The sequence below is a fragment of the Schistocerca gregaria genome, chromosome 4, assembly GCF_023897955.1.
Source record: "Schistocerca gregaria isolate iqSchGreg1 chromosome 4, iqSchGreg1.2, whole genome shotgun sequence".
Taxonomy (NCBI): domain Eukaryota; kingdom Metazoa; phylum Arthropoda; class Insecta; order Orthoptera; family Acrididae; genus Schistocerca; species Schistocerca gregaria.
The window spans coordinates 359,311,841-359,417,481 of NC_064923.1; the positions used below are offsets into that span (position 1 = coordinate 359,311,841).

The 105,641-nt window shown below is 40.6% G+C and overlaps 1 protein-coding gene across 5 annotated transcripts; it reads left to right on the top strand.

Annotated features, from left to right (window-relative positions):
• Window positions 1–11,567: 11,567 nt before the first annotated feature.
• LOC126266875 (proton-coupled amino acid transporter-like protein CG1139) lies at window positions 11,568–101,235 on the top strand. Of its 5 annotated transcripts, none has more exons than XM_049971523.1 (8): window positions 11,568–11,898; window positions 23,125–23,274; window positions 50,547–50,819; window positions 67,894–67,978; window positions 68,247–68,519; window positions 90,160–90,338; window positions 98,359–98,534; window positions 99,279–101,235. In XM_049971523.1, exons 1-8 carry the CDS (start codon window positions 11,576–11,578, stop codon window positions 99,515–99,517), a joined length of 1,698 nt encoding a protein of 565 aa, XP_049827480.1. In that variant the 5' UTR covers window positions 11,568–11,575; the 3' UTR covers window positions 99,518–101,235. The 5 variants fall into 5 exon arrangements, with proteins under 5 accessions (XP_049827480.1, XP_049827481.1, XP_049827484.1 ...); XM_049971524.1 differs by having other exon boundaries at window positions 11,666–11,898; window positions 99,267–101,150; XM_049971527.1 differs by lacking the exon at window positions 68,247–68,519 and having other exon boundaries at window positions 11,666–11,898; window positions 99,279–100,589.
• The last annotated feature ends 4,406 nt before the right edge of the window (window positions 101,236–105,641 follow it).

A 105,641-nucleotide genomic window follows, 5' to 3' on the forward strand; every position in this document is an offset into this window, starting at 1 on the left:
ACATAAACTGCTGGTCATTAAAATTGCTACACCACGAAGATGACGTGCTACAGACGCGAAATTTAACTGACAGGAAAAAGAAGCTGTGATATGTAAATGATTAGCTTTTCAAAGCGTTCACACAAGGTTGGCGCCGGTGGCGACACCTACAACTTTATGACATGAGGAAGCTTTCCAACTGATTTCTCATACACAAACAACAGTTGACCGTCGTTGCCTGGTGAAACGTTGTTGTGATGCCTCGTGTAAGGAGGAGAAATCCGTACCATCACGTTTCCGACTTTGATAAAGGTCAGAGTGCATCCGTGTTTGGCGACATCGCGGTGAACGCACATCGCCATACTGGAGTATCTCCCGGCGCGATGGTATGGGGTGCCATAGGTTACACGTTTCGTTCACCTGTTGTTCGCATTGACGGCACTTTGAACAGTGGACGTTACATTTCAGATCTGTTACGACCCGTGGCGCTACCCTTCTTTCGATCCCTGCGAAACCCTATATTTCAGCAGGATAATGCATGACCGCAGGTTCAGGTCCTGTACGTGCCTTTCTGAATACAGAAAATGTTCGACTGCTGTCCTGGCAGCACATTCTCTAGATCTCTCACCAATTGAAAACGTCTGGTCAATGGCGGTCGAGCAACTGGCTCGTCACAATACGCCAGTCACTACTCTTGATCAACTGTGGTATTATGTTGAAGCTGCATGGGCAGCTGTACCTGTACACGCTATCCAAGCTCTGTTTGCCCAGGCGTATCGAGGCCGTTATTAGGGCCCGAGGTGTTTGTTCTGGGTACTGATTCTCAGGATCTATGCACCCAAATTGCTTGAAAGTGTAATCACATGTTAGTTCTAGTATAATATATTTGTCCAATAAATACCTGTTGATCATCTGCATTTCTTCTTGATGTAGCAATTTTAATGGCAAGTAGTGTAGATGTACCTCTTCAAAATGGTGATGGAGTAACTTGTGCTTGTCTTTGTTGCAAAAAATTAATATTTCATGTGACAAGCAATAATAGCCAATAATTTTTAAATTAAAACATAACAATCAGTAGTATTCCGTGCTTCTAAATTGACCAGTGTCAGTCCAGAGTTCCAAAGTCCGGATGCAAAAGAAGGATTTCATGTGTACGACTGGACAGAGAGAATTGTTGGACTGGCTGTAGCGGAAACTAACTATATCACGTGATTAGTTACGGCCACGTTGTGATTCCAAGAAGTTCGCATTGTTGTCTTGCAGATTAGGTGCGGAAAGTGGCCGCGATAAATGCCTTCTTCCGCTATGACTTGCTGATAACGGCATTAAATTTTTTGCAGCTCAGGACGCAAAAGTTTTTAAAAGCTTTCTCAAGGAACTTCATACGTGAAACTGATGCATTTCCTCAGCTTCACAGGAAGAAGGCACTTTACACAGAAAAAGTAGAGCACGCTAACCAGGGTCTTAATTAGGTTGCTACATGTGATTTTATAGTATCCACTTATTCGTTTTCGTTACTGTTGTAGTGGAAAACGCGAAAAAGATTGATAAGAAGATGCTGATAGTTGGGTAGCCACCCACGTGTAAGTAGATCAACCTCCAACGACAGTAGTCAAGAACAAACATTCTGAGAGGGGTTGCTTAAGCATATATTCAGAGAGGCGCCCATAGAGCATTTCGATGTAGTCCGGGACTAGATATATATTTCTGAGAGTGAATTTTTCGTGCCGCATTGACTAAGATAAATATTACTATGAACCTGATTCAGACTCTGACGTGAGATGCTTCGCTTGCTAGATATTACTTCTAACACTGACTTTCTGATTTATCATTGTGAATTCGCGCGATGAGTGTAACTAATGGTGACCAACCTGGTGAAAGCTTGATAAAAGCTTTTCTCCTCAGTTCAGTTGTTTGGGCAAGAAACTTTATTGACATATTCTCGTGTTATTACGTTGACACTGCTTTGCCATAGGCAATTACCTAAAACCTTCTGGAATATTTATTATTAACTACGTGTGAATGGCTTTTCAAGTTATTATATGAAACTAATTTTCCTTCATATGGCTTTTCTCATGTACACAAGTTTTTAATTATTTCATGGTGATATTGAAAATAACATGTAGGATGTATGACTTTTGAAACAGTTCTTGTGAGAAAGTTGAAACAAACATCAGACTATACTACACTACACTACCAGTTGATAAGGGGAACCGGCATTTAGGAGGCCGAAGGGGGTGGGGGGTGGGGTGGCAGACAGGAGCCCTACAAGGGGAGAAGAGGTGCGTTCTGCTAGATCTGGTAGAATGGGTATTTATCCGGGCGGATTTCATTGTGACGTAAAGGCAGCTGATTAAAGTTTCTAGGGACCGATGACCTCAGCAGTATGGCCCCTTAGGAATTCACACACATTTGAACATTAAAGTTTCTTCGGAAGAAAATGTGGTACCTCTGTAGGTGTAGTGATCGGATCATTTGGTATAGGTAGGATGGAGTACTAGGATCTGAGAGATGAGGGAAGCATAGAGCGGCTAGTGTCAAGCTTGCAGGAAATTTGGGATATTTGCAGATGTTCAGTAGGAATGAGATGGGTGGCGAATTTTATAAATTGGTAAAGGATTCGTATAGGGGAGGACAAGTGGATCTGAAAAGATAGGTGGGGTGCGTGGCATTCTAGGATCAGTAGGATCTGACAGGCATTTGGAGGACCAGACATCCATGCTACATTTGCACAGCAGAGAATGGCTCGGATCAGGGGTTACACATCTGGAGGATGTGACGCAACGCCCATTTGGTGAGATGCCAGCGGGTGTATTCTGTAAACACGAAAGATAGCCTGACTGGGGGCATGGTGGATGCGCAGCCGGGTAGCGTGCAAGAAGCTACGAGGATTGGACAAAAATATGGAAACAACGTGAGAAATGTATGCTCCGATATAAATGTAGATCTAGCTAATCCTGCAGGTCGCACTGTTGTATTTGATCACGAACGGCACCTGTGCGATGTTCTCAACATGTTGCAAGTGTCACTCGTGCTGGCTCTGAGCACTATGGGACTTAACTGCTGAGGTCATCAGTCCGCTAGAACTTAGAACTACTTAAACCTAACTAACCTAAGGACACCACACACATCCATGCCCGAGGCAGGATTCAAACGTGCTACCGCAGCAGTGGCGCAGTTCCAGACTGAAGCGCCTATAACCGCTCGGCCACAGCGGCCGGCTCAGTCGCGCTCAGAACAATGTTCTCATTAGTTGTGAGTGCATCAAGTCGGAACTCAGTGTATTTCAACTTGAGCATGTTGTTGATGGTCGGATGATGGGTTTTCTGTAACCAAGGTAGCCCAAGTATTTGGTGTTTCAAGAGACATCGTATCGAATATTTCTACCGCATATAGTGAAAGCGGAAAAACGTCATCCGCTAAGTCATAACGCTGCCGCAAATGAGTGTTGAGTGATTGTGATGGACGTTCATTGAAGAGGGTAGTGAACAAAAATACGAGGACGACAGTTGCAAAAGTCACTGCAGAAATGAATGTCGCTCTCGAGAACCCTGTCAGCACCAAGCCAACACAAAGGGAGCCCCAGAATCAGGAAATCGCTGCGCGAGCTGGAATTCCAAAACCACTCATCAGTGATGCAAATGCCCATAACAGGAAAATGTGGTGCCGACGCTATGAAACCTGGACTCTGAAGCAATGGAAGATTGTCATTTGGTCGGATCAGTCTCGTCTCACACTGCCCAGCTTTCATCCCAAGAGCGAAACATGGCGGGAGTTCGGTGATGATCTGGGCAGCCGTATCGTGGTACTCCATCGGCTCCATGGCTACGCTGCAAGATCGCTTACTGCCGAAGCTTATGTGGTTAGTTTGACTGATCATGTCCATTCCAGGCTGCAATATTTGTTCCCCAGTGGTAATGCTACGTTCCAGAAAGACATGGACCCTGTTCACACACTTGCATCGTCCTGGACTTGTTTCGTGAGCACGAGGATGAATTGTCGCATCTCCATTGTCCACCACAGACACCAACTCTCATATTTTATTGATCCTTTGTGTTCTACTTTGGAGAGAGAGGGTGCGCGATCGCTTTCCGCCTTCCTCATAATCACCAGAACTTGCCACTATTTTTCAGGAAGAATGGCATAAGATTCCCTTGAAAATCACACAGGATCTGTATTTATCCACTCAGAGACGACTGGAAGCTGCTTTTTATGCTAACGTAATGTGTTTTGTCTTCGGTGTTTCCATATTTTTGTCCTGTTCTTCTCTGTTGGATCCCGGCGGGGATAGGGATTTTCTCTGCCTCGTGATGGCTGGGTGTTGTGTGATGTCCTTAGGTTAGTTAGGTTTAAGTAGTTCTAAGTTCTAGGGGACTGATGACCTAAGATGTTAAGTCCTATAGTACTCAGAGCCATTTGAACCGTCTCTGTTGGATTTCCTGGCATTATAGGGTAGGAGGGCGACGGTTAGAGACGCGCCAAAGGTGAGCATATCATAAATGGCTGACGCCACAATATGTCGAGTAATGGCTAATGCAGAATGCTACGAGATTAAATAGTATATCACAAAAACGTCATGTCAAAAATTCAAGCACACGTTAGTGAGAAGCATGCATTCGCACTTTTATAATACGTAAGTATATTCTAAAAAATTCAGACGTTTCATCGGTACAATACAAAATATTACTGACGTCTTTGAAAATTGATTAGTCGTCACGACTTTGATCAATAATTAGAGTCAAATGGCTGGGAGCGCTAGCTAGAGTCACTGAATGTCACACAGCACTGGCTATCATGCAGGCTGACTCGTATCTGTTTTTATTATTGTGTTTATCCATATGTGTCAGAAAGACGATTCCTACACGAATAAACTCATAATTAATTCAGCATTCTGTATCCAGAACAATACCCTAATTTTCAATATGTATGGTTTTTAGATTGATATATTGGTTAATAAGTTGAATATTCATTTGGCCGTTACTAAAGCTGTAAGCAATGTGAAACTGGTGCTACTTACGTAAATTCTAATAACAGAAATAAACAATTCTAAAAAAAAATGCTTCTTGTGAGCAAGGCAATTTATTATTAATTTTTTTATTTCAGATTTTCTTTGTTATAAGTGTTAACCGCATGTTTGCATTATTTGTATTTAAATTATTTGCGAAGAAACTATTAGGCTTACAATATCACGTGTTCTTTGAGAAGGACCATTGGAGAGGGGCACTCCTTTCAAACCCATAAATAATACCTGTAGGTAATATATACACTCCTGGAAATAGAAAAAAGAACACATTGACACCGGTGTGTCAGACCCACCATACTTGCTCCGGACACTGTGAGAGGCCTGTACAAGCAATGATCACACGCACGGCACAGCGGACACACCAGGAACCGCGGTGTTGGCCGTCGAATGGCGCTAGCTGCGCAGCATTTGTGCACCGCCGCCGTCAGTGTCAGCCAGTTTGCCGTGGCATACGGAGCTCCATCGCAGTCTTTAACACTGGTAGCATGTCACGACAGCGTGGACGTGAACCGTATGTGCAGTTGACGGACTTTGAGCGAGGGCGTATAGTGGGCATGCGGGAGGCCGGGTGGACATACCGCCGAATTGCTCAACACGTGGGGCGTGAGGTCTCCACAGTACATCGATGTTGTCGCCAGTGGTCGGCGGAAGGTGCACGTGCCCGTCGACCTGGGACCGGACCGCAGCGACGCACGGATGCACGCCAAGACCGTAGGATACTACGCAGTGCCGTAGGGGACCGCACCGCCACTTCCCAGCAAATTAGGAACACTGTTGCTCCTGGGGTATCGGCGAGGACCATTCGCAACCGTCTCCATGAAGCTGGGCTACGGTCCTGCACACCGTTAGGCCGTATTCCGCTCACGCCCCAACATCGTGCAGCCCGCCTCCAGTGGTGTCGCGACAGGCGTGAATGGAGGGACGAATGGAGACGTGTCGTCTTCAGCGATGAGAGTCGCTTCTGCCTTGGTGCCAATGATGGTCGTATGCGTGTTTGGCGCCGTGCAGGTGAGCGCCACAATCAGGACTGCATACGACCGAGGCACACAGGGCCAACACCCGGCATCATGGTGAGGAGAGCGATCTCCTACACTGGCCGTACACCTCTGGTGATCGTAGAGGGGACACTGAATAGTGCACGGTACATCCAAACCGTCATCGAACCCATCGTTCTACCATTCCTAGACCGGCAAGGGAACTTGCTGTTCCGACAGGACAATGCACGTCCGCATGTATCCCGTGCCACCCAACGTGCTCTAGAAGGTGTAAGTCAACTACCCTGGCCAGCAAGATCTCCGGATCAGTCCCCCATTGAGCATGTTTGGGACTGGATGAAGCGTCGTCTCACGCGGTCTGCACGTCGAGCACGAACGCTGGTCCAACTGAGGCGCCAGGTGGAAATGGCATGGCAAGCCGTTCCACAGGACTACATCCAGCATCTCTACGATCGTCTCCATGGGAGAATAGCAGCCTGCATTGCTGCGAAAGGTGGATATACACTGTACTAGTGCCGACATTGTGCATGCTCTGTTGCCTGTGTCTATGTGCCTGTGGTTCTGTCAGTGTGATCATGTGATGTATCTGACCCCAGGAATGTGTCAATAAAGTTTCCCCTTCCTGGGACAATGAATTCACGGTGTTCTTATTTCAATTTCCAGGAGTGTATTTTGAATGGTGACCCAGTTTCATTTAATGTATATGAGCGGGCTTATAAAAGGGTTCGCTGGGGCCTGCTCTTGGTCATTCTGTTCCGAGCCAGCTAAGAGGTAGCTTTCGCGTGAGTGTCTGTTCGGGTTGACTTGAATGAATACACTAATAGAATTTAGATGGCAAGAGGGCGCTGCATGAATGCTTGCCGAAACTTAGAGGTGTTTAACAAACGTACTAGTGAATTTTGTGTGAGTTAGCTATCGATTTATGAACGCTCGGTGCGTTAAAAGACTTTATAATACATGCCTCTGAGATATGCGGTTGAAGTGAGGGAGTATGATTGCACTTGTATTACATTTACGAAAACTTAACTTCACATATTCTGCTATTGTTATTGATTTTATGCTTTATTTGCATAGGTTTTTTAGGGCCAAGTTCCATTTTATTATGTGTTTACTGAATGAATAAATCACCAAACTGTAAAACTTAAATCTCTAGAACAGTCTACCACAATTCATCCTAAGGGATTTACGTTTATCTCACTTATTTATAAATTATTCAGTCTCACGTTTAATTCGACAAATTTGCTTACCTTAAAAAATTTTCGACTGCAGGAGCACTTGTAAAACCAATTTATTTCAGCAGCAAGTTTTACTGTGGGACCCAGTAAAACCCTCCCCTCCCCCCCCTCCCACGGCATTCGATTTCTTTATAATACAGCACGCCGAGATAAACGATTATCCGAGAGTGCCAAGTGTTTCGGCACCAGAGGAGTTCAGGAGGAGTGTGGCCAATTGATATTTTTAATATTTTTACCCTATTGTGAACTTTATGTTGAATGGTTATTAATGGTTCAAATGGCTCTGAGCACTATGGAACTCTAAGGTCATCAGTCCCCTAGAAATTAGAACTAATTGAACCTAACTAATCTAAGGACATCACACACATCTATGCCCGAGGCAGGATTTGAACCCGCGACCGGAGCGGTCACGCGGTTCCAGACTGTAGCGCCTAGAACCGCTCGTCCACCCTAGCCGGCAATTGTTAGTATGTGGGGCTTAGTTGTTAGGAGGTGATCAGATTCCGAGGTATTTTAGAGTCTTGGTCTTGAGTTAAATCAGTATACAGATCTAAGCCATCTGTCCAGAGACTTTCTGATCACAATGGAATTGAACGGAGGACGACACAAAAAGTGCCGAAATGCTAAAAGACTTCTTCCGAAATGCTGAACTGACGATAATCTCATTGTAGTTCCTACTTTAAACTGTTGCACGAACCTCGAAATGACAGATCGAAATAAGTGATCATCGGATAAAAGATACCTGAAATCGTTAAACAGAGGAAAAGCCCTTGGACCTGACGGCATAGGAATACGATTGTACGCAGAGAATGAGAACGAATTAGCCCCTCTTCTTCCAGCGCTGTATCTTTGTGGAGGAGCAAAGCGTTCCTAAGAATTGGAAAAGAGCACAGATCATTCCAATTTACAAGAAGGGTCCTCGAACAGACACTCTAAACCATAGGCCTATATCTCTGACGTTGGTCTTTGTAGAATTTGGAACGTGTTTTATGCTCGCTTGTTATGACAGTTCTGGAGACCGAAGAAATCCTCTGCATGAACCTACGGCGTGTGAAACCCGACTCGCTCTTTTCGTCCATGAAGCCCAGAAAGCAATAGATGCCTTCTTCCTTGACTTATGGAAGGCATTCGATACAGTTCCACACTGCCGCGGATTGGCTTCAATACGAGCGTATGGGATATCAGGCCAGCTGTCTCACTGGACTGAAGAGTTTCCAAAAAAGAGGACAAAGCGTTTCGTTCCCAACGGAGAGAAGTCTTCACACTTAACAGCAACCATAGAGTGTTCCAAAGAAATATTATGGGACTATAACTTTTCACAGTATATATAAATGACCTAGTAAACAACGTCGAATGTTTCAAGAGGCTTTTCGCGGATGGTGGGTAGTCGCAGTGCTAGCAAATCGCAGCGAAACGCAGGAAGACTTGCAGAGGACCGACACTTGATACAGGTGGTGACAACTGACCCTCAACAGGAAAAAATGTAACATATACATAGAGAGAGACCCATTGTTGTGCGATTACTCGATTGCAAAACACTCGGTGGAAGAAGTTATTTCCATAGAATATCTGAGTGACTTAAAGTGGAATTTTTTTGGATTGATCCAGGTTCTGTTCACAGCATTATGATTGTCGCATCCGTGTTTGGCGACATCGCAGTGAACGCACATTGGAAGCATCGTATTCGTCATCGCCATACTGGCGTATCACCCGGCGTGACGGTATGGGGTGTCATTGGTTACACGTCTCGATCACCTCTTGTTCGCATTGACGGCACTTTGAACAATGTACATTACATTTCAGATGTGTTATGACCCGTGGCTCTACCCTTCATTCGATCCCTGCGAAACCCTACATTCCAGCAGCGTAATGCACGACCGCAAATTGCAGGTCCTGTACGGGCCTATCTGGATACAGAAAATGTTCGACTGCTGCCCTGGCCAGCACATTCTCCAGATCTCTCACCAACTGAAAATGTCTCGTCAGTGGTGGCCGAGCAACTGGCTCGTCACAATACCCCAGTCACTACTCTTGATGAACTGTGGTATCGTACTGAAGCTGCATCGGCAGCTGTACCTGTACAGGCAATCCAAGCTCTGTTTGACTCAGTGCCCAGGCGTATCAAGTCCGTTATTACGGTCAGAGGTGGTTGTTCTGGGTCCTGATTTCTCAGGATCTATGTACCCAATTTGCTTGAAAATTTAATCACATGTCAGCTCTAGTATAATATATTTGTCCAATGAATATTCGTTTATCATCTGTATTTCTTCTTGGAGTAGCAATTTTAATAGCCCGTAGTGTAGCTTATAAAACACTCGTTCGAAAATACTTGAACGCTGCTCGTCAGTACGGGATGCATACCATGTAGGAGTGACAGAGAAAATCCAAAGAAGAGCAGCATGTTTCTTACAGGTTAACTGAGTAAGCGCGAATGTGCCACGGAGGTGCTCAGTCAACTCCGGCGGAGTCAATCAGTACATTGCTTCCTCCTACATATTTATCTCGAAAAGAGCATGGGAATAAAATTAGAGAGTTTCGAGCCCACACGGAGGCCTGTCAGCAATCGTTCTTCCCGCGAACCATTCGCGACAAACAGGAAAATGGGGAAGTAAAACTGGAGAACAAAGTAGTCTCCGACACACATCGTAAGGTGACTGCGGATTATAGATGTAGATGTAGATTATTATGTTAGTTAATGGACTAGGACAGTCGCGAAAGGTAAGATAAAAGTTGTGGGGAACGGTAGGTGTGGGCGCTTCTTCCTGTAATTATTGCCTGGCTTTTGGAAGAGTTTATTTTAAGTAGCCACTTGTTGCACCGGCACGTGAATTGGTTGAGATGTATCTGGAGGGACCCGTGGGATTTCTGGAAAGTGGGGCAGAGGGATAGGAAGGTGGTGTCTTCAAATACTACAGTAGATGGGCAGGAAAATTGGAAATTTGTGGTAAGGTCTAATGGGACCAAACCCGCCGAGGTCATCGGTCCCTAAGCTTACACACTACTTAATGTAAATTAAACTAACTTACGCTAAGTACGACTGACACATCCGTGCCTGAGGGAGGACTCGAATCTCCGACGGGGGGAGCCCCGCGGACCGTGACAAGACCCGCAGATGGGCAGGAGGAAGTGGCTTAGCCATATCGGCTGTGTATGGGATATATAGGAGAGATGAGACAAACCTATGAAGCATACCTGCACTGGATTGGAAGGTACAGAGCTGGCGTTGGTGGCGACATAGGAAGGGCTGCTGGATAGAAAGGATGCGATAAGGAAGACATAATTAACTGGGGTGTACAGATTTTGCGCTGGGACTGGAATTCCATACATGGCCACAAGGTTTACTAGATTAAGGAATAAAAATGGTGGATTTGCGGTTGTTACTACGGTGGGATAGGAGACCGGTAAGTTACAGTCATCGGAAGAGGAGTTGGGACGGAAACCGCATTAGTTAACAAGAAAGGTTAGAAGTTAGTTTAGGTGTTAATGAATGCATCGGGAGAGCATAAACTCGAAGACGTTGCTAAACACTGCTGAGGTGAGGCTGATCTAGGAAGTATCTCTGGCAGATTTTTTAGGGTTGAGGAAACTTAAGATTCGAATGATTTTTTATGGTTCAGGAGGGGTCCATTGTTGAGGTGTTCGTAGGTAATGTTGTGAGCGGTGTATCATTTTTTTTTTTGGGGGGGGGGGGTTACCTGTTTAATGTCTTTTGTCGTAACTTGAGTTTTAAGCTCCGTGAGTCGTATGTTATCTAGGTACTGGAGGCTAGGAGCAAAAGGTAGGAGAGACGTTTTCGTGCACTCATGGACTATTGGGAATAAGGAGTAACCGATGTGGAGGTCATCATGGATGTCAGGTAAATAGGATGCAAAGTAATTGACTTTGTTTAGATTGTCGGGTAATGGAGAGGGTAGGAGCGAGCACGGTTGTAGCCATTAAGACGGTGAAAGACTTTCCAGTGTTTGGAATAGTTTGTGGATAGTGTGGTGTTGAGGCTCGTGCGTGTTTGGCGCTAAACTAGGCGTTTCTTTGCGTGTTTCACAATTCTGATGTGTCTTTGTAATTGCCGGTGGCGTGTGTGTATGTGTCTCGGTCACGGGTTTGGAAGAAAGATCGGTGTAAGCGAAGGAATAGGAGAAGAGCTCGGATAGAGAGCAGCGCATACTTAGAACGACCAAGGACCTTTTGAATGATTCTTTTACAGGCAGCGGTACGGCAAGAACCGCTGAATACTTCATTACAATTGCTAGTGAAGAAAGAGAAAGGAACACTGATAATATATTGTAGTTATTGTCAGCAGCCATAAAATTTTGCTGCGGTAACAAACAGTTTACAGCCACGACATGACTGCATTTTCCCACGTGTCAGCTCGGCGACCGACGCCGACAGGCAAGCAGGTTCGCCGTTCCTTCAGACGAGGCCGCCAGTTTCGCTCCGGCCTTGGCACTTACTGTACAGTTCAGTACCCTTCGAGTTGCCACGTACAGGAAGCAGGCGCTCCATACACCTCGCTGCACATGATGGTACTACCGCTCGTTAACACAATCGCGTTATCTGGCGGCAATCGGTGCACCTCTGCCGATGTCTGCGCTGTCGAAGCTGCAACCTGCAATGCTACCCCATCTAAAACGACGGAGCAACAGACGGCGGACCCTGTCTACGAAAGGTAAGTTGGAAAGAGCGTAAAAATCCTTTGTTTTTCTAGCGTTTCGATCAGTAGCTCTTCCCAGTCGTTCCATTTTAATCCGACACACATTAAAGGGCCCTACACACGGACCAACCGATCGACCGACAAATTAGACGTAGGTAAGCGTGTTGACCGACCGACGAGGGTTTAGCAACCATCTTAGTGAACGGAACAACGAACAACCTGAACGAATGTCATCGGACGTCCGCCACGAACAAATCCAACGAACAATATAGAACAAAATAAGATAAAAAAGAGACCCACCATATTCCTCCCAACAAACTGCCGTGTGTAGCGCTGTAGTGGAAACCACCCGACAAAAGTTAGGCTTTCGTCACTGTGCGCGGGATTAAATGCTGTTCTAATATACGTGACATGAGGCGGACGAAACTTTAAACAGAGTTTCTAAAGAAATTTAAAGACTGCATATGTTTGTGGAACACGTAGTGCGAGAAAGCAAAATAGACGAAAGAAGTGAATCATTTTCCTCATTTTGTAACGAATCCATATGGCACTTTGGCACTTACTTACGTTCTGTGTTTCTTATTTCCGATGCTTTCAGGAAATGATATCTAAAAACCGAAATATCGAAATTCAATGGACTTTAATTTATAAAACATACTTGCTTCCTTGTTAAGTGTTAAAAACAAAAAAGACTAGCCAAGCCCTCTGCTATGAAGAGCAAAGCGTGGGATTTTTTTTTACATTTCTGAAATTTCCTAAATGTTTCATTTCTTGTATAAGTGTTACTTGATGTGCGCCACCTCCTTGTGTACTATGTCTTCGAATCGAAAATGAGTTTCTTAAAATTACAGGCCATCGTTTTATGTTAAATACACGAACGTATTTTGCTTTACTATGATATATGTTCTCATACAACTATCATGTTTCACGGGTTTCAGGAATATTTTTAGTTAATATTTGTGGAGATACAGCAGCACTGAATTTCAGGCCCTCTTAACTCCTACCAGTGGCTACAAATCGTAATGTGGCTAACAGCCTCTCCTTGCAGCTTACAGCCTCTCTCATGACTGTATTCATTTTCGTTAAGAAAGGTTTGATGAAGTACAGAAGCTCCGAAATGCATGATTCACCCGTTCTTAGACAATTATTAAAATCATCGGCTCAGCTGTTTAAGTTCTGTAACGGAACATGGGTGTATTTCTTTCCTTGCATTAGCCATTTCTTTGCTTACAGCTCGCTCTGGTCTTTTTTGGCCTTATTACCTCTAAAACAGCTAAGGCAAACCCTCGTTTGTAAAACAAATCGGGATTCCGTAGAAAATGAACTCTCTGAACTTCAAACAATAGGATGGCGAATTAATCGCCAAGTGCAATCGGTGGGGATGCGTGTAGGCTGCCAGGAAACCGGTCGGTCGATAAATTGGTGCATGTATAGGGGCCTTAATGGAGGCTTAATGGACCACTTGGCTCTTTGGGGCAAATAAATTTCGTTTATTTTTCTCCCGTTATTTGTCATTCTATTTCTTGTAAGTTATACGAGTAGATGTTATTTTGTTGTTTTCGCTCATCACCTCTAAGGACGGTTTGATCCACGGCCATAGACAATATTTTTATTCATTCTTCATTACTTGATGGGCATTCTGTTACTAAAAGGGTGAATGGTCTTGCAGACCATGATGCACAAAATTTGACACTAAAAGGCCTTTGTGCTCAAACAAATGTTACATATAATTTCAGTCTATGTAGGAAAGCTAATCCAACGGCAATAGAGAATTTTTCAAACCTCGTTAAGGAACAAGAAAAGCAGGATGTTTATAGTGCCGATAACACACATGACAAATATAATGCTTTCCTTAACACATTTCTCAAGTTCTTTGAGAGTTGCTTTCCATTGGAACGCTCTAAACATGGTACTAGCAGTAAAAGGCAACCTGGCTCGCTGACTAGTGGGATAAGGATATCATGTGGAACAAAGCGGAAATTATACCGAAATGTTAGAAGCAGTCACAATCAAGCTACAGTAGCCTATTACAAACAGTATTGTACGGTGCTTTAAAATGTTATTAGGAAGGCAAAGAGTGTCTGGTACGCAAATAGAATAGCTAATTCAAGGATAAAATTAAAACCAAATGGTCGGTTATGAAGGAGGTGTCTGGTCAGCAGCACAAGGTCGACGATATAAAGTCAGTTCGTAGTAAAAAAGTTTCTGTCACTGATAAGTCATATATTTGCACAGCATTTAACAATCATTTTCTGAGAATTGCTGATGAATTAAATAAAACTTACTTTCTACAGGGTATCGTAAAACACTCTTGGAAAATGCCTTTCTGAGATTGAAGTCTGAAATACTCCTCTGTGATACAGACAAGGGGAGATTGAGTCAATAATTAAATCACTGAAGACCACGGAGTCTCGTGGATATGATGGAGTGCCTAGCAGAATATTAAAGTAATGTGTTGCACATGTTAGCCCCGTACTTAGCCATATTTTTAATTTTTTCTGTAAGAATGGTCAGTTTTCTGAACGATTAAAGTGCTGAGTAGTAAAGCCGCTTTATAAAAGGGAGAAAGGGATAATGTAGACAATTTTAGAATTAATTCTATGCCATAATTGTTTGCTAAAGTAATTGGAAAAGCTGTATATGTGAGGATAATTGATCATTTTACATCACTAAATTTACTATCAAATGTACAGTTCGGCTTTAGAAGTGGTTTAATAATTGAAAATGCTATATTCTCTTTTCTCTGTGAGGTACTGGGTGATTAAACAAAATGTTTCAAACACTAGGCAACTTTTTGGTTTAACAAGGCGTATGATTGTGTTGATCACAAAATATTGCTCCAGAAGTTGCACCATTGTGGAATATGGGGATCAGCTCACAATTAGTTGATCTCTTACTTTAGCAACAGATAGCAAAAAGTTATTATTCACAGTGTTGAGAAGGACTGTGATGTGGGGTCTGAGTGGGGCACTGTCAAATGGGCGCCCCAGGCATCAGTGTTGGGTCCACTCCTTTATTTATATAAACGATATGCCCTCTAGCATTACTGGTAATTCTAAAGTACTTCTGTTTCCTGATGACACTATCTTGGTAGCAAACGATGTTGTGTGAAACATTGGCTCTGTTTCAAATAGTGCTGTTCATGACATACATTCATGGCTTGTAGTAAATGAACTAACGCTAAATCACAGTAAGACTTTGTTTTTACGGTTTCTAACACACGCTTGAACAAAACCTGACGTTTTAATTTCACGGAATAGGCATATGATCAGTGAAATTTCAAATATTTAGGTGTTCAGATAGATAGTAAAATGTCGTGGAAAGCCCAGGTACAGGATCTTGTTCAAAGACTTAATGCTGCTAGTTTTACTATTCGAACGACAAAAAATTAGTCTATTTTGTTTATTTTCATTCACTCATATCATATGGTATTATATTTTGGGGTAACTCTTCCCACTCTCATGGGAAATTTGTCTCAGAAACGGGCAGTTCGGTTAATAATTGGTGTTAAGTTCGCAAACCTCTAGTGGACCCCTGTTCAGTACTCTGAGTATTCTGACATTGCCCCCTCAATATACACACATTCAAAGAAATTTTTCACCACCTGGGTTGAATTCCGGAACATGTACAGAAAAATTGGAATAGAGATCAACATAAACATCATTTCCGCCCTTTTTATTGCTCATGAAAACCACACATTGCATGTTGTACCACCATGCAACCAGACCTTCAGAGGTGTTGGTCCAGATTGCTGTACACACCAGTACCTCTAACACCTAGTAGCATTTCCTCTTGCATTGATGCATGCCTGTATTCGTCATGGCATACTATCCACAAGTTCACCAAGGCACTGTTGGCCCAAATAACCCCACTCCTCACCGGCGATTTGGCGTAGATCCCTCAGAGTGGTTGATGGGTCACGTCGTCCAAAAACAGCCCTTTTCATTCCATGCCAGGCATATTTGATAGTGTTCATGTCTGGATAACACGCTAGCCAGTCTAGTCGAGCGAAGTCGTTATCCTGAAGGAAGTCATTCACAAGATGTGAACGATGGGGGCGCGAATAGTCGTTCATGAAGACGAACGCCTCGCCAGTACGCTGCCGATATGGTTGCGCTGACGGCATCTGTATCGTACAGCGGTTATGGCGCCTTCCATGACCACCAGCGGCGTACGTCGGCCTCATATAATGCCACTCCAAAACAGAATGGAACCTCCACCTTGCTGCACTCGCTCGACAGTGTGTCTAAGGCGTTCAGCCTGACCAGGTTGTCCCCAAACACGATTGTCTGGTTGAAGGCATATGCGACACTCATCGGTGAAGAGAACGTGATGCCATTCCTGAGCGGTCCACTCGGTATGTTGTTGGGCCCATCTGTATAGCCCTCCATGGTTTCGTGGTTGCAAAGATGGACCTCGCCATGGACGTCGGTAATGAAGTTGCGCAGCATGCAGCCTATTGCGCACAGTTTTAGTCATAACACGACGTCCTCTGGCTGCACGAAAAGCATTATTCAAGATGGTAGAGTTGCTTTCAGGGTTCCTCCCACCTATAATCCTTAGGTAGTGGTCTTCCGCTGCAGTAGCAGCCCTTGGGCGGCCTGGGCGAGCCATGTCTTCGATAGTTGCTGTCTCTCGTATCTCCACCGTGTCCGAACAATATCTCTTTGGTTCACACTGAGACGCCTGGACACTTCCCTTGTTGAGAGCCCTTCCTGACACAAAGTAACAATGTGGACGTGATCGAAACGCGGTACTGACCGTCTAGGCATCGTTGAACTACAGACAACACGAGCCATGTACCTCCTTCCTGGATAATGACTGGAAGTGATCGGCTGCCGGAGTCGCTCCGTCTAATAGGTGCTTCTCGTGCACTGTTGGGTTCATCTTTGGATGACTTTAGTGACATCTCTGAACAGTAAAGGGACTGTGTCTGTAATACAATATTATAGCCAACGTCTATCAAAAATGGTTCAAATGGCTCTGAGAACTATGGGACTTAACATCAGGGCATCAGTCCCCTAGAGCTTAGAACTACTTAAACCTAACTAACCTAAGGACATTACACTCATCCATGTCCGAGGCAGGATTCGAACCTGTAACCGTAGCAGTCCCGCGGTTCCGGACTGCAGCGCCTAGAACCGCAAGGCCACCGCGCCCGGCCAACGTCTATCTTCAGGGGTTCTGGGAACTGGGGTGACGCAAAACTTCATTTGATGTGTGTCTATATTCTTTACTGTCGTTTCTTGTTAACAATATCAGCTTATTCCCAAGAATTAGTAGCTTTCACTCAGTTAAAACTAAGCAGAAATCTGATCTGCATTTGGATCGCACTTCCTTGGCTCTTCTGCAGAAAGGTGTGCAGTATGCTGCTGCATCCATTTTCAATAAGCTACCACAAGAACACAAAAATATTAGCAGTAATCCACTCTCTTTCAAATCGAAACTGAAGAATTGCCTCAAGGGTCACTCATTCTATTCTGCCGAGGAGTTCCTTGAAAAATTAAGCTGATTCCTATGCTACATTGTTGATCGAGATTACTTAAACTTACAGCTTGACTTTTTTCGGGTTCACAAACATTTTATTTTCTCTGTTATCACTTTATGTTGTAATTACATGTACTGACGCGTTCCATGGTCTTGGAGATTTGCTCCTCAATTTGGTCCTAAGAAACTAGACGTGTAAATAAATGAATAAATATACCTACCACTTACCAGCTATGTTCTCAGTATTAACAGTGCTGCTGCATTCCGCAGTATAAACTGTCTTATCCAGTCATCTGTAGATTTCCACCATCTCCATAACTACAGTTTCATCAACTACTCATGTTGTAAAATGGGCCCAGCTATTCCCTGTCTTCGATTCATTATGTATTTCATTAGTCACAATTTTGTCACCGACTCGCTGAAAGATGTTTTCATCTCTCACTCGATCAATCTATCTCCTCAATTTTCTCCTTGTACACAAAATTTCGAACTCTCCACATCATTTCATTTCTGAGCTGACTTACAATTTTCGAAGTTTTGCAACCATACGGCTCTACGCTTCAGACAAATTATTCTGGTCTCGACGTTTCTATTTTTTGTTTTGTAACACTTTTTATAGAGAGCCTTTGTTTGTCCTTGGTTGTGTGTATTTTCTACATCTGCGACATTTATCTGTTCTACGCCTTAGTTGTTTTATTAGTTGCTAGTTGAATAATTACAGCGAAGCAGAAAGAATCATTTTACATTCACACTGCATATTCATTAGTAAATACGGCTAAATGCTAACCAATTACAAAGTTCCTTTATTATTTTTTTAGCAAAATCCTTCTACCTCTTCAAGAGTATCTTGTTCAGATTTAATGATTTGTCATCCAGCTTCTTCATCTGCTTCCTGTATCATTACCTTAGTTTTGGGAAATAAACCTGTCAGTATAGCCATCTGCTTTGCCCCATGACGTCATCAAAATGGCGAACATAAACCATCATCTAAACCGAACATCCTTAAAACAAGCTTCGTAACTAGAATTAGAATTATTCTCATGGCATCATATACGTTGGCTTCATCAGTTCAGTCAGTCACCTTTCAACCAAACCTAGCGTCGGGTTACGTCACAGGCCAGACCCCTACCACAACCCACAGCGCAACATATAATATGGAGCCAAAATAAATATTGTCAGTGTTCTGTTCTTAGTGTGCAGTTGTATGACGTCAAGAGTCACACTATACCGGTCAAAGCAGCAGCCAGGCATCGGCAGGTTAAACCCAGCCCTGGAATTGTTTCGTAGTGGTTACCGATATAAACGCAAGAAAGACGGTAGTCCCAGAAAATGACGTATTTTTATCCAACAGTATGACTTACGATGGCAAATAAATAAAATATTATGTATCCTCATTTCACCTCCGATAACTAATTTTTTTAAGATTTAGTCAACAATCATTAAAAAAATCATTATTACATAAGTTCTAAATTAGTCAAGAACTTTGTGGAAACCTTTGTTAGCAGATATACATTGTGTTTCCCTTAGAGTGTAATTTTGTTAGGCTCTAACTGTTGCTTAAAACTTGTCAGAGGATGACTGTCACTTAAACAATCTTTGCAGGACGTACAATTTTCTGTAATGTTGGGAAAAAATCTCTAAATATTTTTCTCACCTGCATTCACTGCAAAGAAAAGACTTTTCAAACTATCTTTTTCTGAAGTGGGTCTCCAAAACCAACAGCGTTTGCGCAGGTATCAGAAATCAAATTTAAGTAGTTATGTTGAGCGTATCCAGACAGCGAATCTGATATTTCTCCAGCCTGACACTTTACTGTTCTTACGAAAAAGGTTTCGACTTTGCCAGAATATAGTAAGGCTACATAAAAGCTTTGTGATACGAAGACAATGAAATAATGTCGAATGATAGCTTTTGTGAAAAGTTGCCATATGGAATAAACGGAATAATTTCATTGAAGTCTCTTGCAAGCGAAACGGAGAAATGTTTCGTTGCTCCCATTAACGCTGTAAACGGTGAAGTATTTTCCTAACAAGGATCGAAACTCTTATGACCAACTGGAGATCACTAGCGAATTTAACCAGAATAAATTTCAAATTCGTTTAAAGTAAACAAAACAGTATTTTGTAATAAGTCTTGTTGTTCATTGTCCCAGAAATAAATTAAAATTGTTCCAGTCTTCAGTTCCGACCAGGGTTTTCGTGAGGCTTTCCTTGGTTATTAGGCGACTGGAGCAACTGGAAATTTCCTCTCAGTTATTTTTTATAGGGACTTCCTCTTCCCTCTACCAGTCTGTTAGGATAGTTGGCTGAAAAGAACAAAGTTCTACATCAGCCCATCCTGCTAGCATGAGCAGGACATGAAAGATGAAAAAATGATAATACGCTAGAAGTAGAATTCTCATTCATCTTCTTTGAATCCCTCACCCATGTTTTTGTCTCAGTTCGCTGGAATTCGGCTTAAGAAACGCAAACTTCGCAATCGGCCACATGTTAGTCAAAAGCCACACTGTGTTTACTTATTTTGCCGGCCGGTGTGGCCGAGAGGTTCTAGGCGCTTAAGTCTGGAACCGCGCGACCGCTACGGACGCAGGTTCGAATCCTGCCTCGAGAATGGGTGTGTGTGATGTCCTTAGGCTAGTTAGGTTTAAGTAGTTCTAAGTTCTAGGGGACTGATGATCTCAGATGTTAAGTCAAATAGTGCTCAGAGCCATTTGAACCATTTTACTTATTTTGGACTTAGTACACTCACAACATTAAAGGAAACGTATGGCTAAAATCACTCTTTTTCGGACTAGGGAACGTGGATCTGGAAATCGCTTTCTATGTATTTCCACATGGGAATCCCAACCCAGTTCCGGTTCGATGACATTTATTGAAAATTAGAAATCTATGACAGGGCACCCACATCATTAAGGATACGGTATAACAGGAGCAACACAATGTACCTAATATTCCTAAGCAGACAACAAGAGTCTTTCATAACCGTTAATGCATAGAATAATAGTACAAATTTAATGGCGTACTTCCGGAAGTTCAGCCGAGCTGTTTTTCTATTTTTGCACAATATTTCGGCGACTGACACGATCGTCTTCTTCTGGTGCCGCAAAGTTATCCTGTTGGGTGCTCGATGTCTGTGTGCGGTGTCGGTTGAGCAGTTCAGCATGTCCATAAGATGCTGTAGATCAGATTCCCGGTGAGCTACAGGGAAGGGAAGCTCTCCGTAAGGTCAGGTACATTTAAGAGAAACGATATAGCGCAATAGGTAATGTCTTATTACTTGAAAATTATCAGGAATGGCCAACTGAAGCTTGAAAGTATGGGTACCACATCTCACAGGGATATGTTAATGAAGGGATTCGTCAGTAGGAAACTAACGGTCACTATAAAAATTTGCTTTATTGTCATAAGACATCAAATAGAATGATTTACTCACTGAATCAAACGCATAAACATTTAACAGGTGGACGACATATTGCAAAAGAGATACAGCCTTGGCACAGATGGGTGCCACACAAAAGCATAATATGAAACTGTATAGCTAATGTGACCAAAGACAGCGAAAATAGTGATTTGAACAAAAATTCCAAGAATAGCACAAATGAACACCAATACTTCTGCTGAAGCGCAAGATGGTTGCAGCTGAACATTCAATCTGTGCAATGAAATCCTGATGCAAATTAACTGGTTTCACATCGCTCTCTCCCTCCTCAGCAGCTGCATCGACAGCACATGCTGCCCACTCTTCAAGAGTGCAGGCGTGGGAGATGGCTCCAGTAGTGGCTGGAATTCTGAATCTAGTTTCTCCTTTACATTTTGCTCCAAGTTGGAGGCACTCTCTCTCTCTCTCTCTCTCTCTCTCTCTCTCTCTGTGTGTGTGTGTGTGTGTGTGTGTGTGTGTGTGTGTGTGTGTGAGTATCTTTCACAGCTGCCTACGGTGAAGTGCGTTCTCAATGTGGTCTCTGAAGCAGGTGCTTCCTGGACTTAAGCTGATTCTCCCAGAGTCAGAATCACACCGGCCAATTTTAGTAGTTCTTGTGAGTTCTTACCAACAATAATTTCAAAAACAGTCTCCAGCCCTTGCGGATTTTATCATGGTTAATCAGTAAAGGTACAGCTTGGGAAAGAAACAGAAAATATCCTCCACGACATGACAGATTTCTAGCCACAGCCATCCAAAAGACCAGCATGTAGGCATGCATGGGAAATTGCCCATTCTACCAAAATAATTACTGTGAGTCAGTCACAGAACTACTTAGAAGAATTTGGACAAACAGTCCTGTGCAGCAATGCTGTCTAACGGCTGACCCCGCGGTCTAAAGCTCTGTGTTTCCATCTGGCCTTCAAATCTTACGTATCCAAAACAATCGCTCTTACCATCTGACAGAGAGCTATTTTTATGGAATGAAGTATGGGCTCCCCTATGCTCCTGCTGTGAGGTCAGAGGAGACTACCATTTTTCTGTTCTATACCTGCTTGGGGATGACTTTCAGCAACAAACAACTTTATAGCATTCCAGTCCTTCTAAGCTTAAGAAAGGTGCAGATATAACAGTTCCTCCTCGCCATATTAAGAGCCAAGAAGGAAAGGAAGGAGTTAGCAGTGCAATCACTGGCAGACGTGAATATTGTCTGGCGTTTTCTAACAATGTTTAAGAACTCACTATACTGCCTGTTGGGAGCCGCATATCACATTGTAAGAATAAGTTAGGTGAAAGATTGGACGTAAACTGCCACGTGACACCTGGCCTCCAACGCGACTGTGAACTATTTCTGGTCTCGCACCACTATTGATAGTTGATTTCGAGTGAAACTGCAGACACCCACTATGCCATTTGATGTTAGCTTGAAGCGATTAGTGTGTACTGGGCCATCACCACAGCATGTTGTAACCTATGTTTTAATCGCGTGTTATTTTATTTGCAACCTGCTGATGTTTCCTGCAACCTTTTATTACAATCTGACGCTACATCGCTGTGTGACTTTGTGTTGTAACAAACACGTACATGTAATAGTGTAACGAGATCCGATTATGACATGGGGGATCTGTCGAAACGGTCCATAAAAATAAAAAGAATTGCTAGCGATCTTGGCAAATTTGATTCTTCAAGAATAATATATAAATGCAAAGTGAGCACTTACTTGTATGTTTTAGTATCATTCAGAAAGATCTCATGCTGATCTATAATGCTCTCAAAGAGAGATTGAATCATTTAGATTAGTGTTCAAAACTTTTATCTGACATGAGTATATTACTAGTGACATCATGATTGATGAGGCGTTTAAACTCACAGTAAATTGAAAATTTTTGATAGGAGAAGCTCGCGTCGCATACGAGCTCTCGAAGCTAGATCACTGCGTTCCATAGGGAAGACGCTACCAACTGCGGGAGCGAAATATGTTGCAAGGGAAAATGAATCAACTTGCGCACTGCGCCGTGGAAGCCTGAGAAGTTGGGTGGTATGAGGAACCAATAGCAGTAATAAATTTTCTTAGCAGGGTGTGATAAATTAAACATCAAAAGCCACTCCTCTTTCGATTAACTTCAATAGGACAAAATACATAAAATTCAGGCTTTTTAGAGTATCCAAGTTAGTCGTAACTGCCATTTCTGAAGAAAATCTGATTACTATCACAATTGCTTCCTTCCTGTCTAATCTTTCCGCTCTTGTTCGTCATATCTATCGTTGATTCGGAGCTTAATAAACACTTGCTAAATGCGGCGCAGCATCCCCCAATGTGACCAGTATTTGTTTCAGTGGCAACACAGAAGGGAAGCAAACCAGTGAACCAGGATGTGAAACAGGTGACGGCGTCTTCAAAGGGGGAGATGCGTCGTTACGCAAGGCGGCTGCCATTCCACCAGAATACGACCCGTTCTTAGTGCGTGTCGTTGATCATCCCATCACGTAAGTAGCTCATTTATATTGCATACCGAATTCCATCAGCAGAAAAATACAAAAATAAGTTTTTACGAAGGAAGATCCAAAAGTAATGAGAATTGCTAACACTAGAGGTGACAGATTACCCCACTGTAAATATGTTGATCGTACATCTGCGTTGAAGAAGCGTGAGTCAGCTCAGAATTCTTGCTTGCATAAACGCTGCTTAATGCGGTCAGCGATTTTTCAGATGCAAGTATGACAAAATAGTGTGCAAACCTAAAGCTCTTTTTTGCTACTAGAAAAAGTGAATTTAGTCACTTAGCTTCGGCGAGGGTACGGGGAAGAAGTGTTGAGCTTTCTGCTTAATCATCGCAACCAAATAAGGCAAAAAAGGTCTCGTCCGATGTGGCGGGAATAGTCCAATATGAAATTGTTCCACGAGCTAAAACCTTCAAGCACTAGGACCTCTAGTGAACAATTTGTTAACCCCACATTAGAAAGCTATTAAATGTAATGTCCTTAGAGTACATGCACTTTATCCAGCTCTTTGGATTGTAATGGATTTATCATTCTTCCCGGCTTACGATAAACAATGCCCTTGAGCGGGGTTATGATAGCCGAGCTGTCCTAGGCGCTTCAGTCCGCAAGCGAGCTGCTGCTACCCTCACAGGTTCGAATCCTGCCTCGGGCATGGATGTATGTGATGTCCTTAGGTTAGTTAGGTTTAAGTAGTTCTAAGTCTAGGGGACTGATGCCCTCAGATGTTAAGTCCCGTAGTGCTCAAAGCCATTGGAACCAGTGTGGTTATGAACAGTTCAAGTAATTAAACTAATGAACATGAACATGGGATTTTCAGTCAGTAAAGTGGTAAGAATTAGATAAGTCAGTTAAAGAAATGTTAATAAAGTACATTATACACTGTCCCATCACATTGATGTGATCACCAGTCAAAAGTCTGAATAGCTACCTTTTGCAGAGCGGACTACTGCAAGACTTGCAGGAAAGGACTCAGTGAGGTTCTGGAAGATATCGACACGGATGTGGAGCCATTCAGTCTCCTGGGCAGTTACCAAATGTGGTTAGGTTTCCCGGTTGAGGATCGATGGCATGGACAGCCCGATCAAGGGAGTTTGGTGACCAGATGAGTACAATGAACTCATCCTGGTGCTCGTCGAACCACTCACAAACACTGTGACCTCCGTGACACGTTGCATTGTCTTGCTGGTAGATGCCATCGTGCCGAGGAAGAACTAACTGCATGTAGGTGTGCACATGGTCCCCAATGTTCAACAATGAACTCATCCTGGTGCTCGTCGAACCACTCACAAACACTGTGACCTCCGTGACACGTTGCATTGTCTTGCTGGTAGATGCCATCGTGCCGAGGAAGAACTAACTGCATGTAGGTGTGCACATGGTCCCCAAGGATAGATGCTCGCTTGTGTTGATCCATTGTGACTGCCAGAATGATATCATCCATGGAATGCCACAAAAACATTTCACAGACCTTAACGCACATAGTGTGTTCACTTTCAGACGTTTCGCAGAGTACTCGCCAAAAGCCACCTGTCTGATGGAGCATGAAACTTGATTCATCTGAAAAGTCATCTTTCGCCATTCATTGGACGTCCAGTTGAGAAACTGGCGTGCAAAAATCAAGCCTTCGTCGCCGATGAACAGCAATCAGCATGGGCCCATGAGACAGGCGCCTGCCGCAAAGGCCCATTCGCAGCAACGTCAAATGAACGGTCGCTGAGGAGATGCTGCTAAAGTGTGGCGTCGTTTATGATGGCCGCCGGTTTAGGTTTGTTCTGCGCATCTGACGTCACAAAACACAGTCAGCCAATGAAAAGAGAACGACGTTGCCAGAGCTCGACTGCAGTGCAGAGCATGGAGGAGTGTCTTCAGTTTTAGAAACGTTCAGTAATAAATAAAGTAATTGTACAAAAGCAGTGCCCTGATAGCAGACTTTCTTTTTATAGAAAGTTTGGAAAAAGCATTTTTTTATACCAGTTGCTTCATATTCCATTAATTAATTAAACCAAACAAGCAATAAGCCTCCTAATTCAGACGATAGCACAGAAAGGTGTTTGTATCATTCTCACTAAACCGCTTTTTCGCAATAAAGAGCATCGGTAATTGTTATTTCCTATTGTACTTCGACGAAGCGTGGGTAATTCATAGTCATACCAACAGTGTTTGTCGCTATTTTGCGTGATATTTTAAAGTCCTCTGGGAGACATATTGAACAATGAGCTGCGTTAGTGTAATGGATAATGTGTATGGCTGCTCAGCAAAAGGTTCTGAGTTCAAACCTAGTTTGGTGTTTAATACTTTCTTTATTTAAAAACAATATCGAAGTGTTTTACTTCATGAATTTTATTCGTTTGAATGTAATTTTTTGAAATTTCTAGTGGCAACTAAAATCGACCATATGGAAAGTATACGCTATGGACTTTTACCTTTGCAAATTCTTCTAAATTTCGAGCAATGGTTTACTACATCTAATGCTGCACAATAACTGCGTTGAACATCGAAACAAAATTTAGTCAAGAATAAGTGTAAAAATCAAATTTTTGGGCCATATCAAAGTAGTCGAAACACCATGTGTCTGCACAGGCGAGCAATGCAATGACGACAAAATCGCGCAAATCGCGGAATGCTGGGAGCACGTCTTTGTAGCAGGGAAAGGGTTAATGCGGCCGTGGTGGCTTTACTTGCCCGCATCTCGTGGTCGTGCGGTAGCGTTCTCGCTTCCCATGCCCGGGTTCCCGGGTGCGATTCCCGGCGGGGTCAGGGATTTTCTGTGCCTCGTGATGGCTGGGTGTTGTGTGCTGTCCTTAGGTTAGTTAGGTTTAAGTAGATCTAAGTTCTAGGGGACTGGTGACCATAGATGATAAGTCCCATAGTGCTCAGAGCCATTTTTGTTTTTTGGGCTTTACTTCATAAACTGCGTCCCCCCCCCCCCCCAAAAAACTTAAGTTTGCGAAGTATAGTATGGCGCTGCTTCTCTTGGCGCGTACAACTGGCAACGCAGCAATCTCCCGCGTGTGGGCGGGTATGCTCGAACCGCCAAGATAAAAGAATTGAACTATAGTAGCTCCTTGGACCATCAGGGCGGTCAGCTGCTAAACAGCTGCGCGTCTATTCGCCCACACTCATCTCCGCAGCCGTCCTGCAGCCATGTCGTCTATGGCCAATGGTGCACCACGGTTGCCTTGGCGCCGGTTTTGGATAGCGCCATGTTGCATTACTCGGAACACTTCAACCACCGTGGCACGTGAACAGTTTACAAACTTAACCGCAAATGGTTCCACCCTTGGTCCGAAAACCAATGATTACGCCCTTTTGGAAGTTAGAAAATCGCTCTGTTTCGGCGTTAGGACAACGCCTGTGCTGTTTTCCGCCCCCCCCCCCCCCTCGTCAGTGCTTCCACCTGGCATCAGCGAGGGGTTATTGGATGTTGAAGTAGAACATAGGCGGTGGCCACATAAATGTGACTGGCCCGGTGATTACATTGTACCAGCTTCTTTTTACTGCCAATGCTATTGAACTAAACCTACTGAAGTACATCCTATATGGCTCAGATGACGATTATATTCACAGCGGGCATTCTACTTCATGGAGATATTTGAGTTCATATATTATACTATGTGATTCTATTAAGCTTCTATTTCGTTCCTGTTTTCTGGAATGTTTCTGTCTAGTGTGTCTAGAGCGGGCCATTCGATCAATATAACACTTTCTGTACAATAGTATTTACTTAATTCTTAGCTCTAGTGCTTCATTACTCATCATAACTTAGCAATAAGTATTTTAAAATTCGTCGCTAATTAAGAAGAATTTGAAATGAAAATCCGTACATATCATAAAAAGGTGTGTGTGTGTTTGTGTTTATGTAAGTGTATGTCTGTGTCTGTGTGTACGTGCGCGCCACATGTCCTCCTAAACCACTATACAGATCCCATATAAACTTGGTAGATATATATACCTTATAGTCAGGCAACACTCGCTTTGGGGATAAAAACCACCTACATATCAAAGGGATCGAGGCGAATCACAGACTTCATTCATCTAGTACTTCGGAATGAGAGCACTTAGCAACTTACAACAAACGTTAGAGATAATTTCGAAATTTATTTCTTGCTGACAGCCCCTCAAAATGATGAAAGGAAAAATGTTTATTGCTTATTGCATTTACGCTGACCAAGCAGTAAAAGTACCGCAAGAGGTATGGCGTTATAATTTATTACCACTTTACTACTTACTGTATCCGACACACATTTTACAGAGTTTATGCACATACGCTACCGAAAGTAAATGCAAAATATCATTTTTCAACACTTCTGGAGATATGTCGTCATAAACAGTAAGATGCGTGCAAAATTGCCGCATCTTGCATAACGTTTAAATTTACACTACTGGCCATTAAAATTGCTACACCACGAAGATGACGTGCTACAGACGCGAAATTTAACCGACAGGGAGAAGATGCTGTGATATGCAAATGATTAGCTTTACAGAGCATTCACACAAGGTTGGCGCCGGTGGCAACACCTATAACGTGCTGACATGAGGAAAGTTTCCAACCCGTTTCTCATACACAAACAGCAGTTGACCGGCGTTACATGGTGAAACGTTGTTGTGATGCCTCATGTAAGCAGGAGAAATGAGTTCCATCACGTTTTCGACTTCGATAGAGGTCGGATTGTAGCCTATCAAATGGATCTGAGCACTATGGGACTTAACTTCCAAGGTCATCAGTCCCCTAGAATTTAGAACTACTTAAACCTAACTAACCGAAGGACATCACACACATCCATGCCCGAGGCAGGATTCGAACCTGCGTCCGTAGCGGTCGCGCGGTTGCAGACTGAAGCGCCTAGAACCGTGTAGCCTAACGCAATTGCGGTTTATCGTATCGCGACATTTCTGCTCGCGTTGGTCGAGATCCAATGACTGTTAGCAGAATATGGAATCGGTGGGTTCAGGAGGGTAATACGGAACGTCATGCTGGATCCCAACGGCCTCGTATCACTAGCAGTCGAGATGACAGGCATCTTATCCGCATGGCTGTAACGGATCGTGCAGCCACGTCTCGATCCCTGAGTCAACAGATGGAGACGTTTGCACGACAACAACCATCTGCACTAATAGTTCGACGACGTTTGCAGCAGCATGGACTATCAGCTCGGAGACCATGGCTCCGCCTACCCTTGACGCTGCATCAGAGACAGGAGCGCCTGCGATGGTGTACTCAACGACGAACCTGGGTGCACGAATGGCAAAACGTCATTTTTTCGAATGAATCCAGGTTTTGTTTACAGTATCATGTTGGTCTCATCCATGTTTGGCGACATCGCAGTGAACGCATATAGGAAGCGTGTATTCATCATCGCCATATAGGCGTATCACCCGGCGTGATGGTATGGGATGCCACTGGTTAAACGTCTCGGTCACCTCTTGTTCGCATTGACGGCACTTTGAACAGTGGACGTTACATTTCAGATGTGTTACGACCCGAGGCTCTACCCTTCACTCGATCCCTGCGAAACCCTACATTTCAGCAGGATAATGCACGACCGCATGTTGCAGGTGTTATACGGGCCTTTCTGGATACAGAAAATGTTCGACTGTTGCCCTGGCCAACACATTCTCCAGATCTCTCACCAACTAAAACGTCTGGTCAATGGCGGCTGAGCAATTGGCTCGTCACAATACGCCAGTCACTACTCTTGATGAACTGTGATATCGTGTTGAAGCTGCATGGGCAGCTGTACCTGTACACGGCATCCAAGCTGTGTTTGACTTAATGCCCAGGCGTATCAAGGCCGTTATTACGGCCAGAGGTATTTGTTGTGGGTACTGATTTGTCAGTATCTATGCACCCAAATTGCGTGAAAATGTAATCACATGTCAGTTCTAGTGTAATATATGCGTCGAATGATTACCCGTTTATCATCTGCATTTCTTCTTGGTGTAGCAATTTTAATGGCCAGTAGTGTATCACTTCGTTGCTACTACATCATGAGCAACACATTTTGCGTACAGTATCCAAGTGTGTCGCTGAGTGTACCTATGAAACTGTCTCATGTACGACACACAGATCAGAAGATGTAACTCATAAACATCAAGTACAAGGCGAGACGCTGCGTGGCATGGGGGTGGACGCACAACAATAAATAAAGACCTGTGCAACGCCGGATTTCTCCGCTAGCAATAATAAAATAGAACCAACAATTAATGCATGCCTTATGATGTTGCCATTCAGTCTGTGGCTACTACAGTATGTTTTAAAGTTTTCCTATTGCGACCCTGAAAATTTTCTGTACGAACAGCCAGATAAATGTTCATATGCACACGCACCCACCACACCATCCCACCATCCTCTCTGGTAACATCTCTCCGTCTCTTGTCTACGTTTAGGTCATTCTTACTTATGGTTGTTACCAGCTTAAGTAACGCAAAAGACTCGGTATATCTCAATGACAACTGCGTTTCCCTCTGAGAGGGATCATGCCTCATAATCTCATAATTTCCAGCTAGAAAGGGCATCTGAAAACCACTTGCTCATGGGATTTTGAACCAGCAGCCACGCAATGCCGGTGATCTTACTCCTATTCTGTGTAACTGATGCCGATCATAAATACTGCACAGAATGCGTTTGCCCTGTCTGCGATTGAGAGCATGACTAATGGCGTCTTGGATCGATTAACTCTCTAGAAGCCAAAGAAACGTGGGCTAAGAACAGCGGAGCTTTCTGTGCTCTCGAAGGGGCTTAGGCAGTGTTGTCCCTGAACCGTCGTCAAGGTGTTTATCGAACGTATGTATCCTGTGCTCTTTGATTCTGTGGGATCTGTGTAGATGTCTTCCTTTATGACAACTTTCTGTGCAGATATCCAATCCTCCAGCGCCCTTCTCTGTCTCAGTGCTTCTTTCATTAGAAGTGTTAAGTATGGTATTACGAGTATTGCATCAAATGACTCTGAGCACTATGGGACTTAACATCTGAGGTCATCAGTCCCCTAGAACTTAGAACTATTTAAACCTAACTAACCTAAGGACATCACACAACACCCAGTCATCACGAGGCCGAGAAAATCCCTGACCCCGCCGGGAATCGAACCCGGGCGCGGGAAGCGAGAATGCTACCGCACGACTACGAGCTGCGGACACTGGACCTGTACCTCTCCTTCAGTATGTGACATAGCTGCGTCCACTCAGACAGCTCAGCAAGAGGATGCCACATGACGTTGACGTTTGTAGCTAACTGCTCTAAATTGGAACGAGCTATTTCGGCAACAAGTGAGTCCCAGTTTGTTTCCTTCAAAGCCCAGAGCCTTCCGGTTCTCAATTTTCTTCATTATTTTGAGAGTTTTCTGTTGCTGAACTGATGTTATGGGTTACGACACTGTGGTAATTAGTAATCATGTGCTGCTTATAGGCTGTCGTTCTTCACTGATAACAATCAGATTCAGTAGTAAAGCAATTTATGATGAAGGACAAAGGAATAATGTAGACAATTTTAGACCTATTTCTATGCCATCGGTGTTTGTTAAAGTTACTGAAAAGCCTTTATATACAAGGGTGTTTGGTCATATTGCTTCACGTAATTTTCTGTCAAACGTACATTTTGGTTTTTTGGATGGTTTAACAACTGAGAAATGCTATATTCTCTTCTCTTTGCGAGGCTCTGTACGTAAGAAAAGGATGCAAACGCTACGTGTATTCTTTGATTTAGCTAAGGCGTTTGATTGTGTTGGCCACAAAATATTACTGCCGAAGTTGGACCATTATGAAAAAAGGGGCCTAGCTCACAACTAGTTCATCTGTTACTTTAAGAACAGACAACAGAAAGTCATTGTCCGTAGTACTGAGAATGGCTACGACGTGCAGTCCCACTGGGGCACAGTTAAATGGTGGTTCCCCAGGGGTCGGTGCTGGAGCTGCTACTGTTTCTTATTTTTATAAATGATATGCATTCTATAGTTACCTATGATGATACATTATTTCCCTTTGTTGATGACACCAGCTTGATAGTGAATGATATTGTGTGCAATATTGACACAGTATGAAATAATATCGTTCAAGACATAAGTTCATTCTCTGTAGAAAATAAATTGACGGTAAATCACAATAAGATTCAGGTTTTAAAATTTCTAACACACAATTCAACGAAACCTGACATTTTAATTATACAGAATGGGCGTATGATTAGTGAGACTGAAAAGTGAAAATTCCTTGGCATTCAGATATACAGTAAGCTGTCGCAAAAGCCCATATTCAGGATATTGTTCAAAAACTAAATGCTAGTTATTTACTTCTAGAACAGCATCTGAAATAAGTGATATTACGACACGAAAAGTAGTCTGCTTCGCTTATTTTCATTCGATAATGACTTGCAGTATTTTTTGGAGTAACTCTTGATTCAAGATGGGTATTTTTGGCTACGAAACTGACAGTTCGAGCAATATGTGGCATAAGTTCGCTTAACTCTTGTCGACTCCTGTTCAGTAGTCTGGCAATTTTCACATACGACTCTCAACACATATTTTCGCATTAGCTGATTCACAAGAGTCATCAGCTTTTACATACTTAATATTGGTTAGAAATTCAGTTCGAATTTAGAACGTACCACATCGACTCTTGTGCAGAAAGAAGTGCGATATTCTGCTGCATCCTTCTTCAATAAATTGCCGCAAGAACTCAAAATCTTAGCAATAAGCCACACGCTTTCAAATCTAAACTGGGGAGTATCCTCATGGCTCACTCCTTAGGTTCTGTAGAGGAAGTCCCGGAAAAATTAATAAATGAAGTTAACTCCTGTGTTACGTTGTTGATTATGTTTATTTAAACTTATGGACGTGTCGTCCGCATAGGATTCATAAGCGTTTCAGTTTATCTATTACCACCCTAATGTTATACTTTCATGCACTAACTCGTTCCATGAGCATGGATACTTGCTCCTCGGTTTGGTCATACGAAACATGACATATAAATTAAAAAAATAAAACGAAGAAAGAACGATTCAAATCTTCGTCCATCGTTGTCCTAGGTCGAAGCACTGAATGTGCGTTTGCATCTATCCCTAATATGTGATATGCACTACAGCTTAAGTTGTTTTAGTCCTTAATTTGTCGAGGTATGGACGAATTACAAGATCGTATGCCAGTGATTTCTTTTGAACCCGGAATCTTGTATATTTTATGCTACACCGAAACGCAAGGGTCATCAATCTCGTGGAGTTTTTGCATGTTATCATCTTGTTAATGGAGAGATGACTTTCCTATTATTTGATAAACGTATCTCAGTAATTCTAGTGTACAGAAAACTGGAATAGAGATCAACATAAACATCATTTCCCACCTTTTTACTGCTCATGAAAACCACACGTTGCACGTTGTACCACCATACAGCGAGACCTTCAGAGGTGGTGGCCCAGATTGCTGTACACACCGATACCTCTAATACCCAGTAGCACGTCGTCTTGCATTGACGAATGCCTGTATTCTTGGTGGCATACTATCCACAAATTCATCAAGGCACTGTTGGTCCAGATTGTCCCATTCCTCAACGGCCATTCGGCGTAGATCCCTCAGAGTGGTTGGTGGGTCACGTCGTCCATAAACAGCCCTTTTCAATCCATCCCAGGCATGTTCAATAGGGTTCATGTCTAAAGAACATGCTGGCCACTCTAGTCGAGCGATGTCGTTATCCTGAAGGAAGTCATTCACAAGATGTGCACGATGGCGGCGCGAATTGTCGTCTATGAAGACGAATGCCTCGCCAATATGCTGCCCGTATGGTTGCCTATAGGTCGTAGGATGGCATTCAAGTATAGTACAGCCGTTACGGAGCCTTCCACGACCACCAGCGGCGTACGTCGCCCTAACCGCCGTCTGCTTCACGTCTGCTGTGCAGCGAGCTACCTTAATTTAAGTATTATCTGTATTTTTCTTACTTGTCACTTCTTCTTCTGCGTGTTTTTGCTTTTAGGAAGCTTTAATAGTCGAGTGCTATTAAGTGTTCCATAGATCTCGTGTTTGTTTTGAATACAGTCAGAGAGAGTCCCTTCAGTCAGCCATAGTGCCAGTAGTGTCAGTGTCGCCCTAACCGCCGTCTGCTTCACGTCTGCTGTGCAGCGAGCTACCTTAATTTAAGTATTATCTGTATTTTTCTTACTTGTCACTTCTTCTTCTGCGTGTTTTTGCTTTTAGGAAGCTTTAATAGTAGAGTGCTATTAAGTGTTCCATAGATCTCGTGTTTGTTTTGAATACAGTCAGAGAGTCCGTTTAGTCAGCCATAGTGCTAGTAGTGCTAGTGTTTGTTTTCAATACCGTCCAGAGACAGGTAGTGCTATTTTCCTTGTTTCTACAAGAAGTGGTTAGCAATCACAGTTTAGTCAATAATCAACCGCCTTTAGTGAATTAGCAGTCTAGTTAAAAGTTGATTAACACTCTATAGTAAATTGATTTCTTAGGATGGATAGGATGTGTGGCTGCTGTGTACGGACGCAGGAGGAGCTGGCCACTCTTCGCGAACAGCTGAGCGTGTTGATGGCCGCGGTCAGCCGTCTTCAGGCTGCTGCCTCGGAGTGTAGCGGCAGTGGGGAGTCTGGTGCGTCGCATGGTGCACCCCAGGTGTTAGATGCTTCACCCACTGTCCCTGCTGTCGAGACATCTTCGCGGGTACCGGGCGCGGTTGGGCCACCCTCTCTCCAAGGGGAGTGTCGGCTTCAGCGGCGTTCGCGGCGCACGAGGCGGAGGGTCAATGTGGAGGCTAGCCGTGTGGCATCGCCCGCTCTGCCTGTGAGTGGACATATGGCTGCTCCTTCAGCAAGGTCCGAGCAGGCACACGGGGGGAGGGGTTTATTAGTTATTGGGAGCTCCAACGTTAGGCGGGTGATGGAGCCCCTTAGGGAAATAGCGGAAAGGTCGGGGAAGAAGGCCAGTGTTCACTCTGTCTGCTTGCCGGGGGGTCTCATCCGAGATGTGGAGGAGGCCCTACCGGCGGCGATAGAGAGCACTGGGTGCACCCGACTGCAAATTGTTGCTCATGTCGGCACCAATGACTCTTGCCGTCTGGGTTCAGAGGTCATCCTCAGTTCGTACAGGCGGTTGGCGGAGTTGGTGAAGGTGGAAAGCCTCGCTCGCGGGGTGGAAACAGAGCTAACTATTTGTAGTATCGTTCCGAGAACCGATCGCGGTCCTCTGGTTTGGAGCCGAGTGGAAGGCTTAAACCAGAGGCTCAGACGATTCTGCGGAAAGCTGGGGTGCAAATTCCTCGACCTCCGCTATCGGGTGGAGAAATGTAGGGTCCCCCTGAATAGGTCAGGCGTGCACTACACGCCGGAAGCGGCTACGAGGGAAGCGGAGTACGTGTGGAGTGAACATGGGGTTTTTTTAGGTTAGAGAATTCCCTCCCTAGGCCCGACAAGACGCCTCCTGAGACGCGGCAAGGCAGGAGTAGGCAAAATGAAACAAGGAATAACAATATTAATGTGCTAATAGTAAACTGCAGGAGCGTCTATAGAAAGGTCCCAGAACTGCTCTCATTAATAAACGGTCACAACGCCCATATAGTACTAGGAACAGAAAGTTGGCTGAAACCAGACGTAAACAGTAATGAAATCCTAAACTCTGATTGGAATGTATACCGCAGAGATAGGCTGGACAGTGAAGGGGGAGGCGTGTTTATAGCGATAAGAAGTGCAATAGTATCGAAGGAAATTGACGGAGATTCGAATTGTGAAATGATTTGGGTGAAGGTCACGGTTAAAGCAGGCTCAGACATGGTAATTGGATGTCTCTATAGGCCCCCGGGCTCAGCAGCTGTTGTGGCTCAGCACCTGAAGAATAATTTGGAAAATATTTCGAGTAGATTTCCCCACCATGTTATAGTTCTGGGTGGAGATTTTAATTTGCCGGATATAGACTGAGAGACTCAAACGTTCATAACGGGTGGCAGGGACAAAGAATCCAGTGAAATATTTTTAAGTGCTTTATCTGAAAACTACCTTGAGCAGTTAAACAGAAAACCGACTCGTGGCGATAATATATTAGACCTTCTGGTGACAAACAGATCCGAACTATTTGAATCAGTTAATGCAGAACAGGGAATCAGCGATCATAAAGCGGTTACTGCATCGATGATTTCAGCCGTAAATAGAAATATTAAAAAAGGTAGGAATATTTTTCTGTTTAGCAAAAGTGACAAAAAGCAGATTACAGAGTACCTGACGGCTCAACACAAAAGTTTTGTCTCAAGTGCAGATAGTGTTGAGGATCAGTGGACAAAGTTCAAAACAATCGTACAATATGCGTTAGATGAGTATGTGCCAAGCAAGATCGTAAGAGATGGAAAAGAGCCACCGTGGTACAACAACCGAGTTAGAAAACTGCTGCGGAAGCAAAGGGAACTTCACAGCAAACATAAACATAGCCAAAGCCTTGCAGACAAGCAAAAATTACGCGAAGCGAAATGTAGTGTGAGGAGGGCTATGCGAGAGGCTTTCAATGAATTCGAAAGTAAAGTTCTATGTACTGACTTGGCAGAAAATCCTAAGAAATTTTGGTCCTATGTCAAAGCGGTAGGTGGATCAAAACAAAATGTCCAGACACTCTGTGACCAAAATGGTACTGAAACAGAGGATGACAGACTAAAGGCCGAAATACTAAATGTCTTCTTCCAAAGCTGTTTCACAGAGGAAGACTGCACTGTGCTTCCTTCTCTAGATAGTCGCACAGTTGACAAAATGGTAGATATCGAAGTAGACGACAGAGGGATAGAGAAACAATTAAAATCGCTCAAAAGAGGAAAGGCCGCTGGTCCTGATGGGATACCAGTTCGATTTTACACAGAGTACGCGAAGGAACTTGCCCCCCTTCTTGCAGCGGTGTACCGTAGGTCTCTAGAAGAGCGAAGCGTTCCAAAGGATTGGAAAAGGGCACAGGTCATCCCCGTTCTCAAGAAGGGACGTCGAACAGATGTGCAGAACTATAGACCTATATCTCTAACGTCGATCAGTTGTAGAATTTTGGAACACGTATTATGTTCGAGTATAATGTCTTTTCTGGAGACTAGAAATCTACTCTGTAGGAATCAGCATGGGTTTCGAAAAAGACGATCGTGTGAAACCCAGCTCGCGCTATTCGTCCACGAGACTCAGAGGGCCTTAGACACGGGTTCACAGGTAGATGCCGTGTTTCTTGACTTCCGCAAGGCGTTTGACACAGTTCCCCACAGTCGTTTAATGAACAAAGTAAGAGCATACGGACTATCAGATCAATTGTGTGATTGGATTGAGGAGTTCCTAGATAACAGAACGCAGCACGTCATTCTCAATGGAGAGAAGTCTTCCGAAGTAAGAGTGATTTCAGGTGTGCCGCAGGGGAGTGTCATAGGACCGTTGCTATTCACAATATACATAAATGACCTGGTGGATGACATCGGAAGTTCACTGAGGCTTTTTGCAGATGATGCTGTGGTGTATCGAGAGGTTGCAACAGTGGAAAATTGTACTGAAATGCAGGAGGATCTGCAGCGAATTGACGCATGGTGCAGGGAATGGCAATTGAATCTCAATGTAGCGAAGTGTAATGTGATGCGAATACATAGAAAGATAGGTCCCTTATCATTTAGCTACAAAATAGCAGGTCAGCAACTGGAAGCAGTTAATTCCATAAATTATCTGGGAGTACGCATTAGGAGTGATTTAAAATGGAATGATCATATAAAGTTGATCGTCGGTAAAGCAGATGCCAGACTGAGATTCATTGGAAGAATCCTAAGGAAATGCAATCCGACAACAAAGGAAGTAGGTTACAGTACGCTTGTTCGCCCAATGCTTGAATACTGCTCAGCAGTGTGGGATCCGCACCAGGCAGGGTTGATAGAAGAGATAGAGAAGATCCAACGGAGAGCAGCGCGCTTCGTTACAGGATCATTTAGTAATTGCGAAAGCGTTACGGAGATGATAGATAAACTCCAGTGGAAGACTCTGCAGGAGAGACGCTCAGTAGCTCGGTACGGGCTTTTGTTAAAGTTTCGAGAACATACCTTCACCGAAGAGTCAAGCAGTATATTGCTCCCTCCTACGTATATCTCGCGAAGAGACCATGAGGATAAAATCAGAGAGATTAGAGCCCACACAGAAGCATACCGACAATCCTTCTTTCCACGTACAATACGAGACTGGAATAGAAGGGAGAACCGATAGAGGTACTCAGGGTACCCTCCGCCACACACCGTCAGGTGGCTTGCGGAGTACGGATGTAGATGTAGATGTAGACATAATGCGACCCAAAACAGCGGGGAACCCCCACCTTGCTGCACTCACTGGACTGTGTGTCTAAGACGTTCAGCTTGACAGGGTTGTCTGCAAAAACGTCTCCGGCGATTGTCTGGTTGAAGGAATATGCGACACTCATTGGTGAAGAGAATTTGATGCCAATCCTGAGCGGTCCATTAGGCATGTTGATGGGCCCATCTGTTCCGCTCTACAGTGTCGTGGTTGTGAAGATGGACCTCGCCATGGGCGTCGGTAATGAAGTTGCGCAGCATGCAGCCTATTGCGCACAGTTTGAGTCGCAAGACGACGTCCTCTGGCTGCACGAAAAGCATTATTTAACATGGTGGCGTTGTTGTCAGGGTTTCTCCGAGCCATAATCCTTAGGTAGCGCTCAACTGCTGCAGTAATAGATCTTGGGCGGCCTGAGCGAGGCATGTCAACGACAATTCCTGTCTCTCTGTAGGTCCTCCATGTCCGAACAACATCGCTTTGGTTCGCTCCGAGACGCCTGGACACTTCCCTTGTTATGAGCCCTTCAAGGCACAAAGTAACAATGCGGACGCGATCGAACCGCGGTATTGACCGTTTAGGCATGGTTGAAATACAGACGACATTCCTGGTGGAATGACTGGAACTGATCGGCTGTCGGATGCCCTCCGTCTAGTAGGCGATGCTCATGCATTGTTGTTTACATCTTTAGGCGGGTTTAGTAACATTTCTGAACAGTCAAAGGGACTGTGTCTGTGATACAATATCCACAGTCAAAGCCTATCTTCAGGCGTTCTGGGAACCGGGATAACGCAAAAAAAAAAATTTGATGTATGTATAACGAGCCGCAACTCCAGCACAGTTCCCCACAGTTCAGTGTTCCAGCTCATCATACTAACTGTTGTCCAAAGCTGCTAGGAAACCCTTGCAACTCACATGGACGTTCGCACACTCCATCTCACCAAAACAAGGCGTCATCCCACGGAATTAACTGGCTGATGGTTTGGATAGAGGCAGATACCTCCATTTTCTTTTATAATTCCAGCTGCAGATACACATCAAATCTCTCTTTGTTCAAAAGTGGAATGACATCTACTGTCAGTAATAATCTTCGCACAATCAAGTAGACTTCTGCAGTTTGGCGCTCTTCCTTCCGCCCCTCTCGAAAGCAGTCTAATGTCTTATGCCGTCTTTGCATCGGTCATACTAGGCTCTCCCACTGTTTTCCCTCGCGTAACGAGCCGCGTCCACAGTGTGGCTGTGGAGCTAGATTACCAGTATCCCACATATTTTACCTGATTCCTGGTCTTCGTATAAAAATTGTAATTCCTTAGAGTAAACTATTCCTTCTTAAAAGTGTGTGACACTGCAAGCCTCTGGATATTTGTTTTTTAGGTGCCCATAAAAAAATTATCGCACTTTCTGCAGCTACGCCTTAAAGGATAGCCAGTTTCACCATAAGCTCCCCGACCGATTGTTTGGCATTCGGCTGCGTGTCATCAGACCCATCAGTACTTATCACCCCATTACACCAATATGATTCTCTATACTTTCTCTAAGAGTGGGTACCAAGCTGAACGTCCTCCACGGTTTGTAACTCACAAGTACCTCTTAATGCTCCGAAACTTTGTAATCCCTCTAGCGCGCCATTTTTCATTCGGTGTTCATGGTACAAGTTTTTAGTTTTGATCATATCGTGAATGTCGACCATGTCCATTTTGTGATGTGTAACACACACATCCCATAGAAAGTTTATCTCTGCACCTCCCGACACTCATTTCTGTCGCCCTCCAGACGCACATGGTGAGTCATTAGCAGCTAATATTTTTCCTAGCATTGTTAACACAACACTTTCAGATGATCTTACTAAAGAGAGAACTTATTACCTCCCACTATGGGGTTCCTTGTTTCACATAATACGTGGTATTTTAGTGGCTTTTTGCTGCAGCATTTCACAGTCTTGCTGCGATTCAGCTTTTATTATGACAACTTGATTGATCTTAATTGAAAGTCGGTCTTTCATAGAGTTAATAACCATCGATTTAATGCTTTTTAATCATTTCAGTGTTTTGTTGATTTTTCAAATATAGTGGTTTTCTCCTAAGATATACTTTTGTAAATTTGAGACCATGCCCGATTTGTCCGTGACTGGCTGCGAGAATAGTCACAAAGGGACTTTATATTTTCGCTAAGGATGAGATGCACTCTTTTAAAGCTGGAGTACATCTTTCGATGCGCGTTATCCATTTGTAATTCTTTGATCTGTCCTGCCAATTTTGCTTGTAAAATTATTCACTAATCGGTTTTGGGAACTCGCCGTATCGAATTGTTTTTGGCCTTCTAAATGAAGGGTAAAGTGGCGTCGTCTTCTTGTGCTAGCCGATACCATTCAGTTAGCAATGGCATGTAAGACGTAGCTTGTTCTCGGGTGACCACAATCCCAGCTGGATGCGTCACTGAGGTAGCGCAATGTAAGGAAATAAGTCACCATTATGGATGTTTTTGCAGGCACTTGACCTAATGAAGGAGAAATTGTGGCCTCGCCGCTATCAGGACTAGCGACATCACATTGTGGAAGTAGGAAGTAATCCATCTGCTTAGACCCTACAACTTTTCAGAAAAATTTAAGTGTCACAAACATTGTACAAACTTGAAAGTACACAACTACGATAACAGCTGCAGTAGCGATCTTATAGTTGCAGCCTTGCCTTTCCACACTCCACTTTTCACTCTGCTTCGACACATACACGTAACGGGTTATCAGTGTTGCATGTTCACGTAAAGTTGATTAGACACGTAGTTAAGTGTTGGAAAGCTCTAAGTTTCATGTACACTCAGTGTGTAAACGACAATCAGGAACTCAGTTTCCAAAGAAGTCTTAACAAGGAGACAAAACTTACAACAGCTCATAAATGTCTGAGACATAAATGGAGATATTCACGGAAAACTCTAAAACTGTAAAGTGAACCGGAAATCTTTCACACTAAACAATGCCTTACAATTCTCTTGTAGCCTGTTTGAGATGACGCACGATTAATTTACAACTAACAGCTCGATAATATATGCGTTTGGAGAACTGCTAGAGCAATATTTCAGATATTTTTCAAATCTTTGACCATGATTATATATTCAGTAAGAAGTAAGAAGACGACTGGGTCTCTTGCTTTTAAAAAGTTGGGCCAAATAATTTTTTTTACATTACTGTACAGAAATTAATTATTTTTTATTGTAAGCAGTTTCTAGTCCCCATCCATTCTTATTTAGGTTTTTTCGTGAGTTCCCTAAATCATTTAAGACTGGTTTCTTTAATAAAGAATATGGGTGATTTTCTTCCACGGTCCGAGCTTGAGCTCCTGTTATTGATAGTCTATTCGTTTTTTATGCCCTTCTTGGTATGATCTTTCCACGTCATTTTGTTTTCTAGCGAGGAATACTGTTTTACAGCATAATGTATCTTAAACGGCTTAAACTAGTAAATTTTTATACTCGTTTCCGGTGGTTTGCTTTCCGTGCCACTATTTTTATACTATGTCTGTGACAAGACGCACATAATGTCTTCCTCACTACCAGCTAGAGGTGCACTATCTCCAGCATTCTTAACGTATTAACTTATATCTAGACTCAAAAAAGTTACTAAGATATTGCGGTTCTTATACTGTGTCTCGCCATTACGAAGCATAAGACGGAACGTGTCTCGAATGCATATATTGTCTTCTCATACTGAGATATGAAATGACTGTGCCTTAGTCTTCAAATTTAGCAGCTCTTGTCTGGCAGTCTTAAGCTGTTGTTTTTTGGAGATCCGATTCTTCTTCTCTTGATCGGTAGAATTCTTATTCTTGCGGGAAAAATATTAATTTTCCAGTGACACTAGGACCCATATGTTGGCGAAAACCCTTTTTTCTAGCAAAACGCTATACAAAACGGCGTCGACGCGTCTGATGATCGTTTAACGCAGGTCTAAGACGTCATTTCTTCAGTACTTCCTACCACCAATCTGCTTAAACGTGTAATTCGGCTTGGCTACAAATCCTTCCTTCTGAAAGGTACAGAATGGCTGCATAGTTTGTCTCGAATCCTATAACTGAGAAGTAATACCAAGTACATTATTTACAGGGTGATCCAGTTGCGCCTACCGATAGCTTTTATGCAATCCGCAGCACCTTCAAAAACTACGAGAGACGTTTTCATATTCTTTTTTTCGCTACATGAAAACTATTACTCCTACAGAAAAAGGAATAGGACGTTATTGTAGAAAATTTAATGTAGTTAAATTTTGCAACAGGATACGTTTTCTCTGGAGGCCACAGTTTTAGAGTTATTCAACAAACACATCCGATGGTTTGCACTTGGCAATCAAAAGGTTATGAAAATCTTGCACATGGTATGTGAAACTGATGGCAGCTGAATCACCCTGTATAATTGCCCTGGTCAGGTGCTTTGTAACAGTTGCTCGGTTCTCATCGTGTAGCTGGTTGTGAAACGTTGCTTTAGCTACAACTTGTTGCTGTCTAGCGCGCCACTACAGTACTCCTTTACGTCACTGGTTCACCAACTATACTGAAAACTTCAAGTAAACAGCTATATGGACAGCGTTGTCATTTGCTGTTCACTACTGGTCATTAAAATTGCTACACCAAGAAGAAATGCAGATGATAAACGGGTATTCATTCGACAAATATATTATACTAGAACTGACATACGAGGCCGTCAGGATCCAGCACGGCGTTCCGTATCACCCTCCTGATCCCCCCTATTCCACATTCTGCTAACAGTCATTGGATCTCGACCAACGTGAGCAGCAATGTCGCGATAGGCTACAACCCGACCTTTATCGATGTCGGAAACGCGATGGTACGCATTTCTCCTCCTTACACGAGGCATCACAACAACGTTTCACCAGGCAACGCCGGTCAACTGCTGTTTGTGTATGATAAATCGGTTGGAAACTTTCTTCATGCCAGCACGTTGTAGGTGTCGCCACTTGCGCCAACCTTGTGTGAAACCTCTGAAAAGCTAATCATTTGCATATCACAGCATCTTCTTCCTGTTGGTTAAATCCGTAGTGTAGCAATTTTAATGGCCAGTAGTGCATAAAGTCTGTCAGTGCAAGTTATGCCTACTTTAGGGCGTGTCACTTGATGTTGGACCGCAGTCAGAGGGGTTCTTTACATCCTCATTCTCTGAGGTCGGCACCGTGTGACGCCATTTGCTAACCAGGTTAAGCGCCGAGGGGGGAGGGGGAAGGGGACTGGAAACTGGCGGGGAGAATTTCTTTTGCCAGGAATACCATACAAGATTTTATTCATAATAGTTTAACACACAGTTTAGAAAAAATTTTAGTCAGATGATCAACAGAGAACCCACAGTTTAGAAAGAATTTTAGTCAGATGATCAACAGAGAACCTTTTTTAAAATTACTGAAGAAAATTCAGAAACAGGAAAACAGAGTTCGAAGAAAGAATTGCAGTTTATATAGAATCACTATTTGGCAAGATAGCGCAGAAGGTGACATTCTGTTTAGAGAATAATACACTTACAGTTTTTTTGGTTAAAGTGCATCCCTAATAACAATAACAACAATGGAAGCAGAAAACAAAACACAAAGGCCGTTCAGCTGAGGGCTCCTAATTAAATGGGAGGCACGGTTATTCAATTACAACGGCGCAAGGAATGCTTAGAAGTATGCGAGGTAATTTCTCTGAAATGCGAGATTACTCAAACTGTGCAGAAGCCAACTTACAGCGTTGAAATGAAAGTGTGGCATTGTTGGCCGGGAGGCCCCATCCGGGGAAGTTCGGCCGCCGAGTGCGAGTCTAATTTCAGTCGAGGCCACATTGGGCGACTTGCGCGCCGGTGATGAGGATGAAATGATGATGAGGGCAACACAACACGCAGTCCACGAGCGGAGAAAATCTCCAACCTGGGCGGGAATCGAACCCGGGCCCGCCGCATACGAGGCAAGCACGTTAGCACTCAGCTAAGTAACGTTAAAAAAGTACGTTATAAACGAAACAGAAATGCCTAAGCTGGCGAAATGCATAGTTCCAGAGAACTGAATGAGATATGTCTTACATAAACAAGGTCAAATACTAAAATTAATTTTATTCAATTGCAAGGACGTTCAAAATCCAATGGCCACAGATTGCTACCGTTTATTGGCAACAATTCAAAATTTACACTGAAGTACCTGACTCCTAGCCAAGACCTTTCACATGCTTATCCGCTCTAGTAACAACAGATAAACTGCCATTGAATCACTGAGCAGCAAAACTCCCAAAACAATAGTACTTGCAGGCCAGACAACAGAGGCCAGTACTACAACAGATGAAACACATTGTTAAATACAGGCTTAAAGTATACACTCAAACTCTCTAGAATTCAGGTGGCAAACCCATGTACGCAAATACATCCAGTTAGTACACGGAAAATGTACTACCCCACTGCTTACACCTGTAGGTAATTAATCAGTATCGGTATGTAGGTGCCCAATAAAGACTAACCTCTCATTTGTTACGCAATAATTTTTATTAACACTAAATTATGGCCCTACAGACTTCAAAAGAGTGGTGGAATACTGAAACTGTAATTTAATTAGATGTCCAGATGAGGTGCACGTGTAATGAAAAGAAAAGTTACCGTAAGTCCTATTGTTTATTATAACTTCTCACACAATACAAGTGCAGTAGTTGCACTGAAGTACGAGGTGTATTCAAGTTCTAAGGCCTCCGATTTTTTTTCTAATTAACTACTCACCCGAAATCGATGAAACTGGCGTTACTTCTCGACGTAATCGTCCTGCAGACGTACACATTTTTCACAACGCTGACGCCATGATTCCTTGGCAGCGGTGAAGGCTTCTTTAGGAGTCTGTTTTGACCACTGGAAAATCGCTGAGGCAATAGCCGCACGGCTGGTGAATGTGCGGCCACGGAGAGTGTCTTTCATTGTTGGAAAAAGGGAAAAGTCACTAGGAGCCAGGTCAGGTGAGTAGGGAGCATGAGGAATCACTTCAAAGTTGTTATCACGAAGAAACTGTTGCGTAACGTTAGCTCGATGTGCTGGTGTGTTGTCTTGGTGAAACAGCACACGCGCAGCCCTTCCCGGACGTTTTTGTTGCAGTGCAGGAAGGAATTTGTTCTTCAAAACATTTTAGTAGGATGCACCTGTTACCGTAGTGCCCTTTGGAACGCAATGGATAAGAATTATGCCCTCGCTGTCTCAGAACATGGACATCATCATTTTTTCAGCACTGGCGGTTACCCGAAATTTTTTTGGTGGCGGTGGATCTGTGTGCTTCCATTGAGCTGACTGGCGCTTTGTTTCTGGATTGAAAAATGGCATCCACGTCTCATCCATTGTCACAATCGACGAAAAGAAAACCCCGTTCATGCTGTAGTTGCGCGTCAACATTGCTTGGCAACATGCCACACGGGCAGCCATGTGGTCGTCTGTCAGCATTCGTGGCACCCACCTGGATGACACTTTTCGCATTTTCAGGTCGTCATGCAGTATTGTGTGCACATAACCCACAGAAATGCCAACTCTGGAGGCGATCTGTTCAACAGTCATTCGGTGATCCCCCAAAACAATTCTCTCCACTTTCTCGATCATGTCGTCAGACCGGCTTGTGCGAGCCCGAGGTTGTTTCGGTTTGTTGTCACGCGATGTTCTGCCTTCATTAAACTGTCGCACCCACGAACGCACTTTCGACACATCCATAACTCCATCACCACATGTCTCCTTCAACTGTCGATGAATTTCAATTGGTTTCACACCACGCAAATTCAGAAAACGAATGATTGTACGCCGTTCAAGTAAGGCAAACGTCGCCATTTTAAGTATTTAAAACAGTTCTCATTCTCGCCGCTGGCGGTAAAATTCCATCTGCCGTACGGTGCTGTCATCTCTGGAACGTATTGACAATGAACGCGGCCTCATTTTAAAACAATGCGCATGTTTCTCTCTCTTTCCAGTCCGGAGAAAAAAAATCGGAGGCCTTAGAACTTGAATGCACCTCATAAAACACAAACATGTTTTGGAAGGAGAGACAGCGTTGGTCGTATTTTGTTGTTTTATTACCCACAAAATCAATTTTCTGTCACTTAGTGACAGGCACTGCTGTCAACAAGCTTAGAGCGATCACATGTGATCACCAATGTAAATTGTATATTACAGCACTGAGGATAGTCACTAAGTGACAGAAAATCGATTTTGCAGCTAATAAAACAACAAAATACGACCAAAGCTGTCTCTCCTTCCAAGTATTTCCATTATCTGGTCGTGGTGCACAGGACACTCCATTGAGTCGCCAATCAACAAACATGTTTAATAATATCATATTCACAGACAAATTGTCACAAGAATATCAAACAGTTACGGGTCTTAGTAGCTGAGGTCATCAGTCCCCTAGATTTAGAACTACTTAAACCTAACTAACCTAAGGATATCACACACATCCATGCCCGAGGCAGGATTCGAACCTGCGACCGTAGCAGCAGCGCGGTTCCGGACTCTTTATCCACCCCCACACATACAGCGGGCAAGCCCTTAGAAGAATCTTGATCACCAAACGTTACGCACCACCCCCCTGTGGGGAAGTAACACTTCGTTTGGTAGGGACTTTCTGATGGACTAGCTTCTTTCTGGTCTCAGTATGTGCTTCGTCAATAACGATAATCGCACCCACTTCAGAGTCGTTCCTGGCACCTTTCCAGCTATCGATCTTCTGATCCCTCAATCTGCTGACTTCGCTACATTATGTGCTCTACGACGATCTTTGCGACAGTTACCTCTTGCTAGTAATCGTCCTTGTCATAGCTTTATGGAAATACCAGTGCTAAAATGGTTATAGTTCTGTCAGCAACTCAACACCTGTGTGTTGACAAGCATATCAGAAAATTGATTCCAGTTTATTCCACTTATGCTCTACCCGTACGTTTTTATCGCCGAGAAAAACACTTCAATGAAATGCAGTGGAAATCGATGGATTCAATCCGGTAACATCCGAACACATTAATTCGTAAAACCAAATATCGTGGAGAGTCTAGGCGCCTCTTCAACAAAGTTGATATTCGCGAACTTCCAGCATGCTGGAATAGCTGTGGGTCAGCAACTTACGTTAATCAGTAGAACGAAAAACCAGTCCGAAGTTTCCAATTTTACCTTTCTTATTCACTCGATGACTAGTTTCGGGCCGAGAACATTTTTGTATCATGGCAATATAGCCAGAAATGGTATTTCCGAAAATGTCAAAACTATGTTAAAAATATAGCTGTTCATTGCATATTTTTCACATGGTTTTCACATCTTCGGAAATACCATCTTCGACTGTTACGATGATTTTAAAATGGGTCTCGGCCCAAAATTAGTCAATGAGTAAATAAGAAAAATTTGCAACTTTGGACTGGTTTTTCGTTGTACTAAAGCTGATCTTCTTTGTTAAGAGATTCCACAACTGGCGATAATAAATGAGCTCTCAAGTATAACTTGATATTAAAATCTGCGAATTCACCTGCTTCTCAACCAAAGCAGAATACATTTTTTACATGTTTGGTTTGGTTTGGTTTGGTTGTTTGGGGAAGGAGACCAGACAGAGAGGTCATCAGTCTCTTCGGATTAGAGAAGGACGGGGAAGGAAATCGGCCGTGCCCTTTGAAAGGAACCATCCCGGAATTTGCCTGAAGCGATTTAGGGAAATCACGGAAAACCTAAATCACATGTTTGGTATCGTAAATAATGTATTGCCTACCACTGATTATGTTGCTGTTCAGTGTCATAGTGATACGTACTCCAAAAGAGAGAGTTTATTTCTTTCAACAATATATTAAATATAGGTTTCTCAGGGAGATTATCTGCCATTCTGGGCACTACTTGGGGTATATTTTTACAGTAAAGATACACGTACAAGGTGAGAGAAAACCGAATTTAGAAATAATGTTGCAGATGCTTGTCAGTTTCCTACATGATACACACAGTGTAGATTCAACTAACACAAAATATTTGTGCAGTACTAAATTTTCTGTTGTAAAATTTGTAGCTTAGGTGGAGTCATGAACCAGTGAAGTTAGTTCCCTGCTTCAGAAACCGCTACAGTAAATGATACAAGCTTCATAACCAGGAATAATTAAATAATCCATAATCACGTACAGACCAATGCGATCCTTTTGCCGGATTACAATATAAGATGGTGCACGGCGCAGACAGTATGACATTGCAGGCGTGCTGAAATTTTATGATCAGAGTTCTACATGCGATCACTGGATGATTACGTCGATGGTTATGCGCTACAAAAATGGTCCCTTTATGATAAAAGCGAGAGGTGTTTCCCATGAGACGTGCTGTGAACTGTGCTTACGACGGAAACTGCAGCTTCGCTCTCGGTGGTACGTGAATAGTAGCGAACTCCACGTCTGACGGAGATACCAAACTAAGGCGCAATCAAATCGAAACCACATAGATTGCAGTCTGCAGCTGTTGTGTTACGGTGAGGCACTTCACATTCCCATGCGGTTGGGACAACAACAGGCAGGAAGTTTGTCTTCCACATCCACGATACTCACCCGTGCTTGGACCACTCAGGGTAGCAATGGGTTACAGAAAGTTCTGCTCTGAAAGAAAAGGTAGGACATATGGTGCAAGAGTAGACTACCTAACAGATTATTTTCTTCGTGAATCCAGACTCTCTGTAAAGCATGGATAACTTGCATCGAGCGTGGGGATGATTGTTCGGATCACTGATTCAACTTCTTGGCACGTGTGTGCAATAATTGTTTTTTGGAATATTTACGGTTTTCATTTTACTGACTCATAAATTATATTGACAAGAAAGTGACTTATGTCTCCAAGAAACGCCAGCAAATGGAAGTATGCCGACATGACTAGTTTCAGTGATTGGAGGCATAAGACAAAAGTTGGAAAAACTGTTCTATTCCCAGAAAGGCGGTTATCACATCGCACAGACTGCGCTTTATTTGTAAGTGTACTAGATTAAATACGAGGGGCATTCAATAAATAATGCAACACTCTTTTTCCTCGGTCAGTTTCGGTTCAAAAGATGTGAAATTTGTTTGGAGACATTGTGGAATATTCCCGCTTCAGCCCTAATAGTTTCACCAAGTTCCTGCGTTCCAAGCAGGGAGCTGTCATTTCTTTTGACGGAAAACCAGACCATTGTAGAAATTCACAGGCGCTTGCAGAATGTCTACGGAGAACTGACAGTGAACAAAAGTACGATGAGTCGTTGGGCGAGGCGTCTGTCGGTATCGCAACAAGGTTGCTCAGATCTGTCCGATCTTCCGCGCGCCGGCCGGCCGCACACAGCTGTGACTCCCGCCATGTTGGAACGTGATGATGATGATGTTTGGTTTGTGGAACGCCCAAATGCGCGGTCGTCAGCGCCTGTACAAAATTCCAATTTTTACACAGTTCAATCTAGCAACTGTCACGGATGATGATGATGATGATGATGATGAAATGATAACACAGACACCCAGTCCCTGCGCAGAGAAAATACCCAACTTGGCCGGGAATCGAAGCCAGGACCCTGTGATCCAGAGGCAGCGATGCTAGCCACTAGACCACGAGCTAAGGACATGTTGGAACGTGTGGTTCAAATGGCTCTGAGCACTATGGGACTTAAAATCTGAGGTCATCAGTCCCCTAGAACTTAGAACTACTTAAACCTAACAAACCTAAGAACATCACACACATCCATGCTCGAGGCAGGATTCGAACAGCGACCGTAGCAACAGCGTGGTTCCGGACTGAAGCGCCTGGAACCGTTCGGCCACCGAGGCCGGCGGAACGTGTGGAAACGCTCATTCGAGGTGATCGACGAATCACAAACAAACACCTCGCTGCCAAACTGGTCGTATCTGTTGTTAGTGCTGACACGCTCATCCACCAGTTGGCGTCCTGAAATGTGTGTGCCTGCTAGATTCTTCGCCGCCTAACGGAAAACCATAAAGAGCAACGAAGGACCATATGCGCGGAAATGCTTGCGCTTTACGAGGCTGATCGTGACAATTTTTTGTCGAACTTCGTCAAAGTCCATTAAACATGGGTCACCACTTCGGATTGGAAACGTTCAAAGCCAAACCCTCACCGGTAATGTCATGGTGACGGCCTTCTGAGACCCTGAAGGGGTCATTCTGTTTTATGTTCTTCCTCAAGGTGCAAGGATCAACTCTGAAGTGCATTGTGCTACCCTCAATAAACTGAAGAAACGAGTTCAGCTTGTTCGTCGCCACAAAAAATGCAGATGAAGTTCTCCTCCATGACAACGCAAGGCCTCACACGAATCAGCATACCCGAGACAAGCTCAGAATACTTCGTTGAACTGTTTCCTCGCATCTACCGTACAGCCTGGATCACGTAACCTCCGACTTTCATCTGTTTGGTCCAATGAAGGATGCACTCCGCGGGAAGCAGCGAGTGAATGATGGGGAGGTTATTGTTGCAGCAAGACACTGGCTCCGATGTCGGTCAGTGGAGTGGCACCACGCAGGCATATTGGCCCTCCCAGTAAGGTGGCATAAGGCCGTCCCATTGAACAGAGATTATGCTGAAAAAAGTGATTTTGTAGCCAAAAGAGTGAGGAATAATATGATGTACTGGAATCCTTAATAAAACCAACTTACTTCAAAAATGGTTCAAATGGCTCTGAGTAGTATGGGACTTGACTTCTGAGGTCTTTAGTCCCCTAGAATTTAGAACTACTTAAACCTAACTAACCTAAGGAAGTCACACACATCCACGCCCGAGGCAGGATTCGAACCTGCGACGGTAGCGGTCAAGCGGTTCCAGACTGTAGCGCCTAGAACCGCTCGGTCACTCCTGCCGGCAAACCAACGTACTTTCAGAAAAAAAGTGTTGCATTCCTCATTGAACGCCCCCCTTATAACGAATGAAAAATCGCCACAGAAGGGTTTGAAATTGATCAGTCGCGTTATATGCCTCTGAACCTTTAGCAACATTGTAATTATCTGACCAAGAAAATATTTTGTTCTGTCGGCAGTAACGTGGAAGCGTTGGTCCATCTACTAAAAGGCAGTATAGGCACTGGCATCCTGGCTACGCCAAACGCCTTCATGCACGCAGGGTACGTTGTTGGCGTTGTGGGAACCCTTTTCATCGGCGCGGTGTGCTCCCACTCCATGCAGATGCTGGTGCGCGCACAGCATGAGCTCAGTCGGAGGCGTCGTGTACCCAGCCTCACCTACCAGCAAACGGCCATGGCTGCTTTGGAGGAAGGGCCAAGCTGCCTCCAGCCTCTAGCGCCGTATGCTGGGTAAGATATGAGCCCACTCCATGTGGAAGCAATAACTGTTTCTTTAGAATTTCAGAAGTAGAATTATAGAACATTACTGCTCTCTGTATCATAATTTGCAGCTGACATCCACGATTAGTGACGGTACAGTGGCACACAATATTCTGCTCCCAAAGTTGAAATACTTGGGAATACTTAGCACACCCTTTTCTTAGTTTTACCTATGTAACAGAAATTAACGTACATCAGGTCCATGGCCACTGAGCGTTATTCAGTCTGGTTTTGAATTAATGAGAGAGGATGTACCAACGATATCGGATCCTTTGTTACTCACAATATACATGTTGTTGTTGTTGTGGTCTTCAATCCTGAGACTGGTTTGATACAGCTCTCCATGCTAATCTATCCTGTGCAAGCTGTTTTATCTCTTAGTACCTACTGCAGCCCACATCCTGCTGAATCTGCTTAGTGTATTCATCTCTTGGTCTCCCTCTACGATTTTTACCCTCCACGCTGCCCTCCAATACTAAATTGGTGATCCCTCGATGTCTCAGAACATGTCTTACCAACCGATCCCTTCTTCTAGTCAAGTTGTGCCACAAGCTCCTCTTCTGCCCAATTCTATTCAATACCTCCACATTAGTTATGTGATCAAACCCATCTAATCTTCAGCGTTCTTCTGTAGCACCACATTTCGAAAGCTTCTATTCTCTTCTTGTCTAAACTATTTATCGTCCACGTTTCACTTCCATACATGGCTACACTCCATACAAATACTTTCAGAAACGACTTCCTGACATTTAAATCTATACTCGATGTTAACAAATTTATCTTCTTCAGAAACGCTTTCCTTGCTATTGCAGGTCTACATTTTATATCCTCTCTACTTCGACCATCATCAGTTATTTTGCTCCCCAAATAGCAAAACTCCTTTACCACTTTAAGTGTCTCATTTCCTAATCTAATTCCCTCAGCATCACCCGATTTAATTCGACTACATTCCATTATCCTCGTTTTGCTTTTGTTGATGTTCATCTTATACCCTCCTTTCAAGACACTGTCCATTCGTTTAACTTCTCTTCCAAGTCCTTTGCTGTCTCTGACAGAATTACAATGTCATTGGTGAACCTCAATGTTTTTATTTCTTCTCCATGGATTTTAATACCTACTCTGAATTTTTCTTTTGTTTCCTTTACTGATTGCTCAGTATGCAGATAGAATAACTTTGGGGACAGGCTACAACCACAGTCTAATATATACAGTCGCGACACTCTCGCTGATTTTTGTTATACACAGCGACAACAGCGCCCCAAGCGGTGGAGAAGCTACGCTGCTGAACACGGTATTCAGTAAATGTAAGCAGTATCGTTTATATTCATTTTTAACACGGCTTTTACAAAAGGCAGCGTATGTAGCACAGTCAGTTGCAGTAATAATAGGAATAAGACACCACATTTGTCATTCTTCTGATTTCCTAAGGACCCTGAAAGGTATGAAACATCACATTAGAGCGCTCTTTATTTACGATTTTTTTCTAAACTGTATTGAATTACTGAATTTGTTTTTCTTTTTTAGGTGCAAGAAATGGTTAATAAATAGTAGAAGACAGGACCTGCTGCAAAAGGATGTCCTTTATTTGCACAATAACGTGAAGTTTTGTGCGTTACATTTCGAGTCAAACCAGTTCATGAGCGCGGAAAAGAAGACATTGGTATGGAATGCAGTTCCTACGTTATTTGACATGTCGAATAAGCCACAACTAGTGACAATAGAGAGAAAATTGCCATACAGACGTGAAAGTGTTACTGCAAAAACAATAGAAGTCTCCTGACACAGAATAAACAGCTAGCACAAGTGTTCCTACACGAGAGACTTATACAAAATCACTAACAACGGAACCTCCAACACAGACATCTTTTGAAGATGAAATGCTTACCGTAGATTACGTGAAATTATTCACGTGTTGGAAAATCCTGTGAAATGTAAAAACATGCAAATCATTAGACTTCGTACAAAATTACTACGTGACAAAGAAGGCGCCCATCGTAAGAATAAACTGCAACTACAACGTCACAGGACACAAGTACAAAAGGACATGCTCATTTTAAAAATTATTGGTTCCAAGTACTTGAAAAAAGATGCTTTCGATTTATTGATAAGCCAAATCAGTATACCATTGAATGGAAAACGTGGTGCGAGATGGAAAGATGAAACTAAATTATTTGCACTTAATTTGTGGTATTATAGTACTCATGCATACAGAAGACGTCAAAGAATTTTTAACTCATTGTGAGACGAAGAGGAATTCCACTTTTGATGAATTTGCTCGAACATGTTGATGGAACTTCCTGGCAGATTAAAACTGTTGCCCGACGGAGATTCGAACTCGGGACCTTTGCCTTTTGCGGGCAAGTGCTCTACCATCTGAGCTACCGAAGTACGACTCACACCCGCTACTCACAGCTGTACTTCTGCCAGTATCTCGTCTCCTACCTTCCAAACTTTACAGAAGCTCTCCTGCGAACCTAGCAGAAATAGCAATGTTGATGGACATCCCCAATTTTCCACCTGGGTGCTGTGCTGAAACCAAGCTGCTGTTAATAAGGCTGTTTGTGAAAGTGAGGATCCTTTACATTATTAAATTCAGGAATCAAGACTTAGTATGTAGGAGCAAGAGAAGAAATAAAAAAGTGATTATGCTGGCTCATTTGGATTGCTAAAGTGTTAGCACTGTTCTTATTCGTTTAATTTTATTTTCGTTAAATGTATCAATGGGATAGAATAAAGTTTTAAAAACAGTCATGCTTTTTATTGAGATAACCTGATACTACAAAGAATAAGATGAAAATTGTATTTTTGGAAGCAGGCTTCCTGCAAAGCAGAACGTAATGAAATGTAATGTGTCGCTTCATTTTTACAGGCAAGGAAGAGCAACTACATACTTCCTATGTGGGATATACAGTGTGTATTCTCGTACTTCCAGTGGAATAAGTGTATGCTACTTCTTAATTATTTATTCACGAATATGTTGCAGCTTATGTCACTTCATTCAATAGTTCATACTCCGTTTACTTATATTTCACGACAATGTATGTCTCTCGCTGTTCTCCTAACGCTTGTGGCGCAAAAATATAATAACTATTTTGTAAATTACGTACAAAACGAATTAAAAACAAACATTATTTTTACGTCGCATCTGCCGTCAGAGGAAGGCGAGCTTTCTGGCCGCTAGGGGCGCTAGTGTCACTTGAACTGTCAAATGGTAACAACTTTCACAGCAGTGAGTGTCGCGACTGTATATATTAGACTGTGCTACAACCCTGTCTCACTCCCTTCCCACCCACTGCTTTCCTTTCATACCCCTCGACTCTTATAACTGCCATCTGCTTTCTGTACAAATTGTAAATAGCCTTTCGCTCCCTGTATTTTACCCCTGCCTCCTTCAGAATTTGACAAAGAGTATTCCAATCAACACAATATGCATGAATGACATAAAAGCTGCATATTCACAAAATCCAGATACAATGCTTTCCTCAGATGATATAAATAGGTACAGGTGTATTGTTTTCCTGGAAGAGCGACTAACGAAATATTTCTAAAGATCGACAAATTGTTCAAGGCGAAAGGACCATTGTTAAATTTTGATAAACCTGCGCATCGTTCTCAATTATCAGTACCTACGGTTATATTCTATTCAAACAAAGCACTCAAGAAATAAATGTTTAATTTTTTGGATTACAAATAATCAAAATCAGAGCAGGGAAATATTTGAGTTACATTTACATTAAAAGCGAATTAAATAGTTCATTTTATACATTTTCAGGAGCTAATGTTTTCTGGAACAATATTTCGGAGAAATTCCACATACAGGCAACATTGTTAAAATACCAAGCGTTTTGTACGAATTACATCTACTGTTAGTTCGAGAACGCGTTGTAGCGATGATTTAAAATAATAGTTAGGCAGGAATTTCTCAATAAATATCTACGCTACTATTTGAAGACAAGTCGTATTTTAACGTTCTTACCAAAAGTGTCGAAAAGTTCTTGGCGATTTACTTCAAATTTTAGACATGCTCCAAGAAATATGCGGACAGACATAAGGCTACACAGTTTTTAACATATTTGGTATATTGGCGTGCGTATGTTATATCAGCGGGGAAGGTCGTTAGAAAAAAATCCTGTAAAGTTATTTACCAGTTTACGTCAAATTTTTACACGATACTCTAATGAACAGTCGAACGGTGCAGACTACATAGTTTTAAGGTGTACGATATGACCTATGTAAAGTATAAAGTGGAACGTCGGAAAATTCTTCTCCGATTTACTTTAAATTTTTACACTGATACTCTCCCAGACATTCGGACGGACACTTGCTAGATATTTTTTAAAGAACTCATAGAAAGAAAATCCTGTGGTGTACTCAGCTATTGAAATGAGTGGTTTTCTTTTCTTTCTCACAGTCAGACAAATTGTTTCTCCCATATATATTCTTCCTCGAAGAGTACAGAAGGCGGAGAACAAGAGACGGCGGAAGTAGAGATGGACAGAAATGAGTGGAGGAGAAGTAAATTAGGTTGCGTATACCCATTGCTATTCAGCAACTGCAGCATTGCCGTATTAGCTAGTACACTTAAATGTCCTACATGGTTAGTAGTATTTCTCTCGGTAAAAACAAGATTCAGTTGTTAGAACAATCCCTCGAAGTAAAAAAAAAGCATTTAATATTAGTGTAGAATAATGTCATGTAAGACATGTAAGTGTAGAATACATGTACACCATAGGCAACAGTCTGTCAATAACACTGATGGTCTTGTGGATATTTCACAGTGAATCAAAGAACATTCTGATGACCAACTACGTATACTCCATTAAAAAGCCTCCTAAGAGGTTTTCTCGAAACTACTGTGTTTGGTTAATCTATGATAATTCACAGTAGCAGTACCATATAACAATTGTATTTGTCATTCTGCCGTATTGTACTTCAAAAGAAGTGTATCTCTGATTTATCTCATCCGAGAATCTAAATCGCGATTCACTTCTCCCAGAGCGGTTGGAATTACGAAAAACCTGCGTTAGCTCCTGCTGCTCGCAGCAGGCGTCTAAACTAAGTCGACAACAGATTCATCTCAGACTAGACGAGACCCTGTTAAGTCAACACAGTATCCGCAAGTACATCCCTCAGGATTTGATTTGCCTTAAGTACCACACCAATTGCTTAAGCGCGAAATATTTGTCGTCCCCTTCAAGGATTGGTGACCAATTGAATACAAATTATACTGAATAATGATCCATCTGGAAAGGATGCCTTATGTGGCCCAAGACCCCGAATATCAAACGACCATCGCCATATCCATGATATAATGGTATCCAGTCTGTTGTGATAGGAAGGCATTTCATATGTACCATTATGGCATTCCCTAACCCCCTCCCCCTCCACCCCCTCCCTCCTACTGCTGATGCTTGACTCATCAACTCCTCCAACAGGGGCGAGTTCCAACGTAACGGATCACACATTCACAAATCGACGGCCACAACGAAACGACCATCTCGATAAAAAGAAAATGTTCATTGAGCAACATTGAAGCTGTATGACATTTCCTAAGTAAGATGTCCAAACTAGAAGAAATCATGCAAAACAGTTTGGCCACTGTTTCGTGTGGTCTGTAAGAGGCTAAAAAACGAAAAGGAGACAGTTAGGAAAAAAATGAACTGTGTATTATTTCAAGAGTAACCGACATAACTGTTCATACAATTATGCCAGTGTGAGGCAAGTCTGTCAATGCCTTCATGGAAAAACGTTTGCCGCTGCCTACAGAACTATGACTGTACCCTGGCCTGCACTTATTCGTCCGAAGCAAATCGTTGGCATGGATATATTTCTTCAGGGTTTCAAAAATATGTAAATTACATGAGGAGAGATTGGGATTGTTTGGAGGTCGTGTAAAAGCTTCCTAGCGGACCTTCTGCAGCATAACGTTGGCAAGATGTGGGGGAGTATTATCCTGGAACAGATTAATGTCATTCGTCAATATTCCTGGGTATTTGGAATTGATGGTGAGCTTCAGTTTTTGCGAAGTGTCCATGTACCGCTGTACATTAATTGTGGAGCCGTGCTCGAGAAAGTCAATGAGAGGCGGGCCCTTGCAGTCAAAGATAAAGGTCGTCATGATTTTCCCGAAGCTGACCTGCACGGCTTTAGATTTTTTCGGTGGGGGTGAATGCATGTGCGCGTCAATACGGACGCGAAATCATATTTTTATCGTGATGTCGTTCCAGGTGCTGCAGTGGTGTTGACATTCGGCCCTTCGTCAGGCTGTGGGGAACCCTCCGTGCACAGATTTCTCGGAACTTCTGATGCTCTGTTATGATGACGTGAACAGTGCCGGAACTGATACAGACATGCAAGAGCACCCATATGATAGTTTGGGAAGTGGGGGTGGAGGGTGGGGATACCTGAGAACGTTCAGTATTTTTAATATTTTGGATGAAGAATGGCGGCTTGTAAGTAGCCATAAAAACTTTCTAGTTCGGATCCTGTTAAAAAGCTGTGTAACATCGACTTTGACCATTTTCTTGACAGAAAAACACCTGCTACGCTATGTTTTTTTCCTTTGCCTCAGAGTTAAAACCCTGCTACCCCCCCCCCCCCCCCCCAAATTGTCCAGAAGTATGGGTGCCCTTGTTAACATGAGCCTAATGTCTTCCACAATTCGCCATTGGCCATTTCTGACAGCATAATCCACCGCAGTAATAACAGAAGGAGTAGTGATTCAATGAGCCTGTCTTGGTCTACTCCTGTCTTTCGATGTCACCATCATTCTCTAATTAATTTATTCCACCCAAACATGTGATACACTGTGTTCACAATATAGACCAGACTTTCGGGCATGAATTTCACTTCCTGAAATTTCATCTGCAGTCAAAACCTGCACTACACCTTAATGTTCCTCTTCTGCGAGTTCCATAGTGGAGTTGAATGCACAGACGACTCGCTGACCTCTCGTCGAGCATGTCCAACAGGCAAATGGCGCAGAGGTGAATGTTCGCTCTGTTCCTGATTCTGAGTACAGAATATCTATGTACACACACCTGCCTGACCTATCAATTCCAGTGCCAAACTTGTTACTGTATACTGTATAGTCTGTTTCGTTTTCATCTGACTGTCTCTTACAGAACTGATGGAAAATCTAAAAGATGATTAAACTATTTCCTTATTTCATCACTCTGCAAACCAGTTTGATGCTATCCAGGGCCAGTTTATGGCCTAAACGCCACAAGCGGCCGCTTGGTATGCCTAGCTGCGAGGGGTGTCACAGGCATGTCTAGTGTTAAATTTGTGCACAGAGTGTACCATAGTTGGTAGTGAGAACAACATAGTTCCACATTTCCACCCACACAATATTCAGGCATTGCTCATGACCTAATAATATCTTATATGAGTAACCGAAAACAGCTTGTACTGCTTAAGACTGAAAGTGCTGTTCACAAATCCAAAATCCCTAATATAAAATATATAGTGGCCCCGAGCTCAGTACTGGGTCTTCTTCTGTTTTTGATTGATGTAAATGGCACAAGATATTGCCCTCAAAGTTCCAAAATAGTCCTGTACACAGATGATACATCCACTGCGTGTAACAAGGAATCATTTAAAGAACTTAAGACCTACTGTATAACGTTACAAATGAAATTGTTCAGCACTTCAGTGAAAGCCACTTAAATTTACACAGTAGTAAAACCTGTCACAGAGTTTAACAACAGTAGTTTTAATGATGAAATATAACTATAAATGGGGGGGGGGGAGTAGAGAGTAGAGCAGTGAAGGTAGGTCACATGTTGTAACTGGATACCTCCATTAATAGAAACACATACCTATGAAAGGCACAAGTCCAAGGTTCAAGTCCCAGTTGGGCACACATTTTTAATCTACTCAGCTCTACCAGGAAGTTTCAAATTGCCATGCATTCTGGTGCAAAATGAAAATTCTTTCTGAAAAAGGTTTAACTGCTTGAAAGTAACCAGGGTAATTAACAAAAATCCATCAGTCTAATATTCCCTAGTGCTCTTTAAAATACCAATTTCAGCCATGAACTTTAAATTTTTAACTAACACCTTCTTTGCTTTTTCTTGATTTATGCACTCTTATTAATAATTAAATACCAATCAATTTTAAATGCACTATATCTCATGCTTCCTAAACAAAACCAGAAAAGTAAAGAAAAAAAGCTATAAAATGTTTCGTGAATTGACTTGTCTAAATGTAAGAAATGAAACACATAAGAGAAACATTTGACACACTTTCAAATGATGTTCAGAATCATGTACAGTAAATAAGGTGCCAATTGACAAATTACTGTTCAGTGTTTAACTTAGAATCAAAGTGTCTATACATGTAGGATGGGATACCTGTCTGATGTATTATGTAAACTGTGCAACCTGCTGTTCTGTGACCTTTGCACATTTCTATTATTCATGTGTGATGGTGTAAAAAAAGTTCCAAAAATTGTTCATTCTAAAAAATTTTTCAATAGAGAATACTCCATATTTCGGGGAAGAGAAAGAGTGGGCACAAATAGTAAAGTTTCCCTTACGAGTGCTGTCAATAGAATTTTTCTTGCTTATTTACTTTTCCCAGTTAAAACAAGAAATACAAAAAACAATCAGACAGCAGTTCCAGTAGAGCTGCAAATTCTTCTTAACTAATGTGTGAGTATTCCAATTACTACTGTTATTTATTTATGATTATATACATTTAAATACTTGGTTTTGCAAAGCTATGTCAACCACATGTTTGTTTCAGCGCTCAAATTGCTGTACATGATTTTGAGCATCATTCAAAGATGAGCCAAATGTTTCTCTAATCTGTTTTATTTTTTACTTTTAGGCTAATCATGTCACAAAAAATTATCTGGTTTTTTAAAGTTACTTTTATTGTTTTTTTCCTTTTTCTTTACCAAGTTGTTTGGGAAGCACAGCAAACTAATCAGCACACCCCCTTTGATGTTAGGTTTTCTTGATCATATTCATCAAAGTGGTGTGCCCTTGGCAACTGGAACATGTTGCCAGAGCCACATCAACAGTCTTTCAGAAGAGACAGGCATACTATGGCTCCCAGACCAATTCAAGCAACAACCTGTGCAGGAATAATTTATGCAGCCCCCAGTCACTGGTGTCATGCAAATTATACATCACAAACAATGGAGCCTTATTATAAACTGTTTCAGAGTAGTCAGGCCAGCTATGGTGCAACTGAAAGTTCTATGATATAATTCCCAGCTTCCTCCATAACACTGCCTGCATTGATCTCCCCCTTGGGTGTCAGACTGGTATGAAGTTCATACTGAGGTGCATCTGCTGTGGACCACAAAAGAATATAGATCCAACTTCACGTCTGGAATGGCAGGCCACCACAGCACTCAATAAACTGGGAGGACCACTGTTACACCGTGGAGTTAATTGAGCACATCCTGGAATTGTGGTGACACTATGCCAACTACAAACTGGTCTCACCACTCATACAAGATTTAATTAATCATTCCTAGCGCCATTCCTGGGATTTATTCTGGTAAGGACATCACGAACAATTCACTAATATTTTTGTTACCAATTAATAAGAGACTTTGCTCTAAAGTAAATGTTTGGTGGGTATAGTGGGAGATTCTCCTTGTAATATCATATGGGATAAGCCTTGAATAAGGCCCACTCCCATGCTGTGACTCTAAAACACTCATCTTTTCACTCATATTCTTGAGTTTTTAGCACTGAAACCTGATACTGATTTCATTAGGAAATTATCTTATTACCCATTTTACCTAATGCCAGAGCAAACAGATATCTAATATGGTGAATGGTTGCTGTTTTTCTTATTCTGTGCATTATTGTAATAAATGTCAAATTTTCAATACCTTGAGACTGTTAACTTTCTTATGGTAGGGTATGTCTGTCTATAAACTTCAATGTGAATTTAATGTCGAAGTTGATAATATCAAAATACAGCACCTGGAAGATGTAAGGAACATTAAGTTACACTATATAGTAAACTAACATCATGAATGTGCTACAGCAAGAACATACACAATTTATGGAACATATTACTTTACAGAACAACACTTAAGATACAGCGAAGTACAGGTTGTGCATAGCACCAAATGAACTGAGCAACAGTAACACAGAGTACAGCATAGGCTGAGCAGTCATTTGTGATTCATTAAATAATTTTATTTCTTTGGCGGCTCACCGGAGCACACCAGGGGCCAATCCAAGTGGTCTCTACAAGCAGGCCTGTGAACTGTATGGACGGGCAAAACCTGAAATCGTGGATGGGCAAAACCTGAAATCGCAAGCATCATGAGTGAAGGTAGATCACTCCTTCCTTCTAGGGGGTGGGAAAACTACATACACATATAAAAACATTAGGCACAGAAAAAGACATGGTAGAGAAAAAAGTGCTGCTACAGAAAATACACTGGTACCATTAAAAAAAAGGGGAGGGGGGCACTGATCTTGCAAGGGACTGAGATTATGAGGCACAGAAAACACCAATGATGGTGCTGATGTCCATTTGATCACCTGGTTATGACAGTGATTGCTGCAGCATGTGGTGGGCAGCCACTGGCGAACAGGGGCAGAAGTGATAAGGGAACAGGTTGATGCACATCCCCTCTCTCATGAGAGGCCATAGGGCAGAGCTGGTGAGGGTGTCTCCACAGTGATATTCTTATCAATATCAGCAGTCAGCACTGGAGGTCCCAGCAGGGCCATTGGATATGATGGCCACACAGGACTCAGCAACAGAAATGGCAGCAGCTGTGATGCCGCGTGCAGGGGGTGTACACCAACAATGGCAGTCAAAGAGTGGAGGTGAAGTCAGGCAACCCAAGACAGTGATCTATCAGGTAGCAGCCCCTGCTGCAACACGAACTGGACTGGCTATGATACGGGAACAGGCATCTATGGCAGCAGGGATGGAGAAGGCAGTGGGTCCTCTGGAATGGACCCCACCATGTGAGGCCACAGATGGTTGAAGTGATGGGATGTCTGCCCTTCAGAAGTTTGGATGATGCACAGGTGCTGGGGCTGGCAACACTTGAAGACAACAAGAGCCCAGTTCAGATAACACCTGAAAACACAAGTGCAGACGTGCACCCAGCCAGAACTGCCGCAGAGCTGGTGATACCGTCAGCAAGGCATCAGATGCTGCAGGTAAAGGAGGGTCTGTGGTTGGTATGAACTCAAAAAAACAGTCTAAAGCAGCTTCAGGAGAAATTCCACATGTGGACATCTGCATCTGAGTTTTAAACACCTGAACCATGCATCCAGCTTTACATTAGACTGAGAGTGAAATGGGGGAGCTGTGAGGTGTTGAACACCACCTGCCTGATAAAAAGATGCAAATTCTCAAGAAGCAAACTGGGGGTTTTTATCTTTGAAAACAGTATATGGAAGTCCCTCAATTGCAAAAATCTTAAGCAGGACCAAAAGAGAGGCTGCCATGGATGTAGACAGATGCCATACCACTAGGGAAACTTGGAATAAGCATCAACTATGTTGAACCAATACTGATTTAGCAAGGACTCAGCAAATTGACAGGTACACACACCCACTGGCACTGCGGCATTGGCCAGGGGGAAAAGACTACTATTGGCCACCTATTGCTGAACACAGTAAATGCAAGTGGTGATAAGACACATAATGTCACCATCTATGCCTGGCCAATACCTATGCTGGGGGGCCAAAGCTCTGGTGTGTGAGGTCCTGCAATGACTGACCTACAGAAGTCAGTATACACCACAGTATAAGGAAGTGGGAATCACAACCCAGGGGGAGCAGCATCCTCTGTAGCCATCAAAAGAATCCCGTCAAACACGGAGAGGTGGTGCTGGATGGAGTAGTAATTAAACAAGGGATCCAAGGCATGGGCAGAAGTTTTCCTTGCCAAGCATGCTGCACAAAAGAGTGGACCTGATGAAGCACTGGATCTATGATAATGGTGAATGCTATCATGGTACTGCTGATGGGAAAACTATCAACCACTTTCTGGTTCTCAATATCAAAATAAAAACAAAGCTACTCATCATGATTGAGTGCCAGGTCTGGCCTGATTGGAAGACATGATAAGGCATTGGTATTGGCATATTGCTCGATTGGCCAGTAATGGGTCTGATAATGATAACAGGAGAGGAAGAGAGCCCACTGGTGCAAAAGATATGCTGAATTGTCCATCACAGAAGCTGAAGGGTGAAAAAGAGCAACCAACAGCTTGTGATTATGATTAAATGGACCTTAGAACCATACAAGAAGCATGAAATTTCTTGATGGTGGACACAATTGCTAAAGTCTCCTTTTCAATCTGAGAATACCACTGCTGAGTGGGAGTTAAGGTATTAGAAGCATAATCAATGGGTCGTCCACACCTGTCTGCATATTGGTATGCCACCACTGCACCAAGACCATGCTGAGAAGCATATGTAGCACACACAGGATAGATTGAAACTTATATTTAAGCAAATCAAATGCTTGGTCACAAGCTGGGGCCAGAAAGAAGGCACATTTTTACACAAAAGCACATGCAGTGGTTGAGCAACAGTGGATACGTCAGGCAAAAACTTACAATAATCTGCAACATTACCTAGAAATGCCTGCAGTTCCTTAATGGAGTTTGGCCATTGCAAAGCCACTGTTGCATCGACATGGTGATGCATTGGCTTGACTCCTGTGTGAGAAATGTCGAAACCTAGGAACTCAATTGAAGACTGAAAAAATTAAGATTTGTCAACATTGCACCTGAGACCCACAGATTGCAAAACAGAAAGCAATGATCAGAGATTTCTAAGGTGGTATTTGATGGTAGAATCCAAAACAATGATATTATCAAGATATGTGATGCAGCCAAGCACAGAGGTGATTGTTGTTGTTGTTGTTGTTGTTGTTGTTGTTGTTGTTGTTGTGCTCTTCAGTCCAGAGACTGGTCTGATGCAGCTCTTCATGCCACTGTATCCTGTGTAAGTCTCTTCATCTCCAAGTAACTACTGCAGCCTACATCCTTCTGAATCTGCTAAGTGTATTCATCTCTTGGTCTCCCTCTATCATATTTACCCTGTCCAATACTAAACCAGTGATCCCTGGATGCCTCAGAACATGTACTACCAATTGATCCCTTCTTCTAGTCAAGTTGTGCCACAAATTCCTCTTTTCCTCAATTCTATTTAGTATCTCCTCATTAGTGCATGATCTCCCCCATCTAATCTTCAGCACTCTTGTGTAGCACCACATTTCAAAAGCTTCTATTCTCTTCTTGTCTAAATTATTAATTGTACATGGTTCACTTCCACACAAAGCTATAGACCATACAAATACTTTCAGAAAAAACTTCCTGACACTTAAATCTATACTCGATGTTAACAAACTTCCCTTCTTCAGAAATGCTTTCCTTGCCTTAGCCAGTCAAAATTTTATATCCTCTCCACTTCAACCATAATCAGTCATTTTTCTCCCAGATAGCAAAACTCATTTACTACTTTAGATGGCTCATTAGGAAATCTTATTCCCTAAGAATCACCTGGTTTAATTTGGCTACATTCCGTTATCCTCATTTTGCTTTTGTTGATGTTCATCTTACATCCTCCTTTCAAGAAACTGTCCATTCCATTCAACTGCTCTTCCAGGTCCTTTGCTGTCTCTGACAGAATTACAATGTCATTGGCAAACCTTGAAGTTTTTGTTTCTTCTCCGTGGATTTTAATTTCTACTCCAAATTTTTCATTTGTTTCCTTTACTGCTTGCTCAATATACAGATTGAATAACTCCAGGTGTAGATTACAAACCTGTCTCATTTTCTTCTCAATCAGTGCTTTCCTATCATGCCCTTGACTCTTGTAACTGCCATTTGGTTTTTGTACAAATTGTAAATAGCCTTTTTGCTCCCTGTATTTTACCCATAACAGCTTCAGAATTTGAAAGATAGTGTTCCAGTCAGTATTGTCAAAAGCTGTCTCTAAGTCTACAAATGCTAGAAAGGTAGGTGTGCTTTTCCTTAACCTATCTTCCAAGATAAGTCGTAGGACCATTATTGCCCTTGTGTGCCAACATTCCTATGGAATCCAAACCGATCTCCCCTGAGGCTGGCTTCTACTAGTTTTTCCACTCATCTGCAAAGAATTTGTGTTATTATTTTGCAACTGTGACTTATTAAACTGATAGTTTGATAATTTTCACCCCGCGGGATTATCTGAGTGGTATCAGGTGCCCCAGTCATGGACTGTGTGGCTGGTCCCAGCGGAGGTTTGAGACCTCCCTCCGGCATGGGTACGTGTGTTTGTCTTTAGGATAATTTAGGTTAAGTAGTGTGTAAGCTTAGGGACTGATGACCTTAGCAGTTAAGTCCCATAAGATTTCACACACATTTGAAGTTTTTTTTTATGTAATTTTCACACCAGTCAACACCTTCTTTCTTTGTGAATGGAATTATTATATTCTTTTTGAAGTCTGAGTATATTTCACCTGTCTCATACATCTTCTTCTTCTATTGTATTTCTTTCCCCTGTTCTTGTCAATCGTTCCCTAATGCTCTCACTGAAACTCTCTACAACCTCTGGCTCTTGCAGTTTATCCTGGTTCCATCTTCTTAAATTCCTACCTTTTTTGCAGTTTTAATCTACAGTTCATAACCAATAAATCATGGTCAGAGTCCACATCTATCCCCGGAAATATCTTGCAATTTAAAATCTGGTTCCTAAATCTCTGTTGTACCATCATATAATCAATCTGAGATCTTCCAGTGTCTCCACACATATAACCTTCTTTGAGGTTGTTAGCCATTATAAAAATATGTTGAAAAATTGTGATCGCACTATCAATGCCAAAAGGCAAGCATTGATATTGGCATAGGCTGAAAAGTGTATTGACAGTCAGAAAGTGCCTAGAGGCCATATCCAAGGGGAGCTGGAGTTATACTTCTGACAAATCAATCTTGGAAAGTGGTAACTGACGGCCAATTTTTTGAGCAACTCATAGGGTGGGGCAAGGGGTATGTATCTATTACAAACAGTGCAAAAATTGTGACACTGAAGTTGCCACAGAGAAAAAGCTTAACCATCAGTTTCTTAACAGTGCACAGTGGTGTAGACCATGCAGTGGAAGAAATAGGCCAAATGACATCAGGCAATGTCAAATGGCCTTACTCGGCCTTGACAGAGTAATGCAATATGACAGGCACCTGCCATGCATGGAAAAAAAAAGAGGGTGGGTAGAGTCTTTCATGGTAATGTGGGCCTGAAAACAAGCAGCGCAACCAAGCAGAAGGGGAAACAGAAATGAAACCCCAGAGTAGAGGAACTCCAGTTGCTGATACAGAATTTGATCTGACACTAAATGCACCTCATCGGCAATGGACAAATTGAAACTGGTAAACATATCTAACCCGAACACATCGGTGGTGTGGGAATGATCCACAAGAAGATGAGAGGGTGAGCAACAGATTTGTAAGAGACAGGAGCAGAGAACTGACTTATGATTGGAATCTGCTGTTTATTGTAGCTAACAAACTTCCATGTACTTGTGTGAGGGGAGGGGAGTCCACGTGCACATATATTTGTGCATTTATTGAAGTCACTGCATTGCTTGTGTCCTCTTGCATTTTCAGCAGTTTATTAAACACACACTAGTCTAGAGAATTTCTTCTGAGAAACAGTCATTGTAGAGACACAGTTGATGTTCATCGATACTACTATGTCCGCCACATTGAAAGAAGAGTTACCCACCAATGCAACGTGACCTTTCTTTTTATACTTGTCGTAAACAGCCCAACGCTTTGGGGCACACAGTATGCTCATATTGGACAAAGCAGTATGAGCAAGGTGGAAGGCAGCAGAGCCACTGCTGTGACATGGCCTGTTACTACGGTGGCCATAACCGACTCTGCCCCATGCAATGCTGAGTCAAACATTTCACTACTGTGACAGCTTCCCCATCATCCTGAATACTTGCAACATGCCTAACAAGGTTTGACTGAGCAACTTCTCATTTACCCCCCCCCCCCCCCCATGCAGCAATCTGATTGCCTGTGGCTTGTGACATGTCACAGAACTGTACTAATTGAGCACATCCAGAAGTGTCGGATTCTCACACTTTATGAAGTGCTTTCTTGCAGTCTTCCCTATCCAGAGCCAGAAGAATAATAACATCTCTCACCATCAGATCACCATAGGATTCATGATGGGTTCTAGTAACAACAATGCGTTAACCCATATAATTCTGCAGCCCAGTGACTGTAAGATTGGTTTGCACATTCTGACAACTGTAAATTATACATGGTTCCAATGATGTGTTCTGTCACAGTAACAGGTTCAGAAAGACTTCCATATTTCATCAAACAATAAGATGACAAGTTCTTGCAAAGGTGCAAGTTGGCGCAATTGATCAAGGGATGGTGAAAGCCAGGAAAGAAAGACCTATAGAGGTATGCCCTGCCGACATGAAAAACCTGGAAATATTGGTGTAACAATGCCTCATAGGAGTCTCAATCTTCAGCTGATTCTTTGTGTACCAGGAAAGGTGATGAGTGTGCTGATGGGAGAGTAGCCTGCCACGTACAGACAGATGCTACTTGATTTAGAGGGTTGGTGAGAGCCTGCTGTTGTTCAGCAAAAAGTTTGCTGCTGGACAGTGAGATGTTGGAGTAATTCTTCCATTGAGATGTTTGTCAGGTGATTAGCACTGACACTAACATATAGAGAAAACATAACTCTGACTCATCACCAAGTTTCTTGTAACGAGAACAAACATTATATACAGAATGCAGTACTTTGTAGAGAAACACATAAACAATGAAATACAGGTTGTGTCCATCATGAGTGGAGGTACATCAGAATGTCTCAACTGTTGGAATGAAATTTATTGTAAGTCCAGAATGAAAAAGTATTTCATTGTTCCTATTCCTGTGACAACATTGGAAAGCATAAATTCTAACTGAGGCTATAGGTTCAATGCTATGCATCCATAGATACGTAATTTCTAAAATTATGAGTAACCTGTCTTTTCTTTATGTAGAACTGAGTTGAAGTACTGCAGTCATTTATGATTTTGCAAACTTATTTCAGGCATATTGTGAATATCTTCCAAGTAATCTTACAGATTGGAAGCTGTTGTGTGTATGTGGTATTTGTCAGCAGCCACATCAAAGCCGTAAGTAGAAACAAGCACAAATAAACACGAGTTTCAATAACTTTGTAAACAGACTTAACTGACTCTGTTCTGACTACTTGTTGACATTATATAGCACATTATATTTATGTACTAAGTTCCCAAGCTAGAATTTATGTGTACAAAATCTATGTGTTTGTAGTATTAAAACACTGCAATAACTAAGAATTTTCATATGTACCTTATCTAAACAATGATTTTATAATATGTCACAAACTAATAATATCATAGAGTGCAATAAATGTTACAGGTAGTGGACCAGTACTCTTATGTGTTGGATCTCAGGATATACATGTTAATTTTGCTTGTGCCACTGATAATAATAAATATGGTGCTCAATTTGAAGCTGTTGGCACCATTTACAACTTTAGCCAATATCTTGACTTTAATTGGCTTTTGTATCACATTCTACTACTTGTTGAACAGTTCTCCCAGCCTTTTGGACAGACAACCATTTGGGCCTCTCAAGGATTTGCCTCTGTTATTTGGAACTGTGCTTTTTTCACTAGAGGCAATTGGTGTAGTAAGTGTTTCAGAATGTTGCAATAAAATTACAGTTGTGTGTTACTATTCATCATCATCTTTGTTGCCGTTGTTGTTGTTCTTATATACATATGTTTATGTGACATCAGTCTGATTAAAATTACTTGACAGTTGATTTCTGTCACTTGCTGCTGCAGTCTTGGCAGACCTGCTGCTAGCACCACTCGATTATGGACAACAAACACAGTGGGTCACTTCACATACACAGTTAATGTGTGATATGCAGCAATGTTGGACATGGCCACCACAAAGTATGACAGAAATGGGAGATGCTCTGTCAACAGCTGATTTTTAAGTGACTAATGACTGAACCATGGCAGATGATACATATTGTAGCCCCCAATTTAAATTCGTGTCCTAACCTAACTACAACATCATGATGTGCAATGTCTGAGAAAATGATCAACAATCTGTGGCAGATTTGAAATCATGATCTCTTTGTTTATGGCATTTAAAGCTAACCTCTATCAGCAAAATCCAGACAGAAAAATTTCATAATACATTTGTTTGCATAGCCATCTTCAACAGCAACATTTCAGGGTCAACAGTAAAAGCAAACTGTAATATCTCACTGTTAATGGTTACCTGAAATTATCCTCTCACTGGCTACATGGGATGCCACCTTACCAACCAATGAGCAGTCTTGGTTGGCATTTGGGTGCAGATTATCGACAACAGAAGTAGATCCCAAATGAAAAAAGAATGATAAGAAGAAAAATAAGAGTAAATAAAACAAGTCAATATTATGATGGAAATGACGTAGCAAAGTATTAGAACCATAAAAAGTAAATTTAACAAAATAAGTGAATAAACACGAAATCTTCTTCAGAAAAGAAAAGAAAACACTCACATTCACACAACTAGCCACACCTCAAACACACATGTCAATTATTCTGGCTAATGCAGCTCTTGCGCTGAATGGATGAATGGAAGCAGCAATCTGGAGTGCAGTGGGGGAGGGTGAGGTATAGCAGGCTATGGATGGGAGGAGAGAAGAGTGCTATCAAAGTGCATGGAGGGACTGGATGGCAACAGGACAAGGCTGCCAGGCACAGTGTTGTGAGGCTGTGGGGAGAGAAAGGGGGGGGGGGGAGAGAATGGAATGGTAAAAAGGAGAGGAGTAAAGAATGGGAAAATACCAGTGTGTTTGTTAGTAGAGAGCAGTGCACAGCGAGGGTGACAGGATGTGAACTGGGAGGATATGATATGGCAGAGTGGGCGGAAACTGTTGGAGGTAGACTGTGGGGTTAGTATGTTATCGTCATTTGAGGCCAGGATAATTTTGAGAGCAGAGAATGATTTGTAAGGATAAATTTTCCTCTTAAGAATGGTCTTTCTGATCATAATGCAAGGTTAGTTACAGAATATAACATAGTTCCATACAGTAATGTAAGAGATTCCTCCAAAATAGTGCATTCAAGTAATGATTTAAGAATTTCAAATTTTTGGGAAAGCTTGCAACAATTAGACTTTTTGCTGATGATTCAAGTATATTAATCATACTCAACAAACAAGAATTAAATGTTCAATTGTGTGTGAAATCTTATGGGACTTAGCTGCTAAGGTCATCAATCCCTAAGCTTACACACTACTTAACCTAAATTATCCCAAGGACAAACACACACACATGCATGCCTGAGGGAGGACTTGAACCTCCACCAGAACCAGCCAACAAGAATTAGCTGAGGCAATTGTAAATAATGTCTTTCAGAAAATTAAGTGGTCCTCCACAAATGGAGTCTCACTAAATTTTGAGGAAGGACTGTATATACAGTTCTAAAAAGCATAACATCATTGATAAATATAAACTCTGAATAGAAGTTTGTTCCTACAGCAAAATATTCAAAATTTCTGTGCACTGATGAGAAAATGAACTGGTAGAAACACATTGATGATCTGCTGAAATGTTTGAATTAAGCTACTCATGCTTTTTTTGTTACTGCAAATTTTGGTGAAAAACAAATTAGAAAATTTGTCTACTATACCTATTTTCATTCACTGCTTTCATGTGGCATCTTATTTTGGGGTAATTCATCACCAAGTGGCAAGATTAGCATCTTTCTGAAAAAATGTCTAACTTACTAAGAATGAATATGAAGAAAAACATCGTTATATGTGGAGACTTCAATATCAAAATTGGAAAAGAATCAACACCAAGACAAGATTTTGAAGAATAGTTAATACAATACAGTATAGAAACAACAATATCTCCACCAACTTTTCAAAGTCAGACAGGTAATGACAACATAATTATTAATATTGATAGGTCTAACTATGAGTCTGTTAAGTCCAAACAGAAATATCTGATCATCATGGACAGCTGATCTGTTTCTGCAGAAGTGAAGACATAATATCTGAACCAAAACAAACAACCAAAGAAATCAGGAACATTAGAGAACAAAATATTAATGTCTTTAGAACAAGATTAACCAGGGAAATGTGGGATGAAGCCCTACAAGTGCAGAATGTAAATGAAAAATATGATTAATTTATTACAAGAATTAAACACCATTTCAATGTAGCATTCCCCAACATAAAGAGCCAAGAAAAAGTGCAGAGTCAGACAAAGTGGATTACAAGTGAAATAACAATACTGTGAAGGAAGCTACATGAACTGAGATGGAGGGGTGAAGCTGAAAATTATAAAATGCTACAAAAGAAGTACAGAAAAATAATACAAGAGACAATATCAAGAGCAGATAATGCTACCATAATGAACTCAAGAAACAAGACAAAGGCAGTTTGGAATGCAATTAATAGTGAATGACAGGAAAAAGCTGGATCAAACAAAGAAACAGATGTCAGGTCAATGAAAATAAACAACACAGTGGTTACAGATGGTAGAGAAATAGCTAACATCCTCAATGATAACTACATGAATGTGGTAGAGAGCTTAAAATTGGAAAGAAATAGTCCACAAAAGAAGGTTACTAAGTTATCACAAAAATCAAGCAGAACCAGTCACAGAAGATGAACTGAGAAAAAGTATACAGAAACTGAAGTCTAAGAAATCAGCTGGTGATGATGAAATATCGAACCACATAATAAAGCAAATAGTGAGTCAATAATCTCACCACTGCTTCATGTACCAAACAGCTCTCTCATAGATGTGATTTTTCCAGAACAACTGAAGCTAAGCAGGGTGGTACCAGTGTACAAAAAAGGGGATAAGGATGACTGCAGCAACTACAGGCCAGTTTCACTGATGTCAGGTTTCTCAAAAATCCTGGAAATGCTTATGTATACTAGATTAGTTGATTGTCTGGACAAATACAACATTCTCATACCATCTCAGTACAGTTTCAGAAAGAGTAGATCTAAGGAATCAGCTGTTGCCAGTCTGACAGAATATATTACACAGTACTTGGTTGAAAACAAGTTGTACCTGCAATGTTTCTGGATCTCCCCAAAGCACTGAACACTACTGACCATGAAATACTGAGAGACCTATGGTATTTGAGGGCAATTGTGGAAGTGGATGGAATTGTACCTATGCAGCATGAAGCAATATATATAAATAGGGGATGCATATCAGTCAAAAACCAAAACCATGAAATGTGGAGTGCCACAGGGATTGGTAATGGAGCCATTTCTGTTTAATCTGTCTATTAAAGACATGGATGTTGAAGAGAAAGAGAAGGAAGTATTGTATGCAAATGATGTGATGATACCGAACAATCACCAAACTGTGGCACAACTTGAGAGTAGAGCATACATATCTGCAAACACCACAGCACAGTGGATCCTGGAAATTGAAATTGTTATAAAACCAAAAAAGACTATATGCAGTGTTCAGAACTAGAAAATGTAGAATCTAATAGATTCTTAGGTATTACTGTTGACAACAAGTGAAAAGGAAACAACATATTAATTTTGTCTGTAAGAAACTCACCTCCATCATACTTATAATGAGGCAATTAGCACAGTATGCAGCCAAACAGTTACTGTGCACAGTGTACCGTGGACTCTTTGAGACATACCTGCAGTGTGGAGTGGCAGTGTGGGAAAATTCAAACATTCAAGAAACAAAAAGGGTGTTAACATTAAAAATAGCGGTCAGAATCATATTAAGAAGAAAGACTTCTGAAACATGCACAAACTGCTTCAAAAACTAGGCATCTTAACTTTTTCCTCCTTGTAAAAATATAAAACTATACTATGTTACAAAAGATAGTGCAGAGTGGACTACAAGTGACAGTGTACACATCCACAACACACATAGGAAAAATGATATACGAAGCATACCCCACTGACTGACAATGCTTGAAAAAGGACTCCAATACTCAGCTATCAAACAACGATGAAGTCTGCCTAAATAACTGCATGACAACATACATGACATCAAGTTTTCGAAAAACCTAAAAGACTATCTGGTGGAAAAGGCATTTTACAGTGTTGATGAATACTGCTCACGTTAAATTTGTAAATATGGTTAATTATAATCACTGATGATAGAATAGTTAGAAAGTACATGATAATGAAGGTTTTTATATTTTGACATGTTCTATATTTCATGTATGTTTATTGTACACATGTAATTCTACAGGATCAAATAAAATTCATTCGGTTAAGAGAAAAGTATTCATTTCACAAAAATATTTAAATCTGAATAACAGCTGGCAGCTTGTAGACAATTGTTTAAGGAATTAGGGATATTCGTATTCCTTTCACAATACATACATTCACTTATGATATTAGTCATTAATAACCTGTCTCAATTCAAAAATAATAGCAAAGTGCATATCTACAACACTATGAGAAAGGATGATCTTCACTATTCTGCATTAAATCTGACTTTGGCACCAAAAGGGCGAATTATGCTGCCACAAAAGTCTTTGGTCATTTACTAAATAGTGTTAAAAGCCAAGTAGCATTTGAAAACAAATATTAAAAGAATTTATAAATGATAACTCCTACTCAACAGATAAATTTTTGGGTATGAGATAGCAATTCTAAAAACAATTAATCATATTATGTAATAAACCTTATGTTAAACTGACACTTCTCACATCATTACAAAATGTCATATTCATGATCTGTGGAACAAGTATTCAAGTAAAGTAATGTAACCCACATCCATGCAGTTCAGAAAAGCTGGTGGTGGTTTGGTTGGTTGGTTTTAAGGATAAATGGACCAAACTACAGGGTCATCAGTCCCTTGCTGGTGGTGGAAGGAACGATCCATAAGGCCCAGGTTCTGAACCAGCCATTGAAATCAAGCATGTTATGTTCATCTGCATGTTTTGCCACAGGGTGGTCCACTTTGCTCTTGTCACAGTTCAGCAGCGACCATTCATCCCAGGTCTTGCACCTGGGTCTTCACAGGTGTATTATCCCTATGAAAAGGGGTTGGGTTTGGGAGTGGCATGTCGATGGACTAGGAAGTTTGGTGGGCAATAGAACACTTCTTTAGGAGTGATGGGAAGGCTCTCGGGTAGGAAGTCCAACGTTTCAGGGGATGATGGTAGACGAAGCCCTGGTGAATGATGTGGTTCAGTTGTTACAGTCTGGGGTGGTACTAGATTATCAAGGGGCACTCATTTGTAACTGGCTCCTGGGGGTGGTGAGAGGATTAAAGGTACGTTGGGACATGGCACAGGCAATCTGTTTGCTGACTAGATGGTGAGTGTTCATCAGAGACAAGGGTATCATAAAGCAGTGCCCCAGGAAAGTGTAATGGGACTGCTGTTGTTCTCTATATACATAACTGATTTGGCTGACAGGGTGGGCAGCTATCTGTGGTAATTTGCTGATGATGTCATGATGTATGGGAAAGGTCTCAAAGTTGAGTGACTGTAGGAAGATACAAGACAACTTAGAGTCAGTTTCCAGTTGGTGTGATAAATGACAGCTAGCCCTAAATATGGGAAAACATAAGTTAATGTGGGTGAATAGGAAGATCAAATCTGTACTGTTGGGATACAGTATTGCTAGTGTCCTGCTTGACACAGTCAAGTTGTTTAAATATATGGGCATGACACTGCTAAGCAATACAAGATGGAACAAGCAAGTGAGAACAGTGGTAGGGACTTTTGTTTATTGGGATAATTTTAGGATGATGATGATGTTTGGTTTGTGGAGCACTCTACTACGTGGTTATCAGTGCCCATACATATTCCCAACCTTTGCTCAGTCCAGTCTCGCCACTTTCATGAATGATGATGAAATGACGAGGACAGCACAAACACCCAATCATCTTGAGGCGATAATTTTAGGAAAGAGTGTTTCACCTGTAAAGGAGACCACATATAGGATACTGGTGCGACCTGTTCTTGTGTACTGCTCGATATGTTTGGGATCCATCCCAGGTTGGATTAAAGGAAGACATCAAAGCAATTCAGAGGCGGACAGCTAGATTTGTAACCATTAGTTACAAAAACAAGTAAGTGTTATGGAGGTGCTTCTGGAACTTAAATGGGAATCCCTGGAGGGAAGGTATGTTTTTTTTAGAAACACTCTTGAGAAAATTTAGAGAATGAGCATGTGAAGCTGACTACTCAACAATTCTACTGCTGCCAACTTACATTGCACTTACAGACCACAAAGATACAAGAAATTAGAGCTCATACAGACGCATATAGACAGTCATTTTTCCCTCACTCTTGCTGAGTGGATTAGCCACACAGTCTGACACACCTTGTCATGGTTCGCACAGCTCCAGCCAACAGAGGTTCAAGTCCTCCCTTGAGCATGGGTGTGTGTGTGTCGTCCTTAGCATAAGTTAGTTCAAGTTAGATTAAGTAGTGTGTAAGTCTAGGGACTGATGACCTCAGCAGTTTGGTGTCATAGGAAATTACCACAAATTTCTAAATTTTTACCTTGCTCTATTTCCAAGTGGAACAGGAAAGGAAATCAGTAGTAGTGATACAGGGTACTCTCTGCCATGCACCATACATGAGAGGGTTGCTTTTGGACTGTTGTTTGGAGGTTTTGGTCAATGAGGGCTGAAATTCTTTCAGTGGGGGGAAATAACCAGCTGGTACAGGGGGTCCAGAGACGTTGGGGTTGGGGTTTTGAGGAGAATGTACAAATTGGGTGTGCTTGGTGTCATTGGTTTGAGGAGGGGAAGAGGATTTGGGGCAGAGGTCCTGGGAAGCACCTAAGGCCTTAAGCACTGATTGGACTTCTGGGATGGCATCACTAAGGCAGAATTTACTGGTGAAGGAATCAGAAAATTGGCAGAGGCCTTCCACCAGGTAATCACTGTGTTTCATAACAACAGTGGTGGTACCTTCTTGTACACATAGGATAATTAGGTTAGGATCTGTTTTGTGACTCTGTATGACTGTCATTTCATCTGCTGAAAGGTTGGTGTTCTTAGGAAGGGCTTGGAGAGGGTGTTGAGGCCAAGTTGGAAGTAAGGAATCCCTAGAAGGTGACAAGGGGAGTAGTTGGGACGGAGGGGGGAAGATCACAGTTCAGTGGTGGTATCAACTGGGAAAGGCATCTTTAAATGATGGGATTAGGTTGGCTTTGGATGGAGGGACTGGTGACAAATAAGTGTTTCCATTGCAGGGATTGGCAGAAGTAGAGTAGTCTTTGGCAATTCCAATATGGTTAAATTTGAGTACAGCGTTCAAGGTGGGGCCTTTGGATAGAATTAAAAGTTCTGTGCGACTGAGAATTTTGGCAGAAAGGTTAACAACTGTGCTATGGCATATTTTGGCTCATGGAATTTGTGGAATGTTGGTAGGAAGTTTTGGGGGTGTGGCAAGTGGAAAAGGTCAACATGGCAGGGCCTGGGCGCTATGAGGAATTGATGAGGAGGAACAGCATAGATTGGATAGTGGTGCACCAAGGCAGCAGCGGGATATCATCAGGTTATCAGGATGGATAACTTGTGGAAATGGTGTCTACAGTGCTCTTAGACGTGCTGGAGAGCAAAGGAATAAATTTCAGAAATTCAGTATGCTATTTGTGGAGGAGATGGGGAGAATTCCCCCCTCACCCTCACCCTCCCCCCCCCCCCTCCACTCCTTTGTATTAAAACATCCCATCTTCCAAATTCAAATTACCTGCTCCAGCCAGGCACGTTTACACTCACGGGTTATGTGAAACTTAAAAATTTGTGGAACTGTAAACAGAAAGTATTAAAGCACTTTACTGTTAACATACTAACTTATTAGTTTTGAAAAAAGTATTGTGTATTTATCATTTTTAAATTCAATCATCATCATCAAGCTGTCATTGTTGCTTTAATCTAAGCTACAACATCAGTTACTTGCGAAGCAAGCAGCATTGTTAGTGACTTAAGTGTGTGCAGGCATCTCTTTCAAACAAAGCAAATTTTTGTCATTGCTTAAGATCAGTGTTTTACCAGAAATATGTGAAAACATTGACAGTCAAGTTACTAAAAGTGGTGCTAAAAGGAATTAAAATAGATGGTGAACCTAAAAAACAAAATCGTAATGTGCTGTTAACTGTAGCTAGCAAATCTTCAATAACTGAAGACTCAGAAGTAATGAGGTAGAAATGGGGGTAGAAGTAGGACTGAAATCACAGTGTGGATCTGTGCCACTCTATCATGTTCCCAAAATTTGCAAAAAACTAAGCCATGGCTTTCTCTAAATGAAACAAAATTGGTAATATACACAAGGTACTCAGAAGTTCTGGAACTTAAAGTTGAAAGCATAGAACATGTGCATATCAGTGTTGCATTTTTAGGTAGTGTTTCTGCTAATAATGCTAAAAATACTAAGTAATAAAATCAGTGACCATGCAAAGTGCAAATTGTACATGAAATGTGTAGAAATCATATGTTGCAAATAGTGGTGGCTGGTGGTCTCTAGACTAAGAGGGTTGACATGTCTTTTGAGTCACATTTGGTGTCTTCAGAATGTTTTTTGAACAGAGAAAATATAGCATTTTGTTTATTAGCAAGTGATGTAATTTAAACCTCCATGTAACACATTTTTTTTAGTCTGATATCAAAATATAAAAACTTACATACAAATATATAGTTTTTAATATTTTCTGCTGGCAAGACATTAATTTATGTAATAAAATGAAAATGATGTTCTTACCTTAATTAATAGTTATGTAACAGTATTTTTTCCATAGAGCACTTAGTTAATGCATCCAGTCTCACTTCTTTTATTGCATTTCCAGTGAAACCCTTTATCCTCTCCAGTTTGAAGAAAGACCTCTGACTTTCTGCTGTTGTCACTGGTGGTGTACAAATAATTCATAGAAGTTTTATACTGATTCCAGGAAACATTTTCTAAACTATTCTTGTAGATACACTTAAGAAGTGTTAAAGCTCCATTTGCAGTTTGAAAATCATTTCTATTCTATATGAGTGTCAGCACCTGCCACAGTTCATTTTCAATTTAACTCAAATAATTTAATTGCAGTCTGAAATTTTTGTCAGAGAATAACAGCTTGCATTTCAGAAACAAACTGGGGTCGAACAATATAGCTGCTGAAAAGTGATTTGCTAAATGTGAAATGCTCAACAATGTTAGCCACAGCATTGTCACAGATTTCTGTTACAACAATGCTACAGGAGTCTACCAAATGGAATTATTTTGGACATACAATCTCCTGATTTACATTCCCATTATCCCAATGCTGATAGAAATCAAGAGTGGTTCTCATTAGTTGTATCACTGACCTGAAATCAGAGATGTTCTTAAGAGTTTTCATAGTGTCAGCATCTCTATGTTGTAGCTGATTCAACAAAACATCACAGAGTTGTGGGACATTATTGAATAACTCCAACCAAAATAGAAACTCTTGGTCATTGTTGAGAAGTTTCAAAAGTTGAGATGCTTTCTTGATTGTTGAAGAATCATTGCTATTGTAGTCCTCAATTATCGAAAGGTGCTTAGCTATTTCTTTTTTATACTTAAACATGGTGTTCACAAATCTCATCTTAAAATCCTATCTTGTATCAACATTATTTGGAATATATTTCTTCAAAGCATTATCCAGTATGGCTGTTTGTTTCACTGACTTTGAGAAGAATGTAGAGAATCCTTGGAAATTGCTAAATAACATTCTAATTTCTTTGTTTTGTGTTTTATAGCACTCTACAATGAGGTTGAGTTGATAGGCATAATAAAACATAAAATTTGTTTTTTCATTCACTCCTTTCACTCTTTCCTGCACCTCCAATGCAACTATCACTCATAAATGAGGCTCCATCATAGCTCTGAGCTATTAGTTTCTCTGGAGAGTCATCAAAGACATTAAACCATTACTTTCGAAAACTTTATTACTTTATGTTTTCATCCTTTTTTGAGAGCAATGTGATACTATGAGTGATAAATGAAAGAAAAAGCTGTTTTAAAGAACATCACTATATTAGTACAAGAACTATAGACCATTGCATTTTTGGGACGTTGAAAATATTAGCTCTCAATGTGCAATGTATTAGTAACTGCAGACACTGCAAGAAACATCATGAACAAAATGAAATTACTGTTTGTAATATTATCAAATGTCTAATCAGTATGAAATGAAACTCCCCCCCCCCCCCCCCACCCCCCCCCCATCCCTCCACATCTCTTCTGTGCTTCACTTGGAATTCTTAATAGAGTGATTTCCTAGACCTAGTCATACATCTTCGCTCAGCTGCTCTACCATGAGTTTCCTTTCTTGCGGGCTGCTGCATTTCAGTGTTCATCTGGTTTTCTTTGAAAGGTACTTCACTATTCTGTTTAAGACATCTGAAAGTGATAATTTCTTTTTTGGGTTAGTTATTTCATAAGCACACCATGTGCTTACTATGCAGATATCAATCATCTTGGTGAACAGTGGCGACCACCAGTTATTATATTTTGCCCTTGTCCTATGAAGTGACATCTGCTTGTCCAGTATATAAATGTGTGTTCCCTGTACATAATGTGGCAGGGAAGCTTATGATACTCACTCAAAAACAGTATACCTATAAAGGATTTTTAACTGTTCTTTGACTAGATGAAAACTGATGTTTTTCTGTTGGCAAGCATAGATTTTGCTTTGCTTTGTAATGGTTCACACTAGTACCTCAGGAGAAAATTCATTGGATACCTGGGGCACTGGATTATTTGCTTGACATTCTGCAACATAATTTTTACTGCCCCTACATGGTTCATGAGTGTTTGTCTATGTTGGTTACATTTATACCACTTACATTTGTGGTTTTTGTGTTTTTCTGTTTGTGTTCTAATGGTTTTCTTCAGTAGCTTTTGGAGGTAAATTGGCAACATTAGCTTTATCCCTTCTGGTTGTAAGTCCTAAAGTACCTGCAACATATTGTAGAATATAGCCATTGTTCAGTGTGTTTTCTTCAGCATCATCTTCATCTGTTATTTAATTTACATTGGGTGGAATAATCACTAGAACTTCTTCAGTCGTAAGTCCACACGGCTTGGTTTTATCTAATCTGAATTGTAAAATGTGAAAGGCAATATTTCATTCTACTACCTAACCAGGAGAACCTTTCATACAACATAAAGAAAACAAATCTTAAGAATGTAAATCATAATTCTGGTATGTAAGATGAGAAAAAATAGGCACATCTACAAAGGAGTGATAATGTAACATGTCTTTTTCTAATTATTGGGACACATAAAATAAACTGACATTGCACTTACTTCAGGAAATCTCAAATATACTGAATGTTACATTGACATTCATATGGTCATAACAAATTCAGTCAGATGACTAAATCACAATTCATTGTTGTACAGAATGTACCATCAGGCATACAGTGTATCCAAGTGCAAAGACAGAAAAAGGGCAAATTAATTTCTTTCCTAAAACAAGCTAATTAGAGAAAAGTCATTTCTTTTCAATTTGCAGGCATTATAGTAGTCAGTTCAACCTTCAGGTACAACAATCGTAGCTAACATTTTCAATGCTTATCTGCAAATAAGTAAAATATTTGCATCCCAAAAAAGGGACAATGGTGAATAACAGGTTAAATTTATTGAACACTTCACTTCTTCCTCCTAAAGCTCTATGATCTTTGGGTGTTACAAAGTTTATGAAACTTTCATAAACTGCCACTCCCATACCCCAAACACTAAATAACAGTTCGGACAAGGTTGCACAATCTGCCGTTTCATCAACTTCAGTTTAACATAACCCATTTGTATAATTTCTTTCGAAATCAACTGATGGCAAACACCATGCATAGAGTAAGCAGCTCTATCCAAACTGTTTTGGCAAGCCCCAAAAAGACAAGATTATTGGTTTTTTCAGTACGGTCCTTGACTTGAGCTCCTAATTGGCATACTTCACCCACCTCACGTGGATGCCACCCTAAGCAGTCCTAACGCAATACACTGCCCCCATCCAACTCCCAATCCCGCCCCCCCACCCCCCCACCCCCCCCCCCCCAAATCCCAATCCCCCCCCTACCCTCCCCCCCTCCACTCATCCACATGTGTCCGTTGCCTGACTTTAAACTTCTGGGATGCTTTGTCGAGTGATAGTCCAACAGTCGACTCATTCTAAAAACATTGATCATTTACTGGGTCTGATAGTCAACCCATTCTAAAAACACTGATCATTCACATACATGGGCTGGTGGCATAAAAAAATTAAATAAATTGATTTTTGATTCCAGTTCTTACACACAGCAACCTTTTCTGTGACTGATGTTATCTGGAGGCTGCCGCCACAGAGTTCTCAACGAATAGTCACCATCAGTAGCACAGAAAAGCAAAGTATAGAGAAAATCTGTCAGTGAATGTGAAAAGTTGAATTAATGGAAATAAGCATGTCTTATTTTCATTGTTGTATGCAGATTGGAATTGGTTCTGCAAACATCAAGTGTACTTGTTACATTGACAGCTGCTGCTCAAGATTGAGGAGGTCAGCAAGATATTAATTATTGTCTTACACATTCAAGGATCCTGGACTAATGATGCGGATGTCGACAACTCGCTAGCAGCATCTGATAAGTGGAAACTGTTTTGAAGGAATATTGGTTAAGGCACTGTAAACTACATTGTTCTAATCAGTGATGCAACAACACTATAAATTGAAACAACAGTAGTTTTCCTTGGTCATTCAGTTTACATGATTGTAAACAATCATACTGCAGTACTATTCCACTTTATTTTCAGTAACATTCAGAACAGTAATTAAAAAGTTGGCTCCATTCATTATTATTTCTTTTCATAACCATAAAAACTTTGAAACCCATTAATTCCAATACAGTCGTTTTTGTAATGGAAGTGCTAACAATGATGTAAGTTCGAACTACTTGGAATTTGCTGATGATCTTGGTCTTCGAGACAACAATGTTCAGGGCAACAAGTTAAACCACTACAAGAAATGGCACAGAAAACTGGTCTCAGAATACCATTTCAGAAAACAGAGATTATGCTACCTGACCCACCACTTGTGAAGAAAATTACAATAGGAGAACACGAAATCAAAGTTGTAGATCAAATATAGATATATAGATGGAATTGTAACTTAAAATTTAAATGAGAAACCACCATGGCAAAGCTGAGCAGTTCTAGGAGCTTCAGTCTGGAGCCGTGCGACTGCTATGGTCGCAGGTTCGAATCCTGCCTTGGGCTTGGGTGCGTGTGATGTCCTTAGGTTTGTTAGGTTTAAGTAGTTATAAATTCTACGGGACTGATGACCTAAGATGTTAAGTCCCACAGTGCTCAGAGCCATTTGAGCCACCACAGCAAAACGGAATAAAAAATGAACAAAGCAAATTACATTCCGAAAAACGCATACAACAAAAAAGCCTATCAATAAAGGCAAAACTTAAATATTATAAAACAGTCACACTACCAGAAATAACTTACACAGCTGAAACCATCTTCAAAACAACTAATGCACTAGAATTGAAAAAAGTACTAAAGGTAGAAAGAAAATTAATTAGGACATGCATATATCAACAATATCAAGTAAATGTGCATTGGAGAATACCTTCAAATGAAAGAGTATACAATAAAATAGAACCAATAATGAGTACAATCAGGAAGAAACATATCTCAGTCTTTGGACATCAGATGAGAATACTAGTAAGAGGACAGTAGAAAAATTGTGGAATCACAAGATTGAAGGAAGATATGAGAGAACTACAAATTGTGGTAGATGACCAATAAGCAAAACAGAGAAAACCAGACTACTGCAAGATGCTCAAATTGGGCTACTAACAAAGATCAGTAAAAGGGCAACAAAAAAGAGTGATCTCAGATAAAGAAAGAAAGAAAAACCTGAAAGAATGGAGTATTGTCAGAGAGAAGAGAAAAACAACCTGCATATAATTATAAATTGAAATAATCCTTGTACGTCCACTGTACTATAGAACTTTCTTATTGATTTATTATTGAACTGCACTGTATTATTGAATAACAGCAGCCTGCATAAACCTTTTTATAACTGATTAGAGTGGTCCAATGAAGGCCATAAAATAAAAGTAAATAAATACTAATGAGATAAATGTTAAACAGTTTGTTTCTTTTCATTTGCTTTTAATTACCAATATTTCTTTGTTTATGTAGTCTGTAAGTGTTTACGTACATTAGCATGTTTTGTTGTTCTTCATTTAACCTCGTATGAATCATCTTGCTTTGCCAATGGATTTTGTGAGCTAAGTATTAACCAGCATTGCATTAGTAAGAATAAACATTTCACAAGTTGTTCACTTTGTGTAGAAGAATATTTTATCAGTGGTAATTTCAGCTAATGGGTGATCATTAATGTTATAGTTTCTTAGGTATTTACTAGCATGTGTAAATGTAACGTTCAGCCAGATTGAAGAAAAGTAGAGGACTGTTGGTTTCATTTAACTTAAAATTTGTGGGTGCAGTAAATTTAAGGGAGACAGGTAGGAGTATTGTCAGTCTGCGTCACTGAACACAGGCAGTTAGAGCTCAGTAGATATTTGAAGAGGTACGATTTCAAATGATAGTTTTATTTTGTAATGTCCTCTGATCCTTTATCACCACAGTACTTAGCCATTATCTCAAGGTGATACCTACAAAATGAGTATATTTGCTGCATCCTGCCTCCTCCATACTGTGATCTCTGCATGCTGCTTCCCTCCACTACCCAGGTGCATAACACATCAGTTGGAGTGGTTGGGGTGTTCATCATGGAAGGCTGGTCAGGAATCCTAGTCCCTCAGTGCTTCTGTAGCCCCAGTCGCATGAGGAAATGGTTCTCAGGCGATGCTGTTATTTTAGTTGGCTGAGTGTTGGGTTCCGAGCTTTATTTTGCCTGGAGTTGTTGTCTCTGTTGATCAGCCCATTGTCCATTCAAATTTCAATAGTGTCCCACATAACAGAGTCACAGAATGATGAGATCTGTCTCAACACTTCATACTTCATTTAGTCCCCTGTAGCCATTTAATGTTCTGCAACCCCAGATTTTGCTAGATGCATAAGTTCTGTGTGTCCTGCTTGACTGCAGGGGACTCAACAAAGTGCAAAGAAACATGTATTAAGACAGACCTTGTCATTATAGGACTGAGTTCTCATGGAGGCTTTCAAAATTTGAGTGGCTGATGGCGTGTTCAACACACACAGTGGTTACACCCTAAGCAAAGGATATGACCCAGTGTTGAGCGAACTAAAATCACAATATTTTCCGACAGTCATTTCCAACCCTGACAGAGATGACAGAACTACTGAGGGACTGGGGCTCATGCCAGCGTCCAGTGATGTCCATCCCCCCATCACTCCATTTGACTCATTGTGTGATCAAATAGGGGTGGTGGGAGAGGGGGAGGGGAAGGGGGGGGAGAGATCCCAGTATGAAGAAGGCAAGTTATAGCAAAGACACTCACTCTACAGGTATCATACCTGAAGATGATGTCATGGTACACTGTTGAAATATTGTGTTACAAAGACGACTCTACCCTGTTGGACACCTGAGAAGTACAAACAGTTGGTAATATGCTTCATTCAGACCATGAATGCCAAAATATCGTTATGTTTACAGACTAAATGAAAAATAATCTTACTCACTGCCTTTTAGTATCAGTTACAAACTTTTGTATTATGATGGGCAAAAGTACAACAGTTTCCAATAAAATATGTTTAATAATATATGTACATTTTGTCCTTTGGGGTATTGCTGCAACTATTTTTTAATATTTCTGAATCAGGCAGTTGGGCAGGAGAAAGTATTTCCAGTACACTGTTAGCACTTCTTGAAAAGTAAAAATTAAATGTGATGTACTAAAAAGACCATCTTATAGGTATCACAACAGATGGTACATCAACAGTGTTTGCACCTTATGAAGGCATAACCACTCTACTGTATAATTAAAAACAAAGATTCCAAGACTTACCAAGCGGGAAAGCGCCGGCAGACAGGCACATTAACAAAACACACTAACACACACACAGAATTACTAGCTTTCGCAACCGATGGTTGCATCTTCAGGAAGGAGAGGGAAAGACGAAAGGATGTGGGTTTTAAGGGAGAGGGTAAGGAGTCATTCCAATCCCGGGAGCGGAAAGACTTCCCTTAGGGGAAAAAAAGGACAGGTGTACACTCGCACACACATACACACACATATCCATCCGCACATACACAGACACAAGCAGACATATTTAAAGGGAAGTCTTTCCGTTCCCGGGATTGGAATGACTCCTTACCCTCTCCCTTAAAACCCACATCCTTTCATCTTTCCTTTTCCTTCCCTCTTTCCTGACGAAGCAGCCGCAGGTTGCAAAAGCTCGGAATTCTGTGTGTGTGTTTGTGTGTTTTATTTATTGTGCCTATCTACCGGCGCTTTCCCGCTTGGTAAGTCTTGGAATCTTTGTTTAAAAATATGTATGATCAGATATGTTCCCCCACTGAAATAATTTCACCCTCACTGACCAAAACCTCTGACCAACTGCCCAAAATTAAACCTCTCACATCAAACATACTAACCACTTCCTTCATTGGCTCTCCACCATCGCCACCCTTTTAAATCTTCAGTTCCTTCCCATCAAGGTTGCCACCACTTCCCTGTACACTAAAATCACTCATGTCCATGGCCTTGCTGCTATTGAACACTATTTCCCCAAATGTCCTTCAGGCTACTTCATTCCTCATATATTTTACTAATTTAATCATAACATGAGTCCCTCTCCTCCGAGGGAATGTACAGGAACAAATCCATGGCTTAGCTATGAGCACCTGCATAGCACCCTCCGGTGTTGACCCGTTTTATATAGGCCACCTAGGGGAAACTACCTAGCACCCCAAAACACCAAGCCCCTGGTCTGGTTCATGTTCATTGATGATATCTTCATGATATGGACTCTGGACCAAGACATTACATCACAACCTCAACAGTTTTTCTCCCATATGCTTCACTTGGTATTCTTCAACCTGGTGTGCCACCTCCTTGGACATTGATCTCTTCCTCTCTATTGGCTCCAGGCACACCTTTGTCCATGTCAAACATATCAACCACCAACAGTACCTGCATATCAACAGCTGTCATCCCTCCCATGCTAAAACGTTCTCCCATACAGCCTGTGTAACTGGTGATGACATATCTGTAGTGACAAAAATCTCATTGCCCAGTAGTCTGAGGTATTCACAAGGGACTTAACAGACATGCACTATCCCCTACATCTCATCAAGAAACAGAATTCCCTTGCCACACCCCCAGATACACCCAATCATTCCACCCCCCCCCCCCCACCCCCAAGAACCAGCTACAAAGGAGTGCCCTTTTATTGCCTTGTAACACCCCAGACTGGAACAACTGAACAACATCCTTCATCAGGGCTTCATCTACCATCATACCCTGAAATGAGGGACATTCAGCCTAAGATCCTTCCCACCCCTCCTGTAGTGGTGTTCCATTACCCATCCAACCTCCACAACATCCTAGTCTATCCCTTTACCAACTCCAGTCCCAACCCTCTTACCACAGAGGACGTATCCCTGTGGAAGACCCAGGTTCAAGACCTGCCCAATTCTTGTACCCAGCACATCTTATTCCAGTCCTGTCACACGCTTACACTACCCCTGTCACCTGTGAAAGCACTCATGTCATATACCAGTTCTGCTGCCATCATTACACAGCTTTTTATGATGGTATGACTACCAATTAGCTTCCACCAGTATGAATGGTCACTGCCAAAGTGTGGCCTAGAACCAAGTCGACCACCTTGTTGCAAAACATGCAGCTCAACATAGTACGTTTGATTTCAGTGGGCGAGTCACAACCCAGGTCATATGGATCCTTCCTGCAACCACCAGCTTTTCTGAATTGCAGGCTGACCTTCAGCCTTACAACATGCTCTCTGCTCCTGAAATTATTCTGGACCCAGCCTACAATAACCTACTGACCCGACAGTCTCCAGCCAACAATTTCACCTTCTCCCAGTTCACATTCTCTCACCCTCACTGTGTACCACTTTCTGCCAATAAACACACTAATCCTTTCCCCTTTCCCATTGTCTGACCACATATTCACAATGACACTTTCTTTCATGCTTAAGTTTTCTCATGTTGGTGTTTACCAGTTGTAAGAAAAGTTTGAATACTGTATAGAGGATATCACTAAAATACAATGGCAACTGAATTGTTTCTAAATGTCTGCTAGAAAACTCTTGGGATGGTGATGGGAACATCTTAAACTTCAATGAGAACATGTTATTGGATAGCACCAATCATTTCTGTTTTGTATTTTTGTTTCCTTCATAGTACCAATACTTACAACAACCACAGCTATTTACTCTATAAAAAATATTTTGCAAATCTAAGTTCTACAGCATGTGAACAAGTGGCAGTTCAAATGTCATGTGACATCTTAGCTGTAGTGAGCAGGAATCTTTGTGCCAACTGGCTGCAGAAAGTTGCTCACTGTATCCAAATGCACAACCTTCCATGTGAAAGGGGCCGAAGACTCTGTGCTTGCACAGATTCACTGTCATTACCACATGGAGAGGCAGAAATATGAAGGAAATTGTACTGAGCCATCAACCTTCTTTAGTCTCCCTCTCTCCTCTCTCTCTCTCTCTCTCTCTCTCTCTCTCTCTCTCTCTCTCTCTCTCTCTCTCTCTCTTCCCTCCCCCTCCCAACCCCTTCAATAGTAGCACAGTGCTTAACTGATTACAGTAACAGAAATAAGAAGAGAGAACAAGCCTCACATAGTGAACTGACAAGAGATACACAGTTGTTTCTTGTTGTAAGTCAAGAACATGCCATTTCAAAATATGTGGTGGTGATTAAAATTGTTTAAAAAATGTGAAAAAGGTATACACTTACATAAAACAACAATACTGCAAACATGAACTAATGTTTGTGAGTACCCATTAAAATTTTAGAAAAGCCTCATACTTATGTTCTTTATATGTCTGCCTGTGGATTGCTTATGGAACTAAAATATTCATTGCAAGAAAAACTATGCTGAAATATAATAAAGTCCACAACTTTACTTGCATTTAAAAATTTTCAGATGTGTTGCCACGTTGAGCAAGTGAAAAGAATTAAAGTCATACTTGCATAAATAAACTGTTACAGGAGAAATACTATTCATTATTAGTCATTTAACATCAGTTACTGGATAAAGGTTACCTCTGGAAATGCCTGTATATGTGTCTTCACTTACATGCATCCTTGTTAATATCATATGTTTTCTAATGACATTAGTCCACCTTCAATCAGGTTGTTTCTGTCTTTTCATGGAAGTCAGTATAGAATGCCCTTGACATCTGCCATCTACTCACCTGGCTACATGTCATGCCCACCTCCATTTCATTTTTACTGCACTCATAATTATTTCTTAAACTTAATTCTGTTCTCTGATAAATTTGTTTGTTTTCTTGTATTTCCTTGCTATGTGGAACATGCTTCTGTCCATTATTTTCAACACAGGAAATAGTATTTTAAGAGAGTACAAAACCCTGTGGCCAACATAAGTGTGACAAGATAGTATCTTGAGGGGAAAGTCATAATCTATACTTTCATATGTACATGCCACCATTACAATCATATTAATGTGGATGGTACATTACCTCAACATGTCTGAATCATTTTGATGATAATGTTATGGAAGGTATGTTCCTTGTTTTAAATACATGTTGATAACTACAGTATAAACTCCAGTAATTGTGCCTGCTCATATAACATACTTTTAGTATCTCATAGACTGAGAGTGTGTAAACTAAGTGTAGAAACACTAAATCAAATACTTATTCTGAATAAGAATTAAAGGGTTCTAATAAGATACTAGTAGTAGTAGTAGTAATAGTAGTAGTAGTAGTAGTACTTTTATTCATCCATAGACCTCTTTTACAAGGACACTGGAAATCTCTTAGTATTAGAATTTAAGAAAAAAATAAAGTAATTCACATATACAGACATCTACATTCTTACAGGTCTAGTATGACAACGATGGGACTAGTAGTCAACCATGGCCTTATAGTAGGAACCGTACCAGCATTCGCCTGAAGTAATTTAAGAAAATCACATAAAACCTAAATCATGATGGCTCGATGAAGACTGGAGCATCCACTCTCCTGAATACAGGGGCATACTGTTCAAAACTGCCTCACTCGGTTTATCTCTAGTGTACAATAATTTTTTGCAAGCAGGTTATATTAGAATGTATTGCTTAATGTGTAGTTTTTAACTGCCATTTTCAGTGAATTTGTTTTAACAATTTCTTTAATATTCTTTTGCAGTTTACTGTACAGATTTACTTCTTGGCAGAAAACCCTATTCTGAACTTTGTGTTTATTCTTTCTTGGTAAATGTAAGTTCAGCTCAGATTTTGTTTCATGGTCATGGACGAGCTGTTTTTGCAGCAATTATCAGTGTTAATTCTGATGTGTACAACTAATTGGTAAATATATCCACAGGGTAGAGCTAAACTCCCAGTGTTTTGAAAGACCTCCGCAAAGAGCTTGATTACTATTTTTGGTTATTATTCTTATGGCCCTTTTCTGCAGTTTGAAAATTGTGTTCCTATTTTGTGCAGTTGTTCCCCAGAAAAGAATGCCATAACTAAGAACTGAGCATACATGTACATAGCATATAACTAAAAGACAGTGATTGTTACGCACTGATGTCAGGACTAGGGTCACAACATGCTGATGACATTTTGTTTGAAAGTTTCTTCATGTGCCCACACTATTTCAGCTGCAAATCAATAGTCATTTCTAGAAATTTTGCATTTGTTACATAGTCTATAGTGGTGCTATCTACATTTGATTTAGCTGTTATTTTCCCTCCTCAAATTAAAATCCATTGTATTAGTTTTCTTTACACTCAATGTCACTTTGTTGCTTATTGACCAACTGCAAACTTCTTTGAGGGTTCCATTTGCTTTTCTGCAAACAGTTCTCCTTTTTCCTCTGTGACTATAATGTTGCTGTCATCAGCAAAGAGAATTCTTTTCTCCGTGACTAACACTACAAGCAGAATGATTAAGAAGAATGAACAATGAATGATTTTCCAGAAATTGAGAACCTAATCCAAAATGATAAAATATGGGAATGTACATCATCTGAATATGAGATCATTGTTTCTTATCAGTAGACAGCCTGATTCAGTATACAAAAATTATAAATTACATTTGTATACTGAATGCAGCAAAGAAGGATCACACTCTTAACTCATACAACAACATAAACTTAATGAAACTAGGATATAAAGATAATCTTCTGAGCTATTAATTTGTTTAAATCTTTAAAAAACTATTTCAGCTTCTCCCATTGGAAAATAGCATGATATCACCAGGAAGTTTTGTTGGTCCACTGGGTGTGCTTAACAGAGCTATGGTTATCATCATATTTCTCTTTATTGTAATTGGATTATTTGGCTACATGAAATATGGAAATGAAGCACAAGGAAGCATAACACTTAATCTGCCAGCTGATGAAATGTGAGTAACAAGCAAAAGTGTCATTTCTGTATGCTCTGCTTTATTGTGTATTCAAAAGTGGTTTTTTCCCTTCATGATTATCCACACACACAAGCAGGAACAAGTTGGTGTCAAAAATTGAATTTGATTCTTTTAGCAGCAGGATATCAAACACAGTACAAAACAGAGTGCAAAATTCTTACTCAAATCTTCAGTGACATCAGTCCATGTACAAAAGTATGTTACTAAAACAGACAGAAAAGGCAATGTCTGTGAAACGTGATTTGTAAACAAGAACAATTTGGGAGAAATTAAGATCACAGAACAAAATATGAGATGCCATCACATTGTTAAGATACACACATCAGAAGGGTTGCGTGAGCCTCACATGGGGAATATAAAAACATGTCAGCATTAAAGTTAAGAAATGAGGTCTCTTGCTTCAAAACTGGCCATGTCACAAAATTTATGAAATGAGTTAAAGTTATAAATTTCAAGTATATCACTACAGGTGAAACTAGATTATGCTTCAAAATCAACCATGTCTCCATGTTACAGAACACTCAGCTCTTAGTCATTCAGCACAATGGACCAAGACTTGCAGGCAGTGGATTAATAACCAGGGACATCAAGGAATAAGCAACAGTCTTCAGTTCACAGCATCTTTGTCTGCAATCTTGTGATGCTAGATTCTGCAGCAATGTGACAGATCAGTAGGCAAAAGAATTCCTTATGTTGTACAATCTTTGAAGTTATTGTATTTCATTTATACGTTGGCAATATGAATCTTTTGCACTCATTTCCATATTCATGGGCTTCTTACCATAATAGGATGAAAGAAATCCTTTTTTGTAAGACCCTGTATTGTGACATTACTGTGTAGTGTAATAAGTACACTGGTAATGAAAAATCCAATGTCATCTCTGAAGTCTGTGTCAAAGGTTCAGTGAAATGCCTGATATTGTAATCTAAATGAGAGCAATTTGAAGACTTAAAATATTATGCAGCAAGTGTGAACAATGCCTATCATAATAATGATTCTGTTTAAATAATTTATTATTTGCAGGTCATTTTATTTTTACTGTGTTGAGAATCTAACTGAAATACAACATTTTACTGAGAGAAATCCTATTTTGTATTCTCAGTTTTTCAATGTTTTTATTGATATGTTGTTATCCAGTTCATGCTGACACACTTTTTTTTATTGCTAGAAGGAAATTAATTGCAATGTCACTTCATTTTCATTTAACTGTTTTTCTTAAGGTTCCAAAATTTAAAGAGTACAGTGTCCCTAAAAAAAGTAAAATTATAGATTAGATTAGATTAGATTAGATTAATACTTGTTCCATAGATCATGAATACGACACTTCGTAATGATGTGGAACGTGTCAGGTTAATAAAAGATGTCTGTACAAGAAATTACATTACACAAAATATTGCATGACACTAATGATTAAGTTGTTTTTTTTTTTTTTTTTTTTTTTACTTACTTTATATCTAAAAATTCAGCCAATGAGTAGAAGGAGTTGTCATCTAGAAATTCTTTTAATTTATTTTTAAATGTTAGTTGGCTATCTGTCAGGCTTTTGATGCTGTTTGGTAGGTGCCCAAAGACTTTTGTGGCAGCATAATTTACCCCTTTCTGTGCCAAAGTCAGATTTAACCCAGCATAGTGAAGATCATCCTTTCTCCTGGTGTTATAGGTATGCACACTGCTATTACTTTTGAATTGGGTTGGATTATTATCAACAAATTTCATAAGGGAATATATATACTGTGAGGTTACTGTGAGGATCCCTAGATCCTTAAATAGATGTCTGCAGGATGACCGTGGGTGGGCTCCAGCAATTATTCTGATTACACGTTTTTGTGCAATGAATACTTTTCTACTCAACGATGAATTACCCCAGAATATGATGCCATACGAAAGCAGTGAATGAAAGTAGGCATAGTAAGCTAATTTACTGAGATTCTTATCACCAAAATTTGCAATAACCCTAATAGCATACGTAGCTGAACTCAGACGTTTCAGCAGACCATCAATGTGTTGCTTCCAGTTTAACCTCTCATCAATGGACACACCTAAAAATTTTGAAAATTCTACCTTAGCTACAGACTTCTGTTCAAATTCTATATTTATTACTGGAGTTTTGCCATTTACTGTACGGAACTGTATATACTGTGTTTTATCAAAATTTAAAGAGAGTCCGTTTGCTGAGAACCACTTAATAATTTTGTGAAAAACATCATTTACAATTACATCACTTAGTTCTTGGTTTTTGGATGTTATTACTATACTTGTATCATCAGCAAAAAGAACTAACTTTGCATCTTCATCAATGTGGAATGGTAAGTCATTAATGTATATCAAGAACAGTAAAGGACCTAAGACCGAACCCTGTGGGACCCCGTGCTTGATAGCACCCCAGTTTGAGGAATCAGCTGTTTTAACATTACACGAACCACTTATTTCAACTTTCTGCATTCTTCCAGTTAAGTATGAATTAAACCATTTGTGCACTGCCCCACTCAAACCATAATGATTTAGCTTATCTAAAAGAATTCCATGATTTACACAATCAAAGGCCTTTGAGAGATCACAAAAAATACCAATGGGTGATGTCCGGTTATTCAGAGCATTTAATATTTGATCAGTGAAAGCATATATAGCATTTTCTGTTGAAAAGCCTTTCTGAAAACCAAACTGACATTTTGTTAGTACTTTATTTTTACAAATATGGGAGGCTACTCTTGAATACATTACTTTCTCAAAAATTTTTGATAGAGCTGTCAGAAGAGAGATTGGGCGGTAGTTGTTGACATCCGACATATCCCCCTTTTTATGCAATGGTTTTACAATGGCATATTTCAGTCTATCAGGGAAAACACCCTGCTCCAAAGAGCTATTACATACGTGGCTGAGAATTCTACTTATCTGTGGGGAACAAGCTTTAAGTACTTTGCTGGAAATGCCATCAATTCCGTAAGAGCTTTTACTTTTCAGTGAGTTTATTATTTTACTGATTTCAGAGGGAGAGGTTGGTGGAATTACAGCTGTTTCAAACTGTGCAGGTATGGCCTCTTCTATTAATAGCCTTGCCTCTTCTAGTGAAGATCTAGATCCTATTTTCTCCACAACATTTAAAAAATGATTATTCAAAATATTTTCAATTTCTGATTGTTTGTTAGTGCACTTGTCATTCAATTTTATTGCACTAAAGTCTTCCTGTGCTCTTGGTTGCCCTGTTTCCCTTTCAATAATATTCCAAATTGCTTTAATTTTATTATCAGAGTTACTGATCTCAGACATGATACACATGCTTCTGGACTTTTTAATAACTTTTCTTAGTACCGCACAATAGTTTTTATAATATTGAACAATTTCGGGGTCAGTACTCCATCTTGCTGTTAGATACAGTTCTCTTTTGCGGTTGCAAGATATTCTTATTCCTTTAGTTAGCCAAGGTTTTTTATATGTTTTCTTGGAATTATGTTTAACTATTTTCTTGGGAAAACAATTTTCAAATACCCTTAAAAATGTATTGTGAAATAAGTTATATTTCAAGTATATATAAAACTGTAATAAAACAATCAAGTCAAAATTTAAATTATCAAAAAAATGGGTTCATTAGGATTTAGATCTCACAAAACAATAGAACTGTAATATTGAATCATTATGGATAAAACTATGAAAGAAAAACATTTGTGACTGTCATTTTTTTGTATCTAGTATTTTTTTAATCCACTGAAAATGTCTTCAGTTTCGATACTACCCTCGTCAAATATTGGCTTGCTATTAATTTATGAAGAAATGTTATGCACACACCAGTGCTTCATTCAGAAAGAATTGTGGCATTAGTTTCTGAATGCAACGATGGTGGTCCTCTCTCATCGACATCTGTAAACCTGTTCCACTTTACTCATCCTGTAAAAAAAATAAATGAAATAAAATAAAAAGTAAAAATAGTTAGCTGAAATTACAATCCACAGCAGTCCCCTGCTTTGAGATATACTTCAAAATGTCTCCAATTAGGCACCATAAAAGCCATTGCCTATGCAAAAAGCGACGAGAATACAAGCAGTACTTTGTTCCCATGGTCAATATATTTAGGAGAAAAATGGGTTCCAATACAGCAGTAAGTTAGCTGCACATCAGAGATCAATAAGTATTTTCTGAAGACGCTGGCCAGGACCTGACAAAATAACTGAAAGGATATGGCCAAGTTGCCAAATAGAGTATATCAGATGATACAATCTCTATGGCAAATGTGCACTTTTACTTTGATGGGGCAGCCAGGCAGTGGTTTGAGAATGATGAAGAGAAACTCAGTAGCTTGGATAAATTCCATACATGACATAGATAACAAAATCTTACACTTGATGAAAAGTCAAAGAAGACATGTCCCAAACTCATCTTGTAAAGGATTTTCCAACAAAAGAGGAATTCATGAAATGATGCCAGCACACCAAGGAAACACAATAGAAGAGAGTCCCAAACAAGGTCCCTATGGCAGTTGTGGAAAACCACCATGATCTTGCCACTCTCTACACTTGGATGTGACAGAAACAATACATCTTTCATACCAGCTGGTTGTGTCCGAAGAGAGAACTTGGCCAAGTTGGACTTATGCCACAGTCATCAGTTGACAACCCACCTTCTGAGTAATACAGAGACAACCATGTCCTTCGTCAAATATTATGTCATGTAGAACAGACATTTGGAAGACAGAGGCCAACTTGCTGAAACATTCCCACTGTAGGTACCCTGGATATGGTTTATGCAACTGCAGAGAGAGAAATCGAGTTTTTGATGACTACTACACTGCCAGATGCCAACCATTACAAGAGTTTTATTCATGGCAGTCAACTGGATACTACTATAGTTCATGGGGGGAGACGGGGAGGGGGGGGGGGGGGGGCGTGAAGTCCTATACCATATCCTGGACAACACATTCACCAACAAGCTGTAGCCATTCCCCGTCACCATACAGAGGTACCAGTTGCTTGCCTATTCATTGTATTCAGGAAAACTAAGTGAGGTGACAATCAATGGAGGTGAGGCTGCCACAGATGAAACTTCTACATGGATGACAGTCACCAAGATGTCAGGAAATAATTGTTATTGGCATCATCTCATCATAGTCATTGACCAATGTATCAAGGCACTAGTAAACTAATTAGCTTCATTACCTGTAATGTCAAAAGCTTATCATTGCCAGGTAAAAAAGACAATGTCCTGTGATAGGAAAGTGATTGTGCTGAAAGTCACAAATGTGAAATATGTCCAACTAACACAAACATGTATTGGAGGAACAGCTATCAGTGACAGAACATAACCCTTCAATTTTGTCATTTCATCAGAATCTAGTCATGATATTATTCTCAGACAGACACCATTGGACCTTCAGAGAGCCCTTTTTCCTCTTCTTCTGGTCTTTGTGAAGGAGGATTACATGGCATTTCTGCATTGACTACTGATACCTTAACAAAGTCTCAAAAAACAAACAAATGTCTACCTATTGCCATGTATTCATGACAAATTACTGCTTGATTGCCTGAAAAACGTGTTGACTTGTGTTCAAACTGTAGACCTTAGTGAACAGTGACAAAATCCAGAGAAAATAATATCAGCTACAAGGAGATGTCAGATTTTTGTGGCACAAGTTGCCAGAAAGATATTTCATTGTGCTTAGGGAGGTGCTATAATCATCTCTAATCCTACCATCGTATGACAACTGTGCCAAAACAGAAGTTCACCCTGGCAGTAGTGGTTACGGGGTACCAACTAATAAACGTTCTGTAAGAAGAACTATGTTTCAACAGGGTAGACGTGGTTGCTCACTATCCCAGCTCAATAAATGCCAGCTATCCTGAAGTTTTTCCATGATACTCCAACATCTGGTTACCTGGGATTCATGAAGACCCTAGACAGGATCAGACACAGATACATCTGACCAGGTGTCTACCAATTCTTTAGACACTAGGTGAGCCACTGTAAGTAATGTCAGTGATAGGAGTATGTGCCACAGTTACTTCTAGGGCATCTGGTATCAATTCTTTCTGCAACTGCACTATTACATTAAATTGGAATCCACCTCTTTGGGAGGTTACTCAAGTCAACGAACAAGACTTCCTGGATAATGGTCTGCACTGACGAGCTCACCACTGATACTATCACAAAAGCTGTGGTGATTGTTGAAGCTCCAGATTTCTTTCGATGAGGCACAGAGCGCCCGCTGTGATGATACTTCATCATGGAAATGTGTTCCAGTTGAGACTATTACCAGAGATAATTTCACATTACGTCACTACACACACAATAGCTGCTTACCACTGAAACTTTACCTGTGATTACTTGAACCTTTGGTAACTGCGCTATGCATGGCTCTGTTTAAGTATAACTTCTCAATGGAATCATAGAATTACATGTGCTGTCAAGCCCAACAGGTAACATGCTGCAAATAGTAACCTGATGCTGTGATCCTGTAGTCAAATAGTCTATGCATAGGCTAGAATTGTGAACTGATAAAATAAACACACATTAAATAAAAGATAAATGAATAATTAATAAAATTGGTTCCATTATAACATCTAAAACAGATGCAGTCAACACTCAAGAATTATGTTTATTCAAATAAGCCACATCAAATAATGGAAAGTGGTGTTACAGTTACCATTTATAAAATGGCCAGGAAGATAACCTAATGAAAATGCAATGAAGTTGTGTTAACTGTAGTGTCTCATCCCTAGGCCAAGAGTGTGCCCTGAACCCCTGTCTGCTTCTTCACCCCCTTTGACAAGGCTGCTGGCAGAATGAGGTGATTTCTTATGGTGGAAGCCTTTGGTTGCCGATGCTGATTATTAATGAGAATCTTAGCTTCAGCAATTACAAAACCCAATATACAAAAACATGTCTGACTGAGAGTGTTCAGGACATTAAATGACATAATGTAGGTACAGGTGTAAATGGTACAAAACATTATCCTCCTGAGAGACCGGAAGAGCATGCTGATTATTAAGGGAACAATGGGGAAGTACACCTCAATTGCCACATCTGAAAAAGAATGGCAACAATACTTCAGTGGTCCCGAGACTAGTAAGAATGAAAATCCAGCTGTAGGTAACACAGCAGATGTGAATATTTATGTAGGTCAAATAATAGGTGGATTAAATACAAAAACACAAAAATATTGTGATGTGAAGCTCTATAAATGATGAATAGTTTAAGCACGCATAAAAAACAGAAATATTTATAAATCATTTAAACTGTTGTTGGAAATAAGGACTTAGGCCACAATAATAATATATGGCAACAGTTCATCCTATATTTGGAAAATGAGATGAAAAGAAATTGCAAATTGCAGGGGTACAAGCTTGCAATGTACAGCATTTGAAACATATACAAGGATATTACAGAGAATAGTTGGTGTAAATGCAGATGTGATTTACAAAGCCAGAAATGCACAGATTGTTTTTCTACCATAACTTAATTAACAGAAAAACATAAAAATTTGCAATTCAATGTTTTATTGACTATGAAAAGTCATTCGGCAAAATATAAAAGTCAAATTACTTCAGGTCATCTGGGAAAAGGGTCTTCTTCAGCATTTACGAATTTGTAAAATGTGCAGTTCAGAACGTATGTTAAAAATTTAAACAGACTTATACATGCAGAAATGATAAAAGAACTTATACTAGTGTGCCCCCTGTCATCCACTACCTTTAATTCATATATTAATGATGCTGTAGTTAAGAAAACACACAAGACAGTGAAAGAGCAGTGCAACAGTGCTCACTTATGTGATTCTGATACTTATCAGAGCTCCAGAATGTATGTGTTACCAGTAAAAATAATTCAGTATGAGCAATAACAGTGTATTTTCATATTTAGATGAAACCAGTATCTTGACATACTAACCATGTATAATACACATTTATATGGCCATGGGAAAGGGCAGAGGCACAGTTCTAGAAATATTACTGTTTTACTTTATATTCATAGTGGCTTTAATACAAATCATACTTTTTTTCTCTGTTGCAGACTTGCACAATCTGTGAAGATAATGCTGGCTGTCTCCATTTTTATATCACACAGTCTACAAAATTATGTTAACATTGACATCTTATGGAACAGTTATTTGAGTGAGAAGTTTGAGAAACGTCCTCATAAGATTATATTTGAGTATATTGTTCGTATTAGTCTTGTCACTATTACATGTGAGTATTGTATCTACATAGTAAAAAGTAAACTTTGAGCTTAGTGCCATACAGTTACGATACATAAAGACTAAGTGATACAGTAGCTGAGTTGAATAAATGAATAAACTCTTCATCAGTCCATTATGGTTACCTGTAGTTTCAGTAAATCACTTCACTTACTAGTCAGGATTGTTTACTTAAATGCATAGGCTTCTCCACCCAGAGTCAGTTAACATAGGAGTTGTAGGTAGTGGGGAGGGGCCATGGCAGTTATGACGATAAATAATCACTTGCACTCCCATCACTTACTATGAATACTTTTATCCTTGCAGCATGTACGTAATGCATGTAGCATAGAGCGTGTGCTACAGAGAACTGATCTGGCTGCAATACAATTGTTCTTGCTGTGGTAGGGTAGTGAGGGGGTAGAGCCAGTGGTTCTATGTCCCCAGAGGCATGGCTGAAATGTCAATTTATTCATTGACAGTTAGTTTACAATATCAAACGCTAACATACTTAGAAAAATTATGTCAGGACGGTTCCTTCAAAAAAGATAACAGTTGTCATCCTTCTGTGTCTGATATAATGCCCAGCCATAGATGACGATATTACCATATTATTTATTGCCCATTGCTTGCATTTTCACTCCCCATGTTGGTGATTTTACCTACTATTTATAAGCTAGTTTAGCTTGATATTATTTAATTATTTACTAAAAATGATTGGTTATAAAAAATTTTTCTTTTGTAGTCCTGTTGGCAGCTGCTGTTCCAAATCTGGAGCTGTTTATATCTCTGTTTGGATCCCTCTGTCTGTCAGCTATTGGAATTGCTTTCCCAGCAATAATACAAAGCTGCATCATCTGGAAGAGCAGTAGTGGAAAACTTAAATTTGTCTTGAGAAATATGAAGAACATCTTTCTGGTCTCATTTGCTTTTTTGGGTCTTGTTGTTGGGCCATATACATCGATATCTGATATTATCAAAAATTTAGTTAAGTAGATACAACACCAGATCTTATATTGTCAGTGATATTACTACTGCCAAGTTGTAAAGCTAGAAAGAGTTAGCTACAGTGACTATTACCTGTTAGATAAACCTTTTGTGTTTTTTACTTAGTGATCAGAAGAATGGATGGAAAGGACAAAATTGATACTAATTACTACTTAATTAAGGAACATAATAGACTTCTATTGGAATACTATCTCACATGTCCTTTAGACCTAAGACTTTTTGTCTGTTCAGTGACAAAATATCTTTACTAAAGTGATACAATTTGCAGATGTAGTCAACGGGAAGTTTTGCGACAAACACCAAAACTCTCAATCAAAAATATGTACTGTGAAGTACATGCGAGAAAGCATTCATTATGAGGTCACTTGAAAATAAATCTATCGTTCCTGTAGTCAAATAAAATTGAAAATGCTTGCTGTTGCAAAAGAGATCCTGATCAAGTAAGCTGTCAACAGAAATAAGCAAGTGCTTCTTAGTATAAATTTACAGTGAACCTTTACAGTTCAAAATGAATCTTTTCAGTTGTTAGATGAGCAGTATTGTTAAGTTAAGATGGTCCTGAAATTAACTAAAAGTAAACTGAGACGTTTTGTATTTATGCATTCTTCCACATTAGAACAAACCGGTTCTAGTTGTAATGTCCTGTGACTCTCATGTATTAAAGTTAGTACTATGACGAAGAAACAAGGAAAAATTTTCAACATGTAGATCCACTCTCTCTGCTAACAATACACAAAATGTAATGAATAGACAATGAATGGAATGCGTGGATAGGTAACTGGAAAATTTTTATGTTGTCCTTACACCAAATATGACATTAACAGACAGAGACAAAACTGGAACTATGGTACCTGTATAAATATATATCTGTTTAAATTGTGAATTGTGTGTGCTTTTTCATTCTTGAACATGACAAATTTTACACAACTATTAATGTGCAATGATCCTGTTGCCATTAAAGAGTTACTGATGTATGTTTTATACTTTACTGCATGTCTAATAAATGATACATGTTGTTCATAATTTTAAAAAATTGTATTTGTAATGATCTCATTTAATCTTAAATACCAATATCAATTTTCAGTTCTGGCAGAATGAACACTAAACAGTTCATTAAAACTGCTAATAATAAACTGTGGTGTTAATTTTTCACCTGATGTTAGTGATGCCATTGTTAACTGTTCAATATTTTGACTGATGCTTACATGTTTCATATTTCTCTAAGTAAACATGTTCAGATGTACAACCCTTAGCTTGCCTATATTTTTGATGTGCAGGATATTTACCTCATTTGCCAAAACATAGTGAGTATTTCATAAACGGATAGATAAGTGGCCACATGTGTAGTCATATGGGTTCCTGTCTGAGAAATTGTGCATATAAATGATAGATATAATATGAATACTCCAATATTCCTATTTGGGTTCAGCTTTGAAAGCTCCTGACAGCATTAACAGGGTCAAAGTAATTTGATCAGTTGACCTGTTAACCAGTAATGCCAATCTGCAATTGTTATCAGTAACAGAACATTTGACATTGATCTTTATGTTGGTGCACATATCACTATAAGGTAATGATGTATTAGAATGTTAGTTAACTAAAAAGCAAAGTCGCTGGACTACTTTTCTGTTTACACAATGTACATTGAAAAAGAAAGGTGTGTTACATTTGGTTTGTATCCTGTAAATATAGAAATCCAAAAGCTACATGGAAGACTATGCATTGAAAGCCTATTTCTTAAGATAAATAAGGAGAAAAGAAGAATTGTCATACATTTGAAAATAATGAGGGTAAGTACTTTCTGCTTGGAATAACAACTTGAAACCTATGTACAATAACTGTTGCCACTGAAGGTCATTTATAATAATTGCATTAAAGAGGTCACTAATGGGAAGTTTTCATGCATTCTTAGAAGATTTGAGCCATTATTATGTTACGTAGCAGACAAATAAAAAAAATTCTAACAGAGATTTTAAGACTAATTTTCTGAAAGAATCACACAAAATAAATGATTTTCAATAGTTACTAACACTTATAACCTAAGTTTTGTTCTAATTTTTCCACAAGAATTACACACGGAAGCAGTACACTAAAGACATGTTTGTCGGCGAATACATAATCAATAGAATAAATATTTACCCTGTAGTGAATGGGCAACCATGATGACAGCTAGCTGTACTAAGTAACTTAGTTGTTTACAGTGAAGTGGTACAATAGAAAACAGTTACAGTAATTAATGAAAAGACAATAGAAAGTTTCAGTGTAGCCTTTCAAGTAGCTGACAGGAATGTAACAGATGTCAGTTCTAAATTTAATGTATGTATAGGTCAGTTCTTATCCATTTTTAACAGGTTTCCTCAAAAAACATTAATGTATGGCACTGATAAGACAACAAGAAGAGTTGAGTGGCAAAAGGACTCGAAATGCTTTGTGTGAAGAGAAGGCAATTTTATTGAATAGTTAGGACAAACAGAGAAGTAGGTATGATTTCATGTTAGAAAAATTGGTGCTGTGTTACAGAAAGCAATTTCAGCATCAAAAAAACCTTTTCATGGTGTCTTAAATTAATCAGTCATTTAGATAGTAAAATTAAGCCTATATGGATAATAGCTGAAAGATAAATGGGTAAATCAGTTACGGGATGTGAAGGCTTCATTAGTAAAGAAACCAGCCAAATAATACCTCAGTGGCACTGGAAAATATTACATAAGCAAGAACGCTACACCTCTATGAAAGTAAGATGGTCAGATTCAATTGGGATATCAAAAGTATTTTTCCACAGAACAAGCTGTGTTTCAATTCCTAAATTAGACATCTTTCATTTTGCAGTTCTCAGTATTCTTCTAGAAAAGCCCAAATATAATATTGTCATAGACCTTGTTGGTGTAATGGTAATTATTTTATGATTGGCACATCTTATTTGAATGCCTTCATTATTTTATTTCTAAATAACATTTTCTTTTCTTAAAACTACATAATCAGAAAGATAACTATATCCAAAATTGTTGTTATGAAAAGTCTAGAAATTTATATCTTGAAATGTAATTCTTTGGAAATTCTACATTATTATCTTATAGCCCTGACGTTTTGGTTTCTAAACATGTGTAATTTTACTAAAATAATGTGTTAGTTAAAAAAATATTTCAGTTATAAAATGTGAATTTCCAGAAAATGCTTGGTGGGCTTTTCTAAATCCTAGGAATAAAAGTGCTTGCTCAAACTTGGACTATGTTAAATTATACATACATTATTAAACATGAAGACTCATTCTCTAACACATATTTTTATTAACTGTCTGACTTGTATTTTATGTTTATACTAAAAATTTAATAACTTTTTTTATAAGTGTCCTACCTCTAAATAGGCACTGTGCACAAAATCAGAGGAAGTTCAACTGCAGTTCAATAAATTTGCAATACAGTAGTAAGACAACAGTTGGACATCTTCAATTTGGAAAACCAAACAGAACAAGAAAACTCAATGGATTCTTCCTGACTGATCAAACGAACATTACATTGTAGACAGCAACAGGTGGGACAATGTACATGCATATAATTTGGAGACTGCCTTTGATAGGAAACTGATGGTAAAGAAGAATCTAATACTGTCAACTGTGACAATGTTTTACTGCTCTCTCCTCCCCTCTCCCAGCCATTGTGGTATGGTATTGTCATCAGAACTCTAAAATAAAAGGAAACATATATTTGTTTATCCTGGCAAGGTTAGGGCAATCTGTAACAGGGCATGGTGATGTGTGCAGAGTGCAGGGTAGTTTGTTCCAGAGGCAGACGGCAGTAAAAGCAGAAGAGTTTCTTTATTCTATTTTTTTTTCTTTGGGGGAGGGGGTGGAACACAACACACAGCTAGAATACTAGGTAAGTGAGACCTCATACAGCAATTATGCCAATATGGCATGTACTTGATCTGATGTGAGGCAGGCCTACTGGGTTACACCACATGCACTGAGGACCCTATGAGGTAGATACATTTGGTAGTCACATAACTTACCCAGCTGTAACCATCCAAAAAACAACTGGGTGCATGAAGCGCCTACATAGTCAAATAGCTCAAATAGTTGGATGCTGCAAATGTTACACACACACACACACACACACACACACACACACACACACACACACACACACACACACACACATCCTGTCAGAATACGTTCCAAAACTAGTGGAGGGGAACAGAGGCAAGCAGAATTTTTCCTGCAGTTTTTTTTTTTTTTTTTTTTTTGTCCAGATGAGGTGCTCATCTGTAGTTGCAACAAAGTTCACCATTTTATGGTAGGATAATGAACTTAATAGCTTCAATAAAGTGAGGCCAAAATAAACAATGGAGTTCCAAAAGTCTCAGTGGTCAGCCCCTTGCTGTTTCTGTTTCTCATAAATGATTTTACGACATCTATTCCACTAAAGTGAGGAAGTTTGCTCTCTTTGCAAATGATACATCTGTTCTAGTTGATAAAACAGCATGGTAAATGTTAAAAGATAATGCATTACATACAATTCCATGTGAGACAGAAAGAACATAAACTAAAAATACTATAGCATCTACAGAGTTCTTTAATGTACACATTCTAGATGTAGGGTATTTGTATATCTTCTCCATTGAAAATGTTCTTAATAAAAACAGAATTCTCTTCAAAACCAACAGTTGTTTCTTGACTACAATAAGAAGTAAAAGCAGAATTTGCACAGTTAGGAAGCAATTTTTATGCTTGTAGAGAAAAGAATATATCACTGAGGCAGGAAGTGTTCAGTACTCTAAGCACCATTAAAAGGCTTTTTCATGAAATAATGGAACTAAGGAGCAAATTGAAGAAATGCATGTTAGAAAAAACTTAAACTGTGAATTTCTTACTAATTAATTTTTAGTAGTAATAAACAATTGGTATGTAGTTCTATTATTGAGATGTCTAGTAGTGTATGTGCTAATAGCCTATAAATTGTTATGTTCTATTATAAATAAATATTTATTTTCCTGCATTAATATGTTACCTTAGTTAATGTGAGTTCTCAATGAATGCATCATTACTTTATGTACAAATGTAAATTTTTGGGAATATTCATTATTGCAAACTATGTAAAAAGAAGAAACCTCATTCCATGTCCTACTGCTGAAAATTCCTGCAGATTAAAAATGATGCTGGATAGGACTCAATATCCACAACCTTGCCATCTGCAGCAACACTCTTCTTGAATGAGTTATTCAGACTTGACTTATACAGCATTTTATTTATTTATTCATCCACAGACAATAAATACGGTACAGATGTTGTCCAAAAGTACATGCAAATTTATGGGAAACAATTTGTGGAAAAGAAACATACAAAATTTTACATTAAGTAATACAAAGAATAATAAATATAAAATTGTACAAAAATGTAGAAAGAATTCTGTTAAATTGCATATACTCACAGTACAAGACACAGTAATAGAAATGCTTATACATGTATACTAACAGTATTGTAACTGCACAGTCTGTTTGCCCTAAGGCTTCACTTTTGTCTTCCCTAAATGGGAAGCCCATATATTCACTGCAATAATTCAGTAAAGTTTTTACCACAATCAACAGCTGTCCATCAGATTTAAAAAAATTAACAGAAACTTTAGGTGATGAAAGACAGTATTTTCAGTTTTGCCTTAATATAAACATTATTACAATTATTTTTGGCTTAAATAATCATTTACCAACTAAAAATGTTGTTCAAATAGGCATTCTTTAAATTCTACTTTAAATCTGTTTTCTTCTCTAACTTTCTGATGTTGGCTGGCAGCATGTTGTAGAGTTTGTAACAATATGGCTCATATGTCTTTGTGTGTGTGTTCTTTTTGTTCACTGAGTATAGTTGTTGTTGTGGTCTTCATTCCTGAGATTGGTTTGATGCAGCTCTCCATGCTACTTTATCTTGTGTAAGCTTCTTCATCTCCCAGTACCTACTACAACCTACATCCTTCTGAATCTGCTTTGTGTATTTATCTCTTGGCTTCCCTGTACGATTTTTACCATCCACGCTGCCCTGCAATACTAAATTAATGATCCCTTGATGCCTCAGAACATGTCCGACCAACCGATCCCTTCTTCTAGTCCAGTTGTACCACAA

Excerpts from the sequence above, each read along its gene's own strand:
- LOC126266875 (XM_049971523.1), top strand. The coding sequence starts at position 11,576 with ATGACTGCATTTTCCCACGTGTCAGCTCGGCGACCGACGCCGACAGGC. Across the intron at positions 68,520-90,159 it reads CACTAGAGGCAATTGGTGTA|CTTCTCCCATTGGAAAATAG; the intron begins GTAAGTGTTTCA and ends AAACTATTTCAG. Across the intron at positions 98,535-99,278 it reads TAGTCTTGTCACTATTACAT|CTGCTGTTCCAAATCTGGAG; the intron begins GTGAGTATTGTA and ends TCCTGTTGGCAG.